Source organism: Sceloporus occidentalis, unplaced genomic scaffold (genome assembly GCF_023333645.1).
Source record: "Sceloporus occidentalis isolate IW3139 unplaced genomic scaffold, rSceOcc1.0.p SCAF_1, whole genome shotgun sequence".
Taxonomy (NCBI): Eukaryota; Metazoa; Chordata; class Lepidosauria; order Squamata; family Phrynosomatidae; genus Sceloporus; species Sceloporus occidentalis.
The window spans coordinates 292,543,361-292,668,229 of NW_028316981.1; the positions used below are offsets into that span (position 1 = coordinate 292,543,361).

Here is a 124,869-nt window from a genome sequence, read left to right on the forward strand (position 1 = left end):
AGTGAGAAAGCGTGTAATGTATGTTTCTCGCTTACCCAATGGCCATGCTGAATCCACGCCAGAGCCCAAAAGGCCTTTGCACTTCCCCCTCCGGTGGCGGTGGCTGCTGATGGGGTTAATACCTTCTGGAAGCATTGGCAGTCTGCCCCTCTGCTACTCCCCCACACCGGGTGACACCAATTTGTCATGCCACTGAGCTGACCCCATCAGCACTTCCTCCTCTGCTCCTGAACAGTGCCAAATACCAAGCCTCCTTTATTCATATTCTTCTACCCAAGTCAGGATTATCCATGCCATCCTATTTCCAATTTCTGATGTATGGTTGTGAAAGCTGGACAGTGAAAAAAACTTGCAGGAAGAAAATAATCTGAAACGAGATGCTGGAGGATAGTTTTACGGATATTGTAGAATGCCAGAAAGAACATATAAATTGGTCCAAGAACAAATCAAGCATAAACTCCCCCTAGAAGCCTATATGACTAAAGTGAGGTTGACACATTTTGGACCTATCACCTAGCATGACTCAATAGAAAAGGTAGTAATTTTCCTCCAAATGTTGGTTGTAATGATAAAGGAATATTTCTACGCATTTGGCTTGACTGCCCCAAAATAAACACATTTTGGCAATTGGTACTTTAACAAATTTCATGGATTGCCAGCCAAGAAGTAAAGTTATGTCCGGAAATGGTTTTGTTATCAATATATGGACACAGATTTGAAACAAAATCCTCTGATTTCTTCATCACAGCAGCCCCTGTAGAAACTGCCAGATGCTGGAAAACAGGGGTTCTTCCACTGTTCCAAACGACTGGAAACGACGCCTGATAGCGCTTTTCTGCCCACTTTCACGTGAAAGTGATTTGCGCAATTCACTCGCACATCCCAAGCGGCTGAATAACGTTTGCGTAATGACTTTCACTCGTGCTTCCTTGCTGGGTCAAGTGCCTGTTGTGTGTGGAAGTCCCTCTGACAGGGACAACCGACTGTCCCACAAAACAACAAATCCCAGAATGCTATAGCAGTGAGCCATTGCAATTAAGGCAGTGTCAAACGGGATTATTTCTTCAATGTGGATGAAGACTTTAAAAGCAATGGATCCATGCTATGGCATTATGGGATCTGTAGTCACTGGTGACAGGGAAGGCTGAGTGTCCCACAAAACTACAAATCCCAGAATTCCATGGCATGGAGCCATGGCAGTTAAAAGCAGTGTCAAACTGGATTATTTCTTCAATATGGATGAAGACCTTAATAACCATGGTTCCATGCTATGGCATTATGGGACTTGTAGTATATGTTCCACAAAACTACAACTCCCAGAATTCCATAGCACCGAGCCATGGCAGTTATAGGGGGTGTCAAACTAGGTTATTGCAGCAGCAGCAGCAGCAGCAGCAGCAAGAGCCACCCTTTCTTGTGAGGCCTTCCCTGCTTGGGCTCGAGTAACAAGCGCCTTCTTCCCGTTGCTAAGCAACCGTCTCCTCTTTCTCACCCGAGGACCAGCAGAGCCTGGCCGCTCTCACCCCGCCATCACCAGCGGGGCTCCGATTGGCTGATGGGGCATTACGTCACCGGCCGGGCCCTCAGCGTGGCGCCCATTGGTCCGGCGTGCCTCTGGCCACGCGGCGTCACTTTCTCACACCATCCCCCCGGCTCCTCTGCTGCTTCTCGCGCCGCTCATTGGCCCGAGAGAGGGAGAGGGGGCGGGGCTGGGAGAGCCGGCTCCTGATTGGACACGACGCACAGAAGCTGCCGCCGGGTTCTAAAGCAGCGGCGGCGGCGCTGGTTTAAAGGCGCTTCTCTGAAGCGGAGTAGGCTTTCGCTCAGGCGGAGAAGGATCGCGGACCCACGGCGCAAAAGGAGGAGCCCTTGACGCACGCAGGTGGGTGGGGAGGAGAAGGGGAAGAAGAATGGGGCTCGGGGGCGGAGGGGGTCCCTCGGCTCCAGGGCCAGGCTCCGGGCTGCGTCCGCGCTGCAGAGATAACCCACTTTGATACCGCTTTAACCTGCCATTGCCCAACCCTAGGGAATTCTGGGAACTGCAGTTTTTCCTGAGACATTTAGCCTTCCCTGTCGGAGAGGCCTGGTGCCTCCAGGAACTACAAATCCCAGGATTCCATAGCAGTTAGGAAATAATCCACTTCGATGCCGCATTGGCTCAGTCTTGTGGGATTCTGGCAACTGTAGTTTCGTGAGGCACTTAGCATTCTTTGACAGAGAGGTCTGGTGCTGCCACAACTACAAATCCCAGGATTCCATGGCACTTAAAGGTTTCGTCCACACTGCAGAAAGAGTCCACTTTGATGCTGCTTGACCCTGCCATGGCTGGGTGCTATGGATTCCTAGGCATTGTGGTTTTGTGGGACACTCAGCGTCCCCTGGTCAGGAGAGCTCTAGCGCATTAGCAAACTACACATCCCAGGATCCCGCGGCATGGAGCCAGGGCAGCGAAAGCGGTGTCAGAATGGATTATTTCTGCAGTGCGGACGCATCCGAAGGGACCCATTTGCTGTGTTCCCTTCAAGAAACGTGTCTACGGAGTTTATCACACGGGAGGAATTGCTCTTGATTTCGAATGAAAAGAAAGTGGGGCCAGAACGCATTCAGCCAGTTTACCTGAATTCGAATTGCGTTCAGACTGACTCCCCATTGCCTGAAATTGCGTGTGGTAGTCTGTCACGCAATAGTGATTGCGTTCAGATTGCCATTGTTCCCCTTGTCTGATAAGGTCCCACTTGGCAGCCTGTCCACTGCAGAGAGGAGGAATAGGAGCAATCCTTCTGAGCTTCTTTTTTCCTAGGAGCAGCAACAGCAGCGAGACTCGCACCCAGAACTTAGGGCACATTTGTTTCTCTGAGGGGGAAAAGATAGCACATGTGATGTTAGGCAATGGGCTGCTTGAGGATACCTTGAAAAGGTTTATTGCTCTTAGTTTCAGCACGAAAGGAATGCAGACTCAGTCCAGTTTGTTGCTAATAAAGGACAGCTTTAATCATTTCTCTTGCTCAGAGGTCTGTAAGTATATTCCAAGCCAACAAGGCACTTTGATGAAGATATGTTCATCAGAAAAATATAGTTCAATACGTAATAAATACAATATATGTAATATAAATATGTAAATAAACCACGAGCAATGAATTTATATTAAGTGTTAATAGCTTTTATTTGGTAATGCCCCCCCCTTTTTAATTGAAAGTCCTACATTTTATGGTGCCTTGTCCTCCATTGTGGTTATGATAGCTGGTCAGTCTGGGGCTTATGGGGTTCTGCAGTGGATTTGGGGGTGAGTGAGTTGTAATCAATGACAAGTACAACAACACCCCAAATCCACCAAACAGGGATGCCTTTATTCAGCCACCTAAACACTCAAAATACATGATGCAAGCTTTCAAAGCCCCACTGGCTTCTTCATCAGGCAGCAGTGTTAAACATCATTGTTGTTGTGCATCTTCAATGCAACCAGTTACACTTTCTCAGTGGTACCACAAGTGTGGTATCCATCCAATATTCATTACTGGGCAATCCTTGCTACGTCAATCTGTCTATCAGTCACTTATTTATATCCTGCCTTTTCCCCAAGAAAGGGACTCGAGGCATGTTACAGAATAAACTAAATGCAAGTAAAACCAAATACAGTCGGCCCTCCTCATACTCGGATTTGCCATGCACGGATTTGAGCATACATGCATGGCAAATCCGGGGAAATTGTCCCCAATGGCGGCGCGTGCACATGCACCGCCATTGGGGACAAAAGTCCCTCTCCTCCCCTCCTCTTTCCCTCCCTCTCTCCTACCTATCTACCTATCTACCTACTCTCCCTCCGTCCCCCTTCCCCTCCCTGCTTACCTGCTCTGTCACCATGCCGCCTCTTCCTCCTCCACCGCCACGGTTCAAAGGCCGGGTGCTGCTTGTGGAGGCCAAGAGGCCTCCAGGCTGCACCCGGCTCTTTCGTGGTGGCGGCGGCGAGGAGGACGAAGCTAGGCCCCGTCCTCCCCGCCGCCACTGCGGAAGAAGGGCCAGGGGCAGCCTGGAGGCCTCTGGGCCTCCAAGCTGCCCCCGGCCCTTAAACCGCGGAGGCGGCGAGGATGCTGGAGGCAGTGGCGGGCGATGGAGCAGGTAAGCGGGGAGGGGGAGGGAGGGAGGGTAGGTAGATAGGAGGGAGGGAGGGAGGGAGGGAAAGAGGAGGGGAGGATAGGGACTTTTGTGCCCAATGGCGGCGCGCGTGCACGTGCACCGCCATTGGGAACAAATGTGACTTGAGCATACGCAAATTTTGGCATACGCGGGGGGGGTGTCCGGAAAGGATCCCCCGCGTATACCAAGGGCCCACTGTATAGATAAAATCATACAAAAAGTTAATATTAAAATAATATTAAACTGTGTAATCAGTTAAAACCATATAAAAAAGTAAATTCAAAAGCATAAATTGAAAACATACAGTAGAAAAACAGGAAATCCATTATGATGATGATGTTGTGTGCAAGATGTTTCTGACTTATAGCAACCCTAAGGCGAATCTTTTGCTTGCATCATGTATTTGGTGCATTTTGTTTGGTCAGTAAAGGTATTCCCTGTTTGGGATATTATTATATAATCATAGAGTTGGAAGAGCCCTCAAGGGCTATCCAGTTCAACCCTCTGCATGAAAAGGAGCCATTGCTGAGCACCTTTGGGTTTGACCAGTCTGCCAATTACAAATCCACCTAACAGTTGCATTGTCTGGCCCACATTTTGCTAGCTTGTTTGCAAGAATATTGTGGGGGACCTTGTTGAAGGCCTTACTGAAATCAAGATATGCTACCTCCACAGTGTTCCCTCTATCTACCAAGGTGGTAATTTTATCCAAAAGATAAGATTAGTCTGGCATGACTTGTTTTGAGAAACCCATGTTGACTTGTTGCAATTATGGCATTGCTTTCTAGATGTTCACAGACTCTCTGTTTAATGATCTGCTCTAGAATCTTTCCTGGTATTGATGTCAGGCTAACTGGACAATAATTGTTTGGGACCTTCCCCCCCCCCCTTTTTTTTTGGAAATGGGGATCACATTTGCCCTCCTCCTGCCTCCTGCGGCTTCTCCTGTTCTCAACAATTATTGCCAGTGGCTCTGAGTTTACTTCTGCCAGTTCTTTTAATACTCTTGGATGTAAAGTTCATTTTTAAAATCTGTGTCACCTTCCAAGATGCCACAAGACTCCTCAAGGACTGAAAAGTGGAGGAAATTCTGGTTTCTGATAATAAGATCTAGATTGCAAATAATGTTGTTGTATGCCTTCAAGTTATTTCTGATTTATGGGGCTTCCCAAACTTTGGTCCTCCAGATGTTTTGGATTTCATCTCCCAGAATTCATGACTTTTGGCCAAGCTGGCTGGGGCTTCTGGGAGTTGACGTCCAAAACACCTGCAGAACCAAAGTTTGGGAATCGCTGCAGGTGATTTCTTGGTAAGAGTGGTTCAGAGAGGGTTTGCCATTGCCATCCCCTGAGGCTGAGAGTATATGACTTGCCTGAGGTCCCCCAGTGGATTTCATGACTGAGCTGGGAATCAAACCCTGTTCTCCAGAGTCACAGTCCAACACTGAAACCAGTACATTTGCAGCATGTATTGTGTGCATGCTGGTTTTTCTGAATAAAGGTATCACTGTTTTGTGGATGTTGGATGTTATTATACCTTGCTTATACAGCCAACATGGCTACCCCTGGATATGTAATCTGTGAAATTTCATGATAAAAATCTGTCGCCTTCCAAGATGCCACAAGACTCCCTGAGGGCTGGAAAGTGGGGGAAATCCTGGCTTATGATAACATCTATGTTGCAAATAATATTACAAAAGAAAATAAGTTTGAACCCAGATTTTTTTTCCTGCTAGGGACAAGTGTGTCTTGCTTGTGGTCTCCCTCTAAAAGCAATATGAATTCAACCTAGCTGTGCTGATCATACCACTGACATCAGGCAGAGAGAATACTACATATACTCATGTATGTCTAGAAATTCAGGTCAAAAGATTGACTCAAAAAACCTAAGTTGACTTATCCATGGGTCAATGTAGGTACTGTACTTTAATTCTCATTAAAAAAAGCAATCATCCCCTGGTGAAAAGCGAGTGTCATCTGCCCTGGAATCACTGAACCCCCTCTATTTTCTCATCCATCCAGCCTTTAGTATGAGCACAAACAGTTATGCCTGCTGGAATTTTGTAAGTGTTTTCCTTTTTTGTTGACTGAGCTCCTTTCCCTCTCCCCATCAGTCTTCTGGAGAGTTTGTGTCTTTCAAATAAGTCCTTTTCCTTTCCATTCCTCCATTTGTAGAATTTGTGGAATAGGGAACCAGCCCTTAAAACACACCCAAAAACATCCATGAATAATCCTCAAAGCTGTTGTCAAAATGTTGTCACAATAATTTAGAAATTTAGGTCTAATGTCAATCCCTAGAATGAACGGCTTACAGCCATTGATCCTGGGAGCCTTTGCTGGATTGCACCCACAAAGCTAGAATTACTACTTTTGGGCCCTGTTTTCCTTGTTCCTTGAACTACGTGCCATTTGCAACTTTCTTCATTTCATCATTCAGTTAAAATTCATCTCAGGATTGTAGCAAAGGATTGACTCTCAAATAACTATCACTTCTTAATTCCATGGCCAAAACAATGTAAACTACGGTAGTTTGTGAAATGAAGTAGAGGAAGATGGTGGATGGGTAGGATCCAGGGGGCAAGATGTAGCTTACTTTAAAGCTAGCCTTATTGTTTTAAGAGTTCCCTCTCCCCCTTAAATCCAGTTGGTTATTCTTATCTCCAGTCAGATAACTAAATGCTACAGCGGTCAAATTGCCAAACCTTTATGATAGTTTGTCCATTGTTGAAATCACCCTTGGGAACATAGCCTGACAATTCTGCAGGGAACTCCCTGATCTCTAGCAGAGATATAATTCAATTGACTAAGCTGGGTGTTTCTCTAAAGCAAAGGTGGGCAGCTTTGGGTCTTCCAGATGTTTTGGACTACCACTCATTCCACAAATCCCTTACAATTGGCCATGCTGAGTTGAGTCAATGGGAGTTGTAAGACAAAAAGGACTATAGATTCACCAACCCTTCTCTAAATCTAAAAAAATGGGCATATATTTTTTATTCTGTATGAAGTTTAGGAAGCTGGATAAGTGACTTGGGCAAGGACTAGGCTTGGTAAGTAACATGGTTCCATAGAAAGTGGTACAAAGCAGCATGTTTGGAAACTGAATGGTGAAAAAGCCATCATGTTTGTTAAGGTGGTACCTCTGCTTCTGGATCAACAGTGTTTCCCATTTTGAAATAGCCTGGGCACAAACTAGCAGGTATTAAACCATGAGATCACAGATGAGGTAGTCTAGATTAGAGTAGTTCTGAGAGCAATTAGAGCTCACAAGAAGAAATGCTCCTCCAAAGTGATTTTTTTTAAAAAAATCCTTACAAATAGGATTGTGCTAGAATTTAAAAAAATTCAAAGGCATATCTGGTTGTGGAATATAAAAATATTTCTTGGTTTTGTAAGAGGTTACTTTGTCACTTGCAGTTGATATTTCATTGAGTGTTTACGAGGAGGAAACCTAAACTGCAATCCTATGTATATACATCACAAGAAGATACCCCCCCCCCCCGGAAATTGTTCGGCTTTACGTCTGAGTATGCCTACTTATAGTGTGTACTTTTAATTTACCTCATGATTGAGCTTAATGCTTACTCATAGCAAACTCTTGCCGAATTGTGCCATTTTTTGTAATGGATTTACTTAGTAACATCTCATTGTACAAGTCTACCTCACTGGATCATTTTGAGTTTGTAGATACCAATGAAGTGGACAAGCTTCATGTAAATATTAAACAGCATGGGGGACAGGATGGTGCACTTGGAAGTGTAAGGAAGACAACATGTCCCCTTGATCCTTGCCCATCATGGCTGACCATTCAAGAAGGTGATGCAATAAAAATACTGTTAAAATCTATAATTAATGCATCCTTCAGGAAGGGAAAATTTCTGGAAAAATTAAAACAAGCAGTGGTCAAACCACTTTTGGAAAAAAAACCTCCCTTGATCGCTTGAATACAGACTATTACAGACAGGTCTCCCTACTACCATTCTTGGTCACTGGTACTTCCAAGCCTGACCACATGGGCAAAGTGATCGAGAGAGCAGTTGCCTTCCAACTCCAAGCTGTCTTGGATGAAGCCGATTATCTGGACCCATTTCAAACCGGCTTCAGGTTGGGATACGGAGTTGAGACTGCCTTGGTCACCTTAGTCGATGATCTCTGTCTGGGTATTGACAGGGGAAGTGTGACCCTGTTGGTGCTTTTGGACATCTCCACGGCCTTCGCTACCATTGACCATGGTATCCTTCTGGAACACCCGAGGGATTTGGGAATTGGAGGCACTGCACTCCTGTAGCTCCGTTCCTACCTCTTGGGCAGATTCCAGATGGTGATGCTTGGGGACAGCTGCTCTTCTAAAAGAGAGCTGACATCTGGCATCCCTCAGGGCACCATCCTGTCCCCCATGCTGTTTAATATTTACATGAAGCTGCTGGGCGAGATCATCTAGAGACATGGGGCGAGGTGTTATCAGTACGCTGATGACACCCAAATATGATTCTCTATGTCTCTGACTGTTGCAGTGACTAAGGATGGCATCTCTCCTCTGAATGCCTGCCTCGGATCAGTAATGGGCTAGATGAGGGAAAACAGGCTGAATCCAGAGAAAACGGAGGTACTAGTGACAGGAACCCCAGGTCCAGGGAAGGAAATTTGTCAGCCTGTCCTGGACGAGGGTCACACTTCCCCTAAAGGACAAAGTTCGCAGCTTGGGAGTACTCCTGGACTCATCCTTACAGTTGTCATCTCAAGTGGATGCGATGTCCAGGATTACTTGCTATCAACTTCCGTTGATATGCCAGCTGTGACCCTACCTGGACTGAAGGGAACTTGAAGCAGTGGCACATGCACTGGTAACCTCTCGTCTTGATTTCTGTAATGCGCTCTACATGGGGCTACCTTTGTGCCAAGTTCGGAAGCTTCAATTGGTCCAAAATATGGCAGCCAGCCTGGTCACTGGTACTACCAGATCTGACCACTTAACGCCTGTATTAAAATCACTTCACTGGCTGTACCGGGCACAGTACAAGGTGTTGATTATTACCTTTAAAGCCCTATATGGCTTGGGCCCAAGTTACTTGATGGAACGCCTCTCCCTACATAACACGCCCCACACTCTCAGAACATCTTGGAAGAATCTATTGGAAACACAAATGACTAGATTGACTATGACTTCCCAGAGAACTTTTACTGCTGGTGCCTCTAAATTGTGGAATGGTCTGCCGGAAGAGATTTGTCTTATTACCACTTTGGACGCTTTTAAGAAGGCAGTCAAGGCGAAGCTCTTCCGGCGGGCCTATCCATCCGACTGTTTAGGATCCATCCTTTAATCCTTAATGATGATTCTGTGCAATTCTATTGTTATAAAACTATTGTGCTATGATAAATTAATTGTATTTGATATTATTATTGCTGAAATGATGTACCGTATTGGATTTTATTGATTGCATTTGTATGTTTTTATCAGACTGTAACCTTGCCTCGATCCACAGGGAAAGGTGGGGAAATATAAATAAAAATTATTACTATTATTATTATTAGTTAACAAAGTAAGCATGTTCCTGGGTGTTACATCTTCAACAGAAAATTTGGTACCAGAGGCAGAAATAACATGGAAAGAACAAGGATAGGGTTCCTTCATTACAAAAAAAGAAGAGCAGTGCAACATGTTCCAGCAATCTTTTTATTCAAAATTAACAATATGTATATGCAAAATGGAACAGACAGGTCAGCTAAGTCTTGTATAAGCTTTGAGATTTCAATGTTCTTCTCTTTTCCTGCTTGGGTTTGAAAAGATGATAAATTATTACAGCAGCTTCCTTACTTGAAGTTAATTAGGCACAGTGCCTCTTTAGAGAGAAAACCATGTTAGTGTGCTCCAAGAAGGAAAACCAAAGCCTTGTAGCAGATTTACGCAACAGAAGCTTTAATGGGTCAGGGCCACCTTCATCAGACACATTTATTTATTCATTTTCATTGTATGCCATGTTTCTCCCAGAGCGGGACACATGACATTATCTTTTGAGGAAGATGCCTTTGGCTTTCATACAATTATTTTTATTGGTTTGAGCTGATGGAATTGGCAGTTACCATAGAAAAGAGGTGACCTGCAAATGTGCAAGTGATTTATGGACTGCCACTATGTGCTGGGGTGGAGTGCTTCCAACTTTAGGAGTAAGACAATGTAAGACTGAACTGAGTTTAATCCTACATTAAAGTTTGGAGTCAGGGCAGGGAGGCTTGGTAATTTTACTTGGAATATATGATGCTGAGTGATGAGAAAGAGCGACACCTTCTGGCTTTGTCTAGTGCCAAATTTCAAATTTCATCTACAAATGTTAATTCTTGATAACTCTTGGTGTAATGGTAAATACTGAAGCAAGAGAACAGCACTGTAGTTTTGTGAGACATTTAGCCTTCTCTGTCAAAGAGCTCTGGTGCCACAATAAACTACACTTCCTAGGATTCCCTAAAACTGAGCCAGTGCTCAGTGGTCTCAAATTGGATTATTTCTCCAGTGTACTTTGGACCTTAGTCTCAAAGGTGCTTAAAGATCTCTCTGCATAGTGATTGTATAGACTAACACAGCTATATCTTTGAATTTAAACATTTGTGAGGCATGCAAATTTACCCCAAACCACAATGCTGTAGCTTGAGTTCAGATTTGCATATGCTTCTTCAAATGTCCTATAGATACATGAGCTAGTTTAATGAAAATAAACCATTACTATATATGTGTGTGTGTGTTTTACCCCTGATGGTTTTGTAAAGAGGGGAGGATAAAGTGTTCTTGGAACTAGGAAACACATCCTTTGGAGGCCATCTGACAAAGCTAGATGCAGAACCAAGTAGGAAGGTCTGTACATGGGTGAAAATTTTAAAATGTTAGCACCTGACAATCTCCTGTTGTCTACAGAAGCTTTTATACCAAGTAGAACTTGAAGTTAATTGGGCTGTTAAGGTGCCACAACCCTTTGTGATGGCTTTGCTGGAAAGAAAAGACAAAAATGCTTAGTAAGGCAGAAGGCTGTAGGAAAAGAGGAAGACCACATTCCAGATATGTAGGCTCAATCAAGGAAGCCATATCCCTGAATTTGCAAAACCTGAGCAGGGCTGTTGATGATAGGATGACTTGGAGGTCTCTTATTCTTGGGGTTGTCGACTTGAAGGCAGTTAACAACAACTCCTAGCTACCTGATGAATTCTTAGGGTGCAGCTGTAGCACTGATTCCCATCAACAGAGAATAGCTGGTTGTTTGTTGGATCCTGGTTTATTTGATTCAAATGCAGAATAAAATGAGTAACAATAACAAAAGTGGCAACTGGTAGTAATAGAGGCACTTTGTGTAAATGTCAAATACTTGAATATGATACTGTTAAGTTTTAGCAGTGAAGGTTGCCAAAAACAACAACAGAGGACCAATTTATGTAATTAGAGCATTCCAGTAACAAGAAATCCTTTTATTAAGCTGATTGTTTTTCTTAAGAAGGTGTAAACAGACTGTGGGTTGAATCCAGCAAGTGCGCTTAAGCTGCCTCCTCTTCACAAGGAGACTTGTTCTGGGAAATCCCTGCTGATGGAAGAAGGGGAAATGATTTTCCTATTCCCTCCTCTTCACAGTCCCTTATGAAGCCTGACAATCTAATTGACAGGGTTAAAGCATGTTCTGGGACATGGAAGAGGAAGCAGAATTGGTGGAAGGAAATCTGTGAATATTGCCCCCTCCCCTCCATTGGGAATGCTCTGAGCAGAACTACTCAAGGGCTGCTCCTTGTGGCAAACTAAAAACCTAGATTCAGTGTATTACTTTTAAACCACATGCAACAGTTCTGTGCAGAAACCTTTAGTCCTTATGTTGTTGTAGAATCTCCAGGTATTTTCCATGCACAAATATTGTTTTACCCCAACCCCCAAAACTCACTAGGATCAAAAGATCAAAACAAATCTATTGCTTATTATTGGTATTGGGGGGGGTACATATTTTCACCCAGGCAATGTAATATATTGGGACAAAAGTGTTCCATGCCATTCTTAAGAAAATCACATTGCAAAAGTAATGTAATTGTGGTTGTCAATAGGTTATTGGTCCCATTCATCTAGGACACTAGGATTTTCACTAGAGTAAAAAAAAATACAGGAAGTGTACATTAAATAGACAACTCTAATCCTATTGCTCATGCTTAATCACTGGACTCCATGCAAAGGTCAGAAAAAGTCTCCCAATTTACTGAGTGTAATTTTTTTTAAACAGTAGTGTTAAGAAATGGAGTCTACACTTTCCTGCTGGTAACTATAGGCCAAAACACACTGCAGAAATAATTCAGTTCAAGGCCACTTTAACTGCTCTGGCTCAGTGCTAGGGAACTCTGGGAACTGTAGTTTATTGTGGCATCAGAGCTCCTTGACAGAGAAGGCTAAATGTCTTATTAAACTACAGTTCCCAGAACTCCCTAACATTGAATAAGGGTAGTTAAGGTGGTCTCGATTATTTCTGAACCGTGTTTTGGACCTAGATGCCAGGGTATGTTTAAAGCACCAAGATGTTTTGTGCCACCTTAATGACTAACCCATTTTAGGCACAACTATTCATGGACCACAACTGCAGTCCATAAAAGATTGTGCCAAATAGCACTTGCTAGTTTTTAAGGGGAGAGCCAGAGTAGCATAGCGGTTTGAGTGGTGAACTATGACACTGGAGACCAGGGTTCGATTCCCCGCTTGGCCATAGAAACCCACTGGGTGAGTTTGGCTGTCACACTTTCTCAAACCCCAGAAATACCTGCTTTAGGGTTGCCATAAGTTGGAAATGACTTGAAGGCACACAACAACAAACATCAATAAAGTTTTAAAGGAGCCAGTAGATTCTTGTTTGTTTGTTATTTGGTTTGCTTTTGCAAGAGACCGTAGTTACCCCCCTGGAGATTATTATATATTTATTAAATTTGTCTATTCGTTTTTTCTTGGAACATCAGGTGCAACCATGTACTAGATAATTGACAAGCATGTTAAGTAGATTAAGCTGAACACTTAAGTGATTTCATGGGAAAGGGTGGGTGGATTTAGGATTGCTCAAACATCCCTTTTGAAGCTTTGATCCTTTTGTAATGCAAGAACCCTAGTGTCCTGTACATGTAGAACTGGAGAACATTTTGCCCTGCAGATACCTTGGCACACAATGCCTACCATCCACACACAGCATGATCCCCTAATGAAGGATGGGAAGGGGGGATCCAAAATATGTAGAGGCGAGGAGGGAGCAAGGTTCAGTTTCTTTTCAAGGTGCCTTTTCAAACCCTCCCTATTTGCTATATGTATGCCTGAAATAGGTGTGCAATGTTGTTGGACTTTGGCTCCCACCAGCTTTCTGAGCTGCTCTAATCTAGACTACCTCACCTGTGATCTCACAGTTTAACACCTGCTGGTTTGTGCCCAGGCTATTCCAAGGTGAGAAACACTGTTGATCCAGAAGCAGAGGTACCACCTTAACACCCATGATGGCTTTTTCACCATTCAGTTTTCAAACGTGCTGCTTTGCACCACTTTCCATGGAAGTGTGTTACTTACCAAGCCTAGTCCTTGCCCAAGCCACTTACCCAGCTTCCTAAAGAGCATACAGTGAGAAACTGGCAGCATGAGCTTTCGTAGACGTCAGATGCATTTGCCCCACCAAATGCATCTGAGGAAGTAGAATGAAGTCTACAAAAGCTCATGCTGCCAATTTATTTCTTTCAGTTAGTCTCAAAGATGTTGCAAGATCTCTCTACATACTGATTTGGCAGACTAACATGGCTATATCTTTGAATTCTGCATACAGTGAGAATGCTGTATTGTTTATTCATTCATTCATTCATTCATTCTTACTTTCCTTTCCCCATGGATTGAGGCAGGGAACAACAATTAACAAATAACACCAATTCAGGCTGAATTGAAGACACTCTTGTTTAGGGAGGCATTCCAAATGACTAGTTGTTAATATTACTTACTTTGTTTTTATTGTATACTAATTAGTATTGTTTTAGAGCTATTTTAATCATGTTGTGTTGTTGTTTTAGATTGTACGCCACTTGGCAGGTTTTTATTCTTTTTACCCCCCTTTATTTTATTTGACCCTTACTGTGTAAAGCGCTCTGCAAACTTTACACGCTCTATAAATAAATGTTGATGATAATAATAAAGGAGAAATAAGATGTGCACTTGTTAAAACAATCCACATTTAAAATTCAATTTAAAAATAATTTGAATTGCGTTCGGACTGACTGCTCATTGCCCAAAATTGCGTGTGGAGGTCTATCACGCAATAACATTAAACCCCATGATTGCGTTTGGATTGCCATTGGATTATACTTCCACTTCCCCTTGTCTGATAAGGTCCAATGTAAAAGAATGCAGCTAAAAGTGAACATTAACTCAAAGCATTAAAAAGAGAAAGAGCGTTGTTCTTACATAAACACAAGACTAAGGAACGGATTGGATGTATGCTGCATTCGCACTGCAGGAATAATCCAGCCCCTAAATAAGGGTTAATAATAATAATAATAGTAATAATGCCACTAGTATAAATATAAATGCATGCTTCTTAGTCCTGCTCAAAATAGAGGAGGTTTTTGGAATTCCTTCTGCACAGAAGGTTGAAATGTAGGACACGTCCTGGAAAAGGAGGACCCAAGTGTAGTCACCCCGAGGACATGGGAAAATGAAAGCTATAATAATAATAACAATCCACTTATATAAATGTCAGTCCATGCTTCTTAGTCCTGCTCCAAATGGAGGACGGTTTTGAATTCTTGGGCAGAAGGCTGGAATGTAGGATGTGTCCTGGAAAAGGAGGACTTCTGGTCACTCTGAGGATGTGACAAAATAAAAGCTAAAATAATAGTAGTAGTAATAATAATAATAATAATAATAACCCACATAGAAATATAAACCCCTGCTTCTTAGTCCTGCTCAAAACAGAAGTTTTTTGGGATTTCCTCCTGGAATGGAGGTTGAAATGTAGGACGCGTCCTGGAAAAGGAGGACCGAGCCTGGTTTTCTTCTCAAAGCTTGCCTCAGAGTGCGCATGCGCTCTTTTCCCTCCCAGGGGAGGAGGGAGAAAAGTGGGCGTGGCCGTGCGCGGGACGTTCTCAACCGGCGGAGCCTCGAACTAATGACTGGAAGGGATGAAAGAGAAGGAAAAGGGTGGGCGTGGCTGTGGCGGGGAGAGAGTGTGAGTGAGTGAGTTCGTACTGCGCATGCTCAGTGCTGTGTTTTCAAGGTGACAGCCTCAGTCCTGAGCCGGGAAGGCGTGGGGTGCGCGCGCATGCGCGGTGGCGTCACCCCCCCAATGCCTGTCCTAGTGTCCAGAGCCGGTGATGGGATTCCGCTGTGTGTGAGTGAAGGGGGGGAGGAGGAGGAGAAAGGGGCAAAGGCCTAGGCCTCTTGGGAGCCAGCCTGGCTCGAGGAGGAGGAGGAGGAGGAGGAGGAGGCGGAGGCGGTGGGGCTGGATTAGGGGTACTGGAGGGGGGTGGGTCCCCTGAGGAACGAGTAGTTAGTAACTGTGGTGTAGTTCAACAACACTGGGACCTGGGTCTCTGTTGGGGGTGCTCCCAGGCTTCCCCACCCCTCCGATGGACACCAGAGTCTGCAGTTTGTGTGCCCCCCCCCACCCAGGGACACCACAATCTGTTGTGTGTGCTGTGTTCACACAATATAGATCCTTGGTATCTGCTGGGGTTTGGTTCCATGCTCCCCCTCCCATGGGCACCAAAATCCAGTGTGTGTGGTGTGTACATACAATATGGGCCCTTGGTATTCACTGGGGTTTGGTTCCAGGCTCCCCCTCCCATGGGCACCAAAATCCGGTGTGTGTGGTGTGTACATACAATATGGGCCCTTGGTATTCACTGGGGTTTGGTTCCAGGCTCCCTCCCCATGGGCAACAAAATCTGTAGTTTGTGTGGCTCCCCACCAACCTATGGACACCAGAATGGGTTGTGTGTGTTTGTGTGTGTGGTGTGTATACACACAGTGGGTCCTTGGTATCTGTTGGGGGTTGGTTCCAGGCCCCCCCCCCCCATGGACACCAAAATCCATGGTTTGTGTGCCCCCCCCCCCACACACACACCAAAATCGGGTACAGATAAGGCGGCCGCTCCTTCTGGCCATGCAGCAATAGGGAGCTTTCCAACTTCCCTTTGCATCTCCGCAGGGAGCCCTCTTTTGCAACCCAGTGTGTCTCCATCCAGTCAGGTCAGAGGCCTCTTTGTAGGCAGAGAACAATGGATTCCTCAAGAAGCCTCCATGTTTTTGCTTCAGGAACTGGAGCTGGTGAAGAAAGAAGCCCATGGAGCTTTGAAAGCTTGCAACAATATATTGTGCATTTTGGTTGCCAATAAAGATATCACTGATGGGTTTCTGGTCTCCAGAGCCATAGTCCAATGCTCAAACTGCTCTCCCATGCAACCCTCTCTGCTTATTTTAAATCTGTAAGGTGACAGTCCTCATTGTAATGGAGACTGAATCTCTGCCTCCAGTTGAGTCCAGTCAGGGGCCAGAATGCTTGTCCCTTATTATAAAGGATGGTTGCCTGTTTGAGGGTTGGGAAGCTTTTCCTTTTATAAAGGCTGAAGAGATGCCAAAGAGCCTACAGTTTTCCATATGGTTCCTTCATAAACATAGGAATGTGTTCATCATGTAATTGACAGACATGGACAATATAGTTTTAGAGAGAAACGCATGGCAAAGTTAAATTAATGTTTTTATTTGGTATTTAGATAGAGTGTGAACATAGCTGCTTCCTGGATTGTCAGTCCTGTTGTTTGATTGTCCCTTGTTGCCGTTTTGAAAAGCTGGCGACACTAAAAGACACTTTCAGTGTTAATTTCCTTTGCTTAGCTAGCTGAGTTAGTTTAGCATGGACTTGTAGAGTAACTTTTTGAATGTCTTATGTGACTTTATATGGTTTTAGCAAGATGATTAGGAGTTTTATCACACTGGGGCTGATTTCGGCATTGAAGAGAGATTAAAACACATTTAAAGCATCCCACAAATGAAGTGGAAATGGCAAGTAATTGCGCAAATGATTATCACACGCAGTTGCGCAAATCAAGTGATAGCACAAATGCATTGTCACAAAAATCCCAAAAGTAAAAAGATGTGCATTAAAGCTTCTTTGTGACCAGTTTAATGGCGGGTTTTGTGCAATGTTGTATGAAATCATTACATGTAATTACACAATTTTTCCAGGATATTCACGGATAAACTCCATAGAGTTGTAAGACACCCCAAGGGCGTCCATATGGGTCCATCCAGTCCAACTCTCCTGCCATGCAGAAATACACAGTTGAAGCACCCCCAACAGATGGCTATTCAGCCTCTGTTTAAAAATCTCCAAAGGAGACTCCACCACTCTCCGAGGAACAGAGATATTTGCTTCATAATGAAAATGTGCTATTTTGCCCAGATCCCACTGGTGCAACACTTTTAGTGTTGTCAGAATGTGTCCCAGTAAGAGCATTGCTGCATCTTCTGGCTCAGTGTTGCCTTACAGTGACTAGCAGCCACACTCTCAGGATTTGGGAAGTGCCAGGGACTAAACCTGGGGCAAAGTACACACTCTCATGTAGAGTAAGAACTCCAAGACTTGCAATAACCTACGCTGCATGTTTACACAGAAGTTCCACTGAGTTCAATTGGGGCCTGCGTAAGCAGGCACACAGTGGAGATGTGATTTCGTTTTCCAACCTTTAACAGCGATCTGACAGCCCAGTTTTGATTGATAGGGGTTTCCTTGGCAGTTCAGTTTCAGTTTGTTGTGTACCTGTGCCCTTTTTGTCACTGCTGTTTTTGTACCATAGGTTTTCTTGGTTTTTTCTTAACTAACTTACATTGCAGGCTATTGCCATGTTTTTGTGTTCTCATTGGAGGCTTGCTAAGAACGTCAGGGTTGCTGCATTATTTGGATAAAAATATTTTTAGAGGGCAGGAATATGGCACTAGGTTTGCTATGCAGAGCATGAATTCAATTGATAGTTAACAGATTTGTAGCTTATGTTGGCTTTTAATGTTGTCTTTACTTTAAGGTGGCAATATCTGCTGTTAGTCTTGGAGGACACTGCCCAGAAGTCCTTGGTGTAGAACCGCTTTCCTCAACTTGGTGCTTGAGCCTGCAACCCTGAGCACCTTCAGTTTACACCACTTTGGGGAAGGCTGTTGTAGGGATTACAGTCGCCTCTCTGTTTCGCAGACTACGAATCCACGTCCCTTACTCATTCATGGGTGGCAAACAGACAGGGACAAAATGGGGTGCTCACTGCATTTCAAGCCAATGGGGCTTGAATAACAGCAGTTTTCTGTTTTCGCAGGTGGGACGGGACAGATTCCCCACAAAAAGGAGGGTCTACAGTATTGAATTTCATTTGGGGGAGAGAAAGATAAGACTGAAATCAAGCAAACATATATTTGTTTGTTTGTCATACATCTGGAATGCCCTTCCAAAGAAGGCTAGGCTGGCCTCCTCCCTGCTTTCCTTTTGCTTGCAAGCAAATACATTTTTTATTCAAGCAGAGGCTTTTAATATATAATTGTTGTCAGGGAGGCTTTTTATGGGGTATGTGCTCTTTTCAGGGTTTAACTTTTGTATGTTTTATATGACTATATGGTTTTAGCAAGATGATTATAATTGTTTTTAAATTTTCATTGTAAAATTTTAACATTATTTTATCTGTTAGGTCCCTTTCTGGAAGAAAGGCAATAAATAAATAAAACATACATTTGGTGTTAAGCAGAATAATTGTTTTTCTGCATGAGCCATTTGGAAAGCAAAACTTACAAGCAGCAAGGACCCATCTCTCTGGCACCAAAGAGCTGCATCTTTGGCTGTTGCCGAAAATCTCCTTGTCCCTGAGCGTTCACAACTTTCAGGTGTAAAGCTTTGTGTCTGTCCTTGGCCAGCAAATCACTGAATGGATCTCCCAGAAAGAAGTAGGGAAAAGGAAGGCATTTCCTCTGGAAGTCACTCTGGTCTATGACCTGGAGGCAAGCAGTGTAAAAAGGAATGGGATCAGAGTTGAGTAGAACTCAGCAAAGCAGAAATCAGGTGAAATTAAATACATTAGCATTCTTTTTTTTCTCCCTGACCCAATGGAGAGGTGTTTAGAGAAATTTGGGAGGAGTATAATCTTCTGCAGGATAGCTTCTGTCATGCTTTTAAGAACCATTGCTACACACCCATCTGAGTATCCTTTCAGAGGCTGTTGTTCAGTGGAGTGTTGCAGCAAAGCTCTCCTAAGGTACTATGGGTCACAGGTGAGCAACTGAACTGATGGGTGGCTAAGATTGTTTTTGCTTGTGGGTGTTTCCTGGGGTGTAGAACATTCCTAAATTAATAGTAAGTTACATTTGAGGTAATCACAGAATGCATTAAACACTGTGAACAGATCCTTAACGACAGGAGAGGTTTCGGCTGCCTTATCAGAGGGCGAAAGAAGTTTGATATTTTGTTTTGTTCTGTTATCAGACACTTTTATCACTGGTGGAGCTGTCTGAGATAGTGTTCTGTGTCAGTACATGCATTTTTACCATCCTTTACAAAATTACCATTCTAATAACAAAGGTTTTTGTTGCTGGGGGACATGATTCTGGTAAGCTGCTAGCTAGGGGGGGAAACAGTTTAGTCAGATTGACAAATAGCTGTTTTTACAAATGCTGTGTTTTGTTACCATGTCATAATTTTGTTTTTGTGTTACCCTTAATTGACTGTAAAGGCTGTGATGATATACTGCAAGTGTTCACGCTACAAACAACCCAGTAGTGTTCTGGGAACAAATATGTGATCAAAAGCTACTAATTAGTACTCTTCTTTTATAGATGAAATGCACTGACACAGAAAGAAACCATTGATGCAAGACTAGTCATTATATATATATATATATATATATATATATATCCCCATCCCTTCATTCTTGTTAAAAGTCAGACATCCTTGGAGTTTTACCAGTAGATCCCCAAACTACATCGTGTTGGCTCCTGCTAATCTTTTTTTAAGAGCATTTAAGTCTGTGGTTGTGGGCACATTATTAATGGCAGTGAGTTCCATAAGTTAATTATGTGTTGTGTAAAGAAGTTCCTCCCTATTCCTGCCCTGAATTTAGTGTGTAATTAAATCGCGACAGTATGCAAAATATGCTATTGCAGTAACGGTACTGGTATCTATTGAAACTGTATAGTAAAACGTCATGGTTAACCTGTCCTTCATCACTTGCCAGGATTTCTGTTTCTTTGAATAAAAGAAATTTCTGAGGCATTTAAGTGACCCACCTATTTGAAATAAAATAATTTCTCAAAACTGTTCTGGGGAAAAAGCCCTTTAAGACATTGGCATGTGTATGTTCCTTTAGCAGTCTAGTACAAGAAACTACGGTATGCATGCTAAAGGTCACATCTAGCATATCCAGTTAAAAGCTTCTTTGACTAGAGGGACTGAGAAAATCTTTTTAGGGCTTCTGCTGATAAGAACATAAAAAGTGTTGTGCTGAATCAGTCCAAAAACCCATCTAGTCTAGCATTTTGTTCTCACAGTGGCCAGTCAGATGGGAAGGCCCCAATTAGAAGATGAGGCCATAACACTATTGGACATACGTTCCCCTATTCACTGCCATTGATATTGGAGAAAACACAGTAGTGCTAGTTCAATATAAAGCATCTTATATGGAAGATTTTTCGCATATCCATTCTGCCCTCAGCGAGGAAGGGACTCATGCTTATGTACAAACAGGGAGGCTTTAGATTGCTATATGCCAGCAGGGTTACAGGGGTCACCTAAGACCATCAGAAAACACATATTTCTGATGGTCTTAGGAGCCGAGACACCACAGTTTTATGGTTGGGGGTCACCCAAACACAAGGAACTTTATTAAAGTGTCATGGCATTAGGAAGGTTGAGAACCACTGCCTCTTCTTTTAAAGGCTGAGACATGCTAGCACATGCTGGGTTATTGTAAAGGAACAGGTTCTACTATTTGGGGAGCAAACATAGGGTCGATTTTTCTTTCCCTACCAGAAGAGTGCTCTCTCTTCTTCCTGGCCATAGCTGCCAATAAAAGATGAAGTGAGATTTACTACAAATCTCGCCTAGACAGTGTAAAGGTAGTGATGCAGCAATAAACCTGGTGGGGCACTCTAAAGTAGAAAATAAAAACAAATACCAGATTGTGAGGGTGTGACCTCATGTTCCATGTTGGGACCTGTGTCATACAGTCACACATATTTTCACCCATACCTCTTGTTTGAAATTCATTGAGGAGTGTTTGGAATGAGAGATGATCTTGGTCAGAATAGAATAGTTATGCTTGCCTATGAAATACTGTTTTAGAGAAAATGTGTACAGACTTGTAATGTAAATTAACTACAATATATACTACTGTAGTTAGGTACTGGTATGGCAGAGCAGGATGCTGGCAATTCCTTTCCAGCCTATAAAGTTTTTCAGTGGTATGCAGTTTGGTGGGAGATCATCCTAGTTAAGTACAGCAGAGGTGGCACTAACTACATTCCAGCTGGAGGCTGGAAAATACATGGCAATGAGTCCAAATGTGTCTGGGGCTACTTCAGGGTAACATATGAGAGTAAAGTGCTTTCACCTTACTAGTATCAGTGTCTAAGTAAATATTCATAGGACTAAGCAGTGTAGCTGCCTTTGCTCTGCTCAGATAAACATTAGTGACTCTTTTTCTTCCCTTTACAGCTATACCACCATGCCTGGATCTCTCCCTGTAAATGCTGAAGCCTGTTGGCCAAAAGATGTGGGAATAGTTGCTTTGGAGATCTATTTCCCTTCCCAGTATGTTGATCAGGCAGAGTTGGAGAAATTTGATGGTGTTGATGCTGGAAAATACACCATAGGCTTGGGTCAGTCCAAGATGGGCTTCTGCTCAGACAGGGAGGATATCAATTCACTGTGCCTCACTGTAGTTCAGAAGCTTATGGAGAGGAACAGTCTCTCCTACAATTGCATTGGAAGGCTTGAAGTTGGAACAGAGACAATAATCGACAAATCCAAATCTGTAAAGACTGTCCTGATGCAGCTCTTTGAAGAATCTGGTAACACAGATGTGGAAGGCATTGACACAACCAATGCCTGCTATGGAGGCACTGCTGCACTCTTCAATGCTATCAACTGGGTGGAATCCAGTTCCTGGGATGGTAAGTTTGATTATTGCAAACAAATCTCTGCAAAAGCTGGAAACAAGGATGATTGATTAGCTCCAGTGCGCTTATAAAAGATGGGCAGCTGGTGCTAATATTGCCTCTACAGTCTGGTGTGCCATCCTCTGGTCTTCTGGATTTCAACTCTTATCAGTCCTAGCCAGAATGGTCAGTGATCAGAAAGATGGAAGTGAAACACCAGATTGAAGAAGCTTGCTTTGGGCAATTTAAGAAATCTACATAAAAAGGTTTTTTTGTGGGATTTTTGGCCTATGTGGCCATGTTCTAGAAGAGTTTATTCCCGACGTTTTGCCAGCATCTGTGGCTGGCATCTTCAGAGAATGCTGGCATGGAAGAGAGTTGGGTATATATATACTATGTGACCCTGGGAGGGGAGGGGTGATCTCTGTGTTAATCTGTGTATTGTTCTGTTGTTGGTGGCCAAGCCTCAGGGAGGGAGGATATGCAAAGAGGATTAGTGTCCGCTTAATTAGTGATCATTGTCTGTTTGGAAAGCCCCTGATCCTGGATGGTTTCTCATTGGCATTTGCTGAGTCCTGATATTACTGTTTTTCAGGACTGGTAGTCAAATTTTGTTCACTTTAAGGGTTTCTTCTTTCCTGTTTAAGTTGTCATGGTGTTTGTGGATTTCAGTGGCTTCCCTGTGCATTCTGTCCTGATAGTTGTTGGCATGGTCCAGAAACGTCAGGGATAAACTCTTCTAGAACATGCCCACATAGCCCGAAAAACCCACAAAAAACTATGGATGGCGGTCATGAAAGCCTTCGACTCTATATAAAATAATCTGCTGATTGGGACTCTGAATCTAATTAGAATGTTGTCCTCAAAATATATAGTAAGATATAGAATACAGTATTCCACTTCACAGAAAAAAGGCATTTAAAGCAGATTGAACAGGGAATATGTTATATAGAAATGTTGAATTCAGAGGATATCAACCATTTTCCAGAGAAAGGTAGTCATCAGTAGAGTTGGTTACATTTCTAACTGTGTAACAGAGATTAAATCTGTCAAGTCTGATTTCATTGGAGCTGGTAATAACTTACATTTATTGTGTAGTGGTCATTGTGTGCATGACAGATTTTGTAATAAACCCAGTAAGAGTAAAAAGCCACAAGGATGTGCCTTTGTAACTAGTTGGTTTATGACATCTTTACTCTTTCACAGGTAGTGGCTAGTTTTGTCATTGTACATTGGGCCCTTGGTATCCACTGGGGTTTGGTTCCAGGACTCCCCTGTGGATACCAAAATCTGTGGATGCTCAAGTCCCATTCAGTACAGTGACATAGTAAAATGGGGTCCCTTATATAAAATGGCAAAATCAAGGTTTACTCTTTGGAATTTATTTTTTAATATTTTCAAGCCATTGATGGTTGAATCCATGGATAAATAATCTATGGATATGGAGGGCCAAGTTTATACAGTAGTGTGCCCGTGTTTTACGCGGGCGCGGCATACATGGCTTTCAGCATATGCTGAAAGCCACACCAGAAAGGCCCCTCATGTGCCCTGGAAAAAGTAATGGGGCTCCAGCATATGCGGATTTCCCCTTATGCGGAGGGATCCAGAACGGATCCCCATGTAAGGGGAAAGCCCACTGTAGTGAAAGATTTTGCACAAATTCCATAGTGCATCATAATATTAACCACTATTAATCTACCAGTAATGGCCCATGCAAGCACTTATTCCTGTAAACCTTTTTATAATCTCTCTGTACTGAACCAGTATGCCAACTTTTTACCTGTAACAGCTAGACAAATAAAAATTGACATCTGTTTTTGAAATCCATTTGGTTTAGTGAATAAAATGTTGTATTTAGACAGGATTCAAACCATTGCAGCATAGTGGACCCATTGATCACACACTAGAAAGGGCTCAGTTCCCCAAGCCAGAAGGTTTTCTGTTAATGTTGGTATGCAAACTATGTAGCGAATGTGTTATCCTCCAAATTGACAGTAGCAACACAAACAGGCTAATGACATCAACATTGAATCTGTCAGTATAGCACTACCCCTTGTGCTAGCTGAAACCATTTTCACTCAGGTTCTTTCCATGTTACATTATGGCTTCCTCCTACAGATGCCATCTAGAAATTTTCCTGGTTTTATTACTTAAAATTTTTGCATAGCAGGATGAGGTACCTAAAGACAAACTAACACCAAGGCTTTGTAACCCTTTAATACCAAGTATATTAAATGGCTGCAGCAGGTTCGGATTTATTTATCCATATTTGTAGCACACATACTCAAAAAGAAGTCTTACTATATTTCATGAGATTGTCCAAAGCACCAAGAAATTGCTGCAGCTGAAATTCCTAGTAGCTTTTTCAGAGTATTTGCATTTTCTTTTGCAGGTCGCTATGCACTTGTTGTTGCTGGGGATATTGCTGTTTATGCCACTGGAAATGCCAGACCAACTGGAGGAGCTGGTGCTGTCGCTATGCTTGTGGGTCCAAATGCACCTCTGATTTTTGAGAGAGGTTAGTGCCGTAGTTCCTTTCTGCAGAATACTTAACTGCTTATATTACTAGTGCTTTTCACCATTTCAGTCATTTCACTTTGTGTAAATTGTACTAGCATTCTACAGTTGCAAGATACCACAAAACTAGTGCTTGACTGTTCTTTCTCCATTTGTCGGGAGGAAAGTCATATCAGTGTTTCTGTTCACAGAATGAAAACTAGGATTTTTCACACATATTTACCACTTGGTATGCAGGTGGATTGTTTGTGCAGGTTGCACTTTGTGGAAGGGAGCTGGCTGGAACATCACCAGAACAAACAAATACTGTTACAGAAAATGTAATTTATTAATGGACTTCAGTACTGCATTTCCTTCAAGTCTCTGTTCTTTCTGTAGGATTGCGTGGGACCCACATGCAACATGCCTACGACTTTTATAAGCCTGATATGGTATCTGAGTATCCCATGGTTGATGGGAAATTATCCATACAATGCTACCTCAGTGCATTAGATCGCTGCTACTCTGTCTATCGCAAGAAAATCCGTGCTCAGTGGCAGAAAGGTGCGTCTTGCTAGAAAATACTGTTCTAGAACCAAGGACTCTTGTTTGTGTTCTTACACTCTGTTATTTTTATCAGTATGCAGGAAGTTGTTACTGACCCTAAAACATTTTCCAGTCCTTTTGCTCAGACTATATAGCATTACTTTTTTATATATAGAAGAGCAGAGAATGTTGCACCTATAGCACATTATTCATACGTCTACACATGCAGTGTAGAATTACATTACTGCATACTGAACCAGTTCACTGGTGATAGGCTTGTTGTTTTTAAAGAGGGTGGATTTTAAAACAATTAGTGCATGATAAGAATGGGGTAGTTCTTAGCAGTAGAGTAGTAATGAGGATTTCAGAAAGGGTGTTTTTAACGTAGTAGGTTTCATGGGTGCCTTCTAATGCTTTATGCACTCTTGGAGCTTCGGAATAAACTGAGGAAACAATGGTTGAGGGGAGGAAGCAATATGTCAGTAGAGACTGTAGCATGTAACAGTGTGGATATGTAGATAGGCACTGGGACGTTGTAAGCAGATCAGCTGTGCCATGCAAAAGGAATTATAAAGGCAAATAAAAAAATGCAAAGGATAGGAGGTAGCCAGAACAAAGGATCAAAATGTAAGCAAATAATTGATCCCAACTTAAAACTGCATTTCTTTTATTATCTACCCTCCGTAAAATGAATCTCATGTTGTAGAAATAAAAGTACACAGAAATATTATAGCCTTTTCTGCATTGTGGAATCTTCCAAGCAGAGACGTAATCAGTATGGCAGCATGAGAATACATTATTAAGAGAGACATTCCTGGTAGAGTGGCATGTAAATGGTATTCAGATTTTCACAGGTCATGAATTATAATGCCTGTTGGTAGTAGTTGGCAGCCTTTGAAGAAATGGCAAATTTGTAACCCAGTTGTGTATGTGTGTTTAATATGCAGTCTTAGGCAGCAGATTACCAATATCTTTTTTTTTCCAGAGGGAATTGACAAGGACTTTACACTGAATGACTTTGGTTTCGTGATATTTCACTCTCCATACTGCAAACTTGTACAGAAATCAGTAGCTCGTCTGTTGTTGAATGACTTTCTTAATGACCAGACATCCATTAATGAAAATGGTATCTACAGTGGACTGGAAGCCTTTAGGTAAAATTCATAAATAGCCAATTTAAAATAAAGAGACACTATAAAAAATAAGAAATAGGAAGTGCTGCTACACTTTATTCATAACATCAGCAAGTTGATGTTCTGTTCTTTTGATGTTCTGTTCTGATTTTTATACAGTTTTTATAGGTAAAATTGATGTTGTGAAAGACACTTGAGGCACTCTTAAAGATATATTCTTTGCAAAAAAATGTCATGGAAAACTGGAAACAGAACAAAAAAATAGCATGGGTTTTCCCCAGAACTGTCACTTTTTTCCTTGATCATGTAAAATGATTACTTGCAAACAATATATGAAACTTGGCTGGGGTCCCAAAGATGACATGCTATTAAGAAGCTTAACTAGCTACTTTTTATCTTTCATTTGTACAGTTGGCCCTCCATAGCCACTGATTCAGCTATCCATTGCTTGAAAATATTAATATTAATATTAATATATATATATATATACACACACACACACACACACATATACAAATCCCAAAAAAGCAAAGCTTGATTTTACCATTTTATATAAGGGACACTATTTTACTATACCATTGTATTTAATGAGATTGAGCATCCACAGATTTTGGTATCCACGGGTATCCATCTTGCCTTACCAAGGGAAAAAGCAATAGAAGAGAAAATGTAATAGCTGCCCATGGATTTTTGATTGGGCAGCTCTCTGCCTTGAAAGAATCTAAGTTTAGGATTGTGTAGGGTTTCCATTGTCATAAAGTTTGGTCTTGTATTGGGGTGATAGGGATGTCCCAAATCTCATATTTGAAAGCAGACATCAGCTTCACTTCCATAAGACTGACCCCAGAGTTTTGGTATGTATGCAGCCATTAGGTCTTACATACCAAGTGCCTGGGGCCTGTTTGCTGGGATTGCAAGGCACCACTTCACATATTCAATATTGACTTGCAGAAAACCTTTCGTTTCTTAGAGCAAATGCAGAAAAAGAATACTGTTGCACTTTGAAAGCCAAGTCATTTTTGGGCTTGGGTTCGCTAACCTCACATCTGCAATAGGCTGAGATAGGAATGAGCATTTTGCCCCCTCAGGCAGATGCTTTCCCCCTCTCTTCTTGGTGCACCTGAATAAAGTATGGAGGTGTGTAGTTAATTATAGTTTCTTGTTTTGTATTAACTGGAAGACTCTGGTTAACAATGTAGAATACAAACCAAGCTCTTAAAACAACTTGAGACTGTGGTTATAAAATCTGAGCCTGTCCCCAAACTGGTACACTTCAGCATTCATGGACACACAACTCATTTTAAACATTATCATTGTTGATTTAATATTGAGACTGAACATTTCAGCATATAACCTAAAACGTAATTCTTTAGTCATGTCATATTGAATGGGTGTAGCTAAAGGAAAAGATTGTGTCTGGCACAATCTAGATACCTTCAGAAGAACCTGGAAAAATGTGAGATATTACATAGAACAGATGGCAGATGTCTGTTGCTTGTTGTGTGCACGTCTACCACAGTCTTACTGGATAGAATTTATTTTCAATATTTCTCATTTTCAGAGATATAAAACTGGAAGACACGTACTTTGATCGAGACGTGGAGAAAGCTTTTATGAAGGCCAGTGCTGAGCTGTTCAACCACAAAACAAAATCTTCCTTGCTTGTTTCTAATCAAAATGGAAATATGTACACACCTTCAGTCTATGGCTGCCTTGCTTCTCTCCTAGCTCAGTAAGTATGATGATAGTAAGTGAAATAGTTTAGGTTTTTAAAAATGATCTAATTGATTTGGGTGGCAGGTTTTTCAGCTGGTTTAATTCGAACCACATTTTAATCCTATATCCTTTTTGTGAACTAACAACAACCAGAGTGTTTTTCCCCTTCATTCAGGGGCTAACACTAGCTCTTCTTTGTGCTCTCTGTGACTCATGCATATGGGGCTTGTCTACACTTGTGCAGTCTGCCTTTGGAAGCTTCTAGAGTTAAGCATCTTTAGGCGGAACACCTCCAAGTATGCATGTTCTGTACATTCAGTATTTTTAACCTTTTGAAATTAGGTTCTAAGGATGATGTGCAGAGTCATAGATTTTGTCTATAAAAGTAAACGGTTTGAATGACAAATACTGAACCAGCACAGAGAAGACCTGTTACAAGTGATGACTGTGATTAGCAGTGACTAATGCTTACTCACAGATGTAGTTATGTTTTCTCAAGTACATGTGACTTAAAGCCAACTTACCTTTTGTGAACTCCTTGTCTAGTTTATTGACATCTGCTGTCCAGACTTTCTCTGCAACTCATTTCAAGAGATACAAACCTTCTAGGTACTAACTGGGCATTGGAAGAATTTGTACATACTGCTTCCCAACTTGTGGCAGTCCAGCCATGTTATCTTACTCCCATGTGTAAGATTAGATTTTTTTTTTACACCCTACAACAACAGTTGTATTTCCTTTAGCATTTTAGCTCCATTTTTTGTTCTGAAAAGCATCCAGCACATGTAATCATTTGTGGAGCATGTAAAACAGGAGACTGCTCTACCCACTTTATTCCATGACTTCTCTCAGTGATATACTAGAAGGAGAAAGCACAAAGCACAGAGAGCTGAAGTGCCCTTTGACATTCCAGCCAGTTGAATTCCATTGCTTTTCAAGAAAGCTATTCTTAAGAGGAATTATAGAGAAAAGCAGGAAAAGGTTCTCTAGGCCACCATACTTTGCAGCTGTTCTGTTAAAGTTGCATTTGAGAAAGAAACTAAAGCATACCAGAGGAACAAAAAAGTGTGTTTTAGCTCCCAAAAGGAGAAAAAAGTGTAGAGTAGAGGGGATAGCAAGGGCCATAATGGGAGGTGGTTAAGTCTTGTACACAGGCTACAAGGAATAATCCTCCTGCTCCTGACTTGCCTTTTGGCTGGAAGGGTGATCTTCTCATGGATCCATGTGTGGGCTTCAGGAGAGAGCCTACAAGTAACTTGCATGTGGGCCATTCATGAGCCAGCTGAGCACTTGTATGTGGGCCATAAGGGAGATGCCCAGAGGGCTTCTAAGTAGGCTTCATCAAGGCAAGTCACCTGAGCACTTGTGTGCGGGCCACAGTTTTCCATTCCCTAATATAGTTTCGGTCAGGAAATGTCACCATATAATTGACGTGCACATTTGTGCTTTGTATCTGAAGAAAGATTTGGGATGCCAGTCATTTCAACTTGAGAAAGAATAACTTCTAAAATCATGTTTGATTGGAGATGAGGACTTTGCCCTGCTAGTTCTGTACTGCAGGAAAAAAAGGCGGGGGGAGAAGGGCCTTCAGGCAGTAGAGGCTAAGACCAACTCATTACTTAGAGCAACTGGTGTTGGCATTGGAAAAACAAGCACAAAGAGAAAATTCTAAGATATAGTTGTGTTAGTCTGTAGAATCAGTATGTGGAGAGACCTTGTAGCACCTTTCAGACTAACTGAAAGAAAGAAATTGCCAGCATGAGCTTTTGTAGACTTCTTCAGTTTGCCTTAAATTTAATTTAATTTAATTTAATCCATCTAATATGAACTTTTGCCTGGAGCAAACTTAATAACCTTACAGAGAAATATCTAAGAATAAGACCATATGTTCAGACTTGCTTAAACCTTCCTTTTCACTAATATCTTGTTCTCTGGCATTCAGGTATTCACCTCAGCAGTTGGCAGGACAGAGGATTGGAGTTTTCTCTTATGGCTCAGGATTTGCTGCTACCCTCTACTCAATCAAGGTTAGCCAAGATGCAACTCCTGGTGAGTAAAATTCTTGACACTTTAAATACAAAATCATTTCTGGCAGTTAGGGAATCACAGGTGTGATGTTATTTAACTCCTATTGGGACCCCATACAGGTGAAAATACTGAAGAATCTTGATTGAAATTATTCATGACCTCTTGCTTTTTGTGATTCTGTGCAACCACAGTAACACAGAATTCAGCATTCTGAGAATAATAATAATAATAATAATAATAATAATAATAATAATAAAAAATTTATTTGTATCCCGCCCCTCTGAGAACAATCGGGGCGGCTAACAAAGTTAAAAATACAAAACATATAAAATCCCTGGTACCCTCCCCTCTTTAAAAAAGTATTAAATCCAATGCAAAAATTAAAAAAACAGAACAAAAACAACAACAAACAAACAAGTTAAAAACTGACCAGAAGGTCAACAACATCACACCAGCAAACAATCAGTGGGAACAGCAGTATCTTTCCCAGATGTTTTTCTAAGGCCGGGTTCTCTATTCTGGGAAGGCCTGCCGGAAGAGATTCGTCTTAACAGCCTTTTTAAAGAATCATGGTTTTCATTTTCTAGAAAGTACCTGGGTTGTATAGCTACCCAGACAGAGGTACAAATATGCTTGAATTCTTGAATTTTTTGCAGTCATGGAGTGACTGAGTAAGACTTGCAAAGCTCAGGATGCAGGGCCCTCTAGCTCCTTCATGATTTGTGGGTTAAGAAAAAATAGAATAACTTACTGAAAATTATAAAATATATTGACCTCTGACAGTAGTTATTTCTTCTTCCTTCTCCTCACAGCACTGAACATACATAGCTCTGACTATGAGTATTATACCACAGTAGAGAACATTTTTTTGTTCAAAGGTGATCAGAGAAATACTGACTGAAAGGAATGCTGTCATACTGCTTATTTTGTATTTCTGGAATAACCTGTGATTTTAATCTGTGTAGAAAAGGGGATTGGCCAAGATAAGAAAATACCAATTTTAACAGCCTGTAATTCTTAGCTGCATTATGGATCCAAGTGTCTCAATAGGTCACATTTTTTGCCCTTCAATGTACAACTTTAAAGTTTCCATATGATAATACCATCTCTAGGCAAAACATGAAGATGAGCCTTGCAGTTCTTAGTCTTGGATGCCTGTCACTGTCACATTAGCCCCAGGTCCCCCTTGAAAATCCCTCCTTTGGTGACTGGGTCTCCAAGTGATCTCACTGTGAACTAGTGTGTGTGTGCTAGTTCTGTGTTCTTTATGGTCAGCGTGACCCACCTTGGATTCAGGCTGAAGTTAACAATATAACAATATAACATATATACTTGACTATAAGTTGACCTCCTGTATCAATTGAGGGCAGGTTTTGGAGCCAAAACTAAGTTTTTAATATGACCCATGGATATGTCTAGGGTAAACTTTAGGGCAGGGGTAGGCAACCTTTTTGAGCCGGGGGCCGGGTTGCTGCCCCTCAGACAACTGGGGGGCTGAAGCCGGGGGGTGGAGCTTCCACCCTGCGGGGCCGCATGCTGGGGATGGAGCTTCCACCCTCCGGGGGCGGAGCCACACGCCGGGGGCGGAGCTTCCATCCTCCGGGGGCAGGCTTCCTCCTCTTTGCCGGCCCCTGACAGGGCCCCAGGCCCCGTCAGAGGCCAGCAAAAAAGTCAGTGCAAGCTGCCAGTGCTGGAGGCCTCCTCCAGCAAAAAAGCCGGCGGGGGCCGCCAGCGCTGGAGGCCTCCTCCTCCTCTTTGCCAGCCCCTGACGGGGCCCCAGGCCCCGTCAGAGGCCGGCAAAAAAGTCCTAGAGGCCTGCTGCTGCCACCGGAGCCCTGTTGGAGGGCCCCAGCGACAGCAACAGGCCTCCTGCCACCGCCAGAGCCCTGTTGCAGGGCCCCGGACACCACAACGGGCCTCCCAGAGGCCCGCTGCCGTCGTTGGAGCCCTGCAGCAGGGCCCCGGTGACCACAACGGGCCTCCTAGAGGCCGCTGCCAATGGCAGCGAAGTCTCGCACGACCTTTCCTGTGGTCACGCGAGACTTCGTCTCTAGGCCGCTGCCATTTTGTTTCTCAAAATGGCGGCGAAGTCTCATGCGACCACAGGAAAGGTCGTGCGAGGCTTCGCTGCCATTTTGAGAAACAAAATGGCGGCATCTGGAGCGGTGAAAAGCCACAAGCGGCGGCTGCAGGAGTTTGCAGGGGCCGGCTGAAAGGCCTCCGCGGGCCGCATCCGGCCCGTGGGCCGGAAGTTGCCGACCCCTGCCTTAGCGGGTCTGTAACAAAGGATCTAAATGATAAAGCAAAGGAAAACAGTGTCAAAGTACTTAGAGAATTCCAGCAGGCATAACTGTTTGTGCTCCCACAAAAGGCTGAGTGGATGAGCAAACAGAGGAGGATCAGTGCTTCCAGGACACATTATAGTCTTGCCTTTCACTAGGGGATGCTTCCTTTTTTATAAGAGTTAAAGTACAGTACTTATATTGACCAGTGAATAAGTCAACTCAGTTTTTTTGAGTTAAGTGTTTTGACTAAAATTTCTACACTTACACATGAGTATATACAGTAATTAATGTGGTTTATTATATGTTATAGAAGAGTAAATACTTAAACAAGTTCCAGTCTTAGTTCCAAACATATAACAGTATTCAACTGCCTTTCAGTCAGTTCAGATAATCAGTACACATTTACTCCTGCCTGAGTCATCCAATTGTCAACTTCCAACTCACTGCTTTCAATCCTCTTTTTTAGAAATTGCACTCTCTCACAGAGGCCTCTCCCTCCCATCACAGAATCCTCTATGCGGGAATTGGCTGCCTTCTGTTTCAGCTTCACAGTCAAGAATAGAAATATGGCCTGAATTGGGAATAGAGACCCTGTGTCTTCCAGCTCTTACTGTGCTATGATTCCAAGCATCCCTGGTCATTAGCTGGAGCTGATGGGAGTTGGAGAGCTACATCTGAAAGAGCACAGATTTCCCACCTAAATGGCCATGTAACACGCTACAGTGCAGTGCTAGTCAAAGTGATGGTCCACTGACCAGTACCAGTCCACAAGCCAAAGGAAGTAACAAATGTAGCCAGTGGGCACAAATATGATTCCTGTCCTTGACACATTAGGGGGAGAGCTGCCAAGAAGCACTGTTGTAGGGTACATTGTGCATTGATTTCAAACCTTTGCTGAAATATTGGTTGTGGTGGAGGTGCTTAGTTTTGTTGTAATGTTAAATGTTTTGTGCTGGCATGGTCATTTACTTGAATGATGGGTCAAGGAAATCAAGATGTTGCCTTTCCTGACTAATTGTTTCAGCAGAATATTAAGTTTCTAGAAAATACAAATTATTGTTTACTGTTTTGTACTGCAGGCTCTTCCCTGGATAAAATAACAGCCAGTATGTCTGATTTGAAAACAAGGCTTGATTCAAGGAAACGTATCTCTCCAGAAGTGTTCGCAGAAAACATGATGCTTAGACAAGAGACTCATCATTTAGGTGAGTGGTGGCAGCATCAAGGAATCTATAGTGGGCTTGATTTAGTCATAGTCATTCTGTATCTGTGCGTGTGTCTGTGTACCTACCTTTAAGTCACCTGTCAACTTATGGTGACCGCATGACTTTTATAGGGTTTTCTTAGGCAAGGTCTATTTAAAGGTGGTTCTGCCAATTCTGTTTTCTGATATCTAGCCCACAGCACCTGGTATTCATTGGCGGTCTCCCATTTTAAGTACTAACCAGGGCTGACCCTGTTTAACCTCCAAGAACAGAACGGATGTGGTGCCTTTAAGGTATTTAGGTAGACCCACTGAAATTAGTGGAACCTCAGTTAGCAGTTACGAAGTTTGACGTTGATTGGGTTTAAGCTACTCTTTTCTGAAATTGAGTTAAGATGTTGTCAACAAATTCAGAAATAATATCTATTAAGCAACAAGGAAAGAGTTATGCGGTGGCTTAGTGGTTAAGACACCAATTATGATGATTGTAAGACCGGAAGGTTGGCAGTTTGAGGCCCAAGTGCTGCATGATGGGGTGAGCTCCTGTCACTAGTCCTAGTTTCTGCCAACCTAACAGTTTGAAAGCATGCAAATACAAGTAGATAAATAGGTACCATTTTAGTGGGTAGGTAAACAGTGTTTGGTGTAGTCCTGCTGGCCACATGACCACCAGAGTAGTCTTTGGATAATGCTGATTCTTTGGCTTGGTAATGGAGATGAACACTGCCCTCTACAGTTGGTTACGACTAGATATTTATGTCAAGGGAAAACCTTTAGCTTTATCATTTTTACATCTAGCCTCTCTTGTTATCTTAATTTTTCAGGTCATCCGCTGACTAGTTACTATAGGGCCTGAATATCTTTGTTATTGTTTTGTGCCTTTAAGTGATTTGGCGACCCTAAGGTGAATCTAGATAGGGTTTTCTTGGCAGAATTTGTTCAGAGGGGCTTCTTCCTCTGACCCTGAAAGAGTATGACTTGCCTAAAATCACCCAGTCAATTTCCACGGCTGAGTGTTTTGGTCTGATATATAAGCACAGAAATAGGAAGCATAAATACATTTTGCTTCCAGCTGCTGCACTTCCATAATTATATGATGAAAGGTGTGTCTACTTTTGAGGAGAGTCGCTGGCAGGAATAATGGAACTTCACATTACTCTGAAAGCACGACTTTCTTCTTTTCTCTGTGCTTCCATGTGACACTGGTCAGTTTGGAATGTACTAACATTTTATAGATTAAAAGAACCAGAACCTTAAAAATGATTCTGTGTATAAATATATATATAGGAAATAGTACTAATACTGGGAAACAACTGTCTCTTTAGAGGATCTGGATTTTTTCTTTCTTACAGCTAATTATATCCCAAAATGTTCTGTGGATGATCTCTATGAGGGAACTTGGTATTTGGTGCGAGTGGATGAGAAACACAGAAGAACATATGCCCGTCGCCCTGTGCTGGGTGATGGGCCATTGGAAGCAGGAGTGGAAGTTGTTCACATGGGCCTTGCTCATGAGGTAAGTGTAATGGCTGTTCATTCCCTTCATTACAGGGGCAAGTGCACACCTAACAGGGTTGTCCTTAATTTTATTTCAAGATACTGGCAACAGACTGCCAAATCATACACACAGTTTCCCTCCACCTTATGCATAGCAATAGGTGAGCCTCAAGTTGAGATAACATTAGTGCTCATGTGTTTAACTAAAGTTAGGGTGTGCGTGGAGAGCAGGGTGGGGTGGAACATTATCTGGAAGGGAATGAGCAAAGCTTTGATATATCTCCAGTTCCTTAACTGTGGTTTCCTGTCCCCTTATGTGTGGACGAGCCCCAAGCAAGTGTTGTTCTTTTGCTAACTTTTCCTTTTTGTATTTTTCTTTGTTGCAAAAATAAATTACAGAAAATTAAGCGCATGTAGTGGAGTATGTCTGTATTTGCTATTCCAGTAAGTTACTTTTCAGCAATGGATAAACCTTGTCAAATCACACAAATTCCTCCTTTCCTGAGCTTATGTAATGTGGGCCTCCTTCATTTCTATAATTAACTTCTTCTACTCTTACACTGTGCCCAAACACAGTGACTTACATAAAACAATTTCTTCTACAATTGATTTTTAAAAAGTCTTCTTTTTACATTAACCTCTTACATAAGAAATTCCATAAGTAACATCAACAATCTTGTCCTAATGTCTGGAACCACTAGGAAAAAATGCATTAAGCAAAGCATACATTTTCTAGTAAAAGTATCTCCCCTATAAATTCAATTTACCTTTGTGTCCTCATATACTATCTATCCTCCTAGCAGATTGGCCTTCATTATATTTGGAATACATCATGGTACATCTTTATTTCCATGCTTCCAAACTGAAAACATGCCCAGTTGCTTTTTGCTTACTGCTGAATCATTATTGTTCACTGACATTAATAAATTGTAAATTTGGGACATAATCTTTTTTTTTCTTCTATGGCTAATTTCTCCATTTCAGATAATTAACAATCCTATTGTTGTAATTTAGCCAATGAGAAAAAGTTGTATCTGAAAATTTTGAAAGAAAAGAAACAAGCACATGTCTGTAACTTGACAAATGTTGAACAATTTCTCAGATGAGAATTCTGGGATGCTCAGTCATCTCTAGAAGTCTGCATGCTTTTTTCAATTCTGAATGCTTCCTGAAGTCTAATCAGCTTCAATTCTTTACGGAGTACTTCAGATTTTAATGGAGAATTTTCTGGGTGAAGAAATTAATACTGAGTTTGTTCCCTCGTGCTTGACTTTTGTTTTAAGAGGGAACACTTAATTTAATAAATCTGGGACCTGTGTTTTTAAATGTTTTCTGATGTGTGGGTTTCCTTTTCTTTCTCCAGCACATCCCCAGCCCTGCTAAGAAAGTACCAAGAATTCCTGGAAAAGCAGACTCTGAAGCAATTGCCGTTTCCCTTTCCAATGGAGAGCATTAAAACACCTCTATGAGGTGGATGTTGAAAAGATTAGGGGAGAGGTGGGGAGGTACACAGGATTAAATGTTATTACTCACATTCTGCTGTACAGTACTGCTTAATTAGAGCATGAAAAACTGTTACTCTTGAGGCTCTGTCTTTTGATGCGGTTTGTTGCCATGTAGTTTCATAACACTAAAAGTTCTCGTGCTTCTTGGAACAGAAATTACAAGAGTGTTTTCTGAGAAACGTAGCTTGTTTCTAAAGAGTCATGGTTCAAAACTAGGTACTTTAATTTAGGCTCCGGAAAACATCAGTTGTTTTCCTCCATCCTCGAAACCCCATTTTAACAAAGATCTCTGCAAATTTTGTAACATTATTGCTCAGCAAAGAAGTAAGACTTCTTTTTAAAGCCATTATTGAAAGGAATTAATGTGATCTAAAGCCATTAGCATGTGTCATCTTAGTATTCAAAGTTAGGGTCCTATGTGCCTTAACAATCTTAAGCACCCTGTCTCTTAAATATAAACTTCTGCCGCTCAAAACCCCTGTGGGTTTGGAGAAAGAGCAGTGCATTTGTTTTTCAAGGTGCTATTAAATGGAGAATTTTTTTCCAATTGTTATTACTAGTTCAAACCAAACTTCACCAGAAAGATGGAGGTCTGTGATGACTATTGATAAACTGGATTTCAGTTGTATGTACATATTTTAAAAACTACTCCCCCCGCCCCATCCCTCAAATACCATTTTGCAGTACTAGCAAAGCTACAAAGTTAATTCCCCTGAAATGTATATGGCAGAATATGGAAAGGTGGATGCTTGGCATTTTAAAGCTGGTTGGAAATGAATTATTTCAAATGTGTGTCATCTTTTATAAAGGTTACCTAGGAAAAGGTTTTGCATGCTCAGCCTATGAAGAACTTTTACAAATGTTCACCTTAAGAATGGGTCGATTCTGGAATGTTTTGCTCTTGAAGTTTGGTTTTATGTTTGTGCTGGGTGATAGTGCAACAACAGAAGTTGCTCTGAACTGATATATACGTAGCATTCTGTTTCAGGTTTATTTGAAATTCCATTTCCAGTTATATATGAATACTGAAAGGCTGAACCCTTCAAAGCATTCATTATAGAAAAGTCATACACAGATTGGAGCTGTGCTGGTTCAACACAGGCCTCTATCTCTTTGAGGGTTTACTTGATAAAACTACTTAGGTTGCCTGCCTGCCTAAGGCAACAGCAACGGAGGAGGAGGGGGTTATTTGAACTTCCCAGCAGACATGATATGTGGCTTGTGTGCTCCATTTATTTGCAGGTTCTTCTCTTTAATTGTCCATTGACTACCACAGACCTGCTTCAGAGTAAATGCTTTTTTGGCTATTGCAACTGTGCTTTGGCCACGGTAAGCATGTGTATAGATTCTATTGAGGGGAATCCACTGACCATGTTGGATAGTCCTAGATGAACTGAAACTAAAGGCAAAGAAAGCTCTTGGTTTGTAAAATACAGTGCATTTACACCAAACTCACATTCTGCCCTGTTTTTATTCTGCTTTAAAAGGCTACGAAAAGCTTTGTCTGAAAATTTTTTTGCAAGAATTGATGCCCATCACACTTAAGTTACAAAAATGCAGGGTCTGATGTTCTGTAGTTTGCATTTTAAAAAGTTGGTCACTAAGGTTTGACAGTTTTCTGCATCAGTTCATCATGTTAGACATGCTTTGACTTAACTTGAATGGTCTAAGTGCTTTGGCTACATGTGACAAGAGGAGCGAAGGACAAGGCTGATGTTTGTTTGTACATTGTCAGAAGCATATCAAGTCCATTGCAGGCAATGGACAGGCTAAGAACCATTGCACAAAATGTAACCTTTATAAACCTCACAAGCGATGAGGCAGATGCCTTGTAAAATAAATGTTGAGCTGTTTGAACTACCCATGTTGGTGTTGTCTTGCTTTGTGCATCACCATATAGCACCCTGACTATGAAGAATTTGCTGTAGGCACTCCAGATGGCAGATCTAATTAAATCATCATCATCATCCATCCAAGTCTGCAAGTGCTGGAATTTGGAGGAGCAGAATTAGTTAATCTCAAGATTTCTCAGTGAGATGATGGTATTTCCTTTCTTGCCATGTGATGCAATTATCCTGTGTCTTTACGTAAGCAAGCTATAGGTTGAGTCTCTATTAGCCGAAATTCTAAAATCTCAAATACTCTAAAACCGAAACCTTTTTTTCCGGGTCCCTAAGATAGTTGGCTTTCCAATGGTTCACTGTACAAAAACTTCATTTTAGGCACAAAATTATTTAAAATTTTGTATAAAATTACCAAAGGTTATGTTTATATGGGGAAAAAAGAATTCTGTGTTTAGATTTCTTGGGACCCAAGAAATTTCATCATGTACATATATGTAAAGACAGGTATTCCAGAATCCCAAAAACTCCAAAATATTTGTCTCAAGCATTTTGGATAAGGGAGACTCAGCCTATACTTAATATGTGGAAATAGTAAGGTATTAAACTCATGAAGTTGAAGCATATCTACTACATGTACAGCTTAAAACCACATCAAAACTTACTGGTGACCTGTTCAGTGACGTTTCCTAGGGCCTGTAAATGAGAGGGCCATTTTGGGGATAATTTCACTAAGTCTCGCTGCCCACAACAGCACCTCCCCTCGAAGAGGAAACTACTCTGCCTGCTCTACTGGTAGTGTCAAGGCCATGAAATGGATCACAGGTATACCTGGTGAACCACATCTGATTGTACCAGCTCTTGGAGTCCTTTTTTGAGCTGCTGCAATTTTGCTCCTGCATGCATACCACTAGTATTTGATTTTGGTTGGCTTGCAAACCTACCAGGAAGTAAAACTTAGGGCTGCTATCATCTGAAACAGAGTGCTGGGAAATTCAAGACTGGGAGATTTACTTTCAGCATTAATATGTTCCTAGCTGCCCCTCTGGGACGGTGAACAGATCTCAACTTGAACTCCCTGTGTATTATCTCTCCCTATTGCCAACCTGCTATGGTGACCATTTTCACCCGGGACATTAATGAGCATTAATTTCATCTCCTTGATGCTATCACAGGCATTCATTACACAGAATAAAACAGGATTTGTTCTCTGTTGCCTCAGAAGGCAAGATTCTGGGTTAACTTTAGGAAAATCTTGGAACCAGTTACTTAACAGTCCCCTTTACTTCAGTCTTCAATCAGAGGTTAGACGACAACCTGAGGGTTATGATCTAGCACTGGATTTCCTTCAGAGACCTACAATCAATACTTGGGTTGGTTTCCATACAAGCATAACAAATATAATAGAATATGAGGAGAGAACCTGTTCGTATTTTCAGCCATCTAAAACATTAGGAAGGAGCCACCAAATCCTGTGATAGGTTTGCCTTAGGATCGCCAAAAGTCAGAAATAATTTCAAGGCTCAGAACAACATCAAGAAACAATATTAGCCACATTTACTACAAAAACATGTCCAATTTAGTTATACTGACAATTTAGTGTAGTGGTGAAATTAACAAGAGCCATCTCTGCATACGCTGGGTAAGGATTTTTGAGAGTTGTAGTCCAAAAAAACTTGAGTTTTCCAAGTTCTGGTTTATAATCTATTAGAAAAACTTTCCAAAATGTACTTGAGCAGTTGGTAAGAAGGAACTGTGGGGGTTTTTGTTTGTTTGTTTTTTGTTTTGCTTCTCAGTCTAATTTTCAAATATAACGTGTCTTAACTTTTTGAAAACATTTCCCAAGATGTGGGATATGATTTGTGACTGGCCATTGGCACATCTAATAGGTATCTGCAGTTGTCACAGCAACAAACTGTAGACACTATTGGTATTTAACCTGTTCCTTCCAATTTTTTGAAGTGTTTTGTTAAGCCACTAAAAGTTTCTACAGAGACCTCCAATAAAAGTAAACTTGAAATAATGCAGTTTGACACTACTGTATTGTATTGTGCTGTAGTTCTAGCCTATGGAATCCTGGAATTTGTAGCTTTTACAAAATCTTTGGTCTCTGCTGCTGGTGCCTCACAAAACTACAAATCCCAGGTTTTTCTAGCATGGAGCCATGGGAGTTAAAGTGGTGTCAAACCCTGGACTACAGCTCCCAGAATGCCCCCCTACTACAGTTGGCTTTTCGTAACCACAGATTCTTTATCCACAAATTCAATCATGCATGACTTGAAAATATTCAAAATAATATAAATTCCAAAAAGCTAACATTGATTTTGCCATTTTATATAAGGGACACCGTTTGATTACTCCACTGTATTTAATGGGACCTAGCATCCATGGAGTTTGGTATTTGCGGGAGGTCCTGAAACTAAACCCCAGCCAATACCAAGGGCCCACTGTATGTCCACCAGCTGTGCTGTCTAAGATATGGGAGTTGCAGCCCTGAAAAGTGACATTTATGAGCTGATGTCTTAAATGTTCCCCACAATCACCCGTTTCCAAGGAATGAAATGTTCAACAGTATTAAGCAAAATAAACTAATGCACCTAGAGATGGACTCCAGACTCAGCCCACTGAAATGCTAAATGAATCAGGTGAGAACTTGATGCCAAAATTGTTAGTGGAAACAACTTCCAGTTAGATTATTAAACTTCCCTAACCACCCTAAGGATAAAGCTCATGTGATTAAAATTGGCATACCATTTCATTAGGGTGGCACTAAGGTACCTTTTCAAATTCTGCACATCAGTGGCAGGGGAACGACAGCAAATAACATCTCAAGCTGGTCCCCTTCCCCACAGGCCAAGAACACCTGCATCGACTTTACCTCTGCTTCCATCTTATATGCAAGCCAATAGGGTCTTGGCCTTAGAACTGTAACCCTCTGTACGCTTACCCTGGGAATACGCCTTACTGAATAAAACCAGACTAACCTCTGAGAAAACACGCATGGGCTTTGGAGCAAGGCAAAAAATTATTTAAAATACTTATAAAAAGAACTTCCTTTGGCCATTACCGCTTTGTTTTTGTTTTCTTTCCTAGATGAGAATTAAACATGAGAAGTCGTAAGGCATCTTTTAAAATTTATTTCAAAATTACAAAAAATGCTAAGAGCAAGAGCTGAGTGGTACCAAAGAAATGGACTTTGTGGAGTATACCAGGCCAGCCACATAGTTTATAAAATCAGACAGAGTTTTGATGAGTGTTTGAGTCCCTGATAGGTAGTCAGGTCCTTCTTTGGCTCTTCTTCTCTGGTTTGTGGTTGGCTGATGATAGGAACAGCCTCCATGGCCCATTTCTTTTGAACTCTGTGTAAAATAATTCTGTAGATCCCAGTTATTGAGCTGTGAGAATTTCTCCCACGGTTATTCTGAATGTGCTCCTCCATGATTCCCAAATTGTTCAGGATGTTCTTCACCTCGGCTTCTTCCTCCCTTAGTGTTCCGCTCTCTGACAAATATTTTGGATCCAGTTTAAATGGTTCCAAGGGCTTTGGATATTGCACTCCCTTCATCCATTCACTGCTCATGATGTACTCAATGGAGTAGCGTTCGGATGGGACTGGCTGAAGGACTCCCTGAATCAGTTTCTGGCAAGGGTCTGAAAGGAACGGTGGCAATACAAACGTCCCTTCAAGAATGCACTTCTTCAATTTGGCCACTGTGTCGGCTCGAAAGGGCATCATTCCAGTTGTCATAAAATAGAGAAGGATCCCGAGAGCCCAGATGTCCACGTAAACCCCAACGTAGCTTTCATCCCTGAAAAGTTCTGGTGCGGCGTAAGGAGGAGAACCACAGAAAGTGTTCAGGGTTTCCTCTTTTTTACTTATCGTGCTGAATCCAAAATCTCCCACTTTCACACAGGTGTTACTGGTATAAAACACATTTTCAGCTTTCAGATCCCGGTGAATTATGTTGCTGTCGTGCTGCAGAGCAAAATAAAAGGGAGATAAAAGCAAAACAAGTCCTCTGAGCGCTTCTATTTCATTATTATTATTATTATTATTATTATTATTATTATTAACCTTTATTTATAAAGTGCTGTAAATTTACACAGCGCTGTACATACAATCTTTTAGTTAGACGGTTCCCTGCCCTCAGGCTTACAATCTAAGAATTTCATCTCTTTGTATCACCTAGTTCTTAGGCAAAGACATACTGAGGGCTGTCTTCAACTACAAACCCAGTTACCTACCTTTATATCTATCCAATTTTCTATTCTATCTATTTTCCTTTCCTTTAATTCCTCATCTAGCAATAGTTTCATAACTATTTTTAACGTTGGCGATTCCACACAATAAAATGCTTTGAATATATCTAATGCCAATATCCCTGCTTTTAAATTTGTTTCCCTCATCACATATATTTTATTCAAAACTCTTCCTACCAAATTAGACATTTGTCTTCCTTTCACAAATCCACATCGATCTTTTCCTATATATTTATACATAGATTTATTCATCCTATTTGCTATTATTGCTGTTAAAATCTTTGCATCTTGATTTATTAGTGATATAGTGATATAGGTCTATATGACCCTGGATCAGTTAAGTCTTTATCTGTCTTTGGTATTATGATTGATGCCATAATGCCCGAATCTTCTCCCCATTTATTATTCCATTATATAACTCTAACAATTTTGGAATTGGTATCTTTTCAAATACTTTATAATATTCAGATCCCAATCCATTCATTCCTGGAGTTTCCCCATTTTTCAATTTCTTAATTACCTCTGCTATCTCTACTTTCTCAATGCGTTGTTCCAGTAATTCTTTATCTTTTTCCTTTATTTTTTGTCCCCAATTTTCTTCCACATATTTCTCTGTTTTGTCCGTCAAAATATTTTATTTTGTCTTTCATCAATCTACATATTCCACCAGACTTATATTTGACCATATTTATCATACTTTCCATTTTCCTTTTCTGTGTGGATCTCGCTAACATTTTTGAATTTTTATTACTACACTCAAAAAATTATCTTCTTAAATAGATCAAATTTTCTTCTACCTCATTTATTTCCATTTTATCCAGTTCTTCCCTTTTTGCCCTTAATTCCACATATACCTGTTTATCTCTATTTAGTATATATCTATTTTCCAATTGTTCTAGTTCTTTTTCTAATTTCTTCTTTCTTTCTTCTTGTCTTTTCTTAAGATTATGTTTTCTTTATACATATTCCTCTTGTAACAATTTTCATAGTGTCCCATAATCATCCTTTTGTCACATCTTTATCATTTATATCCCATGTTTCTTGCCATTCCTATTTTTTTTCTACACTATCCTTATCATTCAATACCTTAGTATTTAACCTCCATCTCTTTACTTGCTCATAATCCTTCTTGATAACAATTTCTACATTCACCAAAGCATTGTCTGTTACTTTTATATTTGCTATTTCAGCATTTAAAACTTTATCATATTTTTGAAACAAAAATATAATCTATTGTAGTATAAGTTTTATGCACAGCAGAATAATATGTATATTTCCTTTCATCCCCTTTAACTAATCTCCATACTGTTAAGGAAAATGCAACATGGGACATACAGTAGAAGAAATAAAACATGTATGTGAAAGTCACAGTGACTAAGCAAAAGCAATTAAGAAGCCACACAGGTGAAAAAGCTAATGTAATTTAGAAGTCTTGAATGTCAAGGACAATTATAGAATGTACAACTGAAAACACCTGAGATTCATTAAGTGTACAAGGTGAAATGATGAAATTCTTAAGTATGGGTTGAACTATGAGAACCAATCAAAATGAATGTACACGCCCACTGGGTGGAAACTGACTAAGTGGGGGGTGTTTAACAATGGCTATAATAATTGCTAGGTTTGCCAATGTATTTTGTGGGTAGTTGGAGTGTTTTGGGTAGTTTGGAGTACAGTGGTACCTCGGGATACGAAATACCCAGGTTACGAAATTTTCGGGATACGAAAAAATCCCATTGGAAAACATTGTTCCGGGTTACGAAAGTTTTTCCGGGTTACGAAATAACTTTTGGTGCTTTTCGGCGCGATTTCACACGGAATCGCGGCTTTTCCCCATTAGCGCCTATGGGAATTCGGCTTGCGAAAGCCTTTCGGGTTACGAAATTGACAGCGGAACGAATTAATTTCGTAACCCGGGGCACCACTGTATTGGAGATTGTAGAGATTGTGATTTGTAGGGCATATAGTATTTTGTATGTAGTAGAATAAAGTAGATCTTTTATATAAGACTACTGAGTTGTCTGGTGTCTTGAGTGAAGATACAAGAGCCAGCAGGATCCTGGAGAAGTTTGGAGACTTCTGAGGAAGAAGAGTGAGAAGGCTTGGAGAGTTTGTCAGGGTCTTCAGCCTATTCTCTGAAACTCTGCTGCTTTGGAAGAAAAGCATTAACCACTGACCAAAGCTGGTCAGCACTGCTGCATAACAAGGTGGTGAGTTAGAGCCAGAGGTGAAGAGCTACAACTCCCATCATCCCTGACACATACATCTTTAAATTCCCTTTTTTTCATTATTTTTTTAAATTAGTTATATTTCTAAGTTTATCCTTTGCTGAAAGGTTAAATTCATCTTTAATCTTATCCATCTGTATGTTGAAATCACCTGCCAAAACCACATATTGTTCTTGTACATTTTCCACTTTTTTCAATACCTTCTCATAAAACTCTTCTTGCTTTTCATTTGGGGCATATGCATTTACCAATACATATTTGTCCTCGCCTAATTCCCCCTGTATTATTATATATCTTCCATCTTCATCTCTTAATACTTTATTTATTACAAAATTACATTTTTTTGCAATTATTATTGCCACACCCTTTGATTTAGAACTTCCAAATGCTTTTTCATAATTCCTTGCCCAATTCAGTTTTAATTCATTTTGTCCCTCCTCCTGTTGATGCGTCTCTTGTAAAAAAAATAATATCTGCTGTGTCCGTCTTTAGTAATGCTTCAATCCTTCTTTGTTAAACCACTGAACCTTTGGTGTTTAAAGTTGAAATTTTCAGCTTACCTAACATAATACAATTTACTTCTATTTCTAATGGCTCCAATTTCTGCAACCCATACCCATACCATACCCTATCCCCCCCTCCCTCCCCATGTCCCATTTGCCTCCCCACTTCTTCTTGCTGGAGCAAACTGCTCTAGCCACAGTTGCTGAAACTACCCCTGTGGGGAGGGGTGGCAAAGACGTTCCAAGGCCCAGAAAAAAAACTGCCTACCCCCCGAGTGCTCATTGATTTGATAAATTTAACTTTTTAATTTATTTGTAGTATCTCTTCTAAAAAAAAATCTATCAATACGAATTAAAGAAAATTACTATAAATTGATTTGGAAATGATACTTGACACCAGTAAGATTATATAATATTGATAAGAACAACTCAAAAAACTATTGAAGAGGTTGTCAAGAAACAGGGTCCTATATGCATATGTGGTGGCAATGTAAATATGTACAAAAATTTTGGGGAAAAGTGATTTTAGAAACAGAAAATATTATGAATATAAAAATAGATAGGAAACCAAATATAGTTTTGTTACCATTAAATAATGTTGAAAAATGGAAAAAAGGAGGAAATGGAACTGATAACAAATTTACTTACAGCAGCGAGATTATTTATTGCAAGACTTCGGAAAACAGAAATAATGGTAGAACTGGAGGACTGGTATAAAGAAGTATGGAAATTAGCAATTAATGACAAATTAACATGCAAATTGAAAGTAAGGAAAGGACTATGGAAAAGAAATTATTTCGATGAGATATGGAGAAAATTTATTGAAAAAGCATTAAGAAAAGATGGAAAATTACCTCCACGAGACGAAATGAAATTTTGGATGGAATACAACGATGGTAAAGGCTCTGGGGAAGGGGAGCACCGAGGTGGTATATAAAATATATTTAGATATAATGTATTAGAATGTAAGAATGAATATATATATACACACACACACACACACACACACACATATATATATATGGAAAATGTTATGGATTGCATGTTTAAAATATGAAATAAAATTTAAAAAAAACTACAAACCCAGTTACATTGAACATTAATATTTCTTTGATTATGGAAAGAACTGTTGACACTATCATGCTAAAAATGTAAGTGCAACAGAGAAAACTAGTTTTCCACTCTCTTTTGGTAAAGCTGGGAGAACATGTGGCCCTACGGATGATGCTGGACTACAACATCCAGCATCCTTCATTGCTGACTATTCTGGCTAAGGCTGATGGGAGTTGTAGTCCAACAGTAAAGCTTTAAAGAAAGGATAAAGGTAAAGGTTTCATCTTGCGATGAATGTCTAGTCATGACCGACTGTAGGGGTGGTGCTCATCTCTGTTACTAAGCTGAAGAGCATTGTCCAAAGACGACTCCAGTGGTCATGTGTCCAGCATCACTGCATCGAGAGCTGTGACCTTCACATCAAAGTGGCACCTATCTATTTACTTGCATTTGCATGCTTTCGAACTGCTAGGTTAGCAGAAGTTGGGATTAATGATGGGAGCTCACCCCAAGCACCACCTCTACACTTGGGCCTCGAACTGCCAACCTTCTGACCTTACAATAATCAGAACTGGCATCTTAACCACCAAGCCACTGTGTCCCTTCATTCAAAAAAGACATACACAAAATAACACCATTTTAAGGACGAAAGGAATGAATTTACCATGTGTTTAACAGCAGACAAAATCTGAGAGAAGATGTGCTTGCTCTCCGCTTCTGACAACTTTCCTTCCATACTGATTTTAGCAAACAGTTCTCCTCCACTGGCATATTCCATCACTAGGTGTAGTTTTGAGAGCGTCTCCATGACCTCATAAAGTCGGATGATGTTGGGATGGTGCAACTTTTCCATGCTGGAAATCTCCCGGGAGAGCAACCGTTGTGTCTTCTGGTCTAATTTTGTTTTATCCAAGATCTTGATAGCTACTTTTTCTGGAAAGACAGTTGTTATTTTCATATTGTTAGAAAATACAATGGAGCTCATGCTTAAGAGAGAAAATAATACACATTTCCTTACAGTCAGGATGCTCCACCTAGAGATGTAATGTCTATCCTGAAAGAAGTCATGCCAGACAAATCTAATCTCTTTTTTTCATAAAATTACTAACTTGCTAGATGAAGGGAATGCTGTGGACATAGTATATCTTGATTTCAGTAAGGCTTTTGACAAGGTTTCCCATGACATTCTTGAAAACAAGCTTGTAAAATGTGGACTAGACAAGGTAACTGTTACATGGATTTGTAACTGGTTGACCATCTGAACCCGAAGGGTGCTCAACAATGGCTCCTTTTCATCCTGGAGAGAAGTGACCAGTGGGGTCCCACAGGGCTCTGTCCTGGGCCCAGTGCTATTCAACATCTTTATCAATGACTTGGATGACAGAATTGGGAGCATACTTATCAAATTTGCAGATGACACCAAATTAGGAGGAATAGCTAATACTCCAGAGGACAGGACCAACATTCAAAATGATCTGAATAGACTAGAAAGCTGGGCCAAAGCTAACAAAATGAAATTCAACACAGAGAAATGTAAGGTACTGCACTTAGGGTGAAAAATGAAATGCACAGATATAGGATGGGGGACACATGGCTGAATGAGACAAGGGGGTTGTTCTCACTTGCGATTTACAGCGGTTTGAAATACACCGGTATTGGTTAAACCGATTCAAAATACAACGGGTGTTATCCCGCGTTCCAAATCACTTTTTTTTTTGTTCTCATTTACCAATTGATTCGCTGTAAATGACCTGCTTTCATTCCTATTCATGAATGAATCGGTGTATATTTAAACCGGTTCTGTTACTTGTTCGTTCACATTCCCTTGTTTCGGCTGTCAATCAAAGTGACGTCATCATGACTTCACAATAATTCGCAGTAACATGCACCGATGTATCCTGTACCTGCGTTCCCACTACCTGACCATTTTTAATTTGTTTTAAATTTCGCGGTTTTTTTTAAAGAGCCAATGAGGAGGCGCTTAAAGTGCCTATGAGCCTAAGCTCTGAGTCCTGTAATTTCCTGTCTCTTGGCTGCCGCCCCTCCAAAAAAATAACTCCCCAAATCTCCAAGCCAGAAGGATGACTGCTTTGCTTTGTGTGTGTGTGTGTGTATTCCACTTTATCTCTATCCCTGGAGACTTCTGCCCTCTCCTCTTCTGTATTGTGTCCTCCTTTCTATCCTGGACGTCTCGCTCTTGCTTTATTCGGCTTTCACTCTCTCCTCTCTCTTAGGCCTTACTTTTGTTATTCATGGGGAAGGATGGTTGAGGAAGAGAGAAAAATGCCTCCCCAAAGCACTTCTGCTTGGCTGCCTTGGAAGAAAGACCCCAGAAAGGCTGGGGGAAGTTCCTCCAGAGGCAGTCATCCTTCTGGCTTGGAGATTTGGGGAGTGATTTTTTTAGAGGGGCGGCAGCCAATGAAAATCGTCTGCATCTGAGGCTCTTCTGTTGCGCCTCCCCAGACAAGAAGGAGCCTTATTCGTCCTCTTCTGCGTCTCCCCATATTAACTGCCATAACTCAGTGCTAGGGAATCCTGGGAATGGTAGTTTATTATGGCACCAGCACTCTCTGGCAGAGGAGGATAAATGTTTCACAAACACAACAGTTCCCATAATTCCTTAGTACTGAGCCAGGGCAGGTTAAGGGGTCTCAAATTGTATTATTTCTACAGTGGGGTTTGGAACTATAGATGAGGTTTTTTTCATAAATTAAAAAAGTTGTTACTTTATAATTACCTTATATATATATATATATATATACACACACACACACACACACACACACACACACACACACATATGTGTATATATACCTATATGTTTGTGTGTGTATGCATTTATATATATATATGCATGTGTGTGTGTGAGTATTCATATATAATCGTGTGTGTGTGTGTCTGTCTGTCTGTCTGTAGTGTGTGTGTGTGTGTGTGTGTGTTTGCCAAATCGGATCAAGGAGGAAAAGGCAGTGGGTTTCAGTGGGTAGAGACTCTTCTGCATCCAAAGCCCAGGGTTGGAAAATTGGATCAAGGAGGAGAAGGCAGTGGGTTTCAGTGGGTAGAGACTCTGGATCCAAAGCGCAGGGTTGGAAAATGAGATCAAGGAGGAGAAGGCAGTGGGTTTCAGTGGGTAGAGACTCTGGATCCAAAGCCCAGGGTTGGAAAATGGGATCAAGGAGGAGAAGGCAGTGGGTTTCAGTGGGTAGAGACTCTGCATCCAAAGCCCAGGGTTGGAAAATTGGATCAAGGAGGAGAAGTCAGTGGGTTTCAGTGGGTAGAGACTCTTTTGTATCCAAAGCCCAGGGTTGGAAAATGAGATCAAGGTGGAGAAGGCAGTGGGTTTCAGTGGGTAGACACTCTGGATCCAAAGCCCAGGGTTGGAAAATGGGATCAAGGAGGAGAAGGCAGTGGGTTTCAGTGGGTAGAGACTCTTCTGCATCCAAAGCTCAGGGTTGGAAAATCGGATCAAGGAGGAGAAGGCAGTGGGTTTCAGTGGGTAGAGACTCTTCTGCATCCAAAGCTCAGGGTTGGAAAATCGGATCAAGGAGGAGAAGGCAGTGGGTTTCAGTGGGTAGAGACTCTGGATCCAAAGCCCAGGGTTGGAAAATGGGATCAAGGAGGAGAAGTCAGTGGGTTTCAGTGGGTAGAGACTCTGGATCCAAAGCCCAGGGTTGGAAAATGGGATCAAGGAGGAGAAGGCAGTCAGTTTAAGTGGGAAGGAGACACAAGACAGAAAAGGGGAAAAGAGAACGATCCCAGCGGCAAGAGGCTGCAGACCTAAGAGAGAGGAGAGAGTGAAAGCCAAATAAAGCAAGAGCAAGAGATGTCCAGGATAGAAAGGAGGACACAATACAAAAGAGGAGAGGGCAGAAGTCTCCAGGGATAGAGATAAAGTGGAATACACACACACACACATCCAGGGTTTCCTATGTCTCCCCAGATTCCGTTTGGGAAAGAGAGAAGGAAAGGCTCTATTTCCCCCCAGATCGCTGTGCATCCAGCCTTTCTCTGTTACAAATGGTGTTCAGTGGTTCTCTTCAAACAGAGGGGAGGTTGCAATCCACCGGGGGCGGGGGAGTCTATGCGAATGGAAGAAAATGGTGCTGGCGATGCAGAAAGAGACCAAAGAGGGTGACACCCCCAGGCCAGCCCATCGCGCTCCGCTCCTCCCATCCAGTTAACCCGATTTCAGAGGCTGATCGTTCCTATTTCAATAACCCGGTTCCTATCTCGAATCAAGGAAAAAATGTAGGTTCGACCCTTCTATTGTTTAAACCCACGTTAAATGACGAAAACACGAATCAAATTTATAAACCGCTTTACGATTCGATTTTTAGTGGGGACGATTGCGGGTTGTTCTAGTACTGTTCTAGAGTTAATCCGGTTTCTAATAGGAACGCCTCACCTTGGATTCGATTCGGGAACCAGCGTATCAGCCAATGAGAACAACCTGAACGTGTGAAAGTGATCTGGGAGTCCAAGTAGACCATAAGTTGAACATGAGTCAACAGTGCGATGTGGCAGCTAAAAAGGCCAATGCAATTTTAGGCTGCATCAATAGAAGTATAGTGTCTAGATCAAGGCAAGTAATAGTGCCATTCTATTCTGCTCTGGTCAGGCCCCACCTGGAATATTGTGTCCAGTTCTGGGCACCACAATTTAAAAAGGACATTGAGAAACTGGAGCGTGTCCAAAGGAGGGCGACTAAAATGGTGAAGGGTCTGGAAACCATGCCCTATGAGAAACGACTTAGGGAGCTGGGGATGTTTAGCCTGGAGAAGAGAAGGTTAAGAGGTGATATGATATCCCTGTTTAAATACTTGAAGGAATGTCATATTGAGGAAGGAGCAAGCTTGTTTTCTGCTGCTCCAGAGACTAGGACCTGGAGCAATGGATGTAAGCTACAGGAAAAGAGATTCCACCTCAACATGAGGAGGAACAGCCTAAGGGCTGTTCAACAGTGGAACAAACTCCTTCGAAGTGTATTAGAGTCTCCTTCCTTGGAGGTGTTTAAACAGAGGCTGGATGGCCATCTGTCGGGGATTTCCTGCATGGCAGAATGGGGTTGGACTGGATGGCCCTTGCGGTCTCTTCCAACTCTATGATTCTGAGTAGCAACTACTTTCAAAAATGGCCTTTTAATGAATTCTAAAATGATTTTAACTCTACAGATTGCTTGTTGTTGTTTTTTAATAACACCACTGAGAACAAAATCCACCCCTTGAGAATCTCCAAATAAAACAAACAAACCCCAAAACATTTTCCATCCCTACAAAAATAATTTATAGTAGTTGTGGAAAAGTATCATTTTCTAGGTATTGAACTACACCTCCCTTTATCCATCACTGCTGACTCTGGCAGCTAGTTACAGCCCAGCAACAGCTATAGGGGAACGCCTTCCACAGCCTTCCATTCAACTCAATGGGATTCATTTCTGGACAGGGTTTGTATGCTTGGAAAGTGTGCTGTTCCCATGCATCTGAGGAGGTAGGCTCAAGTCAACAAAAGCTTATGCTACCAGCTTCTTTCGTTGATACAGTCTCAAAGGTGCTACAGGTTCCCTTTGTGTGCTGTACTTTGTTATCAAAGCAATCATTCAATGGAATTGAGTCAGGTTTCTTCCAAAGCAAACCTACAGTGTTGCTACACTGCACAATTATAGCACTTGGATACCACATTAGTTGTCCTGGTTCCAGCCTATTGGATGAAGCACATATGTGATTTATAGTTTAATGAAGTTCTGAGCGTTTTCTGCTAGAGTGCCCTAGTAATATAGTTGAGTGGAGTGGAACAGAGATAAGTTTAAGTACCTCACCCAACTACACATCACAGGATTGTGTAGGATGGAATCACGGCAAACTGATCTGGGTAGAGCAGATCTATCAAATTGCTCTGGATAGTATGGATGTACTGTACTCCAGCTGCTACACATTGAAGGAACTGCAGGCAATTAATGATAAGCCACCAGTCTCACCAATAAAAATGACAATAATGCAAAATAAAAACACAGAACAATTTTAAGATTATTAAAATACCTCTGATAAACTGTTGTAGAAGCTTCCAAAGTGGTGCTCCACACGTCTTTTTAAAATTACAACAATATTAATTTGGAAGAGGGATTTTCATGGTATTTCAAGACTAGCCAAACCGAAGGATTGTGAAATCCAGCAAAGCTTTACAGTTTCACTCACGTCTGAGATCTTCCCCATTACCCCAAGTTGCTTTTCAAGTGCTGCTTATATGTTTTATTTCAAGAAGATGAGAAGAGGAGATTAGGTCATCCTGAAACAGCCAGCCTCTCAGACACTTTGAGAAGGAAAGGTTGCAACCTCACCTGTGTCATCAGACAGGCAGAGCTTAATCTTTGCGCCTGATGTAACTATGTGAAACAAAGCTCAGAGCTGGCATGGCACAGTTCACCTAGAAAGGTGCTTGCTTACATATGTGTGAAACGAAACAGTTCAGGCATGCCCCTTTCAGTGGTCGTTTGGTCATGGGCATGGTTTTCTAAGAGATCAACAGTACAACCTTTTGCATGTCTACTCAAAACTAAACTCCAAGGAATGCAAAGGAGATTGTCTGAGTACAGTCGGCCCTTCTTATACACGGATTTTTTATACACGGATTTAAGCATACACGGTTTGAAAATGTTCCAAAAAAGTATAAATTTACCTTGATGTTCCATTTTTTATTAGGGACACCATTTTGCTATGTCATTATATTTAATGGGACTTGAGCATACACGGATTTTGTTATACACGTGGGATCTTGGAACCAAACCCCAGCGTATAACAAGGATCCACTGTAGTTACAAAGAGAAACTGCATTATAATTCTTGCCAGAGAGTCACCTTTGAAACTCCATGTGACAGATCTCCTCCAGGATAGCCTGCAGTTCCAGACCCTTGGACTGGTGTCACTCACCTTGCTCTCTTTCCCTTCCCAGAATTGGGTAGTTGGGACTCAGAGGGTTCATTGTGGTAAGCATAACCAGAGTCTCTATCAAAACGTAACTGGAACAGCCAAACACAGTTGTAAAAAAGAATAAACACGTAGAAGTCTATTAATAAACATTAGACCATACATTAATCCCTGCACTATTCAATCGTTCATGGCTCCCCGAAATCCTATTTAGTTCTTCCCCCTGGCTGACTGTCCTATCTCAGCTTTTCCCTATCTCTATGTCATCTTCCCCCCTACCCATCTGTGTTCTTTCCTCTAACTGCCTTTTGTCAGCGACAACCTTCAATTTCCATCCTTTCCCCTCCGTAGGTATTCACAGCAGTGACTGGCTGGCACCAACCAGACTTGCCCAGCTCCTTCCTTCACAGTGCAGATCAGATCCATATCTTGTTAAGTAGTCATAACTGCATCAGCACTGGTGGAGGGGACAGTGTGGTGGCAGGCATAAAATGGGCATGGACACTGAAGTAGCAGAAACCCTCTCTGTCAGAAGAGAAAGCTGCCCTACTGAACTGTTTGGAAGGAGCAACACAGCTTTCTCAGGCAGTAAAATTGTAGCTGGAATTCTGTATCAGCTAGTCGATCCTCCATATCTATGGATTCTTCATCCATGGATTGAAGCATCCATGGCTTGAAATATATTCCAAAAATATATAAATTCCAACAAGCAAATCTTGATTTTGCCATTTTATATAACACTATTTTACTATACCATTGTATTTGACTTGAACATCCATGGATTCTGGTATCTTTGGAGGGTCCTGGAAACAAACCCCAGTGGATACCAAGGGTCTACTGTACTTAGTTAAGCATCTATATCAGTTACACAGGAAGGAGGAGATCCATTCACTAGGGATTGGAGCATGGGTGAATGACATTTCCATCAGGTTTGAGGAGTAGTTGGGCAAATAGAGGTTACTTGGGCCCATTACAGACCGCCGAGAAGTGGCAGTCTGCTGCTGCCGCCGGTTGCAGTGTCCGGAAATCGCAGCAGCCAAACGGCGCGGTTCCCGGATGCTGCAGAGAAGGAGCGCGAAAATCATGCTCTTTCCTGGGCCCTGGAAGAGACACTGCGAGGCGCTAGTTGCGCACTCGTGGTGTCACTTCTGAGATGCGACTTGCAGACGCAGAGCGTCCACTACGTCAAGATGGCGGCGGCTGTGTGGAACGTCCACCGCCATTTGTTACGGACTCAGTCCGTGGTAGGGTTAGGGGCGTCTGGAAGAGATGCCCCTTTCTAACCCTAGCACGGACTGAGTCTGTCCCAGGGTGCCCGTGTGTAACAGGCCTTTGTTAAGTATATTTGGCCCTTCATTTCTATGGGTTTTGCATCCACGAATGCAATCAACCACAGTTTATATAAGGGTATATATAATTTTACTACATCATTGTATATAATGAGACTTGAGCATCCACAGACTTTGGTATCCACAGCGGGGCCTGAACCCAAACCCCAGTGGATATTGAGGGCCCAGTGTATACTTAAATCGCGGATACAGGACTCCAACCCAAGTCAATTGTCTGACCAGCGCCCAAAGATTATATACTGGTCTAAACCACCCCTTAAGACAGTGCTTCTCAAGTGATCTGATGTGGTGGACCAACAATTTGCCCCAGGCACTGCTACCATAGTTGTGCTATATTATTCTCATAATGCACATCATTTCCTGGAAACTTTCTACAGATCAACACCAGTTCATAGGCGACCACTTTGAGACCACTGCCTTATACCAAAGCACTGGACCACCATATGGCATCAACAGGCTACTGGTCAATGCTGGCTGTGTGCTGGCCAATTTGCATCCTTAAAGCCCAGGGCTACCCCATTATACTGCTTGAGAAAATTGAATCTTTCATCAAAAGTTGCTGAAACACCATCTTTCATTGTAGTATAGTAATTTTCAAAGTAGTAGCTGTGTTAGACTCTTGCAGCATAAAAAGGAGGAAGGGGGAGGGGAAAAAAGAAACATGGCAGTACGTTTAATATTAACTGGTTTTTATTTTTGCATGAGCTTTCATTGATATGAACCCACTTCTTTGGATGCAGTACTGAGTGGTATCTATTCCACTCCCATACCTGTATAAATATGCTTTATACCTGAGGCCTTACTATTACTCAGTACTGCATATGAAGAAGTGGGCTTATATCCATGAAAGCTCATGCAAAAATAAAAAAAAAAGTTAGTCTTAAAGGTGCTGCAGCTTCTTTCATTGTACCTGAAAACAGCAGTCTAGTCTCAGGGATGCTATGCATGCCATGTGCCACTCAGTGCTTCCCTCCAACACTTTGCTATTGTTTCCTATAATGCCTAGTTCTGCCTAATGTTAAGTCCTATGCAAAGCTCACTTCTGAGATAGAAGTTGGTCCAACACCTGGCTTCTCACTAAGAAGATATTTGAAGGCAAGGATCAACTGGCCTGGTTCACACTTTCAAAGGCTTCTCTCCACAACCACCCAATTGACTATGTGACCCTCAACTTATTTCCCCCCCCCTTTCTGTGCATCAATGGTTGCTGACTGGGGGGAGGGGTTCCCCATAAATGATCTAAAACATCTCCTTCCACAATCTCTTCCTGGTTTTTGTGTCACTTGGGAACATCATATTCTAAGTTTTCTAGCCTCATCTTAGCCTGATCTGATGCATATGGTACATTCAAAACAACAGCACACATAAATTCCCACACAATAAAGAGCCAAACCCTATTCTTCTCATGTTATTTCTGCCTCTGGTACCAAATTTGCTTTTAAAGAAGCAATGCCTAGGAATGCATCCACTTTGTTGACTGAGGTCCAAAACACACTGCAGAAATAATCCAGTTTGAGATCGGTGTAACTGCCCTGGCTCAGTGCTAGGGAATTCAGGGAACTGTGTCAGAGAGTTCTGGTGCCACAATAAACTACAGTTCCCAGGATTCCCTAACAATGAGCCAGGGCAGTTACACCAGTCTCAAACTTGATTATTTCTGCAGTGTGTTTTGGACCTAAATATACCTAGACATTTAACATCCAGTTTAATGGATAACCTTCCTGTTTACACATCATTATTTTTAAGGATGTTGGTTAATTTGTGCTTGATCATGTGTTGTCAATGTTTTGTGGCTTCCAGTTGTTTCTGACTTGTGATGATCCTACAGTGAACCTATCACAAGGTTTTCTTGGCAAGATTTGTTCAGAGGAGATTTGACTGTGCCTACCCCTGAGGCTGAGAGCGTAATGCCCAAGGTACTGTAATGCTACATCTTCACAGAGGGAGCTTGCACAGGAGTGGAAGAGCCTCAAGACAGTGTGCAAAGGAATCCCATGCCATTTTCACTAACCTCTTCAAACAGGGGTGGGGAACCTCTATTGTAAGGATCTAATGTAGCTCCCTTTGCTTAATTTCTCCTAGCTCGATGGCATTTCTGGGGAGCAATCTTCTCTTCCTCAGGAAGGACTGGTAAAGAGAGGACTATATAGAGTTCTCAGGGAGAGCTCGTAAGACAGAACTGCAGAGCCTGGAGTAGTTTTTCCTAGTCCAAGAGAACAGAAGAACATGGAATCTGAACTATACTGAAGCAGATGATGCTCAGTTACATTGGAGAGAGTTCCAAGCACTTTTTGCAACCTTCTTCCTCACTCCACTGCCCTCTCTGGAGGAAAAGGCCCCCAGTTGGCATAATATGATTAAGGACAAATAATAGGATATGTTAATCAAAACATTTAATGAGCAAGTGTGCCAGCTAATTTGTTTCCATTAAAGTCTCTGAAACAGGGCAATCTGGTAAATAATATATACTCAAGTCTTTCAAAAAGCATTGGCAAGGTCAAATGAAAGGCCCCCGAGCAAACCTGGCAGTCTTGGGATAAGGTGGAAGGCCATCCACTGTGTCATTAAATTGGCTAAACAACAGGAAACAACACACTCCTCCAGAAGGAAGGGCATAATAAATTAGCTTGTTCAGGAAATCATCTTCAATTATGGAGCAGTGGCCAGATTACAGCAAACTATTCAGGATGGTGGCAAGGCATAGCAGACTGCAAAGAGCTCCAAAAACAGCCCTCTGGACCTTATGAAATGGACAAAGAATGGGAATTGATGTTTAGTGTAAGGCAATATAATGTGATAAACCATGACCCTGTGACTGAGAAAATTCAGAAGCATTTTACAATGGCAGATTTGAGGGGTGGAATCCAGCCATGCAAAAGGAAAACAAAGGCCAGGATGCTTCCATTGATGGAAGCAATTCCACTAGCAAAACTGGGAAAACATTGGGAACTCCTTCCCTCAGCTGTGACCCCTACATCTCCAAAAACCTGCTCAAGAGGGCTGGGAAACCTTCTAGAGATGATATTGGGCAGTGTGGAGGACACAGGAGGGAATGGTGGAGAAGAAAGGTCCATTGTGCTGGTAGCCAGAGTCAACATTGAATACAGGCCCCAATCTCCACCGAACAAGACTGAAATATCTTGTTAGGTCTTGACCAAACTCAGCTAATAATGTTCAGACTTGGCATATAAATGTTGCCTCCCTGGTTCTATTAGACATGTTCAGATAGGCTACGATTCTAATTTTGACCAATCTGCATTTCTGAGGATTAGCAGTGGAGATTACAAAGGCTTCTGAGCCTAATTTAGCCCCTCCAGCATGGAGACCCAGCATGCTTGTGCACCAGATAAATCCACGCCTGGCAACCTGACAACTTTATTAAGGCATTCTTGGATAGGCTGTGGCAAGGGGAGGGGGACCACACAGACATGACCTTACATGCACCAGCAAGATATTCTAATATTTCAAGAAAGTGTGGTAGGAATTATTTACACTGTGGTGGGGAACCCCACAGGGAAATGTTCTTGGACTGCAGTCGCAATGATGAAAGATAATAGGACGTAAAGTCCAAAAACACCCGGAGGACCACACTTTGCCCACATTTGGTTTACATTAGTAATGAAATCCCCAAGAACCAGAAAAATCCCAGTCCAGTTATGCTGAACCACATGTAAGCAGAACATGAGGCAAAGGACAGGATGGTAACTCTGCCCACTCCTCTCTCTGTGAGTGCAAATTACTTTTGCATTTTGAACTCAATTTGCAGCAAATTAAGTGAGCTGAAGACAAAAGAGGGAAGGTAGAAAAAGGAGAGAGAAACGCAGATGTTTTAAAAGCATCTGAAAATGTGGGATGGCGGAGGACTAATTGGGACTATCTCTGCCAAATCAGGACGGCTGAAGGCCAAGATGTTTCCACTGATGGAAGCAATTCCACTAGCATAATTTGGAAGGCGTTGGGAACTTCTCTCAGCTATGGCCCAATTCACACTCCTCAGCACTTGCTACCTCATTCTGTCTAATGGTATGGCCAGCTCTTGTGTACAATGTAATGTAACTTCACTTGGTAAAAAAAAAAGAATTGTAAATTTGGTGGAGCGTGGAACCTAGAAAACCTGTTCAATATCACTCTGTGGAAGAGCATATGATTTATCTACTGAATGTCCCAGGCTCAGTTCCTTGCACCTTCATTTTTTTAAAAAGGATTCCACTGCAGATGATGTGAAAGGTCTTTGTTTGAGTCCTTGGAGAATTTCTATCAGTCTAATTAGACAACACAGGGACAGAGAGACTCAATACAAAATGCTCTTCATATGCTCAAACAGGAGGTGTTTACATATCAACAATTGCTCTTTCAAACAACATTTAGCTCTCTGGAGAAAACATGTGCAACGAAAGCAGCAACCAAAGAAACAGATGTGCATGCCAAAGCTGCATCTGGACTGCAGAAATACTCCAGGTTGCCACCACTTTAACTGCCATGGCTCAGTGCTATGGAATCCTGGGATTTGTCGGGTTTTGTGGCACCAGACAGAGAAGGCAAATATCTCACAAAACTACAATTCCCAGAATTCCATAGCACAGAGCCATAGCAGTTAAAATGGTGCCAATCTGGATTATCTCTGCAGTGCAGTTGCAGCCCAAGAGTTACTAAAAGATGTGGTGTCACAAACAACCTCTCCTTTTAGGGGACTGAACTACAACCAACTTTCACTTGACTCAGGGCAAACTTCCTCAACCCCGGCTTAGAGGTTTGATCTTTGCAGAAGGTCTGCAATACTCACCATTTTGAATTTGAGCTAAGCTACACAAAGCAGCACACACTGTGTGGCAGAACAGATCCTTGAAGGAAAGAAATCTGCCAAGGAACTAATAAAAAAAGTCCAGTTCTGCAGATGCCCAACAGAGTGAGAGGTACCTGACTGCAGAAGAATCTTACCTGGGACCTTTAATACTTCACAATTATAGTTTTGTGATGCCATTGTATTGTCGTTGGTTCCATCCTATGGAGTCCTAAACTCTACAGTTTAGGGAGTGGTATTTAAAATACTCAGCAAAGGAGTTCTACTGCCTCATCAAAGTACAAGCCCCAGGATTCCACAGACTTCAGCCATGGACGTTAAAGTGGAATCATAGTGCTATAACTGTGTAGTGTGGAAGGGTTCCTGGAATGTTCTCCAGACACACAGCAAAGGCGAGGTTGGTTATAATGTACAATCAGCCCTTCCCACTTGCAGCTTTGACTTTTGCAGATGTGATTATTTGCGGAATTGATTAATATGTCCTCTCCACAAATCTCTAGGTCATCCAGCATGACTCAATGGCCAATTTTCACCAGACGTTGCATGAAGACCTAGAAATTCCTAGACAGAACATGTCTCTTGGCATTTTTAGGTCCTCCAGCACAATTCTGTGGTCAACTGAGTCCCAGTCCAGGGAAAAGAGCGGGATATAAATAAATAAATAAATAAATAAATAAATAATTTCCGGTGGGTGTTGTGTTGGAGGACCTAAGATTCCCAGGAGGTGTTCTGTCAGGTTTTTTTTTTAAGTAGTTTTTTATTTGTGACTTTCCCACTTTCACGGGGGTCCTGCATCTCTAACCCCAGCAAGTGTGACTGTAACTGAATGCAGATTAATAAGTCTGGAGATACCGATAAGGAGTAACGGCATGATTTTGGTACTTGGCAGTGGTTTGGCTTTGAGACAAAGAGAAGATGTAAACTGGTGGGATGGGGGAGCGGGTCCATGTGCTATATGCAGACCCCACAAGAGAGTTTGGGGACCACACATTACCTAAATTTGAGGAGGACCAAAAAATGTTTGGACCCAAATGTAATACACATTCACCATGGTGGGGGTTGCATTTTTGTCCCCTTCAGACCTTTTTTCATCCTCCAAAAAGGAATGGCACTCTCCATGGTCCCATGAGGAGAGGCTAGAGTGACCCTCCAATCCCTAGAGACAGCTTACCCGGGTTTTGAGAAAATTTGAGGTATTTCTTTGCAATGTATGCAGCCTACATGCCGTATGTCCTTTCTCAGAAACACTGTGTGTGTGTGTGTGTGTGTGTGTGTGTGTGTGTGTGTCACTCTTCCTAAGCAAGTAGAGAGCATGGGAAAGTACCTTTTTTTGGACTACAGCTCCCAGAATGCCCAAACTATAATTGCTGGTGGCCATGCTGTCCAGTGGATTCTGAGAACCATTTTAAAAAAAGCAATGTTCTAGTTATGTTTAAACACACATAGGATTGCAGGATTAGTTCCAGATGGCCAGAAGATATACAGGTACCATCTCTGAGAGAGATTCCCTCTTCTAAATATACGCCAGTGGGCTAATGAGCCATCTGAAACCAGAGGAAACCCGATCTGAAAGACAAGCTTTTGAGAGAAGCCCAGTCAAATTAACTGCACTACTTGAGATTTTCTTTATGATTTTAGCTCAAAACAACAAATAATTAAGAATATTTTGAACACAAATTATGCAAATCCTAATATCCTCATTAGGGCAATTTTCCTTGCATTTCCATATTCTGCTAACTCAACAAGATGAAGTATCTCACCGTTTCACTGCTAAATCATCATCAATCATCATCATGATCCATTGTTAACAGTTAAACCTTCTGTGAAGTCGAAGGCTTTCATGGCCGGCATCCATAGTTTTTTGTGGGTTTTTTGGGCTATGTGGCCATCTTCTAGCAGAGTTTCTTTCTGATGTTTCGCCAGCATCTGTGGCTGGCATCTTCAGAGATGCCAGCCACAGATGCTGGTGAAACGTCAGAAAGAAACTCTGCTAGAACATGGCCACATAGCCCGAAAAACCAACAAAAAACTATAGTTAAACCTTCTAATGATCTACATCAGTGGTTCCCAACCTTTTCTATGCCCCACACCCCTAGAAAATATTTGATGAAAAGTTCACACCCTGTACAAAAAAATATTACATTTGGATGAAGAAGTCTAATTTCTAATTTTTGAACCACAAATTAAACCACATACAATACTGCGGGTGAACAAACTAAGCTTTTAACTCAGAGCATAAAATGAGAGCCAGAATGGCATTATAGTTTGAGTGTTGGACTACGACTCTGAAGACCATGGTTCAATTTCCTGTTTGGCCGTAGGAAGACTAGATGACCCAGGGCAAGTCACATGCTCTCATCCTCAAAGGAAGGCAATGGCAAACCTCCTGTGAACAAATCTTGCCAAGAAAACCCCATGAGCTTCAGGGTCACCATATGTCAGAAACGATTTGATCTATGAGTTTCAGGGTTGTTGATTTGATCCCCAATAGTGTGTGAGGTAGTGGCACCTTCGTTATGTTTGAAGTATTGTAGATGCTAAGAGACTTCACTGTAGCTTATGTATCTGCACAACAAGAAAACCCTTAAATTATGGGACTAAAACCTTGGAATAGATAGTGCTGATATCAAATTCAGGAAGGAGAAATCACAACAAAGAAATTCAAAATCCATATTAGTCTAGCATACAGTTTCTCAACCAGGAACCCTAGGGTTTAGCAAGAGGTCACTAGTGGTTCCAAAAGAGATTGTGAGGGGGGGAAATCCTTTTTGTTTGAGCTATAGATTTTATTTTATTTTTGGGGGAGCAGGAATTCCCTGAGACTTATTTCAAGGGTTCCTCTGGGATAAAAAGTTTGAGAAAGGCTAGTCTAGCATTTTTATTGGGCCAAATTCAAAGATCAGAGGGCAAGATTTTGAGATCTCCAGATGTTTTCATCAAGCACAATGTTACAAAAGCAAGTGGATAGAGGAATAATGTGGGGAGGGATTGTGTGTGATGCTGAAGTCATGGTGTGTGCATGATCAGAGTCTTAACATGAAACTAGGATGGGGAAGGGTCTGTAGACTTTCAATAAGGTTTTAGCTAGTATTGTGATGCTTTCACATAACACAGCCTCTGGGGCTCCCAGGAGCAAAGGGACAAATATTTATTCTCATCCCATTTTACAAAATATTTCTTCAAAAATATTTCAAAATATAAAATCCAGCTGTTACTCACAATTATTTCCATCCCCAGGTGAAACACATATGTTTCTTGATTAGTGGAAAACACAGTTTACATTAGAAATCTGGAGATGATTAGCTGCTGTAATTTGGAGGGAAAAGGCTATAGAAGCCCACTTAGATGCCTAACCATATAAAATTCATAGTATTATCAGCATAACCCCATATATTTTTATACCATAAGGGCAGTGACCCAGGTGTTAAATGCTTATACAGCTCTATGTTCTATGAACAGAGAAAAAGAAAAACAATTCATTTTTCTTCATTTTATCTGTCATAAAACAGTTTAACATACATACCAATGAGACAGGATGGACCATAGTGATGTATCTTTGAATTGGCCTGGCCTGCTTTAAAACAGAAGTGGATATTGTGCAGCCTCCAAATGTCACTGAACTGCAGCTCTATCCAGCAGAGTATATAAAATGATGAGGAATGCTGTGAATTGCAGTCCAAGCACATCTGGAGGGCCAGACTATCCCCATCCCTGTGAAAGGTATAATCTGACTGAGAAATGTACTACTATACACTCCCACAGTACTAAACCAGTACAGGCTCCAATGTTTAATTTTGTACAGTGTGCAAAGAACAAATGAATAACAAAAAGCAGCAAACCAGGTGGAAAACAAAAAGCAGCCAAGGCTGCCTTGACATCAGTAAGACCACCAGATAACAGAGATAAAAATGGGTTTTCTATCAGTGCAGCACTTCTGTATCAGCACAAAAAGATCACAGGATTGTGTTATCAGAGAAGCAAGTGAAGTTCTCAGGTTTTGTGTCTCATTGTCACCCAGTATTTACACACCTACATAGTCTGATGACCATATACAATGTTCCTTCTGGTGAATGTTGACCCATCCTTTGTTGGTCTTTGGTCTGATCTCCAACATGTGCCTGACTGTCAATTTTTGCAAAAGAATATTCATATAGTACTCTCATTTTCTGCTTCTACTTATGATTGAAATAGTATGTCTTCATCATAAACAACATATTCTGGAAAACTGGGAAGTGGCAACATCTACTCATCTAGGCAGCCAAAAGTCACTATCACAAGAGGACATGTTCAAAGCCATGCGAAAGCACAGCCGACCCCCCCCCCCCGGCCGACCCATTTTAAAGCCTCCTGAGACAGTAAATAAATGAGTTCAAGTTGTCTTTCTACCGGCGGGCAAAAGATATCTTTTATTAAAAAGCCTGCATTTGGCAGCCAAACTCATTTCATGTGAGGATTTGGAATGGATTTTCCTTTGATTCTATTTTAAATTTAAAATCCCACTGTGCTTTTCAAACAATTTATGGCTTTATAGACATCTGTACCATCTTTCTTCATAGGAGAAACACAGGACATAAATAAATCAAACAAATTAAAAACATTATTTCACTCTAAACAATCACAGCACTATGATTCCACTTTAACTGTCCTGGTTACTTCCTATGGAACCTTGGGATTTACAGTTTATGCCAGAGAGTTCTAGTGCCTCACCAAACTATAAATTCCAGGATCCTATAGGAAGCAGCCATAGCAGTCAAAGTGGAATCACAGTACTATCAACTCTGTTGTGTGAAAAGGCACCAGGTCTGGGCATGCCCTTCAGTTACATATGTATACTACATATTTCACTCAACCCTGAAAGCAGCACACTGTATGGTGCTTTTTCTGCACAGACAACTTTTATCATTCATCAGCCTCCATTCTGTGCCTCCCCATGACACCATGAACTCAACATCACCCAAACACATATTCTATGCACTCTACAGCTTACCTTTGGTCAAAGAATGGATCCCAAGTTTCACCTGCGAGAAATTCCCACTCCCTATTTCCCCTCTGATGCGGTAAAACCCAATCCTCTTCCCTAGGGTTAATTCTTTTACCACCTTCTCATCCCGGGACATATCCAAAGTGAGCTTCTCAAAGGGGGTCAACCGGCGCTGCCTGCCCTGTCCATCATCTGCGTAGACCTCACTCTTTGTATAGTCCTCTCCGCTGTCTTCCCGATTCCATTTCACGTATCGGTGGCTCCCTAAACCGCCATTGATATGTCCTGTGGTCATAGTCTGGAGCAATCACATATCTGTTTGCTTTCAACACGATGGTCCACAGGGAAAATGTAGCAACAATGATCCAGATGTAACCAAATCACTGGTGGTAGTTTAAGCAGAAACTTTTGCAAGGTCAAGATATTGGTCCTGGGCTACATTTATTCAAAATAGACCTCTCAGCCCTGCAAATGCATTGCTATTTTTCTCCAAGAAAAAGTAAATTACAGATGACACAAAGATCCCCTTGGATCCACTTTTAACTAGCCTTTTCAAATGTGAAGACTAGAAGGGGGATCAGAGCCTACAGGCTTAAATTAAAGATTTGAAATTAAAGCTGTAGAACTGTTACATCAAAGGAATGAGGGAGTACATGCCGCTGGTGATGCCCAAAAACAGAAGGGCACCCCCTTCCTGACACTTCTGCATTCAGGTTGCCACACAACAGTCATCATGCAGACAAACAAACTTGACTAGGTGACTGTTTAGAACAGGTCCCAGCATCTTCAGGTCCCTTTGAACAGCTGACCTCATAAGGTAGGAGTCAAGAGGGTACCTGCCCCCTTCTTGATTCAGGTCCCAGTCCAAGAGCCAAAGGGTGGAAATTATGTTGTTACATCCCTTAGTTAGCTGGCAACATTTCTGCCCCAATTTGTGAATGCTCGAGCACTCCCTTGAAGCCCTGCTGTTAGAGGCTCGCTGGTATTCCTTTTTGTTGCCATTGTCGGTAAAAAGCTGACGCCGGAGGATGCTAGGAAGCCTGTAAGCTGAAGGCTGGCAGAAAAGCAAGGAGGGGATCTGTTTTTCAATACCACTTAAGTCACATGGGAGGACAGCGAAGGATTAAATAACGGCAGTCACTTTAACCCTCCTCCATTTAGAGATGGTTGCTTTCAAAGTCTCTCTTGAGCCCTCTTAAAATGTTTCCAGCTGCAATATGTTCCTAAGAGGAAGAAGATGCAAAAACAATTGGTTAGAAGCCTTGTGTAACCATCCACAGTTCTTACCAAGCCATTGATTTTCTCTGTGTCCATAATTACATCACACAATTTGATATGGCTTAACAGGCAACCTGTGAACTTGGCTGCACTCTCACATTTCCTTTGCTTAACCGAGCACCACAAGAGGTTGGAAGGCTATCTGGGGATCATCAGCATCTCTACCAGTTAAGACGGGACATCTGCTGGAAAAGCGAATGCCTGCTGTGCTCACTCCTCTTTTACAAGGGCAGAGCGGGATCTTTACATAACCAATGAAATAATAATTTCTCTGCAAGACGCTCGGATGCCTGTGGGCAAGACCTGTGTCCTTTCATTTTATCTACTGAATTTTCTCAGTATTCCAAATTCTGAAACTTGCTTGTCAAGTTAAGTTTTTCCATATCTCTAACTCCATATAACATCTCCCCCCAACCCCTTATGTTCTGGCATGATGCACATATTTTGTTATTACTCAGTCACTCAGCAACAACCCAGGTCTGAGGCAATTTTGCTATCCAAAGCAGCAACAGGGTGTCCCCATTTCCATCCACCTGAATCAAAGTGTGTTGTATCTAAAGTCAGCCGAATTATTTTTCTATGGAAAAATAAGGCAGAAATTCACATAGGGACCTCTCCCTGTTCCTGGCAGTAAAAAGACAATAATACTACAGGCTAGAACACTGAATGTATTAGGGAAAAGATACAGGTTCAGTCCCCCTTATTTGAAATTTCAAAATCTGAAATATTCCAAAAACCAATTTTTCACGGGTAGCTGATATAGTGACACTTTCACTTTCTGATGGTTCAATGTACAAAACTTTGCTTCATGCACAAAATTATTGAAAGTATTATATAAAATTACCTTCAGGCAAGTGTATAAGGTGTATATGAAACATAAATGAATTTTGTGTTTATGTTTAGATTTGGGTCTCATCCCCAAGATATCTCATTAAATATATGCAAATGTTCCAAAATCTGAAAAAAAATCTAAAATCCCAAACATTTCTGGTTCCAATCATTTCAGATAAGAGAGACTTAATCTGTATTTGTTCTCTTCAAAGTGGGCTTAGTCTACAAGACTAAAAACATTCTTGCCAAGGATCTCAGATAGAAAATCTAATATTCAATCCCAAAAGAAAAAAATGAGATTCTCCCTTCCTCCATTGCTTATAAGCAGATAAACACGAGAAGCTTCATCGATCTTCTCACCTGACTCCCCAACAACTACTAGCTTTGACAGTATTAAGACCCATCAATTAAACAGTAACCCAATTCTTAGTGCTTTTTACATTATTTTTAAACTTGCAGCATCAACAATGAAGACTTTTAAAGCTTCAGGATCCTAAGATCTCTGACAAAGCAAAAGCGGACACTCGCCACTGTCTTTCTATATATGCAGTAAAGAGGATATAAATAACAGACCAGCTTAAGGGCAGTGCAGCTTAGGACAACACTGGCAGATGGATATAGCAGAGAAGGAGACAGTTTCCCCCCTTCTGGCACATTTATTATTCAGAAGCTATTTTTGCATTCCTGTTTCACTGCTGACGTTAATCCCGCTGCACATGCCAGATTCAATTGTAATAAATGCACATCATGGGTAGCTAAGCATTCATTCCCCACTGTTACATAATCAGAACACATGCTTGAGTTTCTAACCAAAGATGGTGCATCAGTTCATGAGAAGAGTAGTTATAAAACGACAAGTCATGTTACAGGACTATTATTTCAACTGCAGTGCTCAATGAGAGCCTGCTATACTACACCTTTAGGGAATATGCAGAACTCCTGATGTTGTGGGACTGCCATCCTGTTAGTTCTAGACTGCATAGTCAAAGGCAAGAGGTCATGAGAGTTGCAGTCTCAGAAATTCTGTAATGCTGCATATTCCCTGCCACCTGGCATACTGCTTTTACCAACCAAAATGGACCGAGAATACAACTTGTGGAGAAGTGGTCAGCTCATATCCATGCACAAGTTGAGTCTTCCCTATCCAGAATGCTTGAGAGCAAAACTGTTCCATATTTTGATCCTCCCCCCGATTTTGGAATATCTGTATTAGTACGCAATGAGTTTTCTTGGAGATGAGACCTAAGGCTAAACATCAAATTTATGTACGTTTAAGGTACACCCTATGCACACAGCCTGAAGGTAAATTTTATACAATATTTTAAATAATTTTGTGCATGACATGACGTTTGTGTACACTGAACCATCAAAAGGCAAAGGTGTCGCTGTCTCAGCCACACAGGAAGTTTTGGTTTTTGGAGTATGGTGAATTTTGGAATTCTGAATAAGGGAGGCTCAACCTGAGAATCTTGTTCTCAGCTTCCTGCCCCCTCTTTTTTTTGTATTTATAATAAAAAAATCAATATTTTTTGTGAATGATCTGAAGCAGTCTCAACCGGACCTAGGGTTGCCATAAGTCAGGACCTCCAAACTGGGACAAACGTAGGACTACATTTTCAAATGTAGGACACAGTTTTAATAAATGGAGGACACGCAAAAAAAATTGATTATTTTTTTAAAATGTTAATATAAATGCATGTTTCTTAGGCATGATCAAAATGGAGGACATTTTGAAATGTGACAGAAGAGGACATGTCCTGGAAAAGGAGGAGGATGTCTGGTCACCTTGTCTCTGGTCCAAAATACACTGCAGAAATAAAACATAGCTGGACTGAAATGCCCAGAGTTCCTCACCAAAGCTGCATCCACACTGAGGAAAGAATCCAGTTCGAGAGTGACTTAACTGTCCTGGGTTAGTGCTAGGGAATGCTGGGAATTGTAGTACACTGTGGCCCCAGAGCTATCTCTGACAGGGAGTCCCATAACCCTCCAAATATAGTTGAACTGCAGTGCCCAGAATGCCTCACCAGGTGCATCCACACTGAGGAAATGGTCCAGTTTGAGACTGCTCAGTGCTGGGGAATCTTGGGAATTGTAGTCTATTGTGGCCTCAGAGCCTCTGACAGAGGAGTCTCAATGTCTCCCAAACACTAGCATTCCCAGGATTCCCTACCATTGAGTTAAAGCAGTCTCAAAGTGGGTTATTACTCCTGCAGTGTGTGGGAGAGAAAGAAAGGCTAGGGACTGGATTCATTCATTAACTCACAAAAGGAGGATATCTGTGTCCAAAGCACACTGCTTTGACTGCCAGGGCTCAGTGCTATGGAATCCTGGGAATTGTAGTTTATTGTGGCACCAGAGCTCTCTAACAGAAAGGGTTAAATGTCTCACAGACACCAGAATTCCAGAGCATTGAGCCCTGGCAGTCAAAGTTAGAAAAAATACACAGGGGCAAAATAAATATTGAAAATGGCCACGCACCTCCTCCTCCTCCTCTTCCTCTTCCTCATCATCCTCGCCTCGGTGCCAAAGGAAATGGCCCTCTCTCCCCTGCTGCCTTGCTGGGACCAAACAGAGGAGGAGCTCCTCTTCCTGAGTCTGGCAACCTCCTGTTGCCAACAAGCCTCAAAGATAATTCCCCAAACGTTTGGCCCAAACTCACCAAATCCCCCCATATCTCACCAAATATTCAGTCAAAATCCCTGAAAAGTCCCAGTAATGTTAATATGGCAATAAAACGTAGCCCTAATTGAATAAAAATAATTGGAACTTATTTCAACTCTCAAAATTACCATTAAAACCAACCACCAAAATCACACCAAAGGCTCTGAAAAGTACCCATTTTGGTGTGAAAGTCACCAGATTAGCAACACTGCGGATGGGAGTCAAGGAGGAAACCGTGCAGGGATGCCTCCTAGTGGTGAAAAACCGGGAATGTCCCGCCGGCAGGAGGGTTATGGCAACCCTAACCGGACCACAAGTATAAGGCATGTCATGTTTTCATTCTTAGTGGTTTTGTTCCATGTCAAACTTTGTGAAGTTCTGAAATATAAATCCATTAAATGACTTACGCGGTATGTATGTTTACTTCTTACTTTCCCCACTTTTTTACCCAACCATCTGTGTAAATGGCCATCAAGATGTATTACACTGACAATTGCACAAAACATGAGAATGAATAAAAGCTACATTAAATTAGTAAAGTAATTTTTAACTGGAGGAGGCCAATCTACTTGGCATTAACACATTATAAATGAAGCTTGAATTTCCTCTGATATGAGTATGTGGTGCTGGAATTTGAACTTCAAATAAATATTACATATCTCAGCTTCATTGAATTACTTCAGTTTCTATTATCAAAGAAAAGCAAGAAATACATTGCTCTTTAATACCATGAATAACTATATAAATCTCTTATGTCCTCTCTTTCTTTTCTTTCTATTTTTTTATTTTATAATAGAACAGTAATAACATCAGAAAAAATACGACAGAGACAATAAGCACAAAACAATAAAACACAAACAATAAAATTACTTCCAACCTCTACTCTTTGTTTAATTGTAATAATGTCACCGTATACAATCACTTTTGCTTTAAAAAATGAGTTTAAACCATTTCCTCTATTTTATCCATGTTATATTCTTAATAACTTATTATTTTGCAGGTTATATCCTCTCATTCCCTCTCCTTTTCATTGTTTCCCCTGAACTAATAAGAACAAAATGCTTCCGTCAGAGTTCCTTTTTAGAATATCGCTCCAAGAACACCTCGGCCTCCACCATCACTGGACATGCTAGCCAGGTAGTTCTGGTAGTATAATACTGTAACTCTAGTTTCAGTTGTCCTCATATGGGAAATGCTACTGCCCTTGTCAACCTGAATTGTCGTTATCTCTTGAAATTTTCTTATTAGAAATCAGTACTTTAAGTTTTTTTTAAAAGAGCACAAATAATGATGTCAAAGTTGATGATTTTCTAATTGAGAGCATGAAGCCCAATGGTTTGCAATGTTCTCCCTCAATAATGCCTCATGAGTTCAGGTCCTCTGGTGGACTTTTACTCATCAGCCAGGACTAGGTTGGTAATTACCCAACAGAAGACTTTTTCTTTGCCCCTAGACTGTGGAATGACCTGCTGTAAGAGATTCGACAGCTGAATACACTGTCCAGGTTTAAAAGAGCATTAAAGACCAATCTCTTCCTGCAGACTTATCCAGATGATTTTTAAACTGTGACTTTTAACTATGGATTGTTTTAATATGCATACATCTTATTTGTCCTTTTATATTGATATGTTTAACTGATGTCATTTGTCTGTTAATTGTTGTTGTTCCCTGCCTCAATCCAGGGGGAGAGGCAGGTAAGAAATGTTGTTATCTGGCTTGGAATGTGATTGTCTACACAGTGTGACAATCTGTGAAGATTCAGTTCCTGGACTTTCCGTGGATACTGGAAACAACAAAACAGCGAACCCTATTAAAATAAGGGCATATGTACAAATATATCATAGAGTTATGTTGGAGAACCCAGAGATTCTAGATATGACACCTTTCTGGGCATTTTCCAGCCTGATGCTATGGAATGTGTCCCTAATTTTTCAGCCAGATAACCAAAACCATGAATGTTAGTTCCATGGATATGGTGGTTGACCTGTGCTTTCTTCTCACCTCACCATTTGTCTGTCAGTTTTTTCTGGAGGCCTATTTTCTCTTTGTGGGATACAGTATGCTAGTGACTAAGGGAAATTTCCCAAGGCACCTGAGCTCTCACTGTGGACATCAAGTGCCCAGGCAACTCTATATCCTAGCCATATTCTAGAAGGCACTGGGGAAATAGGCGGCTTCCTAGCAAAAATTGCTGGCTAAGAGGGAAAATGGGGATAACAGATTGTAGGGACTCACGGCTGCAGGTCAGACAGGGTTGGGACCTTGTTCCACTCCTGGGAAAGCGATTAGAATCCTAGTGGGGATTGACTGGGAAACAGATTATGTTCAAATACATCAAACAGAACTAGAGGAGTTTGCCCGTCACTACATATGTAGCTATGCGGCTACTCAGAGGAAACTGAACTTGCACGACATCCATTTTTAAACCTAGCTGCGAAAACACAGCCAAAGAAAAACAGCCAGCAGTAGGCAATATACTTTCTTTGACCTCACAAAGCAATTACCAAGTCTCCCGTGATATATCTTTGACAGGCTTTTAATCTCTGAATGCAGTTGGCAAGGTTGGCTTTTAAGCAGCCTGCTGCAGTAATCCTAGCTTTCACTGCTTTTAACTCAAGGAGATGCAATAGTGTATGGTTAACTCAGTGTGAAATCATGTACAGTGATCAGGAACATTTTACTTTCCTCTTCTGAAGAGGTGTCAAGTTCAGGGGCAGTTCCCTCTAGCTCCCTTTCTAAGAAAATGCAGTGGGGTCTTTCTAGATTTTTAAGATGACAATGCTGAAATGGGAGAGTAAAAGCATGGAGAATACTTAGTTCAAGGCACAGAAGCATGCCTCATTTCAAATATTATATGGCAGCAAACCTCGTATTTGCCAAGGACAGCACACTGAAAAATGGCTAATCTAAGCTTCCTGGTGTAGTTGCTGTTGTGTGTCTTCAAGTCATTCTGACTTATAGCAACCCCAAGGTGATCCTATCATGGGTTTTTCTTGGCAAGATTTGTTTAACAAGAGTTTGCCTTCACCTTTCATGGAGCCTGAGAATGTGTGACTTACCCAAAGACACCCAATGGGTTTCCATGGCTGAAAGAAGATTCAAATCCTGCTCTCCAGAGTCATAGTCCAATGCTCAAACCACTACATCATGCTGCCTCTGATGTGCTCACCTGTACAATTCACATGTTTCTGTCATATAAACACACAACAGCTTTTCAAAACAATAGGTACACCTTAAAATGTAGATCACTTGAAGGTGACCTAAACAAGTAAGTAATGCACAGTACTTTACATGTTTACCAGGAAACATACAATGCAGGGGTGTAGCTGCAGGAGAGGCAAAATGGGCATTGGTTCCTCATGTCAATTCCCCACATGAAATTTCCCTGAATCCTCAGATTTCTATCATTCCAGGAAGTAAGATACTGAAAAACCATTCACACCTCAAACACTTCTATTGCTGTTTTTGCATTACCTTGGTAACGCTGCCTGCCCCTTCTCTTTGGATGCCTAAACTATATTTCTAAATATTCAATTGAAGTTTTATGTTACTGTAATGCTAGAAATGTGGGAACTGAAGGAAATCATCATCTGGGGATGCAGAATTCTTATTCTGGGAGGGCAATGTTCTCACTCCCTGCCCCCCAGCAACACACCAGTCATAGAGCAAAGGCAGCACACTTTCTGACATTTCACAGATAAAAACTAGGGCACATGTAGCCAAGCAATATCAGTGTGTGATCAGATGGCGAAAGTTATTAATGAAGAAGAGCAGACAAGCTAGGAGAGGCTGCAACAGTTTGCCTTTGCCTGAGTCTACTGGGAACAGCAAGAATCTGCCCCTTCCTCTCCTCTGTTGAATTAATTGAGAGCAAACTACTTTTGTACTTAGAACTCAGTTTGCAGGAAATGAAGTAAGCTGAGGATGAAGGGCGAAAGTGGAAGGAGGAGACAGAAACTGGAACATATTAAAAGCAGCTAAAAAAGTGGGACAGCAGAGGCTTAATCAGGACTGTCCCTGCAAAATCAGGAAGGCATCTGTCTGTGGCCAAACAAGAGACTCCTTCCTCTTTTTCTTCTAAAATATATTGTTGGGCTTCATTTTAATAGTTGTTGTGTGCCTTCAAACCGTTTCCAACTTATAGCAACCCTAATGCAAACCTATTATGGGGTTTTATTGGCAGGTTTCTTCAGAGGGGGATTGCCATTGCCATCTTCTGAGGCTGAGAGAGTGTGACTTGCCCAAGGTCACCCAGTGACCAGCATTTGAACTCTGATCTCCAGCGTCACAGTCCAATGCTGAAACCGCTACACCACGCTGGATCCTACATGCTTCATGGTGCAATTGGACAGGTTTGGAGGTTAAGTATGAAACACACAGAAGAAAAAGGATTGTAACATACACCGTTTTCCAAACATGCTCCAAAGTAGAACAAAATGGTCGACATGGGCCAGTATGTCAGATCCTATCTTTAAAGTCAGCTTCTGCAAAGAGGACCTCACAGTCCCAGTTAGTACAGCAGATACAGCAGGAGTAAGGAACCACATTCACTCTGTGGGCCACACTGAATTCCAGAGAAGTTCTGGGGAGGCATTCCAGTGGTGGTTAGGACCAAAGAGAAAAGGTTGCAACCATAAAATCATCATACTTTAGCCTAAAGCACCCACTACCAGTAACTAAGTCTTAGGAGAGGCACTCCAGCCTTTCAGAATAGGACAAAAAATATACAAAAGCTTTAAACTACAAATCATTTATCTAGCAGGACTGGGTATGGCCAACAGGGAGCCCTGGGGGGGGGGTGATTTGGGAACTCAAGGCCCCAGGTTTCCCACCCCTGAGGTACAGGATTATCAGGTGTTTAAGACAGGGCTCAACATCTTTTGGATCTGCAGATGGTACCGGACTATGACTCCCATAGCCAACAGAGAAGGATAATGGGACTTTCTGTCTAGAAACATTTAGGGGGGCATAAATGGCCCACTTCTGACTGAGCAGTTTAATCAGAATGGGTAGATTTTATTCTGGTCTTGCATTACACTGGAAGAGAGTCATATTGCCTTCCAGATATTGCAGGACTGGAACTCCATCATTGCTTATTCTGGCTAGGTTTCCTAGAACATACAGTTCAACAACAGCTGGAAAACTGCATGATTCTCACTACCTACTTGGCCATTATCTTCTCTCCTTTCCTATGCCTCCTGGATGTGTTAATTCCAACAATAAGAAGTGATAGTATGTGTCTCTCTTTTACATTACATCATAATAATGTAAGATGATATTAGTAATGTTAGATAACGATGATGACGATGATGCATGAACGTTGTTGTAGCAGTGGACTTTCTGCACTGGTGATGGGGTTGGACTATATGACCTTTGAGATCCAACTTATGAATGTGATCACTTCTCAGAAGGCAGTATAATTCAGCCTTAATTTCCCAAGGAGCAGTAAATTACTGGTTTGAACAGATAGAGTAACATTTTTTTAATTCCATAAATAATGGTCAATGTTCCAAAATTTGTTTTTGAAAGAAATATTCAACTTCATTGTAAAAACCTGTGAGCCACGAAGTACAGGAGATCACAACCTTTTAAAAAAAAAATTTTTTTTTTATCATGGCCTCTTCTTAAACCCAGCGGCTACTTTACATGATAAAAGACAACCAGGTGCAACCTACATGGCATTTAAGGTTCTCATGGCTATCACTATTCTCTCTTCCAGCTTTGTTCTATCATACAGGTTTCTCACAGCTCTTTGAAATACAAATTATGCCTCCACACCAATTTGGTCATCTCATAGAATGGAAACTGTGTTCAATTGTCTCCTCTTTTGATTTCCTTGAGTCTTTTGAAATTACTTTTTCCAGTAATCCACATGAAATATGATGACTATTATTTGAAGTGAAGTCGAAGGCTTTCATGGCCGGCATCCATAGGTTTTTTTTTTTGTTTTTTTTTTTGGGGGGGGGGGGGGCTATGTGGCCATGTTCTAGAAGAGTTTATTCCTGATGTTTTGCCAACATCTGTGGCTAGCATCTTCAGAGAAATGCCAGCCACAGCAGATGCTGGCGAAACGTCAGTAATAAACTCTTCTAGAACATGACCACATAGCTTGAAAAACCCACAAAAAACTATAAAAAAATATTTGGTCTCACCTGCCCCTGCAACTTCCCCAAGTGGTGAGAAATTCAATTTCGCCTTATCGGGTGCCTTTAATTTGGCAGAGAGAGAAAGAGCTATATTGAGCACAGTTAGAAATCACAACACAGAATTTGAAAGATGCATGTTGCTCTGGGGAGCCTGGTTTATGGTGACATGCAAACTAACTTATGGTGCTATTCAAACCATTTACAAAAACACAATATCTTAAAAATAGTCTCTACAAACAAAAGCGAGAGCTGCCCTTTTTAATAAATGGGGGAGGGTGCAAAGAAATCCAAGATTATTTGCATAGCTATGACTGGAACAACACTGCCCATTGCTAAATAAAAGGGAAGAGTAAAGAGAAAAGTTCTTGCCCTAACTTTAATATTGTAGAAAGGGCTGTAGTGGCTAGAAGGGAATGGCTTAATGCAGTCTAGTCCATGATGAACGCTCCAGGAACATTCAGTTCTCTGTATCCACGGATATAAGCATCCACGGCTTGAATATATATATATTCTATAAAGGAAACCTTTATTTGCCATTTTATATAAGGGACACCATTTTACTGCATCACTGTATCTTATGGAACTTTAGCATCCACAGATTTTGGTCCTGGAACCAAATTCTAGAAGATACCAAGGGCTTACTGTAAAAGGTTAGGGTATCAGAGTACAGTAGTTTATAATAACTCAGCAGTGATGTCCATGGGTAGAGCTTGGTAAAGTTACTTCTTGGATGACACCTCATGGTGGCTGAGAGATTCTGTGTGTTGTAGAACAAAGTAGTTTTTCTAAGCTCTTTCCATTGATATTTCTGTTCCTTGAGATCTGTGTTGAGGGAGGGGCTGGGATTCCTGGCAAAATCCTCCACGTAAGACACATACTGTACATAGAGAGAAAGAGGGATTTCAGCAGAGGTCAGTCTTCTTAAATTGCACTCCTCTTGTGCCAAGCAACCCAGCTGTTTGCCTAAAGCTTCATGCTCGATTGACCTGAAAGGAGAGAAGTTATACTAAATACTTTCCTTGCTCTCAATTAAGTTCTGCATGCCAAGGAAGACCCAAGTACAAAAGAAGGAGGAGTCCTAGTTTCATCTGTACTACAGAAATAATACAGTTTGACATCACTTTAACTGCTATGGCTCAGTGCTGTGGAATCCTGGGATTTGTAGTTTGCTATGGCACCAGAGCTCTTTGACAGAGAAGACTAAATATCCCAGAATAATGCAAATCCCAGGATTCCACAGCACTGAGCCATGGCAGTTATACTGCATTAATTCTGCAGTGCAGATGCAGCCCTTTCTTGGGTGCTGTCTTTGGTTCTTTAAGTGACTATCCATTGCCCAGTCACAGATAGAGTGACATCTGATCATGCCAGTGAAAAGAAAATATCCATCCACAAGCTTTTAATTCAATGGTCATTTGGTATTTTATTTATTTATTTATTTATTTATTTTGTTCACTCCACATCCATTGCAGTGGGGTTAGAAAATACTATCCATTTCACAACCCCCAGTGAACTTGCCTGTGAAAAATACAGATTTTGTAAGTCTTTGAGGTTCACTTTGTTGGAAGAAAAACTATGCACAACAATATTTGTATCTTTCTAGCATGCAAACAGGAAAAATGTATACGTTTGAAAAATATACACAAGCATGTTTTAGTCAACATACCAATGCCCAAAAACTATATCCCCTTTTAAAAAAATGTTAATGTAAAAAACAGTACAAATTCACTTGCAACAACAGTAACAACAACAAAGTTTTACAATCAGTTGAAAAACAAAGACAGGGCAAGAATGCCGGCTTCCATTCCTTCAAGTTCTGCCTAACCCACACTCATTACAGCCTACCATCTTCCCATTTACTAACTTACCTAATGTTAAGTAAACTGAACCCCAACTGCAGCATTCACCATAAACTGCTGTGATCCAAGCTATAAAAAGTTTGAGCAGAAAAAGCCTCTGCGAAAGTGAATCTGGATCTTCTGTCTCTAAAATGCCAACTAAAGGTTGTTGCTTGAAAAGCCAAGCTTGAATGGAAATTCTAAGAGTGACGGTTGGTTTTTTTAAAGAGCAACTGAGTCTGCAAGCTAATACTGCATGACCGAAATTCTGAAATAGCCAAAGCTATTTTTACATCCATGTTAGTACAGTACTTCTGGTATTTCATTCACTGACTAATCCCATCCTGGATTTGCTTAATACTGTGCTTCATACCAGGCAGCCACAAGTTAACAATAAGTGTGTGGGAGCCTCCACTTTTATATCGAGGCAAGGCCAGGGCTGGATTTAGCAGTAAGCAGGCTAAGCACAAGTCCAGGGCTTCTGATATTTAGGGCAGAAATGGAAATTGTGTGGGCTTCCAAACATTGTTAGCCTGCAATACTCAGCATTCCTCACCATTGGCTTTGCTATCTAGAGGCTTGTCATCCAGCAACATCTGGTGGACTCCATGACACTTAATTACAAATTCTTTGAAGGAAAAATTCTTTGTGAGAACTGAGAGCCAGATAAATCCTATTTGTAAATACAATTTTAATTTATATACCACTTTTCTACTCAAAACTTTTAAAATAACGTACACTGTTAAACTAGGAAATAAAACATCACAATGACAGTCTAATATCTAAAGAGTAAATGTCAATAATGAAAGCCATTTTGGAATTTTAAAAAGTCTCTCTTAGAATAATAAAGAATAGTGCAGAAGTAAAACTGTTCTTATTTGGTTTTGCACCGTTCTTTTTTAATCATCCAATATTAAAGCACGAGAGAAATCCTTGCAGGTGGATGTGTTATTATTTTTTGAATAAAGATATCCCTTATACCAGTCTGTCTCAAGCTACTTGATGTGGGGGTACCAGCAAATTTTTCAGCACAGGATGCCAGGGATTGGTACCATATTTGTGCCCATTTATTATAACTGTTTCCTTCCTTCCTGAAAACTTGCTAGAGACTGGTACTTGTCATTGTACTATGAATTTGAGTAACATTGCCTTGTTGACAACACTTACTTTATGGGATGACACCCCCCACACACACCCGAGATATCATGGTTACTAGCCAGTCTTTGTTGAACAGGTAGCCAAGGCTGGATGATCAGTGGAATAAATGGAGCAAATGCCAGGGCTCAGGGCCCATCCTGCTGTTGGTACTACTCTCACTTGCTCTCTACTTGTAGTGCAATGTTAGTAGAGAAATTGGGGACTGGGAAGCTGTAGATCTTGTTAGAGAGGATGAATGTTGAGAGATTATTCTTGGAATGAAAGGCTTGTTAGAGCCTTTACCTCAGTGGACGAGAGCAGCAAGAACAAGTGCAAAAGCAGCTGTTTCTTCCAACAGATCTCTCCTTCCCGCAACATCCTTCCTCCAAGAATGGGAGAACTGGCCATCCATTTCCCAGCTGCAGACTGCGTGGGATAGTAGGTAACATTCAAAGGTATAGTCATGTTAGTCTGGAAAATCAGTATGCAAAGAGATTTTGCAGCACCTTTGAGACTAACTGAAAGGAAGAAGCTGGTAGCATGAACTTTCATAGACTTTAGCCTACTTCCTCAGATGCATGTTCTCCCCTCCAAGCATGTATCTGAGGAAGTAGGCTGAGGTCTACGAAAGCTCATGGTACCCACTTCTTTCTTTCATTTAGTCTCAAAAGTGCTACAAGATCCCTTTGTATATTAGATAACACATCACAGTTGATGCTTCCTAGATTTCAGCTTGGTTATACCAAATGGAATATAAAAAATGGAGGATGCCTAGACCTGCCACCTCCTTCAAGCCTGAAATGGAGTGACTTCTGCTCAGGGAAGGCACCACTGAGGAGGAGGAGGACGAAGAGGCAACCACCAACAACACACCTCACACATTTCAATACAAAGCTGGCATTCCAATAGAGTTACTTGCATAGATAAACAGAGGGGAATTCATTTTTGCATCCTTCCCAGGTTGCTAAAATGAGTACCTTGCTTGATGGGGGCAATTAGCTTACAGTTGTAAACCTCTTAGAGATTACTTAGAGTGGTATGAAGCAGTATATAAATGAAGCTACAACTGCTATTGCTATTGATACTGTGATCACCTTAATTCAGCCTAGCAGGTACCAATTCTTGTTAGCCAATCAGTCAAAGTTTTAAAACAGGTAGGGGCAATCTGCAGTCCTTCCCTTAGGGCCTGAACAGACAGGCCAAAATAAAGCTGCTTTGGGTAACTCTGGAGGTATGCTGTTTAAATGACACATGCATCTTAAGAGTCCAGAAGTTGCGACAAAGCTGTGCTTCAGACCTTAGGACTGGAACGTGGCTTTGGTGCAGCTTCCAGCCTCTTAGGATGCATGCATCATTTAAACAGCATACCTCCAAAGTGATCCAAAGTAGCTTTATTTTGACCTGTCTGTTCAGGCCGTTAATTTCAAAAGCTCCACACAAGTGATCTCTGAAAGCAGGTTGCTGATGAGGATAAAAAAAGGGGGGAGACAGCAGGAGGAGAAGAATGGGATGGGAGAAAGAGAAGGAGAGAAAGGCTGGGCTTGCCTTCAAATAATTTTCAGCTTATGGTGACCCTAAGGTGAAACCATCACAGGGTTTTCTTGGCAAGATTTGTTCAGAGGAGGATTGTTTTGCCATTGCCTTCTTCTAGGGCTGAGAGAGTGTGACTTGCCAAAGTTGTGCAATACCAGACACAATTGAAATCGTACTGTATTTTCAAAGAAATATTGATCAACGTGGTGATGAAGCTACCACTAGAACTATCAAAATGGACACTACAGTGGTCCCTTGTTATACGCTGGGGTTTGGTTCCAAGATCCACTGTGTATAACAAAATCCATGTATGCTCAAGTCCCATTAAATATAATGACATAACAAAATTATGTCCCTTTTAAAAAATGGAAAATCAAGGTTTGAGATTTGAAATGTATACTTTTTTTGAACATTTTCAAACTTTGTATGCTTGAATCCGTGTATAAAAAATCCGTGTATAAGAAGGGCCAACTGTACTTTCAGCTTTAGGAATGTAAAAAAAAATAGTGTGCGCGCACATGTGTGTATTATGTAAGAGATACACACACACACACACATATACTGTATATATGCTGTTGCAGTGTGGAAAATGAAAACAATTTTAAAAAATTAATAAACCCACCGTATGGTAGTTTCCAAGCTAGACAGTTTTCTTTAATAACAGCTTCTTCATGGCCAGGCAGACTTCTATGGCAATTTCTGCTGCTGTAGAAGCACCAATTCCAACCGAGAAGCCACCTTCTGATATAGCAGTGGGCTTGAAAGCCACCAAATGGTCAGTGCTACCCTCTCCTCCAGATGGGACTTTTGAGCCTTGACTCACTGCGCTGAAGCTCTGAATGCAAAATGTTTGCTAGATTGAAAAGTGTCTCTCGCCTCATGTGAAAGCTAGACATCCACATCTCGGCATCCCATTGTTGAAGCACTTCTTCTTGCCACCAATTCAACCGCTCACGAGGTCAAACCCACCAACGCAGGATACGAGGCCAAGTTGCTACCCAGGCTAGGCAATCTCACCTCTGGCAGCCAACAACAATGCTCTGGCCAAAGCACCCCTTCCATTGCACATTACGCACAAGGGATCTGGCAATACAAGCCCTTCGCCTTCTTCACTCCCTTTCCCTCTTCATTATGGACACAAGAGTGCACATAAAATCAATAAACAACTTCTTGGATGCCATCTTAAAACCTCACAAGCGGGTTACCAGAAGTTATCGGAGGTGAAAAGACAACAGAGTGATGACATCATACCCCAGCTAAAGAAATACACATGCACTACAGCAGGACAATATGAGAATGTACAGGGAGGGGAACTGAGTAGTCAGGGAGTTAAGACAAATCCAGATTCAAATCAACACTCAGCAATGAAGCTCATGCAGTGATCTTTGTTTGGCCAGCCATATTCTATAATGGTAACTTCTCTCACAGGGTTTTTGACAAATTAAAATTGGGAAGAGGGAGTATGTAGACTGCAACAAGTTCTTGGGATGAAAAGCACTTTATAAATATTGACGACTTTCTGCTGTCCCACTGCGATACTCTTCTTGAGTCCTTTATAACGAGCTTCACTTTAATGTAAACAATGTCCTGAATGTTTCACTATTCTATATGGACTGATTTGTCAGTTGTCTTTAATAGCTTAGTGAAATTACTGACCAAGGAAAATAAAAAGAAAGTAAGAAAACAGTGGTTTGAAAATGTTGCACATGTAATAAAGTTAAACAGAAATTAATTAAAGGATGGGGGAAAGGGCTCCAGTTTGGAGGGGAAAGGGGGGAAAACCTCTTGAACAGTAAACTGTAAACAATGCTAAATCCCAGCATATTTTTAGCTATAGGAATTTGTTTCATCTTGACAAAGAATGTTACATTTGAAGTGTTTTGTGTCCATAATAAAATAAAATCCATAACTTCTGTTCCCTATCTTGTTTCACATTTGTTTTTCTTCTTCCATGCTGTGATACTACAATGTACAAGGCTTCTGTTTTAGAGATGAACTACACAAGAAGGAAAACAAGAGGATGGGCAAGTCCTATTTAATATTGCAATCCAAATTTGTTTCTACAGGATGGAGTGGGGAATCCAGCCTTTACAAATGCATGAGTTTCTCTGTCCTTGTGTTTTCACGCAAGGCATAAGGCTGCTTCCAGGCAATCAAGAAAGCCACCCCTTTCATTATACTGCTGAACAAGCATTCAGAAGCCCATCAAGGTCTAAGTCACTGCAGGCCAAAAACACAAAAGAGCAGATGTAATCTGCCCTGGGAAGTTGGCCAATCCTGGATCTTTATATCTAAGCCCTAGATGGATGCAGGGAGAGTCAATGCACCTTCATTCTGACCTAGTGTGGCTTCAGCAGTAATAACATCCCACATAAATCAAGTGCAAATGTAAGGCAGAGGGGGAAAACACTGAGCAGCAAAGCAGGTGAAATATCATTGTTGCTATCAGCAATTTAACCCCCCCCCCCCATAGACACACATTAAATTGGAGACACCCACCCCATCCCACCCCTTAAATCAGAATAGGACTATCTGGTCTAGTTTGGCTTTGAGTTTGATACAGAAGAGATATTATCACACGGGGGCGGGATGTCATTGTCCCTCCCTCTCCCGTCCTTCCCGCGCGATTGCTGAAAGGACTTTCAGAGAACGTTGCATTTATCCAGACATTATCCTGTCTGGAAAGTGTGAGTGACAGTGATCACATGAAAGATTTTCATGTGACTTGTGCTGATCCTGTCATTGTCCCGGCATTGAAGTGGTATTGCCTGGCACTTTGCATTTGGGAGTTTGTGTTAATGCAATGCTGCTTCAATGACAGGATAATGGCAGGATCAGTGCTACGTTATTAAAGGCTTTCACACGATTGTTGTCATGGATGGGATAAGGTGGGGGGGGATGATCCCTTCCATATCCCGTCTGTGTGTGATAATCTCCAGAGTGAGAAACAGGACAAATTAAGAAAAAGCACACATGTAAGCAAGCCACTTTGTACTAAAATAAAAACAAGAACAGAACAAAAAATTTCCTGTACTAGAATAAAATAGGCCTGGCCTACTTAGGGTATATCCCACACTGCACAGCAATACAGTTTTGACAAAACTTTAACTGCCATGGTTTTAAACCTAAGGAATCCTGGTATTTGTAATTTAGGGAGATGTTTAGAACTGGCTGCTAAAGAGTTCAAATGCTGTTGTTCAAGGTAATGTCCTAAAGAATTGTAAGTCTTTAAAAAACTACAAATCTCAGCAATCCATAGGATCGGGCCAGTTAAATTAAACTGGTATGAAACTACTATAGTTGGGCAGAGTGGCTATACCTTTACTTTCCATAATCAAATGGAAGTGGCTGTGTTCAAGATGCTATGGTGATCAACAAGAGTCAAACTTCTTAGGCACAGCATTAAGGCAAGGGTTCCTGCCTAACCAAATACAGTGGGCCGTTGGTATCACTGGCGTTTGGTTCCAGGATCCCACCCACCCACCCATGGATACCAACATCTGTGGATGATCAAGTCCCATTATATATAATGGCACAGTAAAATGATGTCACTTATATAAAATGGCAAAATCAAGGTTTGTTTTTGTAATATATATATATATATATATTACAAAAACAAACCTTGATTTTGCCATTTTATATAAGTGACATCATTTTACTGTGCCATATATTTTTTTTCAAGCCATGGATGGTTGAATTTGTGGATGCAGAATCTGTGGATACAGAGAACCAACTGTAAAGCTGATTTCCCTGCTTCTGTTTATGTTGTATTGAAATGTTTGCGTAATTAACCCAATAATTTTGCATGTGTCATTCTAGACAACAATTCATGACACTATCTGTTGACGTGGATCACATAGAGCAAAATATATATCTTCAAAGGGTGTTAATTGCTTCACAGTCCCTGGTCTTGTAGCCTGATGTAAAACAAATGTGGATGCTGGTTATGGTATTGTTATTTGTAAAGCAGTTTCATCTTTGGAGGTAAACCCGAAAGCTAGCTTAGCAATATGTTGGCTTACTGGACCCTTTCCTGCTCTCCTTTTGCCAGCAGGCAAAGACTTTTTTGTTTAAGCAGATTTTTAATATGTAATCAGACACTGGGAGGCTTTTTATTGGGATATGCTTTTTCCTTGTTTAACTTTTGTATGCACTTTAATTAACACTATACTGTTATAAACAGTTTAAAAAGGATTGTTGGGCTTTAACTGATTCTTTTGTGAACTGCCTGAGTCCTACTATGGAGAAAACTGCCTGGTTTCCTTGCATTGAAGTTAAGTCTTAAGAGGAATGTATAAGGGAGTCAGTGCATTTCTCTGCAAATTCTGATAAACAAGACTGCCTCTTAACCAAAGCAGCCTTCATCTTTCCCTAATATCACAGGAAATTATCCCTCATCTCCATATTTAAGATTCATAAGGGAGATGAAAACGTGTGGCCCTTCAGATATTGCTGGATGGAAACCCCATCTGCACTGAATCCCTTATACATCCCTCAGTCATAAGCAATGATGGGAGTTGCAATCCAACATCATTTGGAAGATCACATGGTCTCCACCTCTGCTTCATAGCCTGCTCTGTACCAAAAGTGGAACAGTAGTCAACATGCTAACTTACAATGCAAAGTAAAAATTCATTTGTATTTCCTTATATTTTGCTCAATAATCCCTGACACACACAGGGATCGTCTTAAAAAGGTGTATCTTCCTTAACTTGAGAAAGTCAGTACGGTACTTAATGGACCAGTTAAATACCCCATACTCACACTTCCAACTGTTAACAGATGTGTATGTTAAAAACAGCACATCGATCGCAGCTTGTTTTGCTACATCTCTCCAAAGCTAAGTACATCTGGTTCATTCAGCCACAATTGTGAATGGATGGCTATTTAACATACAGAGCTGTGAGCTCTCTTAGAAAGGGATGGGTGAGCAGGAGAAACATAATAAAGAAATCAATCATTTGTATGCAATTACTGTGAAAGAGAGAGAAAGGAAAGTGGTCTCTTACTGGACTTCTAGCCACTGACTTGATTCTGCCCATTGTTCTGGAGAACATAAAGACTGGGGAAAGAGGAGGCAAGCTCAGTTCTACAGGCCTTCTACCAGTGCATTAACATGCAAATTGTCTGCCCTTCAGCCTCAAGGTTTAGACTCCTCCATGAGATTACAGCACAGGCTGCCACCATCACCACCTTAGAAAGAGCGTCTGAAAAATTCCCATAACCCTTGGAGAGTTCCCACAACCTTGTGCTTCTGCATATGCATGCACAGCAGCAAAAGGCAAGCTCTGAGGCAAAGCTGTGAGAGCAATTACTTAATTCTCCAGAGATTAGCCGCCTGCCTCATCCTGAGACTGTGTTATTCAAGAGAGAACAAAAAGAAAACCACCCATTAGGCCACTTTTTCGGTTATATGCACAGATATAAAGCATCGTCTTCCTCCAAAGTTAATCCTGCAATACTGGCCTCTCATGCCAACCAAACCTCATATGATGCACACTCCCATATGAGTGTGTGAGACTTAAATTTGATTATAACCTATTAAAAACCCCATTGAAAAACATAAAAGAGTCCATCAAACAGGTACTAGGAAAACTGTGGCAAATTCAACATTATGACTGAATAACCAAGAGATGGATTGGCATCAAATGACAGATCAGATGACTGGCATATAGCATACAATGGAAAACATTTTTAGGAAATATCAGTAACATACCAAGCCATTTTAGCAGATCCCCCACTAACTCTGTGCCAGGGGGATGTAAATCTTAAATTTCTTTTTACAGTACTTCCTGGCTTCACAAACATGAGGTGAAATTAATATCAGATAAAACTGTCTTCATTGGGATTATAAATTTCAGCGATACAGACAAATTTTCCTTGAGCATTTCGTTCAAGGCAATGTTTTTCAAACTATCATCAGGAAACACTACCTACATTGCTTTTTTTGTTGTGCAAGCTTTTTGCACTGTAAAAGTTACTGAGACTGGTTTCACCACATACAGCCAGTTCTTTACAACATGTGTAATTATGTATTACAGATGGAGATGAATACAGGTGAGCAAACTACTTTTATCTGCCATTTCTAAGACACCCTCCATGATCTGCTTGAACTTGCAAGGAACTCCATTGTATCCAGAATGCATGTGTGTTTTTTGCATGCACAACCATGGATGACATTAGACATACGTCTCTTTCCAAACATCTTGGCATTCTTATCTTTACAAAACCTGACTGAGCCAGGGTCCCAGAATATGCCATCTTCGTTTACCTTACTTGCTAACACCAGCTGTAGCAAACACTTTTTTCATGTAAAACAACTGATTGGAGCAATGTATATTACATTCCATGAAAAACCTGTGTCTGTACCATGCCTTCAACCACACCCTTTACATCATTTGTCTAACTTTTAAGTCCCACGAACAGAATAGCAAAATGTTCCTTGGTGACTTTCATTGCTGCTTAAACTGTGGATTAGAGCCAACCTCATCGCAAAGGCTTGCAACCTGCTCCTTATTTTAAGGAGTATTCATGAGCCTTATTTGTGCGATACTCCATAATTAAAGTGACATTTATTACAAGGAGATCACAAAACAGTTCTGACACACACAACATGTGATTTTTAGTCTCCTGTGTAACTTATTTTGGAGTTTGCAGGGCTGGCCGAAAACATGCAAATGGTGCACGCACATCCCTCCACCCATTCAAGCTAAAGTGTATATAGTACTCAAAAGCAGCACAGTTATTTTGGGACAGCAGACAAGAAACACCTCAAACACCTCTTCCCATTCCACCCAGGAAAAAATTATAATAATAACAATATTATATCTAACAGCTTGCTACCCTTTTCATAATGCCCCAAATTGCTGCTCCACCCAGGCTATCCATGGGAAGAGATGGGTAAGAAATAATAATAATAATAATAATAATAATAATCATTATTTATAGGGCTCTAGGAGTTTTTGGTCCCAAGTGGTCTGCCCTTCCAGATCTATTGGATGACAATTCCCAACACCCCCCGCTAGCATTACCAATGAGGAGGAGGATGGAGGATGTAGTACAAAACACTTGGAAGAGATACCATTTGGAGGAAGGGTGCAAAGAGAAAGAGAGAGACCCCCTTCCACACTCATTCTGTCTCCTTGCGTAGAAATAATGCAGTTTGCCACCACTTTAACTCCCATGACTCCATCCTACAGAAGCCTGTGATTTCTAGTTTTGTGAGGCTGAGAAGGCTGAAGACCCTGCAAAACTACAAATCCCACAGATCCACAGGGTGGTGCTATACTGCTTAGGGCTGCTACCACACTGCAGAAATAAAGCAGTTTGACACCACTTTAATAGCCATGACTCAATGCTATGTAATTCTGGGACCTGCAGTTTTGTGGGGCACCAGAGCTCTCTAACAGGGAAAACTACAAATCCCTGGATTAAAATCACAAAACTACAAATCCCTGGATTAAACAGCATTGAGCCATAGCAGTTAAAGTGATGCCGGACTGCTTTATTTCTGCAGTGTGAATGATAAAGTGGGGTCAAGCTGCATTATTTTTACAGTGCAGATGCACCCCTTCTTGGCACTCACAGACATCCAAAGGGACTCCAGTTTTCCCCATTTAACCCTCACAGCTAATTTGGGAGGTTATTGACTTCCAAGGAACCCTGCAAAGAACAATATTCATTGATAGCCATGTTGGCCACACAACAAAGTACACCAACATCCAAAACTCAAGAAACAGCAATACCTTTCTTCGGAAAAACCAAAATGCCCAATGCAAGCTTTCAAAGTTCCAATGGTTTCATCATCATCATCATCATCATCCACACACACACATATATATATTCTCCCATATGATTTTTAATACCTTGGCCTAACAAAGAAGCCAGTGGAGCTTTGAAAAGTTGCATCATGCATTTTGTACATTTTGGTTGGTCAAATAAAAGCATCACTCTTTAGTGCACTTTGGATGCTATGGTACTTTGCAAAGGAGGAGGAGCTCCAACCACATCTCTGCTGGAGACCGAGGCAAGAGAGAAGCCCCACTAGGCACCACTACCCCTGCTGTTGTTGTTGTGTGCCCTCCAAGCTTTTTCCAACTTATGGCAACCCAATCTGGGTGTTTTCTTGGCAAGATTTGTTCAGAGGGGTTTTGCCATTTCCATCCTCTGTGGCTGAGAGAGTGTGACTTGCTCAAGGTCCACCACTGGGTTTCAATGGCGCTGCTGGGACTCAAACCCTGGTCTCCAGAGTCTTGGGCTGCATCCGCAATGCAGAAATAATCCAGTCTGACACTATTTAAAGTGCCAAGGCTCAACACTATGGAGTTTTGGGAACTGTAGTTTTGCGAGACATTGAGCCTTCTCTGCCAGAGACAGTGGTTTCAATGTTGGATCATGACTCTGGAGATGAGTTCAAATCCCGACTCGAGCGTAAAAACCCACTGGCTGACCTTGGGCAAGTCACACTCTCTCGGCTTCAGCATTTGGAGATCTGCCCTGTGAACTGGCTGGACTCCAGAACTCTGCCACCTTTTCAAATTCTGCACAGCCATGAAACCCCTTGAAGGTAATTTCAGAGGCAATATGGTGTGTTACCTGTTTTTAACTGATTGTACGGACATCGCTGTGTAAATTTACAGCACTTTATACATAACGTATATGTATGACAGTTTTTCATGGGTTTTTTGGGCTATGAGGCCATGTTCTAGAAGAGTTTATTCCTGATGGCATCTGTGGCTGGCATCTTCAGAGAATGCTGGCATGGAAGAGAGTTGGGTATATAGTACTGTGTGACTCTAGGTCACATAGGAGATATATATATATATATATATATATATATACACACACACACACACACACACACACACACACGCCCCACCCATAATAATAATAATAGTACCCCACATAATATAGTGGTTTGAGCACTGGACTATGATTCTGGAGGCCAGGGTTCAAATCCCAGCTCTGCCACTGAAACGCACTGGGCGACCTTGGACAAGTCACACTCTCTCAGCCTCAGAGGATGGCAATAGCAATTCCCCCTTTCTGAAGAAACCTTGCCAAGAAAAACTCCAGGAGTCGGAAACTTGAAGCCAGACAACAGCAAAACTACAATTCCCAGAATCCCACAGCACTGAGCCATTGCAGTTAAAGCGGTGTCAAACTGGATTAATTCTGCAGTGCGGATGCAACCACAGCCTGACACCATGCTGGCTCCTCACCCTCATTACCTGCGGAGAAAAGGAACAAGGAGGAGGAAGAGGAGGCGATGATGCTACAGCTCCCTGCCGGGTCTTCACTGCAGAGGCAGCCAGATTCTGCAGCTGCCTCAGAGCCCTCCAGGCGCTACTGCCGCAAGCAAGCGGCGCCTGAAGGAGGGCAAGACCAGAGATAGCCAGCGCGGGGAAGAGGCTGACCAATCACCTCGCTTAGGGGGCGTGGTCTTGGAGAGCCTGGTCAATCCCCTTTCAGAGGGGGCGTGGTCCAAGGCAGGCGTTCGAACAGAGAGAGCGTTGGCTCGTTTCTATAGCAACCGGGGAGGCCTAGTGTGGCTGAGTGAAGCCTCTCTCCAAATCAGGGCAAGGGAATCCTGGGAATTGTAGTTTATTATTATTATTATTATTATTATTATTATTATTATTATTATATAATACAAATATTTAATAAATATTAGATGCAATTATTATTTTATATGGCCCTAAATAATAATAATAATTGTATATTATTATTAATAATAATATTTAATAATTATTAAATACAATTATTATGAATTTACACGGCCCTATACAATAATAATTGTATTAAATAATTATTATTAATTATATATAAAATAATAATATTTAATAACTAAATAATTAGTTTACTATTATTTTAATAATAATAAACTAATTATTAATAAAATACTTATTTAATTATTATTAAATATTTATCATTATTATATAAATAATAATAATAATAATAATAATAATAATAATAATAAATATTTAACAATTATTTAATACAGTTATTATTGTATAGCCCCATGGCCCTATACAATAATAATTGTATTTAATTATTATTATTATTATTATTATTATTATTATTAAATTATAATATCAGGATTGCCTAGCACTGAGCCAGGGCTGGTAAAGCGGTCTCAAACTAGATTATTTCTGCAGTGTGTTTTGGGCTTTAGGCAGACAGGCAGAAACCAATATAAATCCCAGAAGGCAGCCATAGCAGTTAAAGTGCAATAATACCACTATAAAGGCCTAGTGTGATATTGGCTGATGCCGCCACAGCAGGGCAGGAGCAATCCTGTTTGGCACTGCTTTAACTGCCACAGTAGTTTAAGCTGGGGTTTGTTTTATAAAGTATTTATTTCATTTATATGCCGTCTTTCTCCCCGGAGGAATCCAAGGTGGCTCACAGAGAGATTTCTTCTTCCCTGTCAAGAGAACTCTGGCCAAACTACAAATCCCAGGATTCACCTCTTGCTGCAAGGGTCAAAGGGGGGGGGGGGGGAACTAGACGCCTGTGAGCACCAGGAAGGGGTGCAGCTACACTGTAGAAATAATGCAGTTTGACCCCACTTTAAGGACTTATCCACACTGCAGAAATAAAGCAGTTTGCCACCACCTTAACTGTCTTGGCTCTGGGATTTGTAGTATTGTGTGATATTTAGCCTTCCATGTCAGAGAGCTCTGGTGCACGACAAACTACGAATCCCAGGATTCCATAGCACTTAGCCAAGGCAGTTACAGTGGTGTCAAAGTGCTTTATTTCTGCTGTGTGGCTGCAGCCTATGTGAGGACTGGACAACCAAGCAAACACACCCACAACTTAATCCTTGCATTTTTTTAAAAGCTGTTTTTTCAGAGGCAATTCCCATTTTAATTTAAACCTAACAGACCAGGTTGAGCGGGCTGGACTACATCATCTAACATGTATGCAAAGGGATCTTGTAGCACCTTTGCAGGTAGCATGAGCTTTCATAGACATGGTCCTACTTCCTCAGATGCAACCTAGGAAAGCTCATGCTACTCACTGCTTTCTTTCAGGTCCAAAACACACTGCAGAAACAATTGAGTTTGTGACCAATTTAACTGCTCTGGCTCAGTGCTAGGGAATCCTGGGAACTGTAGTTTGTTGCCGTGGCACCAGAGCTCTCTTGACAGAGAAGGCTAAATGAATGTCTCACAAAACGACACTTCTCAGAATTCCTTAGGCAGTTAAAACGGTCTCAAACTGGATTATTTCTGCAGTGTGTTTTGGACCTAAGTCTCATTGGTGCTACAAGATCCCTTTGCATACTGATTTTCCAGACTAACACAGCTATGTCTTTAGATCATCTAACAAGGTCAAAGATTATTGCGTTTCCAGTCCAACAACACAGGGAGATCCATTATTGTGATTACTTATCATCATCACCTCCTTCATCATTAAGGTTGCTGTGGTTAAAGCCTGCTTGGGAAAATAGATCTGGTTACGCAGTAGCATAGACAATTATGTATTTATTTTTTATTTAAAAATATTTATATGTTGTCAAAGTTCAAAGATCTCTGGGTAGCGTATGAAACATACAGCTGAATTCTGTTTTCGTATGTTTCTGGAAAATCTAATTTCTTTTTTCTTTTTTAAATCTCAAGCTTTAGAAACATTTGGTACATCTCCATCCCTCCAGGAGCCGTGGACCACAGTGCCCAGCATCTCTAGCCAGTATCGACAATGGATACGGATGATGGAGGTTACAGTCCTGGTATCTGGAGAAGCTCAGATTGGGAAAGCCTGTTCTGATATTACTTCTTCTGTCCCTGGCAATTTTCTCTTTTCCTCAGACAGACAAAAGAGAACAAGAGCATGGGAAGAAAATGAGTGGGACTTCCCAAAATTTAAAGCAAGAAGTTGGGACTGAGTTTGCCGATCTAAAAATGTAAAATTAGTTCTGTTTCAGACAGAATTTTCATTCCTTGAAATAAATTCATAGCACAGGTTTTAAAAGCTCTGCTTGCTATATGTGCAATGCTATTTCTCCCTCAAAACCATGGACAGCTCCATTCGCGGATGGCTTTTCTAAAACAAGAAATGAAGAGAAACTGAGAACTCTAAAATATTCAACATTTAGTAGGTTTTAGTGCATGTGTCTGTCTGTATTTAACTAATGACTACTGTATTGCCATTTTTACTATAGAGTAAAATGAAGCCAAAGGAGTCCACTTCTTTTAATGGTCTCAATGAATTAAATATGACTACTGTGAAGAGTGCTCTTACACAGTTGAGAATCTGGGAATGTTGAAAATAATACAGGATGAATTTGGGTTGTTCACATGCATCTCGAATGCGCCCAATTCAGTTTTTGTTTGGGGGGGGGGCTGCCAAAACCCCCACTTAGCCTGGGATAATCGATACTAAGTCTTTTCTTAAATTTTTGAAAAGATTTGCATCACCAGCAGTGTGACTAATGGATGCAAACAGACCCAAATTAAACTCTGCATAACTTGAACAGGTTTCAAATACAGTAGTCCCTCCACATTCACTGGGGTTAGGTGTGAAGGACTCCCATGAATGTGGAAAAACTGCTGCCAGCTCCTGCTCCTGCTCCAAACTTGCACAGGTAAAGATCAACGTCCTTCCATAATGTGAGTAACAAACCCAGAAAGTACGAGTGAGGTTATTAACATCATTCTGCTACAAAAAACAACATGTGAATAACCCCTCTATCAACCCAGATTGGGGGGTCCCAGCCATGCAGCATAGCATGGGAAATGCCAGCCACCCCTATTTACCAGGTGCCCATAAAAGGCAGATCTGCTGAGCCTCTGATTATCCACCCTCCAAAATTAATGGGCTGTTTTCAGTTTGGTGGGACAGATGTGGGAGCTGGACATTAGCTCTTCCTCCTCCACCTAAACCATGATGGGGAAACCACAATGACACAGTTGTAGAAGTGAAGAGGTCTATGAAGGCCAGAGAGTAAGCCTCCATGTGATCCTCCAGATGTTGCTAAGCTACACCTCCCATTAATTCCGAGGCAGCATAACCAATGTTGGGATGGCAACAACTTCTGGAGGGCAGCAAAATTCCTACCCATAGGACATAATTCCACCCTTAGCTGATGAGAATTGCAGTCCAGTAACATCTGGATCACAAGTTGCCAACTCCTTGGTCTGCAGCTAAAACTCTGAAGTTGATGTAGAAACAGTGGACAGATATCATTGAACCAGCAAGTCACAATGGTTAGATTGACCATTCTCACTCACCAGACAGTGGTTGAAAGTCTACTGATTATCATTAAATTTGTTATTTTACTGCTGGTGGAGGTTCTTTGGAGGTTTTTAAACAGAGGCTGGATGGGCATATGTCAGGAGTGCTTCAATTGTTTATTCCTGCATGGCAGGGTTTGGATCTGGATGGGCCTTGTGGTCGCTTCCAAGTCTATACTTCTATCATTGTAAGTGTGGGCTGTGATAGCTATAGCAATAACATTTCTATACCGCTTTATCAGTGAATTAGCACTCCCTGAGCAGTTTACAATATGATGTTATGGACTTTTGTGGGGGGAAGGTTGTTGTGTTATATTAGAGAAATCATGGTAAACTATGGTTATATGGTGTGTGTGTGTGTAAAGAGTTTTAGGGAGTGTTGTGAGTGACGGGTTTGGCAGAGTGTGTGAGGTTTTAAAAAGGCTGGTGTGTATGACAGAAAGTGAGAGCTATGAGTCTGTCAAAGTTAGGAATTAGAGTTAGAGAGGGAGATTTGGGATTAGTTAGACTCAGGGCATTTAGGTTCAGCAAGGATTATGAGGAAACGGAGAAAGAGTTAGTAGGGTCAATTAGGATTTAGATGTGTTAAATAAGTAATCATTAACTATATGATGCACTTCCATTTAATACATCATTTTGGTATTAGACACCAGTGCCCCTGGTTACACACACCTGGATGAGTTCAGACATCCAGTGTCTGATGGCTCAAGGGTGCTGGTTTCCAGTGTTGGGGTTATACAAATAAAATTTCACACAAGGACCAAGAAAGCATCTAGAAGGTCCTTGTGATGAACTGACTTACAAACCAGCCAATCAGAAGCCAGAGATCCACTAGCCAATCAGGTGCTGGCTGAGGAGTTTAAAGATTCCGCTTGGCAGTTGGGTTGAGTCAGTTAGAAAAGATGGGACGGGCTCAGTATATCACCACCCTGGATTTGACTGAGGGATATTGGCAAGTGCCTATGTGCCCTAAAGACCAGTTAAAAACTGGCTTTATTACACATAGGGGATTATATGAATTTACAGTGTTGCCATTTGGGTTAAAGAACGCACCCTCCACCTTTCAAAGATTGGTAGACAACATCTTATCGGAGTTAAAACACTGTGTGTTAGCCTACATTGATGATATCGGTATCTTCAGTAACTCTTGGGGGGAACATATACAACATCTCGCTAAAGTACTGGAGAAACTGAAAGAGAGTGGAATGACTGTCAAAAGTTCAAAGTGTCACGTAGGGAAAAGAGAGAGCCGATATTTAGGGTATATTGTGGGTGGCGGGACCATCAAGGCAGAAACTTCTAAAGTAGAAGCCATAGCTAACTGTTTTTATACTGTAATATGACATATGTCATATAATTTTACTGTATGTGAACCGCTTTGATCTCGAGGAAAAGTGGTATAGAAATAAAAAGATTATTATTATTATTATTATTATTATTATTATTATTATTATTATTATTAACTGGCCCGTGCCTACATCAAAAAAAGGTATGCGGTCATTCCTGGGATTGGCAGGATACTATAGGAAGTTCATTCCAAATTTTAGCAGTATTGCCAACCCATTATCCGATTTAACCAAAAAGGATAATCCTGCTAAAGTTCTCTGGTCAGAAGAATGTGATGGAATTAAAATGTCTGATGACCATGGCTCTGGTTCTGATGGCTCCGGATTACACCAAGGCTTTCATAGTTACTACGGATGCCTCTAATATTGTCTGGGTGCCGTGTTAAGCCAAGAAGGGGAAGAGGGTCAGATCCATCCGATCTTATATATAAGTAAGAAACTCCTACCTGGAGAAAGACACTTAGCCACAATAGAAAAAGAACGTTTGGCTATAGTGTGGGCTGTAAATAAACTTAAGCCATACTTGTGGGGAAGAAAGTTCGTGATCAGAACAGATCACTCTCCCTTGTGTTGGTTAAATCAGATGCGGGGAAATAACAGCAAGTTATTACGATGGAGTCTTATGTTACAGGATTTTGACTTCGCTATTCAGTATGTCAAGGGTAAGGAAAATGTGGTGGCCGATGGTCTCGCTAGACAATTTGAAGAGGGGTAAAAGAAGAGAGACAAGGTTTGTAACCAGGTTGATATGATAATGTATATAAGTGACATATATATGGATATAGTGACGATGTTCACCTGTTGTTTGTAGAATGTTATATATAATGGGTAAGTATAATTTATAACTGAGGGTTCCTTGGCCCATATAACCATTTGGTTATGTGTGCCAATGAACCTATTAAAAGGGGAGGTGTGTGACGAACTGACTTACAAACCAGCCAACCAGAAGCCAGAGATCCACTAGCCAATCAGGTGCTGGCTGAGGAGTTTGAAGATTCCGCTTGGCAGTTGGGTTGAGTCAGTTAGGGTCTGGAATCCGGAGGGATGAAGCGGGAGTTCAGTGGGGGAGATGGTTAGGATTAGAGACTGAGGGAACAGTATTTGGATAATAGACCAAGGAAGGGTTTGTTGGGTCCAGAGAAGGACAATATTAGTTCTGGAGAGTCTAGAGAGGAGAGACTCAGTGCAGCCAGACTCAGGAAGAGGGGTTGGGGCTACATAATTTCTGGAGTGATAGTATAGCCTGTGCGGCTGAGTTATTATTGGAAAGTTACAACTAGACTTGTATATATGCAACGAAAGAAGATGTCAAAGTTACCTTTGCCTATTCTGTGTTAAAATAAACTTTTATTCTTGTTTAACTATCCACTTGGCCTGTGCTTTAACATCCATCCACGCTACTGACCTTTAAAAACCCACAGGGGTGTTGGGTCACAAAGGAAAGAATTGTGAGGTGGTGGGGAAACGTTAGTCCTCATATTTGGTATTACAGTGGTGGAAAAGGTGGAGGTCCTCCCATCTGGCGGTAGTGGAGGGAAAGGTGGATGCCCCTCACATGGCACCCAGCAAATGGGTCTGAAGCCAGCATTATGGCAGCCTTGGCTATGCCATGACCCACAAGGACTGGCACTGCTTATGCTATTATCCTTTATTATTTTTTACAACATTCTCTCAAAATGGCTAAGCAGACATGCACAAAATTAGAGCCATTATCAATTTTTATTTTTAAAGTAGACAATCCTTTAGTTGGTGCTTATTCTCTGCAAACAAATATGCTGAAAATTGGAGCTGAAGCAAATCCCATTTCATGTCTATAGGCATGGCTGTGCTGTGATTAAAGTGAGTTTCAAATGGAAAACTGCACATGCTCAGAGTATTTCTTTTTAATCAGGGTTAATAAACAATTTGGTTTGTTGTAACATATTCACAATGCAGATGCAATTGTAAAACATGAGGCAATGGGCAGAAGAGAAATATTAGTTGCGTCCTTCATAAGTGAAGCAATTCCAGAGACCATCTCCAGCCTCATTTCCCATTAGATATTGTACAGGATCTAAATTTACCTGCCATACCACTGCATTTAGTCAGTAGCACATATTTGCTCTCCCAAAGGAAAACCTTATTATATTGTTCCCTTTAACTAATGTTTGATAAAGAGCAATTAGCGACAGTATTTTCTATGACTTATGGGTCATAAAATGAGGTTCTGAAACAAAGCTGTGAACTTTTGCAGCATCCAAAGAATGTTGTGTAATGTAAAACAGTGGTTGTCAAACTTTGATTTTCCAGATGTTTTGGATTTCACCTTCCAGAGGCCTCAGCCAACATGGCCAATAGTGGGAACTGACATTGTGAACATCTGGAAGACTAGTTTGAGAACCACTGGAAGTTGAAACGAGCATCCTAGAAACATTTTAAATGGTTCAGATTGTAATATGCTGGCTTGCAGAGTGTCAGGTCTGGTGTCAGCCCGGTCTAGAAAAGTTACTTTTTTGGACTACAACTCTATAGCCATCTGGCTAGCAGATTCTATGAGTTGTAGTGTCAAAATATAGGTTTTCTGGACTTTGGCATAATCCTCTCTCATGAAGAAAAGCGTGTAGTGACGCCCTAGCTAAGGTTTCCAGTCCTCCATGTATTAAAAAGTCCAGTGTTGCCCTCTAGTGTATTTAATAATGCACAAGTTTCCTTAAAATCCAGTAATTAATTCTGCATCTCGCCAATTCTGTACACCTGGTTATAGTTTCTAGACACTATAATTTTTTTGTTCTTATTTAGGGCAGAAGCTGGCAGATTGGGCCCACGGCTGCCACAGCCCCCACCCAGCTTTCTTAGAAAAATGGACTTCAGGGCCATCTGTTTTGGCCCTTGGTTGGGCTGAGAACTTTTCTGTATCCCTTCCTACTGTTGTTCTTTCCCAGCCACTACTTGTCTCTCCCCCTGCAGCAGAAAACCTCTTAACCACCCTCCCACCACTTCAGGCAGTAAATTGTCATTTGGCATCAATAAATATCAAGCTGAAAACAACATAAAGCATGCTCATGAAAGGAAAGGCTGTATCTCCTTGTAGACTCCACAGTGTATAGTAGAGGTGGGCATCTGTGGCATGCAAAAAATGGGATTGGGCCACATACCACCCGTAGCGTAATATTTACATTAGTGACAAATCCAAGCTTATTTGGTAACATTCAAAACAGTCCTAAGAATCTGTATTTCAGAACAAACAAAAACTGCATTAATTGAGAACATGTGGTTGGTACTGTTTTATTGTTCAATAATACTGATTTAAAATATTTACACTCCTACTTTTATAAATCCACAGTTAAAACACTCATACTTATGGCTTCTGATTTTTTTTTCAATCTTTCAAGCACAAGATCTTTTGTAAAGGGTCAAAAAAAACCTTTAAATAATAAAACAGTAGCCTGATGCATTGAATAGACACAATTACTTTGAATTTTTATTAAGATTTGTTTTTAAATATAAAATGTACTTTTTTTTCTAAAAATAAAAATCTGGTGATAAGATGCCAGTGCAACCACTCAGCCACCTCATACTTTGTTGCCGATGTAGCTGAATTTTCCTATTATAATTGGCCCTTTAAAAAAACTGCCAGTGTTGAATCTACTTCCTTTCCCCCATCTACATTTATATTAATGCAAAACATAAACAAAACAAACAAAAAATAAAAACCTGGCAACTAACAGTCGTAAGCTAAATTACAAAGCACTACATAGCAATATCTACATTGTCTCTTTTGCATTAGCTTTGTCAACAACCTAAAAGCTTTGTGGAAGTTTAAATACTTAGTTATGAGAAGGCACAAGGGGTCTTTTTTATTTTAAGAAACCTCGGTACAGTCTGCCTCCATCCCAATCAATTTCTAGGCTGAGGAGACAGAGGTTAAAGTTAAGAACATAAACACAAGGAGACTGCAACTTACTGCAAAATATTAAAGGGGCCGGGAATTACCTGTTGAAGCAGATCACCCAATTGTCCTTAGGTAATCCATATGAATGTTGGGACTTTACTATTGTAAGCATTAAACTCATAATCTTAAAACAGAACTTGCTTCAGAAGTCCCTCACTATGACAAACAATATAACCTAGCAGTAGTCTTGCAGAAATTGACAATTAAAACTTCACACAAAGCTGTCCATCTCTAGGAAAGTTTTAGTACTGTGGTGTTGTATTTCATTTAACCAAAAGGGGGGTTCCTTTTTTCCCAGAAGCACAAGGGCAGTTTAATCAAATAGCCTAACTTTGGTCCACCTGTCCAGTTCCTTAAGGGCATCAATACAAAGGAGCCATCCACTGGTGGTGCAAACGTCAAACAAAATTAACAAAAATAATTTGGTATTACATTCCCCCCCACCCCAAGACGAGTAATGCAGTCACAATTTCCTAGGTCTCCACATTTTCCTCTTGCATATTCACTACTGGCTGAGTTTTTAATTCATCAGATTCTTCATGATCTACTGTGTGTGCCTCCAACTCATCCACTTGAGCAGGTCCATTGGCTTCTAGATCACCTTGTTCCCTGTATCCTGATTGTACTTGTTCTAGATCAGTTTCTTCTATAAGCTGTGCCTGAACCTCTTCCATTTGTAACTGATTCACATGCTCCACATCTAACTCCTCCATGTGGACTTCAGTGCCTTGTTCCGTTTGAATGTGCTCCACTTCTAAGTAGCTAATCTCTACCTGCTCTTGTAGCTCTGCTATTTGCTCACTTTTTACTTGATTATTCGGTATTAAATCTGGATGCACTTGCTCAACAGTTACTTGGGCTGGATCCACCTGGACCTGAATTACAGGCAACACATGGACTTGTTCCACCTGCTCTATGATAGTCATGGATGCAACCGAGTCACTGTCCACTGGAAGGATGTCCTCAGTTACTATCCGTTCTGAAATGTTGTGGATTTCTTGCAGGTGCCTCCGTAGTTCACTGCCTTGCATAAACCACACATCACATAAGGTACAGTGGTTGGGTTTGTCACCAGTATGTATTACCAAGTGATCCTTGAACTGATCCCAGCTGTTAAATACACTGTTGCAGACCTAGAATGAAAAGATATAAAATGCCTTTAGGAACAATAACTGATACGTCTCTTGATCATTATGTTTACTTCAATTTATTTGCTAAAATGCCCAGGCAACCACACAACCAAATCTAACTGCAATAGCTCTCAAAACCTAAGGTGCAACTGGCTAAAAACTAACTGATGGCACAAGAATAACAGCTGAACATCAATATACATCACAGTACTTAATTATGGGGAAATTTTCCCCTCAAAAGACTGATTGGTTATATGTGCATTTAGTTTTCTAGACTGGCACAAAATACATAATGGATTATTGTTAAAGGTGCTTTATTTGGGGTTTATCTTTGGGCTTGGTTTGGGGGTTGCACCTAGTGTAGAATGCAACTGCCAGGCTGCTTAATGACGTCTCCTACCATGTATACGTAACTCATGTATTGAAAGGTCAGCATTGATTGTCTATTAGATACAGAGACATCTTCAAGTTGTCATTCTGGCATATAAGGACCTACAGTGTGCCCTCCCCATACACAGGCATCCGTTCTGGACCCCCCGCCTATGGGGAAGTGCATATGCTCAAGCCCCATAGAAAGTAATGGGGTGCATGCTTGTGGTGGCACGTGGGGTGCACGACAAGAGTACGCACCCCATTATTTCTGCCGGGGCTTGCCTTCCGCATAAGCTCAAAGCAGTGGAAGGCAAGTCTGCCTATGGCAGGGGCCAACTGCATATAGCTAGGATCAAGCTATCTGAGTGATTGCTTTCTTGTGCATCCTTTCTTGCTCCTTACATTCTGCTTACTGTATTAAGGCCTAGTGAGGCTTCCTTGGTTGTGGTACAGGGGAGGCCATTCTCTGTGGTGGCTTCTACTAGGTGGAATGGTCTCTCCACTGAAATTAGGCAAGTTCTCAGCACTGTGTTTCTGTTGTCAGCTGAGGGCTCGTGTGTTTATTCAGGCATATGCCTGTTCATTTTCCTAACTGTTAACCTGTATTGTTGCCCCTAACTTTTAATGAATGATTTCATGGATATCTATCTATCTATCTATCTATCTATCTATCTATCTATCTATCTATCGTTTTAGTCTCTTAGCTATGGTTCTATTCTATTTATTGTTATTGTGAAATACTTTGGGATTTTCTTTTAATGAAAAGGAGTATACAGTATAAATGTTTGGAAATAATCATGATCTTATTATAACTATATTAGTATCCAAAACTGACTTCTTCTCTAATAATATATACACACATAGTTCCCCACCCTGAGATACTCTACGAGTTCTTCCATCACTCAGTGATTCAACTTCTTTCTGACTAAAGGCAATTAGTTTTGTGGTCATTTGTCTCTGGCACCCTATCTGTGTTACATCCTCATCAGGGAAGACTACAGGATGCCTCCATTTTATTTCAGGTGCTATGGTGGTCTTAAGCTTCAAAGGTGTTCCAGGCCTGTAAAAACCTACTAATTACTCTGTTTTACCAAATGGTTGTTTTTATGAGATAGATTTATTGCCTCTAATTTTAATTTTCTAGACTGCTGCAGAACCACATTTGGTGAAGGGTGGGATATAAGTATTTTCAACAGAAAAAAAAATGAACATTGCTCAGAAAAAAAATTAACCACAGAGATTTTATTACAGATCTCAATGTAAGTGATGAGACTGACATGGCAAAATTCATTCCAAGATTTGCTGCATGATCTACTAGAAAACAGTTCCCCGAGAAACAACATGATGCTTTGAGCTCACTCAGGGAGTATTACAGTCAACTCCTATGTCCACAGATGTAATGAAGGTGTGATTACCAAGAAGCAACATCTTTCACATGGTAAAACATCTGGAGACAACCCTTTGAGATCTGTTGATATGCGTTAACTTTAACAGGTAGTCTGTTATACAAAGTGTATGACCATTACTTAAAATAGTTGGAGTGAAAAGAAGGCTGTATAGCTGCTCCTGCTTCCAAGTGTTTCCCAAGCAAAATTCCTCAAATACAATGTAAAAGAGAACACTGCTTAGAAGTCTGCAGTGATAAATATTGGTTTATAAATCTGTACACCACATCCAAGGTTGAGAAAGATGTAAGATTATTATACAGTACTTCATTCCACTAACCAGACATGTAAATATTTCAATATATTGTGATGAGCTTCAAAATTTATAATTTAAATTGCTATTCAGATAAACTGACCTTAGCAACAGTATCATATTTAAACTCATGTGTATGGTTGCCAAGTGAAATAAGTAACATATCTCTTTAATGGTTGTGTAGTAGAGGGAAATTCAGCAGGTATTGCTTCTTACACAAGTAACACCTGCTGAAGTTTATTTTCTATACAACCATTAAAAAGACATGTCCCTTATTTCACCCAGCAACCCTACACTATCTATCACAATCAAACTCCATCCTGTTCTTCTTCATTAACATACCTGACATTCATAAAGTTTCTTCCGTCCCTTTTTAGCACCAGCCCCTGACTGGCATGCTGTCAGGTGACATTTGAGTGTACTGTTCCGGGCAAAACACTCATGGCAGTTTGGACACTCAAATGGTTTTTCACCTAGCAAGGCAAACACAGGTATTTATGGAAAATGCAAGATCTGATACATTTTGATTTTTACTTGTTATCAATGTTCCTCTCATTTAAATGGAGTAAAACAGCTCTCTCACCACTGAACATCATTTATCCAGATGTCGCAGAAGTAAAAGAATTAGATATTTGTTTAAGTACTAGTATGTAAGGGTGAGATCCATGGATGCAGAAACCTATTCAAGCATTTAGAAAGTATGTTTACTCAATATGCGGAGATGGGACAGTATGCTCAGCCCACATCCTTCGTTGTCATTTATGCTGCTTTCATATATGTGAAGGGCAGCTTTCTGAGCCCGAATCTCCCTACTACCTTCGTTGGCTCTCCATGAGATCTGAAATTCTAGAAAATTACAGATCTAAATTATGTGGAGAGCTTCCCTGGACAGTGACAGTTTCCTTTTCAGAGCGCTACCATCACAGGTTAGCTGTGCATTGTGTTCAGCCTTCCTTTTTTGTATGTCATGCTTCCTTATTGCTGGCATGAGCAACAGATTCCAAATTCTTATTCAGTTCCAAAATACATTTATTCCATCTACTGACACGGAGCTTGATTTATAATTTTTTTTTAAACCAAAGTATTCTTTTTGCCCTCAAAAAATCATTGTGTCCAAAGTTTCCATCATCCATGGCATGCCTCTTAATTAATGGAGCATTGGTGTGAAATATTCTCTAACTAGCATCAGGCACCAAGTACAGAAAATTGACAATGCTTCAAATACTCTAGACAAGAAAAAGCAAGTTTTCTTCAAAACTATCTATTCATCTCTTTAAATGAGCAGCAAATAACAGGAGTAAGCATAGTAGTTTGCTGTGTGGAATCTGTCCTCTGTCCTAGAAGATGGCAGCCTGCTCCATCCCAGCTACAATTTTTTTAAAAGAAAGAAATCAAGTTACAAGCCCCTATGGTTTAGGGGAAAGTATAAAACCCTTCAGGCCCTTCAAATAATAAAATGAATCTTGATTACAAACGTCAGCCATTTATGACAACTAAAACATTGCAAAATGGATCGTTATTAATCATTGCAATGTGAAAAAATCATCCTATTCTATTAGACTTTGATAGAGATGCACAAATCAATACCTGAATTGTCTGAAAGCCTATACAAGTGGTCAGATTACTGGAGCTACACTGCTTTTAGTGAAGTTTTGGATGCTCCTACTTTAGCAACTAAAAAATCTGGAGTACGACAACTTAATTAATCAACACGTCTGAGATTTTACATGCTGCTAGGATTGTGCTGAATATCATACTTAAGCATAAATGGGAACTACAGGCATATACAGTGGGCCCTCCACATTCGCTGGGATACAGGACCCCATGAAAATGGAAAAACTGAAAATAAAAACCCACTATTTTTTAACCTAAGAAAGCACCTCTCTAGGAAACTCTAGTACTACAATGCAAATCTATGGCTAACATCCACCAGAAAGTGACCACAGAGTTGTGCTGGAGAACCTACAAATGGCTAAAAAAAGTGTACTCTAAGAATCTCTAGGTCCTCCAATGTAACCCCTGGAATAAGCTGGCCATAAAGTCATACTGGAGGATGTAGAGATTCCTAGAGAGAACATATTAACCAAATACGTGAATAATCAAACCCGCGGTTCATTTAACTGATGTCTTCTTGAGCATTGAGAATGGGAACTAATTAGATCCAATGTGCAACTCTCACTGAGCGAGAAAATGTACTGGGTGACTTGGGTTAGCCACTCTGAGAGGAATCATGCATCTTTCCAAACAGTGATGGACTGAAGCTTCCAGCATCCTTCACCGTTGATCTGCAGTCCAGCAACATCTGTAGAGTTGCATGATTCCCAGTCCTGCACTAAATAGGCCTTGCTAGAGAGACCTCTACCCTTTGGAATGCCTTCTAACAAATATGCTCGGTTCTCCCTGCAGCTGCTTTTAAGAGGGCATTAAAGACATATTGTATTTGGGCTTTCAAGTGAGACAATTTTATGGTATTTGCTGAGTTTAAATATTTTCACCTTTTTAAATAGCTATTAACTGTATTGAAATATTGCTTAAATGTATTGTACAGGCTGAGTCTCCCTTATCCAAAAAGCTTGGGGCCAAAAGTGTTTTGGATTCTGGAATATCTGTATTTGCTTATAGGTGAGATATCTTGCAGATGGGATCCAAATCTAAACACAAAATTCATTTATCTTTCACATACTCCTTAAACTAAAAGCCTGAAGGTAATTGCATACAATATTTTTTATAATTCTGTGCATGAAACAAAGTTTGTGTACACCGAGCCATTGGAAAGCAAAGGTGTCACTCTCACAGCCACCCATGCAAAAAGGTTGTGTTTCTGGCATACTTTGAATTTCAGAATTTCAGATAAGGAAGACTCAACCTGCGTCTGTTCTGTAATTTATTTGACATTGCCATTTGCATTTTTTATACTGTAAGCAGTCCTTGGAAGATCATGTTCTTGCAAACCAGCTAAGTAATACAGTTAGTTCAATCAATAAAGGCAAACTTATATTGTGTTTGTGTTCTCAAGTCACCTGTTGGCTTATGGTGATCCCATGAATTTCATAGGGTTTTAATGTGAAGTCAAAGGCTTTCACAGCTGGAAGCCAATTTTTTTGTGGGGGTTTTGGGCTATGTGACCATGTTCTGGAAGAGTTTATTCCTGACGTTTCACCATCATCTGTGGCGAGCATCTTAAGAGAATGCTGGCATGGAAGTGAGTGGGGTACATATGTACTGCGTGACCCTGGATTGAGAGGAAGTGATTTACATTAATCTCTCTGTTGCTGAATAGCAAGACCTCATCCTGAACATAAAATGCTATTGGAAATCACTGAAATTCTGGACCATGCAAACAACTATCAGGTTAGAATGCACAGGGAAGCCATTGAAATCCACAAAGACCTAGACAACTTCACCAGGAAACCCTTAAAGTAAACAATGTTTGGCTACCAGTCCTGAAAAACACCAAAATCAAGTCCCAGCCCATGCAAATGAAAACTACCCAGGGTCAGGGGGACTTCCTAGCAGACAATGGATCATTAATTAAATAGACACCTCGAGGCCTTGCGATTCAACACCAGACCAACCCAGAGATTAACATGTAAATCACTTTCTCTCAACCCGGGATCACACAGTATGCATATGTATGTATGTGTGTGTATGTACACACACACACACACACCACTCTCTTCCATGTCAGCATTCTCTGAAGATGCCAGCCACAGATGCTGGTGAAATGTCAGAAATAAACTGTTCCAGAACATGGCCAAATAGCCCGAAAACAGCACAAAAAATATTCATAGGGTTTTCTTAAGCAAGGAATACGCAGAGATGGTTCTGCTAGTTCCTTCCTCTGAAATATAGCCTACAGCACCTGGAATTCATTGGTGGTCTCCCATCCAAGTATTAACCAGGGCTGACCTTGCTTAGCTTCCAAAATCAGACAAGAGCTGGTGACTTTAAAGTGCTTAGGTCCCAAGCTTATGGTATATTACCACCTTCCAACTGAGATCAATGCATCCTAAAATACAGAGATCAAAAATCATATCAAAGATTGTTCAGAATATAATTGCACTGTTCACTTATTCCGAATTCAATTTAATGTGGTCCATTCCCTTCTCTTTAGAATTTAAATGGGTTGGAAGAGTGCAGCCAACACATTCCCTTTTTTCCCTAAAACACTAGATTGTGGGATTTTCTGCCAGTGACTATGTCAGCATAGTAACATGCAATAATAAGAACCTGAAGGAAGATCCACATTGCTTCTGATGTCTCCTAATTATTAAAGCAATACAGATTTTGACAGCATACTTGAGAGGCTTGGTGATGTCAAGGCACTTACTGGATTAGTAAAAACAAATGCATGAACTATAAACCCTATAAACACTCAGGGAGGGTCAGTGGAAATCAAGCACCAGGACTAAACTTGCTTCCAAAATGGTTTTCCTTTAAGGGTGAAGAACTGCCACAGTTTAGCTCCAGTTCACAGAACAAACATATGAACATTAGTAAGAAAGAGCTGGCATTTCTCCTGCTGTTTCTATCCAGGTAAAATTCAACACTCCATTAGAGCACAGTTGTTTGAAAACAATATATATGTGATGATTCTGCCCACCGTTATTGTATTATTGTTTTCAGATTTTAATGTTTGTAATTTTAATTGTTAGAACTGTTTAATCCTTTTTTAAGGAGGGGACTGCATATATCGCTGTATCATTTTAATGTTGTACGCTGCTTTGATTGTTTCAACAAAAAGCGGGATATAAATACAAGTTTTATTTATTTATTATAAATCTATTCCAAATGCATCTGGGAGCAGATTTTAAGGCTACAGCGAGTAGCCTTGCTTTTTTCTTCTGCTGACACACAATAGTTTCTATAAGCAAGACACTACTGCTGAATTCTCCACAAATCTCAGGACAAGTGGCCCACGTTTTGCATGTCTATCTTAAATGGCTACTGGATTATTTTCCGTTTTTAAAAGTTTAAGGAATTAATGTTAAATGGATGATTCAATATTTACTTCATATGAATGTGTAACCTGATTTGTGGTTAGACTTAACTAAGGTTAATTTCAACAAACTAGCTTAAAGAACAGTTTGATTTTGCCTTGATTGAAACTAACCACAGTTAATGTTAACCCATATTTGTTTCTCTGGAGAACATAACAAACTATACAGAGGACCCTTGCCTTACGAGGGGGATCCGTTCCGGAAAACCTCCCCCCCGCGTAAGGTGAATAACACGTATGCTTGAGTCCCATTGAATATCAAGGCTAGGGTATGGCAGTGGGCGCCATTGCAGGCTGCATATAGTGCACCCACGTATGGTGCGGGCGCGCTGTGCTTCTCCAGAAACAAAAGCTTCCCACTCATAGGGACCTTGCTCGTTCTTCCACATGGGAAAAAAAGCAGGAAAGGAAACACAGAAGCACAAAGTTTGTTTCAATTCACTTGTGCTCATGTAGGTAACAATAAATTAGGCTACAGAGATCCCCTAACTTCAACCACCGAGGTGAGGTACAAATTGCACAAAAATTTAGCTAACTCACAGCTAGAATGAGGAAACTGTTATTACCTGTGTGCTTTCGAAGATGTTCTTTAAAATGTCCAAAATGGTCAAACTGTTTATCACAGTACTGGCAGACATGTATTTTTTTGCCAGGTCTTTGTTTTTTGTTAGCACCACCTTCATCAAGGTGGTAACAGGTAAGGTGCTGTTTCAACGCACTCTCACGCAAGTACCTTTTGTTGCAAAGGTCACACTTGTAACTTTCTGTGGAGTGAGTTTTCATGTGTTCCTTAAAATGGTAAAATAGTTTAAATGTCCGGTTGCACTTTTCACAGTGGAAAAGGTTGTTGACATGTGAGAGCTGAAGTTCCATGATCTCAATGCCTTCCACCTGTTTGCCTGCTGGATCAGATATATTGTCACATTCGTCTTTAATTTCACTGTTCCTCTCCCCATGGCGGAACTTGCTTGTTATATCTGCCAGAAGAGCCAAAGCAGACTCATCTGATGTACCCGTGGTCTGTATATACTTTATAGATTGTTCGGCAGAAGCTACCTCCTCAAGTGCCTCAATGTTGTTTTCTTCCACGTCAATAGCCCCCTCAGAAATCTCTACCTCAATTTTGACAGGCTCAGATTCTGCACATGGCAATGTTTCTGTAATGACGTTGGAGGTCTCTGCTATCTTCCTCTTTTTGGCTTTACTTATATCTTGTGTCTGATTTGATTCATGTGGCAATGAGTTTTCTTTGTTCCTAAAAATCATAAAAGACGCAGTTAAGTATTTTTTTAAAAAAAGTACACTACAAACATGGCTACACATGTTTGACTAGTCTAAGTACAATCACTGAAGATGTAATAGTTAGATACTGTTTGACCCACTGGCTGGAATTTATGTTCCTAGAACCAGGAATTTGGACAAACCAGAGCTTTGTCTGCAACCAGATCCTTCTGTTATTCTCTTTTTACTTACAAATAATTTATGGTATACACATCTAAGAAGGTTGATGTACAAATTTGAACCAAACTGTAGGAAGTGTGGATCACTCACCCACATTCTTTTGACATAGGCCCCATCAGTGGTAAACCCAAGTTTCAATACATATGGGGTGGGGCTGATCCCTGAGGGGGCATTGGAGGGCTATACCCCTTGAAAAAAACTGATTGTTTTTGTCCCTAAATGTTCACCAGTGCCCCCTAGAGCAGGAGAGCCCAACTTGGAAGGAGGTAGGGGCCAAAATTAAGATCGACTAAGGTTGTTCTGGCCACCAACAGTTTTAGGTGAAATGTAGGACATTAAAAAAATGGGGGGCATGACTAAATAAAAATTGGAAGCAAAATGCAAACCCATACTTCTTAGCCATGCTCAAAATAGAGGACATTGTGGAATCCCTCCTCCTGGACAGGAAGGCTAAGATGGGAGCATGTCTGGCAAAAGGAGGGAAAGTCTAGTCACCCTACCAGGAGGCAAGGCATCCCCTCCCTCCCATCCTCCTTCCTTTCTTTCTTTGCTCCCTCCCTCCCTCCCTTCATTCTTTCCTCCCTCCCCCTCTCTCTCCCTTCCTTTTTCTTTTTCTTCCTCCTACACCTTCCTCCCTTCTTTCTTTCCTTCTCCACTTCTTCATTTCCTTCCTTCCTTCCTTCAGATGGGGAGGAAGATGGGGGAAAGAGATGCCCACCCACCGTGTTGTCCTCTTCCCCCGTTGCTGAATCCTTCATCTCTGAGTGGCCTGAGAGTTTTGCCAGGTGGGCAGCCTTGCCGCTTGAAGGTAAACAACTCGGCAGAGGAGGAAGAAGAAAATGCGGTGAGCGGACATCCTTGTCTCTTTCCCCCATTGCTGGGCAAGCAGCCTTGTGAGGAGGAGGAGGGGGAAGATGGAAGAAAGAGAAGAGGACGCCAACAACCGTGTTGTCCTCCTCCTCCCCCGAGTCGTTCGCTTTTGAGCGGCCTTGGGGTTTTGCCAGGTGGGCAGCCTTGCCACTCAAAGGCAAAACCCCCAGGCTGCTCAAAAGCGAACGACTCGGCAGAGGAGGAGGAGGAGAAAAACGCGGTGGTCGGGTGTCCACCTCTCTTTCTCCCATCCTCCCCCTTACTCACTAGAGGAAGGGCCCATGGCTCTCTCGTGATCTCTAGCTCTCTTGCTGTCTGCTCTCTCGCTCTCTCTGCCCTCCCGGCTGTCTCTGCTGCTTGCTCGCAAAGGCTCCTCCCTCTGGGCCTGCCTGGCCAATGGGGTGAGAGGAGCTGTAAACCTGCCTGGGAAAGCTCCCCTGGGAAGCAGAGGCAAACTCTGGGGGAAGAATCCATTGCTCCCATCCTCCAAAGCCCTGTGCAATCGGGCGAGGATTCTGGGAGCCAGGACATCCCCCTCCTCCTGACAGTGGGGCCCCAGGCCTCCAGAAATCCTTTGGTGGGCATAATCCGCCCGCCCCCCGGGCCGCATCTTATGCTGCCCTGCCCTAGAGTATGAGGGACAATTTTAGCATTTTTCTGGGCCATATGTGAGTCACTAAAAAGGCCCTGGGGAGCTTATAGGCCACACCTTCTCCATGCATGCTCTATGTGATGGATGGAAAGGCCTCTGAGCTATCATCCAAATAGAATCTTCCCTTATTAAAAAGTGGAATCTTGAGATCCACCAAATGGAATAATCTGAACCTATTCACTTATTTTGAGTTCCAGAACCTGTTACTCAAACAGATGGTCATCCAGTATATCAGATATATGATAACTATTCCAATTCAAAATCAAACAGTTCTATTTAACTAAAATAGCCACCACATATCTGACATACAAATGTATTCTTGGTGTTCACCAGATCTTTCATCTTACCTATTGGAGTAATAGCTAATCCTTCCATCTGCCACTTTCTAATGGTAGGAATGCCAGGATGTATTCAATATTTAGCTTAAATAATTCTTGTTACCATTCATTAACCATAAGATCTTTCATACACTTATCCTCACTTTCTTGCAGGTTGTTCAACATAACTACCAGTGAACAGGGCAGTTCCAATAAAAATAAAATACCTGTGGCCCATACTTCCAGCATCCAAATCTCTTAGTTTTATATAAAAGAATATTTGGAATTAAAGAAGATTGATTCCAGAAATGTAAGTACCAGAACCAAATAGAGCTGAAGGTCTTGTCACACAAAAATCCTGGTTACCTTAAGTTTTATTTCATCTATTTAATTTAAAGACATGGGTGGGGTAGGTAACTTTGGGGTGAGCAGATGGCTGGAAAGGAGTGGCCTGAGGCGACCAGGCCAGGATCACAGCTACTACATGGCCCACTCTTAAAGTGGGCCACCACTGCAGGTCTCAAGCTGTGCTGCCAAGACTCAGTTTGAATCCACACCTTTTTGCTCTGGTCCAAAGGACCAGAGCATGGTGTCAGAATGGCTTTGGGCGTGCTGGGGATGATGTGCATCGTCCAAATGCTATGCAGGCCTGTAGCTAGGTCTTTAGGGGCCCTGGGGCAGAACGTAGGGCTCGGTAGGGCAGAACATTTGTACGCGCCATCTTGGTGCACCAGCATTTGGGGCCCCCTTTGGCTGGGGGCCCCGGGGCAGTGTCCCATTTGCATCAGCCTAGCTACAGGCTTGATGCTATGCCCCCAAAGTGGCCAGAAACCGCTTCTTTTGGCCTGTGTCTTGGGGGCCTTGGTTACTATTATGGTTAAAACATAACTAGCAATCAGAAACCCCCAAGCCACCCAAATGTCTACCGGTATATCTAGATCTGCCTCTGCCCATTCCTGGATTACAGAACTGTTTTCTTCTTGAAATATTTCAGAAGGATAATACAATCTTATAATGTTGGAAAGTAAATGAGATGGAAACCATTCGATTGGAGCATCACAAGTTGATGCAAATGATTTTCATAGGCCTTCCCAATACACAACCCTGTGAAAAACCACACTCACCTGATTTCAAGTGCTTTAATAGCTTCCAACATCTGAAGATATTCAGCTGCTTTCCAGACATCATTTGCTTCCTCTTCCCCCTGGACCATTAATTTGGCTGTGTATGTGAACTCAATTAAATGACGAAATGCCATGTTACTTACACCTGAAGATAAGAGACAAAATGAAACCTAAAGTTAATTCTTATACTTTGCAAAAAAGGTTTGTTCAACTATTTGGGTGCTTTTTCCTAAGAGTTGCCCCATAGGGCGAAGACCAATTCCAGCATTCTGCTTGCATCAGCAGCTAGCCAGAGTATGATGTTCCCTGTTGTATGTTCCCAGAAAATGATAATCAGAGGTGCATCCAGCTCTAAATGAAGAGCACTCCTTGCCCCAGTGATTATCTAGAACAGGTGTAAGCTGACCAATGTTGTAAGGTTCAGTTGGCATTTGTTTTGATTAGAATCAATTAATTTTCAACTGAATAACAGTTATGGCAAAATTAATCTCAGTCAAGCACTTGTTAAAGCAAGTAAGGAGCACCTCTTCTGCTATTTGCAACCAGATGTTATTAACAGCAACATTAATAGTCATTCTAATCTTTCCTAGCTCTGAAGAAAAAAGCTATCCCATCCAGAACAAGATGAATTGCTGAAACATTCAGAAAGTACTTCTCCCAAAAGAGTAAACATGAACTCCCTTTCAGCACTGAGCTGGAGGTAGGGAGCAGAGACTGTTATTGTAGTTTGGATGAACTCTGGAGACTCTGTATGCTCCAAAGCCCAGTACAGAGCTGGGACTGTTGTTGTTGTGTGTCCTCAAGTTGTTTCTAGTTTATAGTGAGTATCATGTCACTTTCTTGGCAAGTTTCTTCGAGGGGGGGTTGCCATTGCCATCCTCTCAGGCTGAGAGACAGTGACTTATCATTTCTGATCATAGCACTGGAGCTTGTTACTCCTGTCTTAGAAACAAAGCAGGGGAAGGGACCCCTACCACCACTCCTTTGGGTGAAGGGCTGGCTCTTGCCAACTGCAGTTATGCTACTGTCACAGTGGTCTGGATGAAGTTGAGGACCTCCCACACTATTTGTTTATTTGTCCATTGTCACACTGAATTGGAGAAAAATACCTTGTTGGACTGTTATTTATTAAAAACAATTGGTCCATCTGCTAAAATATAGAATTTTTTGCTTTTTAGTAAAGATTCTGGTATCACTGGAACAGCTGCAACTTTCTTAATGGCATTAGCTAAAGCCCATGCATGTTATTATAAGGCATTCCCCAAATCCTGAAGTCTTACTGCCCTAATGGCTTTATTTTGTATATTTTAATTCTTACTTGTAAGCGTAGTAGTATTAATATGGTGTTGGAAATTCTATGTCATATTTTATATTTTAACTTAGTTAATTGATATTTGTAAAACCTCTTGGTTTTTACATTGTCATGATGCATGGTTATAAGCAATTTAAAACTGTATGATTTACACATTTGGTTGATTGACACATAACAAGCCAGAAACACACCCAGCAAACTGTTTCACAATGCAAGTCTGAGAATATGCATGTTAAAAGTGATTACTGCATTGAAGTACACACAACAATTTTCTCCTAACACCTCTCTTAGAACAGTTCTGGATCAAGTTGCTAGCAACAAATTACCTTCTATCTCTACTAGAGGCTCCTGAGTGAAATCTTGGAAGAATTTGTAGAAAAACTGGCTGCAGGCAGCAAGAACTGCTTTATGAGCTTTAAAATGGTGACCTAGGAGGAAAAGAAACATATATTAAATTGTGTGTGCTAGATGTTAATGGTTGATAGGATGAAAAATAAATGCAACACAGAGCTTTGACAAAAAAAGAACAATTCCCCCCCCCCCAAAAAAATCTGGTGCAATTTACTGTCAGCATATTAGTTGTGGCTTCCACCAAAACACTTGGAGAAGAGTGACATTTGCTGCAAGAGCAGCAGCATTAAAAGGGGTCTGACACTTCCAGACAAATCAGTGTTAAAATGAAAACCCTGGGTTGAGCAGGAACTTTAGAACTTTGTTTTGAAGAGGACAATCACATTCTGCCATTAGGAAAAAAAATCCAAGCTATCCTTCAACAGATTTCCCCAAAAATTTCAGACTGGTAGGTTTCCAACTTCAGCGACATTGACCCTGATAAAACACTGTGGGTTTTTCCAAGCAATTCTCCCACTGGACAAGTTTCTTGCTTTTTTTTTTTTTCCTAAACAGATTTTAACAATTTTAGTCCCTAGGTGAATGACAGTGTTCCGTTACCCCAGAACACAACTGTGTGAAAACAATGTCCAATAACGTTACAAACACTGCATGTAATAACCGTGTAAAAATCTCAAACTTAGGGAACTGTTCATATACAGTATATTTCAATTCATATTTAGTTACCTGTAAGTGAAATGTATACTGAAATGTTTTCCAAACCCAATCATAAATTCTGAACACCCATTTCCAATGACTTCTACCAATGAGGATGCAGGTCTCCTGACATCACACCCACATCTCTTTAGATGGCATTCCAGACATAATAACCCACAAGTATACTAGAAATCAAGTGCTGCATTCACAATAGGTGATTCTAACAGCTTGTTACATGCCTCTCTCCTGCCTCAGGACTCAAACAGAACAACAAATCCTGCCCTTTTTGTAATTTTACCAGTTATAAATCCCTACACAGAGGCAGTAGCTGAGAGAAAAGTTGACCAGGTGCTTTGTGACTAACATCCCCCCCCCCCCCAAAAAAAAAAACTGATATCAGACATGGTGTGCAACACAGTACAAACAAAATGAGAGAGCTTTAAGTGGAGGAATTTAAAAGTTCCTTGCTGTAATTGAACCCTCTCCCATTTTTAAAAGGGGGAAGAAAGATTACTTGTAATAAGGATTAGATAACAATGTAAGCTATTTGTTGTTGTGTGCCTTCAATTGTCGAATTTTGAATGTTTCCGATTTATACCAGTCCTAAGGTGAACCTGTGGGACTAAATATCCTAAAGGCACCAGACTCTGTCTGATCTTGGAAGCTAAGATGGAAGACAGCCAACAAATACCAGGTGCTCCAATATTGTTTCAGAGGGAACTGGCAAAACCACCACTGAGTATTCCTTGACTAAGAAAACCCTATGGAATTAATGGGGTTGCCTTAAGGTGACACATGTCTTGAAGACAAAACATACATGGAGAACCTAATCATGGTGTTTCTTAGGAAGATTTGTCCAGAGGGGAGTTTGCCTTTGTCTTCCTCTAAGGCCCAGAGAATAAGCTGTATGTTATACTTAATGGATGTTGCAATTGTAACAGGTACACAGGCAGTGAAATATCTGTTTGATTCCTTTCTTCAAAGAAAAAAAATACAAACATAAAAACAGTATACTTTGACTACTCTACCCCACCAAGACCAGCTGCCTTTAGGTCTCTCACTCAGCTACCATCCAGCAGCCATTCCAGCACATTAGCTAAACTGTTTTCACTGGATTGGTCTTTAGAAGAGCAGTAATGTGCATCTAGCTTAGTTTTTTATGCTTCCTACAATTTAGACCTTATTATTTCTACTACACTGAATAAATGCACATGAATTCTTTGTTCCTGCAGAATGACCCAATCTCTGTTAATTGCTCTGTCAGAGCAGATATAAAAGGGAGTATATGCTGGCCTCTTCATGTACCTACACCACTTCTATCCAAACAAGGCCACCAATGAAGAAATGTCAGCTTGGCTCACATAGGCAGTAATACTTTACTGCAACTCACTGTTTTATTCTGGCATTGTCAAACTAATCACTTCCTCTACTTCAGAGACAGGTAAAGTATGCCCCATGAGTAGCATACAATCCCTGAGCCCTTTTTGCAGCTGAAGTGTCACAGCCCAAACCCCTCAAATGTTTTGAAGGGGAAGGGAGGGCAAAAACATGCCCCAAATAAACCCCCTAACTGCTCTGAAATACCTCTAACTGCCTCTCCCTGACTATATGAAATAGGTCAGATAATGAGTTTGTCAATTTCTTGGGTGCACTTTTGGCTGATCTGGGGCTGACATTGAAGAGGAGATGGCCTCTGCCACTTCCTATTTTACTCCCCTCCCTCTTCCCTTGCTCCTCTTCTTTTAAGTTTTACATCTTAGGCTAAGGGTGACTTTTTTGGGATAGACATGAGCTAGTTTAAAAGACATTTGTCTGAACAGCAGGATAGAATATAAGATATGAACCAAAGACGTGTCAAACCACGGCTCTTGGTGAATTGTAAGGCTCAAAGTATCTTTAATTCAGTGCTTTTTTATACATTTGCTCATGTAGTAACTGATAGAAATGATTGCTAATAAATCACTATAATTTGAACTGAAAGGCCATTTCTTCCCAAAGGAGTACTTTCCTGTGTCTCCACTTTAAGTAAAGCTGGAAATTACAGAAAACTTATTTTACAAATAGTGCTCTTTTTGCATAGTCATTTTTTCTGACAATAAGTGATACCCTATTACTTGTGCCAGTAGTGAACTAGAATCAGATGGGGAAAACAGCTTGAAGCCACAAGAAAATATTTCTATCTGATACTATTTCAAGTCACCCTATTTAGACCTCAGTGGCAGAAATCTCATTTGGATATACAGTATATTGAATATTAAAAAAAAAAAAAACAATTCTGAGGACAGGCACATCATTACAAGTGCTTGAGGCAGCTGAAGAAGAAGATTAGCCATATATATATATATATATATATATATATATATATATATTTTAGTGGGAGGAATATATAACAATTTTGCTGATCTCTCTGGACACAAGAAAAGAAAGGACATGGTTTTTTTCTATCAAATGGCTTAGTAAAAATTCAACACTTCAATTGTGGCTTAGAAGCATTCTTCAGAAATGTGCAAACTAGATTCCATTATCATAAATATTAGCTGCACATGTCACCAAACAAAGCTGAAACGGTAATGCCTCCTACAATATATGTGATTAATTGGTGCAGCCCAAAACTTTGCTTAGGTACTTGTTATTAAGTCCAGTTCCTTCCAGATGGAGGTAAATACCTGACCTAGCAAGGAACCACTGAGTTAAAGGAAACAATCCCCCACCCCAAACCTCAGGTTCAGCTGCTTAACAGATCAATCTTATCAGGCTAGGGGAGAGGAGAGCACATATGGTAAAACATTGTTATTTACTGGACCAAGTTGTGGGAAGAACCCAGAGTTTTCCCTTCTTTGCTGTCTCCAATGAAATTGCATCAATTACACCAGCTCTTGGATAAGTAAACTCTTGGCTATGCTTCTCACACTCCCTTCCCAGTTGCTCTGCTTTTGGTAGTGTGAGCAGTGAGCACAACCGCCAGGGAAACCATAGAGGCAGAAAGCATTGACAATTACTTAAGGAAGACCTCAGAAGTGAAATTACATGTTCATTCACTGAGTGCAAGGCCTGGACCATCCAGTGGTTCTTTCATTCACACTTACAGGGAACACAGGTTGTCCCCCCCCCCCCCCAATCCTATTTCAATTCAAATAAACTAGCTTAAATTCACAGACTTTGGTTTCATTCTTCCAGAGACTAGGCAAATGGACTGAATGCATACATGAGACCTAGTCTTTACCACTTACATACCATCCACAATCAGAGTGATGTCTGTGAACTGATCTTGCTCCCGTTGTTCATTCAATCTGTCCAAGATTACTTTGTAATGTTCTGGAAACTCCTGAATGCATTCCATCGTCTCTTCAGCTTCCATGGCTAACAGATTTGCCTAGGAAAGATTAGCAGCCACAATGAGATCTCCAAACATTAATAATTAACATGGATATTTTCATTAATATGGATATTCATAGAAAGAAATATAACCCAAGAGAATGAATAATATTAGAAAGCACTCAACATTTCACCCATCATCTTACAATGGTAACTGTGCACTCCAAAAATACAGCTCATTTGAAATCAGTATGAAGGAGAATATTCAGGGAGGAGGAGAAATCCACTCACACTAGAATCGAAGGTGAAACAGTGGCAACGTGGAAAGGAGAAGACAAGAAGCAGGCTGTCCGGGAAAGAAATGATGACTGCATTTTATGGAGCTTGCAACAGCTTGCTATTTAGCTCTCTGCCACAGGGATCTAAAAAAAAAAGTGGATTTTTCAGGGTGTCATACACACCACAGAGAAACTAGTTTTCATTCCCACCATCAACTGGAAACTACAGGTTGAGTCTCCCTTATCCAAAATGCTTGGGACCAAAAGTATTCTGGATTTTGGAATATTTGCATAAATACAGTATCTTGGAGATGGGACCCAAGTCTAAGCATGACACAATTTTGTTTTATATACACCTTATATAAATAGCCTGAAGGTAATTTTATACATAATGTTTTTAATAATTTTGTGCATGGTGAACAATCAGAAAGCAGAAGAGTCACTATCTCATCCATGCATGTGGACAGTTTGGGATTTTGGAGTATTTTGGAATTCTGGATACTCAACCTATACTACAGTAAAGCAAAATGAGCTTTATCTGGCCCACAGTCAACATGTACCTAAACTGCTCAAACCATGAACAAGAAAGCAAAGAGATCAGAGGTGTTTGGGATTTCGTTTTTTGGATTTTGGAATAATACCTGTATTTGCATATACATACAAATCTTGCCAAGAAAACCCCACAACAGGTTTGCCTTTGGGTTGCCATAAGTTGGAAACAACTTGAAGGGATGCAACAACATCAACAAACATAATGAAATACAGCAGAGCCTTGGTATCTGCTGGGATTTGGTTCAGTGGATGCCAAAATTCATGGCTACTGAAGTCCCATTAAATACAATGGAATAAAAAATGGTGTCCCTTCTATAACCCTTCCATGGGGTTTTCTTGGCAAGATTTGTTCAGACCAGGTTTCCCATTGCCTTCCCGAGGCTGAGAGCATGTGGCTTGCCCAAAGTCAAAGTCCAACACTCAAACCACTGCACCACACTTGACTCCCTCAAAAGTATTAATAACTGTGTGCATGAAACAAAGCTTGTGTACGCTGAAGCATCAGAAAGCAAAGGTGTCACTATCTCAGCCACCTATGAAACAAGTTAGGATATTGTTATTTTTTGCATTTTGTAGTGTTGCATTTTATTGTCCATTTCTGATTATACATGTTCAGTGCTCTGCCCTTTGCTGGGAAGGGCATTATAAATCATCACCATCATAGTTTTGGGAATACAATGGTCCCTCCACATTCGCTGGGGTTAGAGGCACAGGATGACTGTGAAGTGGAAAAACCTCAAAAAACAAAACTATATACCTGTTCCTCCATATTTGCAGCTTTGACTTCTGCGGATTTGATTATTCACAATTTTATTAATATGTTCTCTCTAGGAATATCTAGGGCCTCTAGAGCAACTCTATGGTCAGCTTGAACCAAAGGTCTGGCTGAAGGGCACCTAGAGGTTCTTAGAGAGCGCACTCCACTAGGCATTTGTAGCTCCTCCAGCGCAATTCTATGGTCAATGCCTGCCAGATGTTGACCACAGAGTTGCATCGGAGGACCTAGAGATCCCTAGAGAGGTGTCCTCTCAGGTTAAAAACATAGTGGTTTTGTTATTTGCAGTTTTTCCACATTCACAGTGAATGTGGAGGGATGAGTGTATATGTTTGATGTTCTGGTCTTTGGTGGGAAGGACATTATAAATATTATGGTTTGGGGAATACAGCAGTCCCTCCGCATCCTCTGGGGTCAAGGACACAGGATGCCCATGAGAATGGTAAACCTGAGAGATTACCTCTCTAGGAAACTCTAGGTCAGTGATCCCCAAACTGTGCCCTTTAAGAGATTTTGGTCTTCAGCTCTCAGAAGACTCAGCCGTGTTGGATTCTGGGAGCTGAAGTCCAAAGTCCCTTAAGGAGCAGAGTTTGGGGACCACTGCGCTAGGTCCTCCAGTGCAACTCCTGCTAAATGTTGGACACAGAACCACCCTGGAGGACCTACAAACGCCTAGGGAAGTGTTTTCTCTAGATCAGTGGTTCCCAAACTTTGTAATTCTCTAGATGTTTTGGACTTCAGCTCCCAGAATTCCTGATCCTTGGCTAAGCTGGCTGGGGTTTCTGGGAGTTGATGTCCAAAACACCCAGAGGACCCAAATTTGGGAACCAGTACTCCAGATCAGTGATTCCCAAAATCTGGCCTCCCAAGAGTTTTGGGCTTCAGGTCCCAGAATCCAAGACTATGGTCAAAGATGGCAAAGGCTTCTGGGAGCTATAGTCCAAAGACACCTGGCAGGCCGGTGCTTGGGAACCATTGCTCTAGATCACTGCTCCTTTTTTTTGGGGGGGGGGGGCTATTTGCCCATTTGATTAATTAATTTCCTCTCTAGGAATCCCTAGGTCCTCCGGAGAGATTCTGCTGGAAATGACCATGGAGCCGGAGGAGCCAGAGGGCTGGTCCCAAACTGTGCCCTTTATAAGGGGTTTTTGGACTACAGCTCCCAAAATCCCCGGCTATTGGCCAACATGGCTGAGGCTTCTGGGAGTTGAAGTCAGAATCCTTTAAAGGGCAAAGGTTTGGGGGGCCACTGTCTAGAGCTGCCAGGTTCCCAAACATTGGCCTCCCAGTCGTTTCTGGACTATGGCTCCCAGAAGCCTTTGCTATCTTGATCCATAGCCTTGGATGGTGGGACCTAAAGACCAAAGCTCTTGGACTACAGCTCCCAGAAGCCTTTGCCATTCATAGCCTTGGATCCTTAAGACCCAAACACACAGGCGAGTCTCTCATCTAGAGCAGTGATCCCCAAACCCTGGCCTTCCAGTTGTTTCTGGACTACAGCTCCCAGAAGCCTTTGCCACCTTGGCCCATAGCCTTGGCTTCTGGGAGCCGTAGTCCAAAACACCTGGAGAAGTCAGAGCGGGCTGTCTCTTGGGTGTAATTCAAGGGAGCTGTAGCTCCTTCCCCGCCGGGAAGCCCACCATCCTCCTCCTTCTCAGGGGGCCGTGGGATACCCCACCTTCCCTCCTCCATCGTGGGACTCAGGGCTCCCATCAGGCACTGGCCACCCCGGCGCCGGCTTAGCCCCTCAGGGCTGGGCTCTCCCTCCCTCCCTCCCTCCCTGGCGCCGGCCCTCGAGCGAACAGGCCTCTCACATACCAAACGCCGGGGCCCCTGATCCTCCTCCCTCTCCAGCGCTCCCAGGATAAACTTCCTACCTTGCTCCCGACCAGCCATCGCGAGACTTCTCCGAGCCTAACCTCTCGCGGGAGCAACCGCCAATTATCGCGAGAGACATCCCGCGCCCGAGACGCTCCCGCCACTGCCTGCCTCTTTCTCTCTCACCGCAAACGGAAAGCGTCGCCTCTAGCCCCGCCCTCCCTGCCGGATATCTCGCGAGAGTATGACCTCCCGCGAGAATAGGAGGTGGCCAGATAAAAGCCCGCTGTCACGTGGCCCCGCGGCAGTTCCAAAGGGAGCAAAGCGTCTGATGCCCAGTAGCCTCCTCTTCGCCAACTGGAGAAAGAAGGGAAACAGAAGGCAACAGATGGGTTTGATTCCCAGCTGGGCCTTGAAGTCACACTCTCTCAGCCTCCTCAGGGAAGGCAGTGGCAAGCCTCCTGTGAACAAGCCTTGCCAGGAAACTCCCATTGGGGCCTCCGCTGGTGGGAAAAGAGTTGAAGGCACACAGAGACAGCTCTCCAGTGACCTTTTACAGGCCAAGGCTAATGGCCTTTACTCTGTTCTCATCGATTTGTCTGCAGCCCTTGACACTGTTGATCACTGCCTTCTAGTTGATATACTTTCTGACCTTGGGTTCTCAGACTCTGTTCTTGACTGGTTTAGATCTTACTTGTCTGGCAGATCTTTTGCAGTAGTTGCAGGTGGTCAGACTTCTTCTCCTGTTCCCTTATCTGTTGGAGTTCCCCAGGGCTCTGTTCTGGGTCCCCTTCTGTTTTCTCTCTACACACTGTCCTTAGGTAAACTCATTAGCTCTTTTGGTTTTTCCTACCAACTGTATGCCAATGACACCCAGTTGTATCTTTCCACCCCTGACCTTTCTCCAAGGCTTGAACAGCAAGTTTCGTCTTGCCTCACAGCTGTCTCGCAGTGGATGTGCCATCGGCGTTTGAAGCTCAACATGTCCAAGACGGAGCTTCTTGTCTTTCCTCCTAAGCCCACCCTTCAACTCTCCTTTTCTGTCTCTGTGGACAACATTTCTATTCAACCAGTCCAGCAAGCCCGCAGTCTTGGTTTTATCTTTGACTCTTCTCTGTCGTGTATCCCTCAGATCCAGACCACAGCCAAGGCTTGTAGATTCTCTTTATACAATATTGCCAAAAACCGACCATATCTCTCCACCTCTACTGCCAAGATCCTGGTCCATGCCCTAGTGGTCTCACAACTTGATTACTGTAACATTTTCCTGGCTGGGCTTCCTCTTTCTCACCTCCGTCCTTTAATTTCTGTCCAGCATTCAGCTGCACGCATTATCACATCCGCCCACCGCTCTGACCACATCTCTCCTGTGTTGGCATCCCTTCACTGGCTCCCCCTCCCTTTCCGCATTCAGTACAAGCTCCTGCTGTTGACGTTTAAAGCCCTCCATGGGCTGGCCCCTCCTTACTTATCAGACCTTATTTCTCCTCACCTTCCCACTAGGGCCCTCCGTTCTGGTAGTCAAGGTCTGCTGTCCCAGCCCAGGATTTCCTCTGCCCCATCTTGGATTCGCCCCTTTTCACTTGCTGCCCCTCACTCCTGGAACCTTCTTCCCCCGCAGACAAGAGCCATCACCTCTTTAACCAGCTTCAAAAAGGAGTTGAAGACCATCCTGTTCAGAGAAGCGTTCCCAGGCATTGCATAACTGTCACTTGCTATTTGATGTTTCTTTGTTGCCTGTTTTATTGAATCATTTCCTGTATTGCTATGTATTTTATATGTATTATCCTACTAGAAAGGCCCCTTCCCCACCACCACTCCCTTCTCCTTTTGTGTCGTGTCTTTTTAGATTGTAAGCCTGAGGGCAGGGAACCGTCCAATTAAAAAGATTGTATGTACAGCGCTGTGTAAATTTACAGCGCTTTATAAATAAAGGTTAATAATAATAATAATAACAACAACAAGGCCAATGTATTGGCCTGCAGCACTCAAACAAACAAGCCTCATTTATATACTGCTCATATAGACACCTAAGCAGTGTCTAAGCGGTTTACAACTGTAAGCTAATTTGCCCCCAACAGTCTGGGTCCTCATTTTAGCCACCTTCTCCGAAGGATGCAAGCCTGAGTCAAGCTTGAGCCCTTTTGCTGGTCTTGAACTCTCAACCTTGCAGGCATTTAACCACTGCACCACTCAGCCTTCATTGGTACACATTCATTCCCATTCGTAGAACCAGAGTCAGAAGGGACGTCTGAGGGCCATCGAGGCCAATCTCCTGCCAGGCAGGAATAATACACAGTTTACCTGTATCTCTAGATATTTGAAGCTGGAGAAACACAGTTGTATTGGGCTTTTAAATTCAATTCTGAAGGGAGTGTTAAGACTGGGTGCCTTTGTTTGGCACAGACACAAACTTGTTAGCAGTCACTCCTAGCGAGCAACCCATGTCTGGATGCCTGTACCATGGATTCTTATTAGCACCCATCATTGCTCTTTGGAAGCCTGGCAGCCCTACAAAGCAGCCATGCTTTGAGCCTAGAGTCCAACATCCTGAATAGCTGGTCTAGGCAAAGGAGAGAGGACTGGCATCCTGCACTTGCATGGAGCTGGCTTCAGATGAGGATGCAGATTTGCAGCTTAAAAGAGCGACAAGGTTGGAATCCATCTAGGGCTTTTGTAGCAGAGCTTAATTCTGGATACAGTTGAACAACATTCAGTGATCCTGAACTGCCCCCTTCAGGCAACACAGATAAGAAGCCTAACAGCAGTTGCTTGCAAGTATTTGTTTCTCCAACGGCTTTGGAGCTCCCTAAATGTGAAGGAGCGCATAAAAAGATGTGAAGACATTATTGTGGCTGCATCTCCTTCCTTTGGAGGCCAAGTGGCAGCTGTCATAACTCCCATCACTACAGAGCTTAAGATAACAGTGTCCGTAATTACTCTTTTCACCCAGGACTGTCCTAGGAAAGTTCAAGACATAGATCAACGAATATAATATTTAGAAGGAAAAGCCCAGTATATTGATTGTTAGTCATTTCCCTACCAGTAATAGCAATTTTTTAAAAATAGGTTGTTTTGTTTGCCAGCTGCCCTCAAATTGACCCCAACTGATGGCGATCCTGGGTTGAGACGTCTCCAAGGCCCCGGTCCTCCATTGCTCTGCTTAAGTTCCATGACCTCCCTGATTGAACCTATCCATCTGGCGTGTGGCCTTCCTCTCTTTCTGCTACCATTCACCTTCCTAGCATTACTGTCTTTTCTAATGAGTCCTGCCTTCTCATGATATGGCCAAAGTACAAAAGCCTCAAATTGACCCTATTGGCTTTTAGGCTTGATCTGTTCTAGAACCCATTTATTTGTCTCTTTGGCCATTCATGGTATCCTCAGCACTCTTCTCCAGCACCACATCTCAAATGAGTTTTTATTCTTACCGCTTTATTCACTGTCCAGCTCTCACTTCTGTACATGGTAATAAGGAATACAGTGGCCTGGATTATTCTGATGTCAGTGATCAGTCGTATGTCTTTACTCTTTAGAAACGTGTCTAGTTCTTTCATAGCTGTCCTTGCAATTCCTAGTTTTGCTGGGATTTCTTGACTGCAGTTTCTATTCCGATCAAAATTTGGTCCAAGGTATGGGAACTCTTTAACTACCGTGGGACCTTGGTATCTGCGGGGGTCCATTCCGGATCATCCTCCTTGCAGATACCAAAATCCACAGGACCTCAAGTCCTATTGTCCCCAGTAGTTGTGTGTGCATACAGCCACACCACCATTAGGGGCAACCCCCATTGTCCCTAGTGGCAGCACATGCATGCGGTCATGCCACCCTTAGGGACAACGAGATTTCAGGTGAAGTCCTATTGTTCCTAATGGCGGCTCAGCCACATGCACACACCACCATTGGGGACAACTGGGGCTTGCCAGCTACAGACACTTAAATCCATAGAGGGCAAATACACGGATAGCAAGGCCCCACTGTATTTTGATTTCCTCATTGTCTCGGTTGAAGTTATATATATCCTGTATGGCCATTATTTATGTTTTCTTTATGTAAGCAGTGGCATCATTAGGGGGAGCAGGGGTGCGGACCGCACTGGATGACACCCCAGAAGAGGGGTGACACGTGGCTGAGCAGACACAACCCATGCACCATTCTACTCACAAGTAGAGCAGCACGCAGCAGAGAGGTGAGGCGGTGTGCCCTTTTGGCTTGGCCCCCTGGACGCCTCCCCCCCACGCACCAGGTTATGCCATTGGCAGTAAGGCTACCTTTGCAGTTTCGTTTTTGACCTTCCTTAGTAGTGATGTTTTCTGTTAGTAGTATGGTTTTGTCCACATATCTTGGCATTCGTTCCTCTTCACTCCTCCTTCTGATTCTAAGCCTGCTCTTCGTATGATATTTTCTTTGTACAATACAGTGATAGAGAGCGCCCTTGCCTGATCCCCTTGCCAACTGGAAACCATTCTTTTCCTCCATATTCTATTCTAATGCACAAAATGTTGTCATTATATGGAACCTGAGAGTTGACGCATAATTGTAAGTAATCCACATAAAATATATCAGATATC

General features: G+C 41.5%; 3 protein-coding genes across 12 annotated transcripts; 1 reads left to right on the forward strand and 2 right to left on the reverse strand.

Annotated features, from left to right (window-relative positions):
* Positions 1–1,780: 1,780 nt before the first annotated feature.
* On the forward strand, positions 1,781–38,559 carry HMGCS1 (3-hydroxy-3-methylglutaryl-CoA synthase 1). 4 transcript variants are annotated; one of them, XM_089495933.1, is made up of 11 exons: positions 15,333–15,490; positions 21,845–22,302; positions 24,680–24,805; positions 25,183–25,347; positions 26,315–26,483; positions 28,024–28,194; positions 30,121–30,227; positions 33,571–33,696; positions 35,048–35,211; positions 35,592–35,636; positions 36,556–36,640. In XM_089495933.1, exons 1-10 carry the CDS (start codon positions 15,474–15,476, stop codon positions 35,607–35,609), a joined length of 1,521 nt encoding a protein of 506 aa, XP_089352059.1. In that variant the 5' UTR covers positions 15,333–15,473; the 3' UTR covers positions 35,610–35,636; positions 36,556–36,640. The 4 variants fall into 4 exon arrangements, with proteins under 4 accessions (XP_089352046.1, XP_089352059.1, XP_089352039.1 ...); XM_089495920.1 differs by lacking the exons at positions 15,333–15,490; positions 35,592–35,636 and adding an exon at positions 1,781–1,882 and having other exon boundaries at positions 36,556–38,559; XM_089495913.1 differs by lacking the exon at positions 35,592–35,636 and having other exon boundaries at positions 15,339–15,490; positions 36,556–38,559.
* Positions 38,560–41,618: 3,059 nt separating this feature from the next.
* On the reverse strand, positions 41,619–89,374 carry NIM1K (NIM1 serine/threonine protein kinase). 2 transcript variants are annotated; one of them, XM_089513268.1, is made up of 4 exons: positions 89,291–89,374; positions 64,640–65,856; positions 47,247–47,515; positions 41,619–42,514 (listed from the first exon to the last, which is right to left on the reverse strand). In XM_089513268.1, the coding sequence occupies exons 2-4, from the start codon at positions 64,926–64,928 to the stop codon at positions 41,765–41,767; spliced, it is 1,308 nt and encodes a 435-aa protein (XP_089369394.1). In that variant the 5' UTR covers positions 64,929–65,856; positions 89,291–89,374; the 3' UTR covers positions 41,619–41,764. The 2 variants fall into 2 exon arrangements, with proteins under 2 accessions (XP_089369394.1, XP_089369395.1); XM_089513269.1 differs by lacking the exon at positions 89,291–89,374 and adding an exon at positions 65,986–66,013.
* An 8,531-nt stretch (positions 89,375–97,905) lies between these two features.
* Positions 97,906–120,464, reverse strand: ZBTB35 (zinc finger and BTB domain containing 35). Of its 6 annotated transcripts, none has more exons than XM_089495949.1 (8): positions 120,358–120,383; positions 117,167–117,297; positions 116,795–116,933; positions 112,840–112,941; positions 111,202–111,346; positions 107,344–108,032; positions 102,121–102,251; positions 97,906–99,711 (listed from the first exon to the last, which is right to left on the reverse strand). In XM_089495949.1, exons 3-8 carry the CDS (start codon positions 116,916–116,918, stop codon positions 99,052–99,054), a joined length of 1,851 nt encoding a protein of 616 aa, XP_089352075.1. In that variant the 5' UTR covers positions 116,919–116,933; positions 117,167–117,297; positions 120,358–120,383; the 3' UTR covers positions 97,906–99,051. The 6 variants fall into 6 exon arrangements, with proteins under 6 accessions (XP_089352075.1, XP_089352067.1, XP_089352081.1 ...); XM_089495941.1 differs by lacking the exon at positions 120,358–120,383 and adding an exon at positions 120,299–120,351; XM_089495955.1 differs by lacking the exon at positions 120,358–120,383 and adding an exon at positions 120,159–120,176.
* Positions 120,465–124,869: the final 4,405 nt, after the last annotated feature.

Coding starts and splice junctions, on each gene's coding strand:
- HMGCS1 (XM_089495913.1), top strand. Junction 24,806..25,182: donor ACCTCTGATTTTTGAGAGAG/GTTAGTGCCGTA, acceptor TTCTTTCTGTAG/GATTGCGTGGGACCCACATG. Junction 25,348..26,314: donor CCGTGCTCAGTGGCAGAAAG/GTGCGTCTTGCT, acceptor TTTTTTTTCCAG/AGGGAATTGACAAGGACTTT.
- NIM1K (XM_089513268.1), bottom strand. CDS start 64,928: ATGACCACAGGACATATCAATGGCGGTTTAGGGAGCCACCGATACGTG. Junction 47,516..64,639: donor GATCCATTCTTTGACCAAAG/GTAAGCTGTAGA, acceptor CTGTCTTTCCAG/AAAAAGTAGCTATCAAGATC. Junction 42,515..47,246: donor TGTCTGCTGTTAAACACATG/GTAAATTCATTC, acceptor TTTGCTCTGCAG/CACGACAGCAACATAATTCA.
- ZBTB35 (XM_089495977.1), bottom strand. CDS start 116,918: ATGGAAGCTGAAGAGACGATGGAATGCATTCAGGAGTTTCCAGAACAT. Junction 102,252..107,343: donor ACATCTTCGAAAGCACACAG/GTAATAACAGTT, acceptor TTGCCTTGCTAG/GTGAAAAACCATTTGAGTGT. Junction 99,712..102,120: donor AGAAACTTTATGAATGTCAG/GTATGTTAATGA, acceptor TTTTCATTCTAG/GTCTGCAACAGTGTATTTAA.